Raw genomic sequence first — 144179 nt, forward strand, 5'->3', positions numbered from 1 at the left:
AGGATTCATTCCTCCCATCTAGTCACCACCTTGTGCTCGACTTGTCCTTCAGATCAGACCAGTTCCTCTGCAGCAGAGAACAGCTCATGGTCCTACTGCTTCCCTCTGAGGAGACCCCAGTGGACTGCTGCACAGAGGGGCTACAACAAAGTGTATGTAGGCAAAGTCTCTCATTTCTTCCTCCCTCCCTCCCTTCTTTCTTTTTCCCTCTTTCTTTCATGTAATTCACCCCAGTCCCAGATATTTGAAACCTAGGGTGTACTGAATGAGCCCCACACTACATGTTAGTAGCTGGAGGTTTCCCTCACATTCTTCTTCACTTCAACCCATATCGGGTACATTGGTAGTACAGTCTACCTACCGCCAACAGCAGACCTTGCCATGTGAGTTTCTTTTCAGTTTCAGTAACTTTCACTGATAATTTGGAAAGCATTCTACTAACAGTGTATTTCCTATTTCTTTAAGGAATTGAGATTTGTAAGCATAACTTTCCCTCAAAGCCATTGGTACTATATCCTTTCCTTTCCCTTCTTAGCAATTAATTTGTGATGGCTGCTCTGATGGACAGACATTATCTTGGTATTAGGGTCTAAGCCTCAACAACAATGTGTAGGTTCTCCACCAACCCCAAAGAGAATTCACTTCATGAACAAGCTTTTAAAATATTCTCGTTGGTGGCACTCATTAGTCATTATTACAAATCTGTCCGAGTTATTTCTTACGGTGGAGATTTTAAAAAATCTTTTGGCATATAGAGAGACATTCACTGACATCCCCTGGCTTCATCAACAAGCACTGAAGTTACAGGAGAGATGCTGGAAGTAAATCCCGTGCACTGAGGAGTGTGCTCAACAATTGCTACAAACACTCAGATGCTGGAAAGGAAGATATGCCACTAACAATCTCCTGAATGCATGTAAAATACGGTAGGTCCGGACTAGAAAAACAAAAATTCTCAGATGCTACTGTGAGAACCCCATCACCCAGAGCGGTCCAGGAGGCAGTGGGAGCCTGAAAGATGGGTAGGCTGAGGAGCCCACGCTCCATCCATCACCTTCAAAGCAGCAGCCTGGGTGGGAGTGCTTACCAGGGTGGGCTCCGCTGGGCAAACAAGTGTCCCATTTGCATTTCTTTGTTGCACTGTTTTCATTTTGCACTTCACCACTTGTCAGTACCCAAAGGTAGAAGTTCATTAAAATATCCTCCTCGCTCAGGAGATAGGGTTTCCCTTTTCCCACAGGAAAAGACTTCAGGGAAGTCCAAGGTGGCCCCTTTTCTTCAAGACAAAGGAACTTGGTGCTCAGAAGCTTCTCCTTTGTTTTCCGAGCCCCTTCCTCTTCTCATTTATATCTAAATTTCATGTCTCCTAGGACATATCTACCCCACTCTAATAAGCCTCCTTAGATTAACTTTGTGGATTAGAGAGAGTTAAGCACTTGACTCTATTCACATAAACTTCTGGATGGACAGTGGGTCTGACCAGATGGAGTGGGATCACCAACACTTCTCTGCAGATACACACCCTGCGCTTGAGAGCTGAGCATCTCTGTTCCCAGAGGCATCTTCTGGAGGCGATGAGCACTGACTCCCACAGAGAGGAGTATTTTTCTTTAATATTTCTGTCATCTCCAGCTACTTCTGGACCTATTGACAGTTGGCACCCTGTGAAGGGGCGCCCCCTCACATGGTCCACGGCATGTTTGGATGAGTTTTTGAAACTTTTCTTTAAAGGTTACTTGGCTCTATTTATCTACTTACGCTTATTTGCCACCCAAAACTAAGATAAAGGTGAAACAGCTGGAAATTATGATCACTGTTTCATAATGATATTTTTGACCTTTAATGAATCTTGGATTAAAATATTTCTTCTTAGGAAAGGTAACTACTTTTTCTTAAACAGATATCAGTATGCAAATTCTGCCCATAGGGCAACATGTTTGAAAATGGCTCTGTTAGAGACTATCTACACAAATATATGTTCTCATAGAGGATGTTTTAACATGTTTCTATCCCACCTCTGTAAAAACAACAAAAACTGTATTTCAAACCTTTCTCATTGCCTGGTTTTTACAAATGAATTTTAAAGTTGCCATTTAATTTAGTAAAAAGTTAAATCCTCTCTAAAACTCTTGGGCAAACTACTTAAACTCTCTGAGTCTCAGTTTCCCCTCTGTAATTTAGGGATAATAATGATACTTGCCTCCCTGAGTCTTGGGGACCAAATCAGATAATATGTGAAAGTGCTTTGGAATACAAATATTAATTGGTAGTGATTTCCTTGGAGCATTGATTGGGAACAAGAGAACCATCATAACCAGGATGTGTTTTGTCTTTGCCCTCAAGCAAAATACTCATGCCATGAGTTAGGCTTTTACTGGGGTTGCACTTTTCCTAAGGAAGTCTGGTGAGATGTGTATAAAGAAAAAGACATTAACATTTTACAGGCACAGAAATGAAGCCGAGTCTGAGTGTTTTTATGCCTTGGAGAATTTAACTTTGTATTATTAGAGCACTAAGCCTTGGAACCAGAATCTGAACCAGGAGCGTAATTGAATCTCTCTGGTCTTAGTTTCCTTATCTGTAGAATGGCATTAGGCTAAATGTGGGCCTTCCCATCTCGCATATGGAATGATTTTTGCCGACCCATTGTAGGGAGGAAGGTAATGACAGTAAAAGCTACATTATTGAGCCCTTTCTACATGCCAGCCACTAAGTTGTTCATATGTATTGTTTCATCTATCTGCACAACAACTGCCCTTGGCAAGTACTACTATTACGCTTATATCAAGAATGAGGAAACTAAGGCAGGAGAAGTTAGATGACTTGGCTAAGCTCAGACAGAGTAAGTGGTGGAGCCAAGGTATGCACAAGACAGTCTAGGTTCAGAGCTGGAAATGTTAACTATACCCCATGTTGAGATAAATTCTTTTACACACACATATATATATATATATTTTTTAAATTCACTTAACGTATTCATTTAAACTAATCTACAAACACATTCTTATAAGAAATTGAAACTTTCCTGATAGAGCTAAAGTGCCCTTTGACAACTCTCCCCTACCAACCGATGGCAGGCCCCTCCCTTGAGGTAGCCACTGATAAACATTTGGTGTGAATCTTTTTCAGTCTTTTTCTAGACATTTACAAGAATACAAGTGCACTATGGACATATATAGTATGTTTGTGTGTGTGTTTCAACCTACATGGTATCATGCTTTATATATTATTCTGCAATAAGTTTTCTTCACTTAACATTCTATTTAAAAACACATTGTTTTCCCTCTTCCCAGCATGTGCAAAGGAGTCAGTAAGTGTAATTTATTTCATGGTAGAGCTACATAAAGTATACTTAACTAATATTGATGGCATCTCACTGTGAATCTGCACTGCTGGGATTACTAGTAAGAATGAGGATCTTTTCATACGCTAACTGAACAGGCCTTTATGTTTATTCTTCTTTTATTTTTCTCTTGAAGAATATATTTATTCTTCAATAGTTTTCTATTGGCTTTTCTTTTTCTTATTGATTTCTAGGAGCTCTTTATATACTCTAAATACTGATAATTTGTCTGTTACATATATTGCAAATATTTTCTCCTAGTTTGTTGGGTGGATGCTTTAAATCCTCATAGCACTGCAAACTATATATTACTCTCTCTTCAGTTTTATAGGAAAGGAACATGAGACGCAGAGGATAAGCATCTTGCCTCAAGTCACACACAGACAACAGAGTCAGAATTTGAAGCCTACCTTTCTTATTCCAGACTCAGTCTTACTATCACTCTTGACTTGTCCATTCTAACAGTTCCACTTGGCCAAATGCAAGGATTCTTATAATAGACAATGAATATAAACTCTTTAATTCAACTAGTAAGTTCTCATCCATTTTCCATTAATGTCATTTGGTGTGACAATGTGCAAGCAGGTCCAAGAAGTATAAATCAAACCACAAGCCTCTTAAGGCCGGAGCCAAGTCTTGCTCATGGTACTACACCAGAGCCCACTGCAGTGCCTGGTATGTGGAGGTGCTGGGAAGCCATGAGGTGAAAGTTTCTATCTCTAGCAGGCAGAGTTCTACTTGCCTGGTGTTGCCACCCATGGAAGGATTTGTGTTCTTCGGTGTCCATGGGGATGTCTTTCCACCAATGCATCCCTATCCTGAAGCCTGGGTTAAGAGCTGTGTGACTAGATCTTACCCTGTAGTGGGTTCCCTCTTCCTGACCATTCACTGCTCCTCCTGGACTCCAGCAGAGCAGCTTTCAGTCCACTTGCCAGCCTGGTACACTAGAAACCAGGGGCTAAAGATCACAGAGCAAAGGAGAAGTGGACCTTGAAATTGCATTTATCTTCAAGAGCCCCTCTTCCAGAACGTGCCCCATCCACCTCCTGCAAGGTCCATTTAGAATTTCAGAGAAGAGTGTGCAGTCATCCCTTCCATTTGTTGCCTTCAGTTCTTGGTCGCTTTCTGAATCAGTCTTCAAGGCTCTGCCAACACCTCACTGTTCTGCTTATGCACACTTAGAATCTATCCCTGCTTAGTAGACAGATATTTTCCCCTTGAGGTTGATTCCATATACTTTCGGTTTTCTTTTGTGGCTTATATCCACACTTTTTTTTCCCCTAGAAGTTACTGTCCCAGAGTCAGTATGAGGTTAAGTAAGATTCTGGGCTTTGGATATGCCTCTGAATCTCCTAACTATGTGCCACTGGGCAAGTAAAAAATGCCTGCTATGTAATAGGCTACATGGTAAATCATAATGTTCTCACTCTCTAATCCCTACCCAGTGTTCATCCTTGTAAAATACTTTTGGAAGCAGGGAGGTATTAAAAAAACTCAAATGTCACCTTCTGCATAAAACGTCCCCCCAAACTCACCCTAGCTCCCGCTCAAATCAAAGTTTATCACTTTCTTCCTCTGCCTTCCCATTGCAAATTTTCTTCTTCCTAGTACAGCACTTATGATATTACAGTGATTTATTTCTCTGTCTCGCACATTAGACTGTGAGCTCCAGATGACCAACACTTCTCACTGGCTAGGTATTCCCAGCACCTAGTATACGCCTGAAACCGAGCACAGGGCAATCATCCTGCTGAAAGTATAAATAAATGACAGAAAGAAAGGGGACGTCAAGGGAAGTGGGGATGGGTTCTGGGTGGGTGGCGGCGGGGAGTAAGTGTCAGTGAGCAGAGTGGGAACAATACCAAATGGGTGCGCTGGGGCTGGAGGAGGAGATGAGTAGGGGGATGTGGTGATGGAGATGTGTGGCTGGGCAGAGGCTGGGGGTTAGGGTCCCATCACTTCTGATACTCCACCCCAAGGCCTGGAACTCTAGTTCATATACTGCGGCTCCTGAGCTCCTCTCAAATCTCACTGCCATCAACGAAATGGGACTCATGTACCTCCCTTTCAGGGCAGTGGTGAGACTGAAGTGGAACAACGCAATGGGAAGAAACTGCGCGGAGGAGAGGCGCCAGCACGTGCAGAGGAGGACGCTGGCTCCAAGGGTGTGGCGTCAGCACACAGCCGGGACCAGAACCCAGGTGCCCGGACTGTTAGTAAGGGGTCCCTCCCACTGCAGAGGGCTGCCCCCATGGGAGCTCTAGAGTGAGGAACGTTGGATTTTAAGTAATGCGAAGGAATTCTTCATATGCCCACACACAAAGCCCATACTCATGGCCAGCTCCAAGGCGAGCCAATTGGATGCTGAGAAACAGGAAACAACCAAGCTATGAAGTAAACTGATCCAAGTGTTGAAAAGATAATATGTCCAAAAACAGACCCCTGGTGAAGCTTCACTGTGTTATTTATTAGCTAAGGGCAGGAGTATGTGGAAATGGAGGGTTGCTGGGACCACTGCTAGAAGAACCTTAAGGCCATTACTAACTCAAATATCAGGAACGAAGGCTCTTCACTCTCCAGGATTTCCACCTCCTTTTCTGGGAAGATTTTTCAGATATGAAACCAGTCAACTTTGGGAAAAAATTCCTGCGTTCAAGTTTTTGATGCCACCAAAGACAGAGAGAGGAGGGAAGGAGGCAGTGCCCATGGTGGAGCTCTTATCTTCCCAAGGGCCTGGGGAGATGAATTTTTTTCACCTTGCCAGGCTTCCTTCTGAGGCAGCACCTGGGGATCCCAATCATTCATCCAGCAATTTGGAAGCCCAGCCAGGTGTCTAGCTCTGAGCGCAGGAGACCCTTCCTGGCAAAGTTCCATGCTAGGGGCACAAGTCAGCTCTCCCGGCTTCAGGAGAGGAGAGAGAATCTGGGGCTGGACACACCATAGCCCTTCAGTCCCATACAGCAGTGGCCTTCAGCAAGGCAATGACAACAGCAAGCATAGGCCTTAAGACATGCCAAGCACAGATTCAAGGGCACCGTACATCAGTGCTGCTGTCAGTTCCCAAACACTCCATGAGGAGTGATGTTTTAATGTCTGTGAGCTTTAGTTCCCCCATCTGCAGTAGGGAAGCTCTAGAGGAGACACCCCAAATGCCTATCTTCAAGCCAGCTGTACCACAATCACTTGAGCTACATGTTAAAAGCACTGATGACATCTTTGGAAAGATACCAAGAAACTGATATCAGGTCTACTTCGGGAAAGAGGGATGGGCAATGAGGGCAGGGCACTGGAAGGAAGCTTTCCAGTATACAAATACTTTTTTTTTTTTTTGTCTTTTGAGTTTTGAACGTACCTCATGTAATTATTCAAAAATAATTAAAATAACTCACATTTAAAATAAGATGAACCACAAATATAGATTTCCAGGTCCTACCTGAGTCCAGAGGAAATGGGGCAGTGTTTTTAACCAAGTCTCCAAAATGACTCTGATGCCAGATTCAAGGACTCCTATCCTCGAGGATGACACTTCCCTCCTGACGAAGGACCCTGTTTTACAGATAAAACTGAGTTCTGAGAAGGGTAAGGATGGGGCCAAGTCACACTGTTGCTTAGAAACAGAACAGTAAGTAAAATCTAGGTTTCCAGTACCCAGATCTTCAAACATTGTATCCCTTACCCTCAATCCCATGGGGGCCCCCAGCATCTTCTCCTCTCAATTCTACTTCTCTACACAAGAAAGACTTTTCTTGTCTCAGATCCCTTGCCCTTCAAACCCTTCCTTCAAGCTAATCTGGTAAACTGAGTGATGATGTGTTTAGTGGGTAATAATGAGCAAATGCGCTCTATTAAAAAACACTCATGAACCCTTCTGGAAACATTTGCAATCAATGACTGCATTTCACTTCTGTAAAGTAATATGGGGGATTCAGTATAAAAATTTTTCTAAAATTCTATCCCAGGAGGCAGGGGAGAAAAAGCAACAGACTTAAGTTCCAAGACCTGGGTTGAAAGGTTTACCGTGTGGAAGTCATCTCTCTTTTTGGCTCATTTTCTACATCTGTAAAATGAGGGCATTAGACTGAATAATTCAAAGGTCCCCTTTAATGCTTAAAATTCTATTATATAATCCCTGACTAAATCTGTCTTTTCTGTTTAAATCTATATTTTCAACCATAGGCACTAGAAGATATAATTGTCCTTTTGGAAAAGAGTTCTCAGTAACTAAATTCTGTGTAGCTCTGAGCACGAGTAGCATGGTTTTAGCCATTTCAGGATTAGGTGCGTGGCAAAGGGGACCATTCAGTGCAAATTCAATCTTGATCACGAGAAAGAGGAATAGCTTGGGATTCGCTAAAAGAAACTGAAACCAAACAAAAGTTAAAGATGGAAAATAGCCTATTAGAATAGGAGAAGACCCAGCACGGGAAGCTGCAGGTCAGCATGGACACGCCTGATCTCTAGTGATTTCTGCTCCTGCTGAGGGAGGAAAGCCAGGTATACGTCTGAGAAAGAATGCTCAAGAAGAGATGCTCTATTTTTCATTCCCTTAGGTCCCCCTGTACCAGCTGGGATAAGGAGCCTTGATCTAAGGCTTCTCTCCTGCTAAAATGCAAGTGTCCTGAGAGCCAATACTTTAAGTCTTATCAGCCATATACTCACCCCAAGTGCATATGAATTTATCAAATCTTTTTATGAGTAGGGCTTTTTAAATTGTGGTAAAATATACATAACATAAAATGTACCATTTTAACCATTTTAAAGTGTATAGTTTAGTGCCAATAAATACATTCATAATTGTGCAATCAATACCACCATCCATCTCCAGAAATTTTTCATCCTTTCCAGCTGAAACTCTGAACCCATTAAATAATAACTCCACATTTCCTCCTCCCCCACTGCCAGTAACTGCTATTCTACTTTCCATCTCTATGGATTTGACTATTCTGGTACCTCGTATAAGTGGAATCACGCAATCTTTGTCCTTTTGTGACTGGCTGATTTCACTTAGTACAATGTCTTTAAGGTTCATCCATATTGTAACGTGTCAGAATGTCCTTCCTTTTTAAGGCTGAATAATATTCCATTGTATGTATGTAGCACGTTTTGTTTACCCATTCAAGGACACTTGGACTGCTTCTGTCTTTTCTGTAAATAACACTACTGTGAACGTGGGTATCCAAATATCTGTTTGAGTCCCTGTTACGACCAGGTTTTGGCGGAGTGGGAGAACCAACTCCCTACTTCAGGGTTTCTCATAGCCTTCCCATGGCACAGGTCCCCCACCCTCATTGCTTTAGGTCTGTTCACACCCCGGCATCTATCACAGCAGATGGAGCCCCACACACCAGTGAGCCCTCACTAGTTGGCAGCTGTGTCCAACACCCCCCCGGCTCTCCTTCCCAACCAGGAAGGGCCTGGAACAGCACAACTTGGTGGCTCTGTGGAACGTTTTCCTCACAAGCGTGGACCTTCCTGCCTCTTCAGCTGAGGACACGGATTCGTGACTCAAACTCACGTATAAGAATATCTTCCAAAGTCTTAATGACCTTCAAAATAGGAAACAATTTAATTGAAGGGTATGGGAACCTCTCTCCTAGAGTAGGACTTTAAAGGTTACCAAAACATTTCTGAACAATGTGTTGAATAGACAAGACTAACATTGTGGTTGAGTTTCCTGAAAAGAATTCCTGACAAGCTTATTTATTACAAAGCCCTTGATGTCGCTGAGCGTAAGTGGAAAAAAAAAAAAAAAAAAAAAGACAAGTGTTTCCAATATGGATGTGGCTTTGTGCATTAATTTATTTGTTATCTTTGAGAAGGAAAAGAAAAAAAAAGCCAAATCAGAATCCTGGGTCATCATGCCCCAAGCCGAGCCCTCGGGATTGAGTTTCCAGGGTGGTTTTATTTTCCCTAGGTTTTTCAAGGTTATCGATTCTTCTTGTGAGTAAGCCTTGTAACCGGTTTGTAAGAATAACAGTTTCTTGTGGGAATGAAACAGACAAACAGGGAGCAGAAGAATGTGTTCTGGGCATTTTTCAGGTTTGCTCTCTATGGCCCTTTTGGCTTAGCTGATTTGATGTAGGTCCCTGCTTGGGACAGGGCTCCTGTTTCCAACATCTGGGCCTGAGCTCCTCTGAAAGGGCCAAGAACTTGCAGAGAGTCATACTTTGTAGCTTCAGGGGAGAGGAGATCTTTCAGATTGTCACTCTCCCATAGGTGTTACCATCCCCTTCCTGAGAATCACTGCTGGGCTTCAATTTAAATATTCAAACCAGACAAGTGATTCCCCTCCCAGGCAAAAAAGCCACCATGTTCCTTGAATTAGAGAACGATGACAACAATAATAATTTAATAATATTCTATTATTTTCTGTTACTATATATAATAAAATAATAACGTCAGTACAGCTGACATTTATTCAGCACAAGGTGGTAAAACCCTCTTCTGGGTTAACAATGGCCTGTCTCACCCCTGTGCCTCTTCTTGCTACCTGTGCTTTTAAACAAATGGGAGCCATGATATCCTCTGTGTTAAGAAATCCTTAGATCTCGGTGACTCAGCAAAACTGACTGGGCACCAATGTCATTTTAAATGGTGATTATCCTTCCAGCCTCCCAGCATTCACCAAGATTCCTAGTTCCAATCCCACCATCTAACACAGGTGTCCTCCTGCCTGGCTTCTGCACAAGAACCCAAAGCCCCAATGTGCTAGACGAAGGCCAAGGGAAAGTGAGATTTACACCTTCTTTGGGACTATAGCGCTGTGAATACTTACATATTTATTCATTTTTAATAGTTGCTATTTTTTTTTTTTTTTGCGCTCTTACAATGGGAACTATTCAGCACTTTACATGTACTTTCTCGTTCCACTCTTACGACAACTGTGTGAGGGAGATAATTTTATCACCCCGTTTTCCATGTCAGGAAACTGAGGGCTGGGATGGCTAACTGATTTTCCAAGGGCACACAGCTGCTGAGCCGTGGAACACTTTAGGATTCTGCTCCTTTGGCCACTAGAGAAACTCTTCATGTTACTAACAGGCTTCCCTTTCCGGAATTAGTGTGTCAGATCTGAATTTAAAAGACTAGACATATGATGGATGGACAACTTTACACACACACACACACACACACACATGTGCATGCCCCTGGTCCCCAGCCTTTGCCTGACGAGCTCCTGTCCCCACCTGCCGCTGGCATTTCTTTTAGCACACACAATTAGGGGCTGGGAGCGGACACGGCTCCAGGCTCTGAGAGTGTTTGGGGGCATTACACCTCCCTCAGGGCCGCTAGAGAGCATGAGCTAATTGTATTAACAAGTGGCATCTGAAATTTATTCAATTTTACACGAACGCTGCATTGTTTATGAATGAACCTAACTTGGGAAATGGAGACTAGGATCCCGGCTGTTTAACAAACAGACCCTTCCCTTGGGTTTGCCAAGCTCTGGCAAACTAACAAAGCACTTGGGTTCATGTTCACTGCTATCCATTGGCTACCCCATGGGAGTCTTGAGAGTTCTTATTCTAGGTTATCATCCAAGAGGACTTGGGCAGAGGTCCTACATTATCCTTCCATTAAACTGGATGCACCTGCCTGGAGTCGGAAAGAGAGAGGTCTTCCCAGGGTCCTGGAATCCCCGTGTTTGGCTCCAGAAGGGGTAGGGATTGGTGGGGTCTCTATTCTTTGCAGCTGAGGGGTGCCTGGCTTGGTGTACTTTTTAACCTGCTCAGAATATAAACTATGAAATCAGCTGCACATTTCTGCAAAACAGGCTGGGGAAATGGTCACCGGCAAAGCCCACTGGGGTCTTCGGGATAAATAAGATGGAATCTAGGGTGGTAAGATAAAGTCTACCATTAGTCTCTTGCTATCTGAAACTGTCTGGTGTGCTCTGTTTCCAAGAGGTTGTTAGACCGTTCGCTCAGGGATGCGAAAAGTCAGGGTGGAGGCCTGGGACAATCAAGCACGTCTAAAAGCAGCTGGGGAGAAGTCCTGCTCCTCCGCCCGGGGTCAGGACGCCGCCCCAAATCAGCAGAAAGCAGTTACAGACAATGGACCTGTGCCCTCAAGAATGAGGAGCAGGGCAAAAGACACAGGAGGGACTTGTCACCGGCAAAGCCCATTAACCATTCCCAGGCAATAAAAATAGAGTTTGGATAATAAAATAAAGCCTAACCTTTTTTCTTTTTCTTGGTGCTTAGTCTGGTTGCTCTTGCTCAGAGGGGGCCGCGTGCAGAGGCCTCTCAACCGGCCCTTCACACCAGAGCTCCTGGGGCAAAACCGCAGCGCCCAGCACCACAGCTCCGGGACGTGAGCAGAAGCGCCACGCGCAACACTGCAATTCAAGATGGTGGCGTCGGCGTCGGCGGGCTGTGCGCAGAGACGCTGCCCCCGGCGCTGAGATCTGGAGCCCGGAACTGCGCCTGCGCCTGCGCCTGCGCCTGCGCCCCACCCCACCCTAGAACCCCACCCCTTCCCAGCAGCCACGCCCGCCCACAGCGTGTCGGGGGAGGGTTTGGACTCCAGAGCTGGAACGCGCACCCTTCCCTTCTCTGATCAAAAAAGAGTTTCCCTTTGCTTCTAAACCGAACTCAGTCTCATTCTGTTGGTTCAGACGACACGGGGCAGGAAGATCCTTGTTGGGGACTGACTTGGAAGGGTCGGTAACAAAACCATGTAGTAAACCAAATTAGTCAACTCGACCCGACTTGGTAAATAACATATATTTCATTTCACGAGAAGGAAGACAGGGACCTGCTCTTGAGAAACAAACCAAAAAAGCAGGGTTAAAAGACCTTGAAACCATTCAGAGGCGTTGCTGCTAAAGCACTAATGGCGCCTGGGCCATGCTGGCTTCAAGTTCCTCCTTGCTACGTAAATGGCCAAAGGAAACATTATCCAGGAGTTCCACATCAAAGGCTAAATGGCAGGCTGATTTTCCCTTTAATCTGTCCAATAAGCAAATGAGGATTAGACAATGTACATGTTTAGGAAGAGGGCTTCATGCCTTTCCAGAGTGGACTTCCCTGCATTCTCATTCCCAGCTGGTCCCCACTGAGGAGCAGCTGTTGTGTAAAACATTCAGGGTGGCACAGACAGTCCGGCCAGAGCTTGGAGGTCTTGTAATCACCCTATAGAACATCGGAACAATGTACTGAATATACACAACCAAAACCTGGGGAACAGTTGGAGCTGCATTCACCGCCTTACTCCCAGCTGGCTTGAGGAGTTCAGATGAGGTCCACCTTTGGGAAAGGAGGCCTCCTGGAAACCACAGGAAACCCGTCCTAAAGAGTCAGGTTCTACATGATGGCCTCAACACTGGATGAGAAATGATGGATTCTGATGTCCTATGGACTGAGCAGCAAAGCAACAGAGTCATCTTGTTCGTACTTTTTGTGGTTGTTTAGAGTTGTATGTGTGCAGCATGACATCTCAGACCAATAGAAGAGATACATCATCCATGATGTTGTTTAATGCTCACACAACGTTGTGAGGTAGGCAGGGCAGGAATGATCATCTGGATCCTACAGAGGAGGAAGTGGAGGCCCATGGAAGTTAAGTGACCTACGCAAAGACACACAACTTGCAAATGGCCAGTTAGGGACTCCAGGTGAGGACTTCTGATCACTTCTCTGACCCTCTGATGCTTTTCACTCTGCGATGTTGCTAATCGGCTATTTCTGTGTGCAAAGTTGTCACTCTGGATTACCAAGAGGACCTGGAAAAGGTTCTACATTATCCTTCCATAAATTGAATGTATGTGCCTGGCAAGGAGTTACAGCGAGATAGCAAAGAAAACTACCAACTCTTGGCTCTGAGTTGCCATATGAGACCATGAGCTTCACGAAGGCAGTAGCCATGCCTGGCCCGCTCTGTATCCCAGCGCCTGTGCTGGCATCTGGCATAGTGAACATTTGTGGAGGTAGGGAAGAGGAGAGGACGGGAGGGAGGAAGGGAGGTTAATTTCTTAGGATCACTGGCCTGCGGTGTTGGCTCTTCTCTCACTAGATTATCGGATTCCCCTAAGACGAGTGATGATAGGACTTTGTAGAATGTGTATTTTCTGGTCTCATTTTGGCTGCATTAGTTTCTCACCTTTGTTTTGTTTTTTCCTTTACTCTTGCTTTTAATTCATGTGATTTTGTTGTTTTCATTTTTTCTGTTATACTTTAAGCATTGCTGTTGCTGACTAAATATTTCTGGGACATTAGTCAACCAAAAAAAAAAAAAAACCTAGAAAAGTGAATAAATAGCTATATAAACACATGTAAGTAACAATGGGCATTTCTGTTCTATTTGTGCCCCTCCCCCTGCCAAGAATGCAGCCCATGTGACATTAACAAATTCTGTGGGGAGATTTTTTTTTTTCCCACCAGTCTTGCTATCCCTCCTCTTCACACCTTTCCAAATTCTACTCACTCTTTAACACCTATTACACGGACAGTTTCCTCCTCCCTGACCTCAGCTAGCTAAATAGAGCTCTAGTTTCTTCTAACTGAATGTAGCATGTGCCACCTGTGAGCTCTGAGGAGCTCTGAGGCTGGCAGGAGCATGGAGCAGGGCAGTGCCATGGAACTCTCCGGCCGACCCCCATCTGACCAAGTTACGGCATGTGGTACCTGCTCTTGCTGGTCCATCCCCTATCATAAAAGCATGCTTTGGCCTCCCTCACCTCTGTGCCTCTGCAGGTTACTCCTTGGAGCAGGAATGCCTTCTTCTTGCTCCCTTGCCTATTGAAATTACATTCCTTCCTCAAGCTTGTTCAAAACCCACCTCTTCCATTAACTTGTCTCTGACTGTCCTCTTTTCTTGGGTGCCTTCCTGTTTTAATGACACACTCCAGTAGAGTCACTGTTCCTTTCTGCTCTTTACTCCCTACGTTGCAATATTTTTGTCTTTTATTATCTAAAATGTCATTAAAAAGAAAGACACTGTCAATATGAATGCACTGAGGGTGTTTCGGAGGAAAAGGTACAATGAAAATCTCAGGGGTTAACAAAAAGACTGTAATTATGTAGTGCCGATGACAAATCACCAATTGGTGTCTCTGTGTTGGTTTCATTAATGACACCTAAAATGCCATCTCTCTTCATTTTCCTTTATGTCAGCATCATAAATGGATGAGGTTTGAGGGACTTTATGCTTTGAAGAACTATCAAATTATGCCTTACTTTATTCCAGATTCCTGCTATCTATAACATCTACTTGGCACCTAACAAAGGACTTTTACATGATTACTCTGTGTCCATCTTGTTCTCATTTTCTCTCCGATGCCCGGAGTATTGAACACGAGGTAAATTCGCAGAAAGCCTACAGCCTACGTTTCAGAGTTCACCCCATGCCCCAGGGACAGCATTCTCTGACGCCCAGTTTGTTCCTCTGAGGAACAAGATACCAGCAGTCAGAGCAAGGAATCCCAGTCCAGAGCAACATGTCTCTCCCCGGGTCTCACTTCCTTTGTGTCTAAGTCATCAGTTTTTGTTTTTGCTTCACTTGACCAGGACTTGGGTGGGGAAGCACGGTTGGAAGGAGGGGATGTGCAGGTCTAAAGGGTGGAAACCGCTCTCCAAAAGCACAACCCTGAGAACACAGAGAAAGCAAACAAGCTCTGGCTGGTCCTACCGTCACCATTTACAGCTTCCTTTCTACAGCTGCAAAAATATGACATCAGGTTGTCAGTTTCTGACTTTGTTCCACTTCGGTAAATAAAAATAAAGCTACTGATAAATGCCATTAGCAAATGTGAGCTCTCATCACGTGGTCCATGTTTGTGAGAACAGGCCTGAAGACTCCTCTACATGTTAGCTTTCACAGAGGCTCCTTTGGATGAAAATTGTCATTTCATATGTTTCATACATGGTTATACTTGTTTGCCACACAGAACTGTATGTATACCTGGATTTTAAACAGTGTCAGAAATAAGGGTCTTGTTTACCTTATGGCAAGAATACCCTCCAAATTCTGCTCAGTAGCCAGAGGCAGCAACATACCTGAAAAGCCCAGCAGCTGAGAGGAGGACCTAGATGGACTCAGTATGACACAGAGACACTGATAAACACAGCCAAATGATCCTGAGGAGTACACAATATAAATGCTTTATTGCTAGCACAGAGGTTTCTTTTTAAGTAAATTAAAAGAAATAAATCTTCATTTTCACATTCTGTATTGCAGTTCAAAGGTAACTAGCTGGTTAATGGATATGTTCACTGGGACACAGGCTATAGGAGGAGAGCATGACATTCACACGAAAGAACTCAGAAATGTGGCATCTCTCAAGGCATCTGGCCACTGTCCTTTGTCAATAACAGCAAGGAGAGGTTTCTTTAAAACATCATGAATAGTCAAGGGTTATAAATAGAAAACCGGTATGGTTAGAAAGCAGAAAACCATTAAATACAGAAGGCTATATATGTGTTGCCCATATTTCATATATTCTAGGTTATGTTTGGTACTTTTAAATAAATGATCTTCATCTAGGTTAGAGAATGAATTGAATTTGGCAGCTGGAAAGAGGGAAAAAGGAAAGGAAGCTGACACTGCCCATGTCAGAGATGGAGCCTTCAGTGGGAAGCAGAAGAGGAGCGCGTGGCTGGAGGAAAGGGAGCCAGCCTGCTTCATGCTTCCCCCTTGGGAGGCCAAGAGCAAGAGTGGTGTGTGGATGAGCCACGGGCGTGACAGGTGGAGATCTGGTGCAGCGTGGCAATCGTGGCACACTGGAACTCTACAAATGGAGAAGGAAACCTCCGAGCCTGGCCAGATTTTCCAAGGTTACTGCCAGTGGATCTAGGGCATGGGAGGCTGAAGTGACACCCACAGCACTGGGACTGGGAGGTGGCGTGCACCAGGGACAGGGACAGGGACTGGGGCGGGAGGGCCGGTGCGGAAGAAGCTATAGATTCCAACTGCAGAGATAATTCATTTAGTATGAATTGTCAGCAGTATTGGAAATGGAATTATTTCTACAAGGCACCCAGCATTACCTTTTTCCAAATTCTCAAGCCCGCTCAGATCAGTTTTTGGTTGATTTTAAAGACAAGCTTTGGAAAAGATCAATCCATGAAAAACAACCCACCCCCTGACTTATTCCAGAATGCTCCAGAAGGAAATTAAATGCACAGATGCGCGCGCGCGCACATGCACGTGCACACACACACACGTCCCTCTCTCTTACCCCCTCAAACCATGCAGTGATGAGCTCCGAGGCTGTGACCTACACATGATGATCTCTGGAGCTCCATCTCCTGATCTTTCACTCATGTTATATATGGATGTAAGAAAGCCAGACTGGGTCAGGAATATCCCAAGTTCTTTCTCCTTAGTACATCTGCAGTGTACCAGCTCCTGGCATTTTCAGTCTGGTCTGGCTCTAACTGAAACCATTTCATGTTTTGCTTTGAAGAAATGGATGACATGAAACGGTAATTTGGCTGCAAAACCTTGGAAAATTGTTCCCGGCCCAAACATCTGCCCCAGATGAGCTCAGCTAAGATCTCCTTGGAGGAGCGAGAGGGGTCCGTGAGCAGGGAGAGCCTGGAAGGGGGAAATGAAGACAATGGAAAGGCTACCTTTGCTCACAAGCAAAGTCCTGTGTGACAGAAGGCATCAAATAATACAGCTCCCTCATTCAGCCCCTCACCCCAGAAAGAAATACTGGGTATGCCCCACAGCTACTCCTCGTGCCTTTATCCCACTTTCCCCAATATTTGGTACTGTTAAGGTGATCCCTCACAGGGTGCCAAGAAACCACGCCCGACTGGTTTGCTTTCATTACGCAGCGAATGGCCTGGCCTACCTGCTGTCATTTAAATCGTTAAGTAAGGACTGAGTATCAAGTTTGGATTCCTGAGAGCTGGGCCCCACAGGGAAAGCAGAGGGGGAGAGTCGTGCAGGCTGGCCTTCACCTTCCTTCTTGGCCATCTTAAGAGTTCTTCTGGGGGATCTTTACTGTCACAGTCTTAACTTCGGAGTACTCTCGCAAACCAAATTCTCCCCTGAAAAACAGAAACGGGCTGTATCAGGTACCAGAGGCCCAGGCAGCCCAACATGGGCTTTCCTCTTCAAAAACCCTGTTCCAACCACTGGACGCCCAGGATGTGCCTGTGCTCTAATGGCTCTCCTAGAGACCCGGTCCGCTTTACCTGAAAGAAAACCACGAGGGTCCTCTCGGCTTGATGGTCTACATTCCTTCTCACTGGTCCTTCGGTTTAATAAGCGGAAACGATACCCAAAGGCCCACCACAGAAGAGTACAGATCACACGCAATGCCTTAAAGACAGAACCCTGAACGAATACCGTCTGCGGCCTCCACAGAGTCAGGGGAAAGAGGAAATCAAAACAACGGACGGGATAGGAATTGGGAAGTGTGAGTCAGCTGTCTCCCGAGACTTGCCCTTGGCCACTTCCCCTCCTGGCTCGTGCCACCCTCTGGGGCCTTGATCAGGGACCAAGGATTTCTGTCATCTGGCAAACAAACGTTTATTGCACTGTTACTATGGGGCAGCACCGTGCTGGGCCGGGTGCAGGAGAAAGTAGATAATCGGCCCCGGCCTCTGAAGGGCCCGTGGGTGGCCGGGCCTGACAGGGAGGAGCGGGGAGCCAGGTCACCTGCCTAGGCGGCCCCAGGAGAAACAGCGCCTCCGACCACTGCTTGAAGGGCGCTGGCGCGTGGAAAAGCCTCACTGCTACGGTGCTCCTTTTCTTCCCTTCTCTTCTCTAGTTCCTTCTTATTCCTACCTCTCTTTAATTGCCTTTCTTTCTTTTCTCGATTTCATTGTCACATCAAGCATGTTCTCTTAATTTTTTTCTGCAAAATACTTGACATTTTCTTCTTCTTTTCAAAGTCACTCCTCTGTGAAGCTTCTCCTCAAGTTCTCAGCAGAAGGAGCGCCCCTCCTCCTCTGTGTTCAGAGCACCTTGTACCCACCTCTACCACAGCCCTGTCAGGCCCGGAGGGAGGGCGGGGGCTGCTCGAGCGTCTCTGTCTCCCCCACCAATCTGCATCTTCCTGCTCTTGCTTTCTGTCCTCCCCCAAACCTAGCGTGCGGCCCACAGCATCAGGCTGAAAGAAGGCACTTGATATGTGGGAGGGAGGAAGGGGGGGCAGGCTTCTTCCTACCCCCTCTTCCCCAGTTCCACCCTGCTGACAGACCATCTCTGCCAGAAGAAAACATAAAAGAACGCTTAGAGATATATTTGAATAAGAAAGGATTAAGAAAGGCCGTTTTTAAAAACAGTCTTATATAAAAGGTACAAAGTTACTGCAACTGGGATTTACAGTGAAGACCCGCTGTAAAGGATACATTCTGCTTCCCTGGCCCGATACAGAGCTGCCCTCGCTGTGCCAGCAGCTCCTCTGAGCGCCAGGGCACCTGAGTGGTCGCGCCCCCCTCCTCCCCCACAGCCCCCAGAACGTCAGCGACTCAGGCGGCATGCTGCTCTCTCGTCTGCACTGGCCATTCTGCGTGCAAGAATGGGAAGAATAAACTTGGGATTGCCCCACTCAGTATGTGGCTCCCTCACCCGCTCTGTCCAAGCTGTCTCTTTATTACCAGCTCAGCGCTGGCTCTCGCTGGACTTTCTCCTGCCCTTGGGCAATTGTGCATGTGTCTCTTCATCACGGACATCATCTGCCTCCTGTCTGAAGTGTGGCTACTCCCTTCTTGTTCCCTCGCTTGTGCACGCACTTGGGGCAGGCCCTGAACCACTTTCCTCCCACTCAGATCTCTAACTAGGTTGTGAGAAATGTAAGAAAGTCTACAGAGCTAGAAACCTTGCTTTTGAGTGTGACTGCCGGATCCCAAATCTCTGAGTGCTCAAAGCAATGGAAAATTCTGCTGGACTGGAGGTGCTCCTCTCTCGGGTCCCAGGTGGCCATCTGCTGCGTGGCCGGCACACAGCCTGCTCCGAGATGGAGGAGTGGACTCACATCTGCCATGAAAGGAAATACTGCCCATGGGCCCAGGCCTCAAGGAAAGCCAGTGAGAGGTCTCAGGGCAGCACGTGGAGCAGAACACTGAGGGTGGGGGTCGGCAGACAGGAGTGCCAACTCGGCTCTGCACTAACTGGCTGTATGACTCCAGCTGACTCTCTCCCTCCTCTTGGCACCCGGTCGTCTCTCTGACATCAGTTCCTGAACCTTAATATACACATATCACCCAGGAAGCTTGCTTAAGCTGTAGGTTCCTGACCATCCCCCACCAAAGATTCTGTTCCAGCAGGTCTGGGGAAGAGCCCAAGAGACCATGAGACGGGTGGCTATTGGACCCACTCTTGGAGCAATACTGCTGTAAGGTCTCGGAATCCAGTCCCTGACATTTGGATTCTTCAGCTATTTCGCCATCTCATTCCAGGGTCTTTCTCTCAAATCTACTTAAATTTTTCTCAATCCAGTTAAATTCTGTGGCATATAGTTCCATAGTTAAGGAAGAAGTCCACTACTGCACAAAAGGCAGACGTATTGTTATTGACATGCCCCAATCTCTTTGTATAGTCACCTTTCCAGCTGGGCCATGTGTCAGGGCACAGCACATTTAGAAGCCTGTATTCCTGCTTCTTGGCCAGACTAGGTTATATTCCCAAAGATGAACCAAACTCGGCATACGTAAAGGTAAGGTAAGATGTTAGATTTTGGTGTCTCTCAGCCAGCCATTTTAGGAAGTCACTCAGACTCACGCATAAAACAAATAGGGATTTCTGCTTAGGGTGTATATTTCCCTGCCCTTTTCTTTGACTTACAGCAGCATTTCTCAGAGCAGCGTCCCCAGACCACCTGCACGAGAATCATTCCAGAAGCCTGTTAAAAATGCAGGTCCTGGGCCCAAGCCCAGATCTACTAAATCAGTATCTCTGAGAGTGGATCGCCAGATAGGCAGGGTTAGAAAGCCCCTCTCCCAGCCTGCAGGTGACTTTCTGTGCATATGCATGCTGTGCACACACACACTGACTCAGAGCATCCGAACAACACTTCTCATCTTCAAAGCGTGTGTACTTAGTTTTTAAAATGCTGAGGTTCACAGCTTTCTTTCCATCCCCTAGGTTTGTGATACATATTTTATAGTTTGGGCTCTATGACCCCTTGTCTCAGGAGAGCTTAAATGAGACAGAAAAGGATGGGAAGGCTGAAATAGATGGAATTAGCTGGACAAGCAGAACTGAGAGAAACTCAGCCCAAGTCTCTGACCCTGGGAATTAGAGGCCAGCCCATCGGATAACCTGTAGAGGGCAGCCCTCTCCACAGCTCTCTGTGGGGTAGCACTCAGGGGCTCTGACAGCCTCCTTGGAGCTCGTTTCCAGAAAGTGCTACTTCCCTTCTCTGTTCCTCTTAGAGGTGGGCAAGGAGATGTCAGGGACCAAAGGTGCGTGGAGCCTGCAGGCCATGAGATAAACACTTCTGTCCAGGTGGAAGGCTAAGCAGAGTTTCCAGGACTGTATTAAATGAGAAGAAGAGTGGGGAACCAGGACGGGGCAGGTTCTTTTATTTGAAGCATTTCCTACCACTCCAGGTCATTTAAGGAAGAGAAAACATGTTTTGGGGGCAAACAGGAACAAAGACTCATATAATTTAGATAAGATGAAGTGAGTCTCATCAAAGAGCACTGTTTCCTAATTATTTTTTAACTGCACTGGGAAGGCCAAATCACTACTGTGCCCATGAGACCAGTCGAGAAAGGCCACTGTTCTGTGTGGTTCTGACACAGCCAAACTGTCTCTTGGACCTTCTTTCTAGGCGAGGGCGATGTTTCTGACAGGAAGAGACTGCGCCTGAACGATGTCCCAAGCCCGAATACTGGTAGGAGGCTTGCCTGTGATGAGAGCGCAGGGCTAGCCTGAGATGAGAAACCATCAACCAGCAATTATTTATTTCAAGTGTATTTTATGCCCATGATACACCCTGTTAATGATCTGTAACAGTCAATGTGAGCAGCATTCCCAGAGCCGGCGATGGCCCCAACATTTCAGAGACTGGGAGAGCACAAACACAGGGGCAGGAAATGAAAGAAGTTGAATGCATCTTGAAAAGTGGAAGCAGAAAGTTAAGGCCATGTGCAAGTTAAGAAGAGATACTCAGAGTACATGAAGACTTTATAAAAGCTGAAGGAATACTAATAACTTAGCAAATAGGATCCAGACTGGGTATGGGTTCTGGCTATAAAGCAAGTGGGAGGCACTGAAGGCCACAAGCAAAGGTTCAAGCAAGAGCAGTTTCTCCCTTTCTTAATACATTTATTAAGAAAAAGAAGGACAGTCATCTACTTGATCAATAATGATGATAGTAGCTCACATTTTCTGAAGGTTTGCCAGATACCTTGATGGATGTTTGGCATACATGATTCTAACATTTAATCCTCACAGCAACTCTGTAGGGTTAAGTACTATCTATAATTATTCCCATTTTATAGATGAGGAAACTGAGGCTCAGTGAGATTAAATAGTTTGTCCAAGGCTGCACAGGTATTAAGCAGTAGAGCCAGGGTACATATCTGTGCAGTGTGATTCTAGAAACTCTGCTCTCAGCCTCAAAGCTATATCTACTTCATGGTTTCATGGCTCGGGACTAGAAATTACCAGCTACAGTATCTGAAGATGTAAATCCCCTGTGCTAGTCATGGGTTCACTGCACTTCCCCCCAAACACCATACTTATTTCTCCCACAATGCCTTTGCTCACTCTTCCCCCACTGCTATCCTGTTTTGCCCACCAACCATGAAAAACTATTCCTCTCTCCTCACCTACTCAAATGTTCCTCTCCTTTAAAGGCCAATTCAAATCCCTATAAAAGATCACATCTAAAGGTTTCCTGGACTTCTCCAGCTCACAACGATCTCTATCACCCCTGAATTCCTCTACCACTCCACAGGCTTTTCTGGAATTCTTTTGATTCTTTCAATGTTGCATATTTCATTTATCCAACAAAATTTTAAGTAATTTAATGAGCTGCACCTTCCCCTACAGACCAAGCATCATGCTTTGCACAAAGTATGTATGTGCTCAGTACTTTTTAGCAGATTGATTGCGAACTAAGCATTTGGTCAAAAAAGTATGCACTCAGTTAATGCCAGAGGGAACAGGCATGGAAGATGTTTCCTCTTATGAATCACAGGATTTAGAAAACATGGATCTAGTTCCTTTCGAAATGAGGGAAAATGAAAGTTTTTTGGGATGAGGGGAGATGTCAGCTCAGGAAGACCCTAGCTACCATTCATTCTCCGAAAGCAGTTCTAAAAATGCATTCATGTATGAAGTTGCAAATGCAATCCCTCTAGTTTTCCTCTGCCACAGTCCCATTTTTCAGGTCCTTAGCATCACAAGAGGGCAGCCCAGCTCTGATTCTGACCCGGAAGAGTCCTTACACCTGGTTCCCATGTTTCCTTGGCCAGACATCACGGAAACTAAGCCACTAAAATTTAGGTTCAAAGCTCAGATCTGCCACTTACTGGCTGTGAGACTTGGGCAAGCTACTTAACCACTCCAACCCTTAGTTCCTCATCTGAACCATCTGTAAGATAAAGATAAATGTATCTATCCCATAGAATCACTGTGAAAAGCAAATGAGACAATGTTAGGTAAGAAGGCAGAATAAAGGCATATGCAGAGCAGGCATTTAATTAATACCTATTATTGTTATTGCAAAATCCTTGTAATGGGTCATCTTCCTGTAATCTCTGCCAAAACATCCTCTATACACCAAGAATGTTGGCCATAAAAACTTTGGTATCCCCTCAGCTCCCACAGTATGCCCTTTAAAAACCCTTTGAGATTGGGTTTAAAGCAACCTCTCCACTTGTATCTTCAGCAAGCCTCCTCCATGCATCCTGTGCCCTAGGCTCTGCAGCCCCAGACTCACAGATCCTATAGGCACTGAGCAGGTGACAGTGAGTGAATTGGGTATGTGTAAAACTAACACAACCAATATTCAGTTCCCAGAAGCAGGCGTGATGGGGAATAGGGAAAACTGCAGAGCTCACAGCTACAGCAATTTTGCTTTGGGGGAATGAAAATAAGCAAGAAATCTAGATTTTTATGGAAAGTCTCCTCATTTTGAATGTCAGGTAAAGGTTTTTAAAATGTTATAAGGAAAAAAAAACCCAAAACATTTCTCTAAGCCAGATTTGTCCCTGGGTGGGCAGTTGGTGACCTCTGTTTTAAACACGCCAAACTCTGTTTTGTGTCTGGACTATTCTGTATTTGCTATGCCTTCATGCCTTTGTTCTTGCTATTCCCTCTGCCTGGAATGCCTGCTCCTAAGAAACTGAAATGTTATTTCCTCTGTGAAGTCTTCTGTGACCTCATCAGGCAAAATTAATTGATTTTTCCTCTGTATTTAACAAGATATTTGACATACTTGTATAATAGCACCTATTACATGGAATTATTGGTACATGAATTTTTCTCCATTCCCACTTAAGGTAAGGGTATTTACTGTGTTTTATTCATCTTTGTAATGTGTGTTTTGCTTATACATTTATGTTTTCAACAAAGTGTTTGTTTAGTGAATGGATGAGAGTAAGAGAATTCACTGATGTTGTGAGTGCCCCTCTATGCTGCTATTCACAACCCTGTTTCTCTTCAGGCACCAGCAACTCTGGACACTTACATTTCTCTCCCATTTCCAGACATCTTGAATCCCCCAAAGGGACTCTGGGCATTTAAGGCATTGTAACAATTGATCCTGAAAGAAGAAAACATGGTACTGTTAGTGTGTATTCTGCTTACACAGAAACAATCCCACTGGCATGATATTTCTTTTGTAAGTTCTATTTTTTAATTCCTTTTTCCCCACATGAAAATTTTATAATTTAAGATTTACTTTGATTTCCTGATCTAGCCAATAGGAAGTATCCCTTCTCAGGGTGAAGTCTACGGTCTCCCCCATCCTTCCAGAGCCTATGCTTTTATTTAACGCAGCCTCTGGAGAATTACAAGCCCCCTCCCACCCTCATGGAATGTGTTATGGCCAGAACGAGACTGACTCTGGTCTTACCAAACAGTCCCAGCTTGCATTGCAGAAGACACCGTGAGGGCCTTGTTGATGTCATTAGTAAAGACAGCTGCTACAAGTCCGAAGTCTGAGTTATTGGCTCTTTCAATAACTTCATCCATAGTCTTAAACCTCAGAATTTCCTGAACGGGGCCAAAGATCTGCAATAAAATAGGTTGACCAAACATGGTTGCTTCGCCATCCTTTCACCTGTTTTCTATGTTTCAAGGCAAGTTTATTCTGCCTTCATCATTTAAGTGATGTTTAAGTTTAGCAGAACATAACTGTAAAAATATCCCAAACTTTCCCAGAATAAGATTACATAAGTCTACCCTTAGAGTTTAACTCCTCCGCTCCCCCACCCTGCCTGGCAACACTTGATTCCACAGTGTGTTCTAAAGCTGTGTTCTCCATCATCCCCCAGGCACTGCTCCAGAACTGAGAACTACCGCTCTGGAGAGTTGGCTGATCTGCAACTGGTCCTCTCCTACAGAAGTGTGAGGATGCTTGGGTGCTTTCTATTTCTTGATTAACAGCCTAATGACCCATATTTGGGGGAACTGAACTGTTGACAATGTATCACTGAGACCAGTGATTGGCTTTTACGATGGTTCTGTTGGCTAATAACAATTGAGATCATAAAGCACATCACCTGGCCTCCATCTAGCTTGCTTGCCTCTTCGTCTAACTTATTTCTTGAAACTGGGGATTTTCATAGCCATGTTTATTGCTATTGTACAATGTATATAAAATACAAAGAACTAAACCTCTAATATTGTCTACTAGAAATGCCCTGGAAACCATCCCAAGGAAGATGTGGCTGCTGTTAAAATCTACGTGATACCTCCTCCTTGGCAATCCGCATGTCGTCGGTAACGTTGGAAAACACCGTGGGCTCGATGAAAAACCCCTTTCGGCCCAGCCCTTTGCCTCCACACTCCAGCTTGGCGCCTTCGGCCACACCACTCTGGATGAGTTCCAGGATCCTGTTGTACTGTTTCTTATCAATCTACAGAAGAAAGTGCCTGATGACTCCAAGTAAAATCTTCTATGAAAATGGATATAAGCAAGTGCTCAAGAATCTCTCTCATTTGTGATTTTTGGCCAAAGCTTCATTATACCTAGTCAAATCATATGGAACTGCTGTTAATTAACCATTTTTGACCTATGAAAAAGGGTAATTTTGTATGGTTCAACCTAATACATCAAGAATTCCAGTGAATGCACTGCTCTGATGATACTGCCAAATCATAAGTACCAGGTCAAGATTTAAGCAATATTTCTAAATGATGGAGATACTGGCTAATTGATTATTCACTGTTTACATAAGTAAAAATTAACCTTATAAACAAATGAATATTGGGGTATATTTTTATGGAACTACTGTTACACCATCAGAGGAACGGATTAAGTTTAAAGAGTGAGAGCTAGCATCCTAGTCCATAAAATAAGGTCATTCTCGCCCCCCGCAAGCCCCCGAGTTATAGACTTATCACTCAGTTATTACGGTAAATAAAAAAGAAACCTACATTCACCTGAGTTTGAATTGCTGTTACAACTTCAGTCTTCTCTCAAATGGCCCCAAAACTAAGGAGATGTTGCTTATCAGGAAAACCCATGCTCTAGTGATCCAGATGAGATCTGGTCTACATATTCCTTGAAAAATTCTCAGTTCAAAACCAGAGTTCCAACTGGAAATATACCTTGATGACCATGGAGAACCTGCAGAGCTCAAGAGTGCAGCCGGCAGGGACCTTTGTGGCCCTCCTCATCCACCACAGTGCATGAAGCATTCAGAGTAAGAGAGAACCATATGGCAGAAGAGAGAGCAGACAGCTCTCCATTCCCTACACATTTACAAACTGCAAGTGGTCATCCCAGAGTAGGTCAGGTTGGTGGAGAGAATCCTTGGCAGCTGGTAAAAGTATAAATGGGTTTCTGGGAATGAGAGATACCTGCGCTCCTTGACTGTGGCACCTGTGGGGATGTCTTGAATCCAGCAATTAAGGACTGGGGCTGGGTTCTAGTCAAGATCCAGCTTGCCATGCCTGGGTCCCTTTTTGGAGCTGAGAGACTCCAACCTATCCCCAAAGTTCAAGATATCCTTAAGGCAATCCTAATCTCTTGGTTTTTCAAGGATAAAATTTAGAAACAGAAAGAGAAGCACAAGACGTAAGCAAGCAATGCCTCACTGGCTACATTTCCAGCCATGAAGACAGATGAGGAAGAAGAGTAAGGAGTCAGCAGAAAAAGGAAGATGATGCTTTGTCGGGTTCCACCAGAGTGTCTGGTTTCTGTGTTCATCAGAGATTAAGTAAAGAAACGGCACTTCCAGCACATGGAAGCAACCTAAGTGTCCATGGACAGATGAATGGATAAAGAAGATGGGGCACATATATACAATGGACTATCACTCAGCCATAAAAAGAAATGAAATTGAGTTATTTGTAGTGAGGTGGATGGACCTAGAGTCTGTCATACAGAGTGAAGTAAGTCAGAAAGAGAAAAACAAATACCATATGCTAACACATATATATGGAATCTAAAAAAAAATGGTTCTGAAGAACCTAGGGGCAGGACAGGAATAATGACGCAGACGTAGAGAATGGACTTGAGGACATGGGGAGGGGGAAGGGTAAGCTGGGACGAAGTGAGAGAGTGGCATGGACATATATACACTACCAAATGTAAAATAGATAGCTAGTGGGAAGCAGGCGCATAGCACAGGGAGATCAGCTCGGTGCTTTGTGACTGCCTAGAGGGGTGGGATAGGGAGGGTGGGAGGGAGACGCAAGAGGGAGGGGATATGGGGATATATGTATATGTATAACTGATTCACTTTGTTATACAGCAGCAACTAACACACCATTGAAAAGCAATTATACTCCAATAAAGATGTTTAAAAAAAAAAAAAGAACGGGCATGTCTATGATTTCTCTACCTGGGGTCCCTGCTCGGTGGTGGGGTCAAAGGGGCTGCCCACGACGCGCCTTTTAGCCCGCTCCACGCTTCTTCTCACAAACTCTTCATAGATGGACTCCTCCACGAAGATGCGAGATCCTGCAGTGCAGCACTGGCCTTGGTTGAAGAACACACCCTGGTGAGCCTGCTCCACGGCATGGTCCACTACAAGAGGAGACAGCCATGCTCTCAACACTGCTTTGCCCGTGGAGGGGCCCAAGGGACCGAGCCTCTTCCCTCCCCACAGTCCCAGGTGTAATGTCATGCTCCCCACAGAGCAGAACCGTGAGCAGCCCAGTGAAAAGCACTGGACTGAGAACACAGCTTGGTTCTAGTTCTAACCAGACCCTGACGTTACTGGCTGTGTTAACTTGGACATCTTCACTTCTTGGAATCCCTTTCTTCTGTAAAAAGAGGGATTAGAGCATGTTATCTATAACAGGAGTCTCAAACCCCAATAACCAAAGGGGCTAGGCAGATAATAGTAAAGCAATGTGACAGAGACTCAGAAGGAAGGTACTGCATTTGGCTGTTGCTATGCATAAACATAGCCCAGGGATGCCAGATTTCCAGTTTTAAGAAAAAACAGAAATCAATATTTTGTGTAATACTTAGAAGTAAACATAGCCATACCTTGCATCTGGCCTATAGACTGCCAATTTGCAATCCCTAATCTATAGGACCTTGCAGCTATACTTTTAATTAGTATTTTGGCAAATTAAAGTGTAACAGCAATGATCGTCTTTGAAGACACTAAATTTCCTCTGTATTTACATGGAATTGTATAGTAGCATATGGTAACTCGTTTACATCTCATGTGAAAATAAGAGATACTAAATAATACTCAATATAGTATTAATAAATCTGGTGTCTGCTAGTTGCTAAATGACTCACTGACTGAATGAATCAATGTACTGTCAGTGGAGTGCCTACACCTTAATAGGAATTTAGGTACAGAATTCTGATCCTCTTGACAACTAGTATAAAGCTGAAGCTGAACTCCTTGCAAATTCCAAGCTGGGGCTGAAATTCAGGCAATCTGCTTTCTGCTCTCTGATCTCTCTAGTAGTGAAATTGAGGAAGCAGTGCTGGCCTGGCAGGATGTGAAGAAGAAAAAGGATGCCTGAAAGAGGTTTTGTCATTTCATTCCCTGGAAAGTTTTTCCAAACATGAGGAGCACACCCATGCAGAGTGGACTAGAGGCATCCTGCCTGGAGACGTGGGGTTTCTAGGTTATAGCTCTAGGCCTCTGTATAGTCCTACTGCCAAGGTGTAATCACCTCCAATTGAGGTCTATTCATACAGAACTGACCACAGTGTGTTGTCATCCTGACTAAAAGCCATGGGAGCAACAGAAAGGTGTGGGGATGGCTAAACAGAGAAGGGGGTGGGGGTTTGGGACAACGTTGGTAGAGCTAGTGAACTAAAAAATTTTAATGATCTACAAAGACACCAGGCATACATGAGACATTTCAGGTTTCTTGAATCTAGGCAGAGGTTATATTTCCAGTGTTCAGAGGCTTAGACCACGGCTCTTTCCACTATACAACACCGACGAGGGCTTCACCTCTTCTACCCTATTTTACAACAACACAGAGTCAAAATGTCTTACTATGTCTAGAAAACAAACTCTATCTGATTGTCAACTGATAAGTGGCCTTTACCAATATTATTTTCTCCTTAAAAGGAAGGGTCTAGATTTTTCCCCTTGAATGCCACTTAGCTTCAAAGACCTTTTTCTTAGTGTCCTGTTGAAAGTGGAGATAATAAAAGTGAGCACCGCAGGCCAGTGTGCCAGGCCACATAAGAGATCTGTGGTTGACTTACAATCAGCATCTGCAAAAATAATATTGGGACTTTTCCCTCCAAGTTCCAGAGTTACTCGTTTCAAATTACTTCTTCCAGCTGCTTCTTGGATAAGCTTTCCAACCTGAAAGAAGGGAAATGGAGAAAGGTTTTGCACACCTTGCAGTTGAGACCGTCAGTGGCCAGAGCCAGCTGTGGGCAACAGTGGGACACAACAGTAATGGATCCTGCAGGGCAAAGCACCCACCGGATACACAGGAACAACTCCTGTGGTCAACTTGTGTGGACAAGATGTAAGTCAGTTGGGATGCAGTTTAATGTCTGTTCTGAAGTGAGTTGGAAGACTGCTTTAGTATCATGATGGAAGGAGCAAGGAAAAGGGGGTTAAACCTGGAATCTTAATCACTGAAAGATTTCTCTAAAAGACAACTGGCAAGCAAAATGTAACTAGAGATTTTCCATCATTGCACTGTGGCTTTTAGCTTTGGACTCTGGCCTCCAGAAAAAAGCCAACTGGCTCCACTTGAAAGACATGATGAGCGTAAAACAAACTCTTTAAGTGCCTCCAAAAGTGCCAGGTATGACTTTAATCACATGGTCCAAATATATATATTGATGTGATACCTTTGCTTCTGCCTAGGGCTATAGTAAAAGGATTCCAGAAAGCTGAGGATCTGTCTTTATTTGTGCAATGCCTATTTACCTAGAATCCAAGCAAATAAGAGGCTGAGTTTGAAGAAAGCATTTCCCATTGTGTAGACTCACAATGCTAATAAAATTGAAAGTGTCAAGATGGAAACACGGATGCAGCACCTAGAGCCCCCTTTCAAGGAAGAAGGCACTGCCTCAGTGACAAGGAATGCTGTCAGCTCCTTCAGAGTCACCTCAGCTGAAAAGAGCTTCCTTGCCCAAGAGGATGCCCTCCTTCAGGTGTCCCACATCCACCACCTGATGGTGGCGGTGGTACCACCACTAGCCAGCTCTGAGAGACCACGTCTGCTCCCCGACAGCCAGGTGCTTGGCTGAGGACATCAGGCCTGCACTGCAGCTCGACTTCCCATTGTGTCAACTGCCCTTCGGCTGGGATCCCTAATAAATAACCTGTACGGCAAACTCCATCTCAGCGACCCCTTCCAGGGCACCTGGCCTGTGACAGGGTGCTGCCCTAATGGAGGGCAGAGGTCACTCTACGGAAAGTGCTGGGCCACCCTATAGCTCTTACAGACAGTTTGCCCTCGTTGAGATGAAGACTGCTACTTGTGCCTGGAATCCCACTGAAAATAAAGTATTTTAAAAGGCTGGGGGGGCTTCCCTGGTGGCGCAGTGGTTGAGAATCTGCCTGCCAATGCAGGGGACACGGGTTCGAGCCCTGGTCTGGGAAGATCCCACATGCCACGGAGCAACTAGGCTCGTGAGCCACAATTACTGAGCCTGCGCGTCTGGAGCCTGTGCTCCGCAACAAGAGAGGCCGCAACAGTGAGAGGCCCGCGCACCGTGATGAAGAGTGGCCCCCACTTGCTGCAACTGGAGAAAGCCCTCGCACAGAAACGAAGACCCAACACAGCCATAAATAAACAAATAAATAAATAAATAAAAATTAAAAAAAAAAAAAAAAAGGCTGGGAAAGAAAAATGCTAAATATATGCTGGACCCCTCTGGTCCCTGCCTGAGATCCTCAGGACGGACGCGTAACTCCTCAAGCAGTATAGTAGAGTAGCGGTTAAGAGAAAAGGCTCTGGAGCCTGCATTTTGTTTTTTTTACTGATTATATCACTTAACGACTGTTTGACCTTGGGAAATTTTTTATCTTCTCTGAGCCTCCGTTCCCTCCTCTGTAAATGGAGCTAAAAACCATTTCCACCTCAGAACTTAGGTGTCCTGAGGATGAAGTGACTTAGGGTCGGTGGCCCTCAGAACCCAGACTGGCACGCAGTAAGCGCCTGCACAAGTTAGCCGCACGCAGGTATGAGAGGCCAGGGCCCCTTCTTCCACGCTGGGCGCAGAGAAATGGAGGTGGTTGTCGGGGGCGGAACCTTCCAAAGCAGGTCTCCTCCCAGGGCCCCTACACTCTCTGTGTGTGTCAATTACCTCAGGAAAACCCTGAGGAAGCCCTCTGACTTGCCACCAGTCTCCAGTATTGCTCATTAGCTGGGCTAAATGCTTTACATGTTTTTATTGTTACTCTACCTCGTGCCAAAACATTTTTAGAAAATATACTCTCATTCTGAGGAAATCTAACTTCGGTGAAAAAATAGTGATGTCTCTGAAAGAGGTAAAATTAGAGTCTCTTAGATGCAGAACACTGTTACTCATTAAAGGTTTAAGAAACACCAACATCTGGCCCTAAGGATTAATGGGCAGACATCAGCCCACAGCCAGACGGCCCTTCCCCACCGGGCCGGCTTGTCTCTCTTCTACCTCCAGGTAAACCCCCTAAGAAGACGGGCTAATGAAGGCCCCGTTCTCAGGCAAACATGCTCTCCTGCAAGAGGAAAGTATGGATACACAAAGGAAAGGAGAATCTGGCCCTCCATCCTGGCAAGAGAACAGCAGTCAGGTGAGATTAGGACTGAAGCCTGAGAACCTAGCAGAGGGGAACCCACACGAGGGCAGCAGGGCAATATAACCGTGGGGCGTCCCTGAGGAGGCTGTGGCCTGCAGCTGCCTGTTCTGAGCAATTCTACTGTGCTTGTCTCTCTCTGCCCTGAGGAATCCATATCAACTGAAGGCGACTCATTTCAAAGTCCAGGAAGACAAAGAGACAAGCGCTTTCTCAAAGAAGATAACCACTGGACGTCATGAACATTATTATTAATTATATTTTAAAAACTAGCATTTATTGAGTTGGTTTATATCAGACATTTACATGTATTCATGCATTTAAGCCTCTCAAAAACCCTACAAAGTAGGTATTACCTCATTTTAAAGAATATTAAACTCAGGTTAGAAGTCAATGGATGTTACCAGGTTACCCGGCAGTTACTCGCAGAGCCTGTTGGACTCTGTGCAGGTTGACTCCAGGGCCCAAGTGTGGATCACTTCCTCTCCTTCCCTTAACCTCCTCCCAGCACTCTGCCTCCCCTTCTATATTTACTGAGCACCTAATGCATGCCACATACCACCAAAACCTTATCCCTGAACTCCAAATTAATTTATAAGTGAGGAGGAATATCACTTTTTATAGACACAAATAATGACCACAGTTCATCAGTTACAAAAGGTATATTCCGCCTTCAGACTGACATTTGAAAAACAAACAAAAGCAAGGAGAAATCACAGATTTTACACATAGGAAGATGCTGAATAAATGTGTGGAGTTGGTAAACAGAGTGCCAACTCACTAGCATTACATTTCCGTTAGCTCTGCTCCCCGACGTTCATCAAAGTGCCCTATGGGTTGATATTTGTTGCACTAGGAATGCTGTCCAATGATTAGTATTTTCATGGCTACAGTAACTATACAAAAATCTTGCTCAGTCTATGGTCATCAGAGAAGAATACCTAAAGAATAATTTTTCCTGCATCAATGCTTTGCCATTTTTTCCTTAGAAACCAAATTCGTGCTAAACACCGAAAGGCGAATCTCAGATGAATAATGATTTTCCTTTTCATCTTTGGAAGAAGATCAAGTTGCAGCCCAACCTCAAGAAAGAACTGGATGTGTTACGCTACAGGAGAACCACTTCCATCTGGAGTGGCCTCAGGACAGGATACTCTGAAAAACCCCAGTTGTTCACCAATCCCCTTCATTCAACACTTACTCCTGGTTCTCCTACTATGTGCCAAGTGCAATGCTAGGCACAGTTCCTTATCCACAAGGAGCTCACAGCCAAGAGGATTCCCATGTAAACCTAACAGGTGTTCAATAAGTACAGAAAAATCTGGGCCTGATTTAATATTAGATCTGAACAGTGAAATTATAGTTGTGCAGCATTTTGTTATAACCCAGAGTCAGGCTCCTCTGGGCCCCACCCACAGAAGTGGGCTAGGTGTAAAAACCTTCATTAATTACGTGATTGGGTATCATCTGCCTTCCCATAATACTCTCAGTTTGCAGGTCAGACTCTCTTTGGAGAACATATTACTACTCATGAATTCTCCCTGCGAGTGGAATGAGGTTAAGTGACCCTGAAGGGAGGCACTCCTCACTGTCATTACCATAAGGGGGAAAGAGACAATACAAAGAAGAGATGCAACTCCAAAGCAGGGAATTCTTAACAGGAAAGAGTAATGTTTAAAAATAAAGAGTTCATGTGAGAGCCAACTCTTACAAAATATGATAGGTCCTGTGCAAACCAACCTAAAATATTACTTGTACAAATCCCATGCAAAGGTTTCCAAAGTTAAAATCTATGGGGTAGGAAAGTCCAGGAAAGAATGAAGTACAGACATCAAACAAAGGCCTGGGATTAAGTGACCCATCTCAGAAAAGTAGTAAGTTCCGCAGGGATATGTATGTGCTACGCCAGTCATATTTATACATGACTACAAGGTGGGAGCATGAGGTGAGATAAATGAGGCTGCCAGGATGCACAGGTCTTCTGAGTGGTTCAAGTCAAGTCAACAGGGGTGGACTTCGTAACACCAAGCCCTATTCTGATAAAAAGGCAACCTGTGAGATAAAACAGAGAAATACACAGTTTGAGAAATTAAATCTTGTATGTGAACACAGATTAAATAGAATAAAGGCACAGAGAACAAATTTTGACCAAGTTCATCATTATCTTTTTTTTCAAATCAGAAAAGATTTCATAATATACTCTTATTATACATCCTGTCCTATCTCTGACAACCTAGCTAATTATAATCGTAACCAGGTTTATGGACGACAGTTTGGCCCACAGGAGTGAGAAGACCTAGTTTCTATAAGCTCTGGCTTGGCCTCTAACTAACCTTTGATTTGGGGAAGGCACTTCACCTCCTTGGGCCTCAGTTTCTTCAACTGATGAATGAAGACACAAACCGAGCAGTTACTCTGGCCCTTAGTACCCCAGTTAGTTGGAAGAGTTAAAAAAGACTCAGGGCCCCTGCTCATTCTGAGAGTCTGTCCAGAAGAATCCAATTCTTCTGGATTCTTCTTGTCTTACTGAGCAGACCTCGCTTTTCATAGAGGCACCACAGCTGCACTGAATGGTAGATAAACCTGATCTTTTTCGGTTTCCCACAAAGAGCTCATTATGAGAGAGTAAGTGATAATGTTCCTATCATGGGGTGTCTCAACTTGGCACTCCCTGCAGAGTCTCTCAGCTGTATCTGTGTACCTCAAACAGGCAAGGGCGAGGAACCAGGGGCTCGCCCACACATAATGGAACTGGGCTAATTCTCAGCAGGAATGTTGGCACACATCAACTCTGACTCCCATCCTCATTCTGAATAGTCTTCACGATTGATATCAGGAGTATCCCTGGAAGAGCCACAATGTACCAGAATCATGCTCACAGCAATGCAGCAGGGTAGGAAATGCAATTTGGAGCTTTGCATGGAAAATAATTTGTTATACAGGACAAAAAGACCATGGAAGGCTTTCCGTGCCCTCTTTATTCAAGGCTGTTGCTCCCTGAACAGAGTTTCTAAAGTCTGGTAAAATCTTTCTTTTTATTCATTAGTTAATTACCCATATTTCTAGGATGGGTTTCTTCTCAGAGATATTTCTTTGTCTTGATTAGTTAAGTATACATATTGGGGTGGATTCCTTCTCAGAGATATGCCACCTTTTTTAAAAGATGGAAAACTCTCTAGTAGAGATCTCAATAAACAGGTTGAAGATGAATGCTTTTTCCAATATATTTTCCTTTCTTAAACCCCAAACAGATTGACTCTGTGCTTCTTTCCTCCTCTCCTTTCTTGATTTTCATTGTGCTACTGGTTCTATGATAGAAATAGAAATGCCCAAAATATGTATAATTGGACATTTCTTGTCTTTCTGAAATATCCAGAAATAACAGACCAAATCAGTCTGTTCAGATCTGCACCAGAAAGTCACAGGACCAAGGCATCTAAGCAGTTCCTTTAATTTAAGGGATAATAGCAATTTCAAAACTTTGTGAAATTCAGATTGTGAAAAACGATGCAGCCTCTGACTATGCTTCCAGCCCCTCTCCTCCACCACCATTCTCACCACCACACACTCATCACTACAGCACAGGAAACCACTTGCCCTTCCTGGAATATGACCGTGTCTCTGTATTAGCTGTTTCCTCTGCCTGAAATGTCTTCCCTCTCCTTGCTTACTCATTTTTCCAGCCCTATCTTTGCCACTTCCTCTGAGAAGCTAGCTTTCTAGATCCACCCTTGCTATAGGGTTTGGTTTTCCCACTTTTCTGATCCCACATAACTCTCATACTGCTCTTGTTTAACAGCTGTCTTCCCTACCAGACTGACCGTGCGCAGAGGGACTCCTGTGCACGCACATGCACGCACACACACACACACACACACACACACACACAGATTTTCAGCAATATTTGATGAGCCAATGGGCCAGAACATGACAGCTGCTCTTGAAGTCTCTGGAAATCAGAGACTATGAAGTCTTCAAGGAAACAGAGGTGAGCGATTAGAACACGGAATGCCTATGTCCAAGGCTTTTGCCTTGACACCACTGGCAGAATGATCTAGAGCTTTCCTCTTCTTACTTATCTTTGGCTGAAATTTCCACATCTTTAGTGAAGGGGATGGCTTCATGGTTCTGACATGACTGCACGTTGGAGCTCCCGGAGCACTTAAAATCGTTTTCTTTGTCTGGGCTCTGCCCCCAGAGATTCTGATCATCTTCGTCTGCAGTGGAGCCCATGGGCATGGGTAGTTTAATGTGCTGCTAGGGTTAAGAACCATGGAATTAAAGAATCCTTAAGGGCGTTTCTCTCATACTGTCTCTAACCTTTCATTGTTGGTTCTGTTTTCCAACTGTTGAACATTATCATTTATTGAGCACCTATTTTGTACTGCTTGTTCTCACAAACATTATTTAATCCTCATGGTGATCCTGTGAGGTAAGAATTATTACCCCATTTTAGAGCTGAAAAAAAAGCATGACTCAGGTCAAGAAATGACTTGCTGACAGGCACCCACTGAGTGGCAGAGCCAGGACTGCTTCTCTTCTCCAGATGTTCTCCTGGGGTTATATACCCTCTGCTATGAGCAGAATTCTGATGGCCAAACACACCATCCACAGCTAAGAGATATTCCAGAGCGACTGCCCTGTACACTTAGCCTTCCTTCTGTTACATAAGACTCTCCCTTTTAATCTCAAATAAATTTTAAAAATCAAGATTTTGATTTTGGGGGAGGGCTCTGCTTTGATAGGAGGAAGCCTGGAAGCCTCAAGTCAAAGGTACTACATGTCCCACTAACCAGGTGGACTAAACGGATGGGCTTCTTAGGATCGGTTCATTCTCAGCCTGAGCTCTGAGGAGATAAATCTACTGCAGAATGAATCAAAGAATCTCAGCTAGCAGGCCAAGACAACAGCATACTCTTTCCTATGCTTCAGTACTCAAGGTTTTATTTAAGTATTAAACAAGAAAAGGAAGAAAGCTCATAATTTAAAACCTGTACATCCAAAGGTTTTGACACAACAAACTGGTATTTTTCATTCAACTTCTGGATAGTTTACTAATGGACTCATACAACCTTAGAAAGAGGCTTATAAGTTGTTTTAAAAAAAAATAACAAAAAAACTCTAGCAGGCCACTTCTCCCCACCTACAAAGAGGGGTGAGGCTACCCAGAGGGGAGAGCTGACCTGATTCACTACTCAAGCAGCAGAGAGGGTGTCTGTATCATGTAAGATGACATGCATCTCACTTAGGAAATGAAAGGAGAACCCTGGCTGCGTAAATTAGAATCAGTGATAATACAGCTGTTAGCTACAAACATTTGTTTGGCACAGATCAGTCTGGACTCTCCTGTAGTTTGCTTTGATGGTCTCTCTACTATCTTGTTGACTAATGATGAAATCATGGTTTGTTAATTTAACTGAATAAAGAAAACATCATACCAAGCAAAATGCAAACTGTTTTCCTGTACTTTATTGAGGTTGTTTATTGACTCTGTGCTTATAAGAGCCCTTTTATATTCACTTATCAAATATTTACATTCATTGCTTATGTATTTAGCTGCAGAAGGAGAAATTAATCCTATCTTTTGAGTCACTTTGTTTTCTTTTTAAAGGCCTTTTGCTAAAGTAAAATGGAAAGCAGCCACCTCAAATAAGCTTCTTGTTGCTGACTGTTCCAGACATTTTGTGATGTATAAACAGGTCCCCTCTACTAGGATAATCATTACTGGAGCCACATTCAAATCCATATTTAAGTGACATGTACCCTCTGGAAGAATCTATACAGTTTCCCAAGTAGCCTACAAAATTAAGAGAGGGTAGATAAATAAAGAAGTAAAAAAACTACAAGCTGTAAAGGGGTTTGGTGATTACATGATTCATTTGCCTGTGAAAGTTCTCCACCTACCACCATTAATATAATTATAAGGTGGCTTTCGTAGTCTAGTCAAATACTTCTCCCTCTGGTTCTCTATTATCTGTCAATGATATCATCCCAGAGAAGAAACTTGGAGATACTCCAGATGCCACAGGATTTGTTTCCCTCCTGGTAAATGTAAACCCCTCTAGAGAGAGAAATATCAATAGACTCCGCCAGAAAACTTAAGGTGAAACTTGCTCTATGCACACTGCTATAAGCTATCTCACTGTGTGAATGTTCCTAACAGCAAAATACTTCATGGGGCCACCTTTCGTCTTATTCTCTTTCCCAAACTCTCCCTTCTCTCTCAGCTTCCCAACTGGATATCTGCTTTGTTGAAGATAACATATTAGTTGTTAATGTTCTTCCTGTGAAGATAAAGAATTTCCTGTGTTATATAAAGCAACAGTGAGACAGCACTATACCCCTATTAGAATGGCTAAAATTATAAAGACTGACCATACCAAATGCTGCTGAGGAAGTGAAGGAGCTAGAAGTCTAATACATTGCTGGTAAGATGATACACCCACCTTGGAAAACAATTTAGTAGCTTCTGAACCTAATAAGATCCAGCCATTCCATTGCTAGGCATTTATTTACCCAAGAGAAAAAAGAATCAATCTATCTATCTAACTATCCACCTACATGTGCACACAGACACACACACACACACACACACACACACACAAGGACTGGCACATAAAATGTTCACAGGAGATTTTATGTATAGTAGTTCCAAACTGGAAACAACCTAAATGTCCATCAACAGGCAAATGAACAAATTGTGATGTATCCATAAAATCGAACACTACTCAGCAATAAAAAGGAATTAATTTTTGATATATATGCAAAAATGTGCATGGATCTGAAAATAATTGTGCTGAGTAAAAATAGTCAGACAAAAGAGTACATACTGTATGTTTCTATTTACATAAAATTCTAGAAAATGCAAATGACCTACAGTGGCATAAAGCAGATCAGTGCCTGGGAATGGGAATGGGGGGAGGAGCAGAGCGAAAGATGCAAGAGAGATTACAAAGGCGCAGTAGGAAACGTTTGAGGCTGATGGATGTATGTACTATGTGAACTGTGGTGATGGTTTCACAGGTGGATACATATGTCAAAACTTACCAAACTGTACACTTTATGTGAAATTTATTGTATATCAATTATACCTCAATAAAGGTGTTAATAAAGATATATTAAGCAATAAAAATGTTACTTTATTAGAGTAATTATGCCATACTTCTTTTTGTTGTCCTTTATGAATTATTGGTGGGGAAATTATATTGAATCCACATGACTATTTAAAATATGATTTAATGGTTTTAATTAAAGTTAAATGCATTAGAATAAGTTAATTAAATTTTAAAATAATTAAAGCCTGACAGGGAAAGAGAACAAGTGAAGAGGAAAAAAAAAATAAACTTAAGGGAAAGCAAAAGGTGGTGAAAACAAAGAACAGATTAGAAGCCAATAAAAGAAATTATTGGAAGTAAAAGGGTGACAAATTTTGAGATTATGAATCTAAATAAGAATAAAGCATCATGCTCATTATAGAAATTGACCAGTTCTCATTTATCTGCACAGATGGTAGAACAAAATCATTGAGCTAAGATCTCATTGGGTAGATAAGGGAAGGGTGGTCATTTTTGTCAGAAGAAATGACATGTGCAAAGTCACAGAACTGTGGGGACTTCCCTGGCATTGCAGTGGTTAAGAAGCCACCTGCCAACGCAGGGGACACGGATTCAATCCCTGGTCCAGGAAGATCCCACATGCCGCAGAGCAACTCAGTCCATGCGCCACAACTACTGAGCCTGTGCTCTAGAGCCCGCAAGCCACAATTACTGAGCCCGTGTGCCACAACTACTGAAGCCCACGTGCCCTAGGGCCCACGTGCCGCAACTACTGAGGCCACGTGCCGCAACTACTGAAGCCCATGCGTCTAGAGCCCATGCTCCGCAACAAGAGGCCACCACAATGAGAAGTTCACGCACCGCAAGGAAGAGTAGCCCCACTCGCCACAACTGGAGGAAGCCCATGCACAGCAATGAAGACCCAATGCAAGCAAAAAAAAAAAATTCAAAATCAGTTTATTCAAGCAAGCACCCCAGGTAATCTTCCAAAAAAGTGAAATAGAACAGCAAAACAAAACAAAAATAAACATTTATTAGAAGACAAAAATATTTGTAAAATATTTATAAAAGTCATAAAACAAACAAAAGGAAAGTAAAATTTCTAGAGGAAAGCAGGAATTAGTTTTCGACAGACATATCCTTTGCAAACAGATTCAACTAGAATTAATCAGATTCAACTAATATTCACTGAATTCTTACAATGTGCCAGCAATAGGACTGGAACTTTCAAATACACTATCTTCATTAATCCACAAATAAACATGTAAGCAGTTCTTCATAACCCCTCTTAATAGATGAAGAAATGAGAGATGAGAAAGACTAAATAATATGCCAAAGAGAGCTGGGATTTGATCCAAGCTTGGATGAATCCAGCGCCCTTCCATATTACCCCACATTTTCCCAAGACTATATTGTTATATAAATTTCACTTAACAATAAATAGAAAACAGTAACAGCTAATATTTATTGACACTTTACTAAGGGCCAGGCCCTGTGCTAAATACTTTAGATATACTAGCTTACTTCCTCCTCACAGTCGATGAATTAGGTACAATCATCCCTTATCTACAGACGGAATCTGAGGGTGGGAAAGATTAAATATTAACATGTACTGTGAACAAATGCACACTACCATGAGAGAGGTTTAAATTATGTCTAGTTTTCTCATATAGATCTGATATTTAATCTTGATTGCTTTTAGGATGATTTGAAGACTATGTTTGGCATTTCTTACTGAAAAAATACTTTCCTCTAGTTTTTTTAGAGGTAGTGTGATGCAGCATTCTTTCAAGCTTTCATTTTAGCAAAGCCATGAGGAGTACTTTATTTTTCTTTAAGAGACTCTAAATAAAGGATTGAAAGAAATAAACTCAAGGTGAACTACATTAAAGCTCTAAACTCCCTAGTGTAAAATTCTGTGAGGAGGTCTTTGTTGATCGTGAGATTGATCAGATTGATTATTAACCCTTCAGCTCAGTTATTACCTTTGCTTATCATAAACCACTGGATAGTTTTGTAGATGGAAATTAACTTGGCCTGAATGTAGGTGAGAGTAATATAATCTGAGCATTAGAAAGATGATTTATGGAAAATGGGTATACGGGAAAACCTAATATTTTTCCTAGCTTTTGCACACTTTTGTGTCCCTTAAATATAAAAATACTTCCACTAGAACACTGGAATTATGTGTTTAGCAGTCACTGACTGAACATCTGGTGTCCAGCACTAGATCACTCTACCAAGTGTTCGGGGCACGAGGAAATCAGACACCCACTAACTCCTCTACAAGTCCCATCTGTTGTGATTTAGATTCATAGGGCTATTTTTTCCCCCATCTCTATTAGGCTTTTCACTTTAGAAGAGATTTTAAGGATATACTGAATTAGTATAAAATCTGCAGCTCTGGAGTTAAAATGCCTGTTAAAAGCAGAGCTGACAAAAATGCAAAAAACAAAAACTGCATTTGCTATTGAGAGGCAACAGTGAAACCTAACGTCCCATTTTACATTCCAGCAAAATATGTATCAAGCCTTTTGAAAGTGCTGGACTATCAGGCATGGGAAATGATTCTGAGAATTGAATGATACCAGTGTTTGATGATTATTCGCCAATATCAAGCAACACATTACTCACAAGGGTCCCCACAGCTGCGGTTCCTTTCCCACAAGTCCTTTTCGAACTTTGGCTCCCATACCATACCACCATAATTTCATTTTCTCCAAAGAGAAAAGGAAGATAGACCTATATTTTCCACAGTTGTGAATATTAACAACTGTGGAATTAAGATGTAGAATTATCTTTTTCTTAAATGGTGTTACCTTTGAATGAAACAGCTTTTCGTTTGAATTTAGACATCTTGAACACATTATATTTCTCCTTAATGCACAGATATAGATACATTTGAAAACCATGTTGAGCAAAAGAATTCTAGTTCTAGCCTTGGTCTTAGAAGGCATCGTCAATAAAGAAGTATTAAGAGAAGTGGTGCAGAATTATTCTTCTCTTTCTCCATGCTCCCATACACACCACACTATACTCGTTACATATTCACAGACTATCACTGGGTTAGACTGAATTGAACAATTTCTCTAAGGTCTAACATTGTACATGATATTTAGTTAGTGCTCAATAAATATTTGCGGAGTGGACGAGACAGCATAGGTTTAAAACTGTAAGTTCTATGCCAGAGATCGTCCACTGGAAGCCCTATAATGTATCGAATAAGATTTAAAGAGGCTAAAGATGCGATTTTAAAGTAAATTTTAGAAAAAAGGAAAAAAAGTTGAGTTAGAATAGTGTCTATGACCTTTCAGAATTACATACGTTTGACCATGCTTTGAACAGAATATGTTCCACTGATATTATCCTTCCTAAGTATCCCCTTTGATATGTCATTCCTGATTTTAATGGCTCCCTCCTTCCATGGTACCGAGTGCAGCCCCTTAGCAGCATAGCACTGTCATTTGAAGTATAAGCTCTGGGTATGATTCTCAGACCCACAACTTACTAGCACGTGACTACAGGCAGGTAATTTAACCTCTCCCAGCCACATTTGCTCATCTGTGTATCTCCTAGAGCTACTGTAAAGATGTAGTGAGATGATATATGCAAAGCACTTAGCAGGTACCTGGCATACAGTAAGTGCTCAATCGATGTTGGCTATTAATATCCACAATTTTAAGCCTTAAATACTTCTTTAAAAACATCCATTTTTAACAGCTTTATTGAGATATAATTCATATACCATAAAATCTACCTTTTGAAATTTAAAATTCAATGTTAGTATATTCAGACAATTGTGCAATCATCTCAATGATTACTAGTATCTAATTCCAGAACATTTCATATCTATTAGTAGTCATTCCCCATTCTCCCCCTTTTTCCTGCCCCTGGAAACTACTAGTCTACTTTCTGTCTATAGATCTGCCTATTCTTGACACTTCATAGAAATAGGATCACACGACATGTGGCCTTTTGTGACTGGCTTCTTTCATTTAGCATGTTTTTAAGGTTCACCTATGTCAGCCTATATTGGCCCTTCCTTCTTTTCTGTGACTGAATAATATTCCACTGTATGGATATGGATACACCCACATTTTGCTTATCAACTCATCATTTGATGGCTATTTTGATTGTTTCCACTTTTTGGGAATTAGAAATAATATTTCTGTATGTTTCTGTGTGGTGTTTGATTTTGTCAAATGCTTTTTTCCATGTCTATGGAGATGACGGTGTGGTTTTGTCCTTTATTCTATCCATATGGAATATTACACTGACTGATTTTTTGGATATTAAACTAACTCTCCATTCCTGGGATAAATCCCACTTGGTCATGGTATATAATCCTTTAAGTTGCTGATTTCTGTTTGCTAGTATTTTGTTGAGGATTCTTGCATCTATATTCATAAAGGACACTGGTGTATAGTTTCCATGTGATGTTTTTGTCTGAAAGGTCTTCTACTCTCTGGCCTCAGTTTTTAAACTGAGAATTATTTTCAATGGCTTGATTTGCAGAATAGTACTTTCTAGTTCATCTGCCTCCCAACCTTTCTCCCCAACCCCTTCCCTATCCCTATTCTGCTCCACTAAGACTTTCTGTACCACTAAGACTTTCTGTACACTCCAGCCTCTAGTTGTTGACTAATTCTACTTCTTCTCCGTTCACTCTACTTACCCATATCTTACAAAACCTGTATCAAATCCCTCTTTCTCTTGAAGCCTTGATAGATCATCCAACTCACACAGAGCTCTCTCATTTTTTAGAATGCTAATGACATTACAAACTAACATTTGCTTGTTGCTTACAACTTATAAAACTCATTGTGCATTTAATTCTCACAACCCTGAGAAATGTGTGCTTACTATTAAGCAAATTTTGTACAGAATTAAGTGGTCCATAATTATATAGCTACAAAGTAAAAAATATTAAACCCTAAGCTATTAGTGACATTTTGAAGAAAGAAAGTGTTCCACTGATATATCACCTTCTAGCTCTGAGATTAAGCTTTTATTTCTCAAATTCAGTCTTTCCTCCTTCGTGTACCTAACAAATACTTATAATTCATGCTGACTACACATCAGATGCTACGCGGGGTAGTGAAAAGAATGACTAAAGGATAGAATCCAAAGAGAATGCAAACCACCAACCCCCCAAAATCGGTATGTTTGACCAGAAACTGTAATCTTCAAAAATTAAAGCTAAAAAATCACCACTAAACTGATACGCAAATTATCTCACCCCCAAAGATTAGAAATTAGTGTTTTATAGGCAAATCTTGCATAGAAATGTTATCATTTGTATAATAAATAAAATTAAAATAATTTAAAAAAAAGATTAGAAATTAGTCATTTATGGGATTAAAATACTTTAAAAATATTCTACACCGAAGAAACCAAGGAATTTTAAATCCAAACATTGTTAGGGTTGTATTCTTAAGACTTTAGTTGTATCAACAGAAGTATATAAATTTGTAACCTCACTGAGTATAATATATTCAATTTGAGACAATGATAAACTATGAGAATCGGTGACCTGCCTGAAACCTACCTAACCAAAGGCAAATTAGAATATCAATGGTGATTATAGGAAACTTTTGAAATCCTCAAACTTACACAGGTCTAAAATCTCCCAAACTGAATGGAACACCTATTTCAATTGGTAATTTGATGCTTCCAATCATTAACAGAGCTTACTTTCAGGAGACCCAAAGAGCTGTGGGAAATAGAGACTCCACTCTTAAAGGGCACACACAACACATGTTCTGAGACCAAAGACAGCAGCAGTAATTTGAAAGAAGCCTGGGTCATACCCACCTGCTGATCTTAGAGAGCCTATCAGAGAGGAAGGGGGCAACTGGGGCTCACCCAGGGGACACCAACGCTGGCAGCAACCATTTTGGGGAGCTCATTCTACCACGAGGGCACTGCTATTGGCAAGTGCCATTTTGGAATTCACCCTCTAGCTTATTAGCACCAAGACCTGGCCCTGCCCACCAACCAGTAACCACCAGTCCTGGGACACCCCAGTCCTAGCAGATAGTGGTGCAGGGACACAGTCCCACCTACTAGCAGCGCTGCCATAGGACACCCTGAGCCCCAAGATGCCCTGGAACTGGCCCCAGCCACCAGAGGGCCCAGGACCCTGCTATACCCACCAGTGCGCCAGCACTAGCCCCAGGCCCCCAGGACCTTGCAGCCAGCTGTCGGGATTGGCCCAATCCACCAGTGGGCTGGCACTAGCCCCAGGACCCAGCCTCACTCACCAGTGGGTGGGTACCAGCCCTGGGATCCCTTGGGCCCAGCCATACCCAGCACTGGTCAGGACCTAGACCACTCAGCAGCAGGCTGACACTAGCTCTGAGACTCCTGCCCCTGCAACCTGCCACCCCCTCCCCTGGGACCCAGCTCTGCCCACCAGTGGTCCAGCACTAGCCCCAGAACCTCTGAAGCTCTGCAGTGAGGTGCCCTGTGACCCAGTCCTGCCCACCAATGGGCCAGCACCAGGACCAGAACTCCCAGACCTCGTGTAGCCAGTTGTGCCAGGACCTGACCCTGCCCACCAGCAGCCAGCAGCCTCCACATTAGGCAGAGCCTAGCAACCAACCAGGCCAGGGGCCAGCCATGCCTACAAGTAGGCTAGCAGTAGTCAGCTCGCCACAACAGAAGGGCCCACAAAGCCCACACAGAGGGGCCCCTAGAGCAGGCAGCTCTGCTGAACAAAGGGGAATGTACTGCTGGGTCCCATAGGATGTCTCCTACATAAGGCCACTTTGCCAAGATCAGGAAACATAACCAACATACCAAATACATAGAAATAAAAATAGGAAATTAGGCAAAATGAGGTGACAAAGGAATATGTTCCAAATGAAAGAACAAGATAAAACACCAGAAGAACTAACTGGAGGTAAGCAATCTACCCAATAAAGAGTTCAAGGTAATAATCATAAAGGTGCTCAAAGAACTTAGGAGAAGAATAGATGAACACAATGAGAATATTGACAAAGAGAAAATATAAAGTAGAACCAAACAGAGCTGAAGAATACAATAACTGAAATAAAAAATACACTGGAAGGCATCAACAGTAGATTGTATGATACAGAGGAACAGATCAGTGAACTAGAAGACAGAGGAGGGGATATCACCCAAGCAAAAAAGAAAAAAGAAAAAAGACTTTTTAAAAATAAGGACAGTTTAAGAGACCTCTGGGACAACATCAAATGTGCTGGTGGTCCCAGAAAAAGAAAGAGAGAAAGGGGCAGAGTACATATTTGAAGACATAATAGCTGAAAACTTCCCTAACCTGGGAAAGGAAGCACAGAGAGTCCCATACAGGATTAATGCAGAGAGGAACATACCAAGGCACACTGTAATTAAAATGACAAAAATTGAAGATAAAGAGAGAATATTAAAAACAGCAAAGGAAAAACAACTAGTTATATACAAGGGAATTCCCATAAGACTATGAGCTGACTTTTCAGCACAAACTCTGCAGGCCAGAAGGGAGTGGCATGATATGTTTAAAATGATGAAAGCAGGCCTTCCCTGGTGGCGCAGTGGTTACGAATCCGCCTGCCAACACAAGGGACACGGGTTCGAGCCCTGGTCCAGGAAGATCCCACATGCCGCGGAGCAACTAAGCCCGTGCGCCACAACTACTGAGCCTGCGCTCTAGCGCCCGCGAGCCACAACTACTGAGCCCGCGTGCCACAACTACTGAAGCCTGCGTACCCTAGAGCCCGTGCTCCACAATAAGAGAAGCCACCGCAATCAGAAGCCTGCGCACCGCAACAAAGAGTAGCCCCCGCTCACCGCAACTAGAGAAAGCCCACGCGCAGCAATGAAGACCCAACACAGCCAAAAATAAAATAAAAAATTAAAAAAAAAATGATGAAAGCAAAAAACCAAGAATACCCAGCAAGACTATCATTCATAGTTGAAGGGGAGATCAAGAGTTTTACTGACAAGTAAAAGCTAAAAGTGTTCAGTGGCACAAAACAGGCTTTATAAGAAATGTTAAAGGGACTTCTCTAAGCAGAAAAGAAAAGACCACAATTAGAAATATGAAAATTATGAGAGGGGAAAAACCTCATTGGTAAAGGCAAATATACGATAAAGATAGCAGATCAACCACTTATAAAGCTAGTAGGAAAATTAAAAGACAAAAGTAGTAAAATCATCTATATCCACAATAAGTAGTTAAGGGATACACAAAACAAAACTTATCAGCCTGGTTTCTCTGACTCATATCTGCTAGTTCATATGCTTGCTGGTGAAGGCTAGGCCCAGCATTGGATGAAAGCTGCTAATTGGGAAAATCCTGAAAGGTCTCTAGAATTAAAGCTGGAGACCAGCCCGCTAAGTTATATGACCAGGCTCAGGCAACTGCTAGACAACTTCATCAAGCAATTCCTAGGACTTTTCCAAAGCCTGTTGACTGGGACAAAATTCAAGCTTGCACGCAAATCTGATGAACCTGTTCATGACTATTATAATTAACTCCAGATTGTTAAGGAAAATTCTGGTCTTCCTTCAAATGTTGATCCCACCTGGGGAGCCTTTAATTTTATGTTTATCAATAGGCTGAACCGGGACCTTTCCCTTCTGGTAAAAAGGACCAGGATAGAATGGGAAACTGTGTCCACTTCAGATTTAGGTAATCTGGTAAACCAGCTCTCTCACACTCTAGAGCAGTCACCTAAAAGGAAGATCAACAAAATTCTTAATCTTCAACTCCAGCAAATGAAGGTCCCTAAATGAAACCAAAACCCTCCTAGTTTCTGCTATCTTTGCAAAACAGCCAGGACACTGGAAAAGAGATTGTTATAAATTCAAGCACTTCCGGCACCTTCAGGCCTCTAACCAGTCTTCCTGTTGCTCTCCCAGTCCTCAAGGAAGTGGCTCTGAGGAACTACAGGGGCTCTTCCCAATCCTCCCTCTTAATCATTTTAGGGAAATGTTTCTCCAGATTGGGGCTGAATCTCCTCCAGTCCTAACTGACACTAAAGCCAACACACCCGGTGCTCAACTCTGCTACTATAAAGCAGCCCCTGCCTTGGAGTACTAAACAGTTCAAATATCAGGGATCTCTAGTGAACCACAAGAGGTTCCTGTCTTTGAACCTATACTCTTTTGTTTAGACCCTTTGAGAAATACATACTCTTTTCTCCTTAGTTCCTCCACCCTTATCCATTTTTAGCTAAGACTTCTTAGGGAAGTATCATGCCAGAATTTCTTTCTCCCAAAACAGGAGAAAAATTCATTACTGCCACTGCCCTTTTGGTGAAGGCCACCACGAAAAACTATTATGGGATCCCCTTTAACCATTTTTGTATCTCATGCAGTAAAAGCTCACCTGAATTCTCATCATATTCAACAATTCTCAGTCAGCTGCCTCACCTCCTCTAAAGTCTTTTTGTTAACTGCTCCTCACATCACTCTTTTACAGAGTGACGGTAACCCTGCTACTCTTCTCCCCTCTGTCACTGATGAAGTCCCTCATGACTGCTTAACGCTGATAGATCACCTCGCGACTCCTTGAGATGATCTGCAGGAAAATGCTTTGGGTAACACTGATTTCTCATGGTTCACTGATGGTTTTTATTTAAAAAGTGACAATGACAAATATTGTGCTGGACATGCTATTACAACCCCTTTTAATGTTGTTGAAGCAGCATCTTTACTTATGGCTACTTTGGCGTAACAGGCTGAATTATGTGCTCTTACACAGCCTTGTACTTCAGCCAAGGACAAAAGTGCCACTGATAGTAGATGTGCTTTCAGAGTAGCTCATACTTTTGGAATGTTGTGGAAGCAATATGGCTTCCTTACTTGTAGTGGAAATAAAATTTAAAATGGCCCTTATATTAAGGAATTGCTAGATGCAATATTTTTATCTGCTGCTTTAGCTATTATTAAGATTCTAAAGTTAACTTTCTGGAAGCTAAAAGAAATCACCTTGTTGACATTTTCACAAGGAATGCTGTCCTTAAAGGAACCAACAACAGCCAAACCTCTGGCATGGTCCAAAGAGATATTTCCCCAAATTATAACTTAGAAAAACTGGTTAGAGAAGCCGAACACAATTGGCCTCAGAGAAGGAAAAATAAGACTGGAAATTCAACAATTCTTGGTTCGACAGAAAGAGAAAGCTCTGGTTTGGACCAAATAACAACTCAGTCCTAGCGGTGATTCTAGAATTCCCAATCCTAACCACTGTACATACATTAAACCATTGGTCTACTGACATAATGATAGCATTCATGAATCAATATTGGTGAAGAAACATTAAGAAGGTTGCAAGAAGTTCCTACCTCACTTATCCCACTCGTCTGAAATATAACCCCGAGAAGCCTGTTTGCACTGCTCCCGGACATTTCAAACTGCCTAATAACCATTTGAGGTCTGGAAAAAGCATTTCATACAACTTCCTCTGTCTCATGAATATAAATATGTTTTAGTCCTGGTCTGTCTGTTTTCACACTGGGCTGAAGGCATCTCTTGCAGACAGGCTGCTGCCTCTTCTGTGGCTAAAGTCCCTTTGAAAAAGATTATCCCTACCTGGGTAACTCCTCTTGAACTTCATAGTGATCAAGGAACTCATCTTACTAGTCAGTACTTTGACAACTGTGCACTGTTTGGCCAGTTTTACAACGCTTTCACCATGTGTACCACTGTCAACCCTCTAGTTTAGTCAAATGCACTAATGATATTATTAAGACTCAAATGGCAAATTTGTAGAGTCCCTAAAAACACCCTGGCCAAAAGCATTGCCATAGGTCCTTCTAAATCTTAGATCCATCCCTTTTGGAACTCATAAACTCTCATACTTTGAAACAGTCATAGAATACCCAATGCACTTGGCTCCTGCCTCTTTTGACTCACTGATAAGAGAGATACTGCAATATTGCAAAGGCCTAACTGCTTCTATTAAAAGTAACCATGTTTTGTTAGAGCAATCTTTTTTACAGTGTGCTCTTGGGAGACAAAGACGTTCAGCATCACACCTTGTACCTTGGAGATTTTATCTATTGGAAAAGACCTCCAGAAAGACTTTCTCCAACCTTGCTGGAAAGATCCCCTATCTGGTACTGCTAACCAACCCTTGTGCCACTGAACTCCAAGGAATAGACTTTTGGATTCATGTGATACACTAAAAGAAAGCACCAAACCCTGACTGGACCTGCACATCATCTGGGGACCTGAAAGTAAAAATTTCCTAGAATTGAAGCAGACACCACCTGATGAGATAGCTTTCTCAAGATAATCTGGACCAGTCCTGTTGGAAGTTTGCCTGCCAGACCTTTAATGATGACATAACACTTCAGAAGATCTCCTAGGTCTACAATTTTGATAACACATGGATTTTAAACAAAAAGTGCCTGAGAGTTCTCCCTCCTATCCCTCCTTGTTACTAGAACGTGACCTCAATAGGTTTTCAATCTGTGTACTTTCCCTCTGACATGGGAAACTACACCCAAGGTCCTTCCGGGCATTGAGAGACAAAAAGCTGCTGAAACCAGAAAACTGGACTCTTGATCAGCAATGCTTTCAGAGAAAGCTCTTGATCAAAAGGGGGAAATGTAAAAATTAATAAACAGAAACCTCAATTAAGATAGAGTTGGGAGACCAGAAAGGGGAGCTCTAACACCTATGACAACAGCAGAGCCTAAGAGGAAAAAGAAAGACTTTCTCTTCTTGCCTGGCAAGAGCTCATCCAATTAGAGGAGACTGTCACACCTCAGCCAATGAAAAGCCACTATACTTCAAACTGTCAATTTCTCCAATGGATTCTGTTTACTATAGCCCTCCAATTTCCTTTTCCCTTCTTTAAGAGTCCTCTCCTTGCTGTGGAAGGACTTGCATGTGGTTTGCCATGGTTGCAGACCCCAAATTGCAATTCTTTGCTGATTCTGAATAAACCCATTTTGGCTGTAGGAATAACTGGCAGTCTATTTGTCAAAAACTGTCACTGGACTTGCCCTCTCATGGTAAACTAGAAAGGTACATGAAATTGCTTTCTTTAAATGAGATATCAGGCAGTATGGGACTGTGATTCTAGAGATAAAAGAAACAAACAAGGGAAGATCTTTCTGCCAAAGGACTTTCTAGATTGCAGCATGGGATGGGGAGACCAAAGTAGAACACAGTGGTCTCACTGAATTGATGAAATAGATCAGAGTTTAGAGAGAATAAGGTGGTTAAAATGTGAGGGGCTTAGTACTAGAGGGAGACAATGCAGTCAAGAAACCTTATGGGGGTCCCATCAAGTCTTTGGCTGAAGGCTAAACTGGGTATACATATGGTGAAACGCCACAAGAATGGATAAAGAACAAAGACCAGGTAATTTGTATGCTGAATAATCCCCAGAGCTCATACAGAGTTGGGGACATTTGAGTTCTGACTAGCCAGAGTGGAAAGACCTAGTTGAACACTGAAAACATTCAGTAGAAACTCCAGAAGGATCCCAACTTAGTAATCTTAATAAAGTTTAGTATCTTAGTAAAAGATAAGCTAGTACTTAACAAAGCTTAAAATTAAGTGTCAAAAGGGTCAAGCTGTACTGCAAGTGACTTAACCACTTTACAGAAGAAAGTCCAGCACTCTTTAAAGAAAGAAAACAAAATCCACATGTTCAATAAGGAAATGGTCACAATGTTCAGCATCCTTTCAAAAATTAACAGACATGAAAAAAGCATATATATTTGAAAAATAACTGCCAAAGTTTTCCAAATTTGATGAAAATACAAACTCACAGATCCAAGAATTTCCAATGAACCTCAAATGGGAAGAAAAACAAAGAAAACTACACAGAAGCACATCATAATCAAATTGTTGAAAATCAGTAAAAAGAAAACATTTTTAAAGCCCCCAGAGAAAAAAATTATATACAGTAAAACAAAGATAAGAATGACTACGAACTTCTTATCAGAAACAGAGCAAGTCATAAAAAAACAGAATGACATCTTTCAAGTGTTGAAAATAAAATAAAATAAAATAAAAACTGTTGAATCAGAATTTTATATTCAGGAAAAAGTCATAAAAAATGAAAACAAAATAAAGACATTTTCAGACAAACAGAAGCTGAGAGAATTTTTCACTAACAGACCGGCACTATAAGAAATGTTAAAGAAAGATCTTTATATAGAAGGAAAATGATATCAGAAAGAAACATGGACCAAAAAAAAACAAAAAAAAAAAAAAAAAAAGAAGAGGGTCAGAAAAGGCAAGTATGTGAGTAAATGTAAAATAATTTTGTTTTCTCATTTAAAAAATTTTTTGAAAAGATAGTTGAATTTTTAAAACAAAAAGTGTAGCAATGTACTATGGGCTATATAACATACATCAATAGTGAATTATAGAACAACAGTAGCATGAAGGATGGGATGAGAAATAGAAGAATTCTGTTGTACTGTTATTACATTACATATGAAGTAACATAATACTTTAAATAATAGACTGTGATTAAGATGCATGTTGTAATTACTAAAGCAAGCACTTTAAAAAGAGGCTTAGCTGGGGCATCCCTGGTGGAGCAGCGGTTGGGAATCCACCTGCCAATGCAGGGGACACGGGTTCGAGCCCTGGTTCGGGGAGATCCCACATGCCGCGGAGCAACTAAGCCTGTGAGCCACAACTACTGAGCCTGTGCTCTGGAGCCTGTGAGCCACAACTACTGAGCCCGCGTGCCACAGCTACTGAGGCCCACATGCCTAGAGCCTGTGCTCCGCAACAAGAGAAGCCACCACAATGAGAAGCCTGTGCACCACAACAAAGAGTGGCACCCGCTCACTGCAACTAGAGAAAAGCCTGCACACAGCAACGAAGACACAACACAGCCAAAAATAAAAATAAATAAAATAAATAAATTTATATTAAAAAAAAGAGGCTTAGCTAATAATCCAAAATAAAAGATAAAATGGAGTACTAAATTCATCCAAAATAAGGCAGAAAAAGAGGAGAAAAAGAACAAAAAGCAAATGGGACAAGTAGAAAATAAAATCAAAATGGGAGATTCAAACCCAATCGTATCAATAATTCATTAAATACTGAACAACAACCCCCTCACCAAAAAAAAAAGCAGGCACAGGAGAGTACATATTGTATCAGTCCATTTATATGAACTAATAGAATAAGAAAAATTAATAAGAAGGGTCACTGGTTGCCTGGGGCCAAGGGTATGACAAATCTTTTTAGGGTATGGAAATATTCTGTATCTTAATCTGGGTGATGGTTACATGACTGTGTACATTTGGTACTTAAATGGGTGCATTTTATTGTGTGTAAATTATACTTCAATAAAGTCTTTTTAAAAGTTTAAAAAACTTTTTAAATGGCAAAACAGAGATTTAAACCCAGGCAGCTTGGAAACAAGCACTTATGTTCTTATTGATTCACTATGTCACTTCTTGTCTGGCCTGAAAGATTAAGTCATCATTTCAATATAACTTTCCAATACACGGTACTGTGACTTAAAAAAAAAGTGCTCAGTTTTTAAACTGAAATATCCTTGGAACAAAAAGTTAAATCCCCAGAAATTAATTTATCAAGAAAGCCTAACATGTAAATGATGATATCAGTGATGAACATTATAGGACAAATAAATGAAGAGATTTATATTACGTTCCTAGATGAGAGGTCAATCTTCTAGAGAGAGCACTTATCCCTCAATTTAACATAGACAGGTAATATGACACCAATCAAAATTCCAATGAGAGTTTTGTAGAAGAAGGTAAGATACTTGGAAAACTAATTTGATATTTTATCTGAAAGAATGGGAAAGGATAGCCAAAAGGTTTTGAAAAACCAAATAAGAGGGCATCTTGCCTACCATATTACAACACATCTTTTAAAACCTAATAATTAAAGCAACCTGGTACTAGTGAAAATACTGAGGAGTGATGTTACAAAGATGGCAACATAGGTTGTTCCAGACTTTGCTTCCCTTCACGAGAAGCATAACTAACAACTATTTAAAAAAACAAGACATCACTGAGAGAATCCTAGAACACAAGGTTAAGCCTGAAGCACTCCCCTGCACCATAGAGACCCAGACAGACTCCATTAGAAGGGTTATGAAAAGCGGCCTACACTGTGACCGCATTGCCCCTTCCCCAGGCCATTGCAGCACCATGTGAAGAGATCTCTCCTGACCCTCTGGTTCCTCCAGTGGGAAAAGAGAAGCCAGAATTGTGAGTTAATTTGTGGGAGCCGCTACTCTGATCTCGTACCACAGGGATTGCAGGGGACTCTGCGGAGCTCAAGCACTGGGAATGTGACTGTGACAGTGAAGCGGGTAGGGGCTTGCAGCACACAAATCTTGGCAGACTGAATTCCTACCTGCGGTGACCAAGCAGTAATCCCAACCAGTGGCTTTGCCCATCTGCAGAACCAAACTGGGGGCACACTCTGATCAGGGAACACAGAGGGTTACAGATCTGCCTGATTCAGCTACTCAAATAAGGACTTTTGCTAGTAGCCCTAGAGCCCTGCCCAGACAAGGAGCTGAATCATGGCACCACCCGCTGTAGACTGTCTTCCGGCCCCATGTGACCAGAAGGGCTGATAATTCCTGAAAGCTGTGTGGCTCAGTAGTGCTTGAGCCAAGAGGCAGGCAAGCAGAGCTGACTGCCCCCAGAGCAAAGCCAGTACAGGACATGGAGTGCTGGCCTGTAGCCTTGTTCAGCTTATACATTACCTAAGGCTACTTCGTGCTACAGGGGCAGAGTTAAATAGTTGCAGCAGAGACCATACTGCCGGCAAAGTCTACAATATTTGCCATCTGGCCTTTTACAGAAAAAGTTTGCTGACCTCTACTCTGTATCACCCCTTATGGCTCATGGCCATAGTAAGCTGCAAACTGCATCTACAGGATTTGGTGATATAATAAGACCAGAGATTAATTTAGATCTCCAGTTCTTTTTATTTTTTTTTTAAGATTTTTTTGATGTGGACCATTTTTAAAGTCTTTATTGAATTTGTTACAATTCTGCTTCTATTTTATGTCCGCGAGGCATGTGGGATCTCAGCTCCCCGATCAGGGATCAAACCCGCACCCCCTGCATTGGAAGGCGAAGTCTTAACCACTGGACCGCCAGGGAAGTCCCTAGATCTCCAGTTCTTACCTTATGATCTTGATTTAAGAAAGTGTTCAGAATCCCAGCTTCTGGGACACTTTTGTGGGACAGTCTGTTAGTTTGTTTGTTTTTGCCTCTGATATGTGTTCCTTTTATTTCAAAATATAATAATAGGGTTTTGTTTGTTTTTCTGGGACTGGTCTCACACAAATGGCATACAAAAAAACCTCAGAGATCTGTGGCATCAAATAGTCAATGTACACCTTTACTTTGACATTCCTCAGTCTTCTAGCTATGATACCAATGCTGCTCGTTGAGACCTTGGGTATTCACTGCTCTTTAGGTGTTCAGCCTATGGGTAACATTTTCAATTTTCTCTTAAACCCTCTACTCATTTGCAGAACTGTTCTTCAAGCTATGGTTTCTCAGGCACCTACCTCAGTAGACCCTGTGAACGCAATCTTGTCTATGCCAACGTGAGAAGCTATTGCTGCCCCGGCCGTTGGCCCGTATCCTGGCAAAATATTGATGACTCCCGGTGGAAAGCCAGCCTAACAAAACAGAATTGGAGGAAACGTGGCTTGTGAAAGCTGATGAAGCACGTTAAATCGGATATGCTCCAGTGGGCCCCAACTGTAAGGAGAGTGGGAGCCACTCCTGAAGTCAGTTTCTCTTACCTCCTTGATGAGGGCTCCCATGTAGAGCGCGCTGAGTGGTGTTTGTTCTGCTGGTTTAATAACTACTGTATTGCCACAGCACAGAGCTGGAGCAATTTTCCAGGCAAACATCAGCAGGGGGAAGTTCCACTGAAAGGCAAAAACTCAAGGTTGATAGATGAAAAATATTCCTCCATTACTTTGTTTTCAAGCTGTGACTTCTCAGATGTCTCAGACTAGTCCTCAACATAAATCTTGTCCCACCAGAGTATAGATGTTTGGATTTTTTAATTACTTCATTAAGAACAGAATAGGATTGACCGTGAAAATCTCTCCTTTTCTCTCTGGTCAGCAAATTACTATTTCCAGCTACCCACAAAAAGAAATCCCATGGTAAAAAGGGAGTCTTTGTTTTGTTTTGGTTTTTCATTGTTGTTACTTTATATGTTTTTAAAATTAGCCTTTGGTTCCAGTAAGTTCTTGTGTATGAAAACTTTTCCTTGCATTTGTGATTTTTATACCAGGATTTCAGAATGGTATGAAAGTTTTTCAGTGTGGAAGAACTAGAAGTCAGTGTATATTTCCAGGCAGCACCTTTTTCTTTACCTACATGTATTGTCACAAAACAAATGATTACAAAAAATAAAGTGCATCTACTGATGAGTATGCAAAAGTTTTAGTTTGTCTCCTTGACACTGCAAAAAAAGCTAATGGAGACTAAAAAATATATGTGAGTATCTGAGTCTGCAGCCTAAAATGGTTTAAACTGATTTTAAAAGGATATTAAGCTTGTATTGTTATACGTGCAGGCATGAGCCTCAGTACTATCAGGTGTCGTTGATAATTTCATTAAGAAAGAAAACAAAAATCCTGGTCCCCTGGCTTCAGCCCCTGACCACAATGTGTTTCTGCCTGAAGCATCTCAGCTGCCATCCTTGAAAGATTCTCACTGGCCCTGGCAAGCTTGCAAAAATATACAAGTGTCTTGCCTTCACCAAACACCCAATTTCTTTTCCCCTTAGTTGTTTATAAACTTGGGAGTACACAGTGATGTTTTAATTCCATCTACAGTATATAAATCTTGGAGTGCAGTAATTGAGCCGAGCTGGCTGACAAGCGGCTCTTGCCCTGTCAGTGAAAGCTGCAGCTCCAAGAGTCTGGGGACGGGCAGGAAAAGCAGGTTTGAGTTCCTGCAATTAAGGTGACAGACCTCAACCCTGCTCTGAGCTGAGTAGGATTTCCCTGGGTGGTTTAGGAGCAGAAGAACTTAAACCAAATCTCTTATCTTCTCTTTTCATTCTCTAATAAATCTCACAGTAACCTAGAGCTTATGGACCACTAAAATAATATATTAATACTTCTCAAAAATCTTTGGTTCCCAAAGCCAAAGATTATCTTGAATTATTCTCCTATATTTTGAGAAGAGAAAACTTCTTGTCTATACTGTAAGAATTTAAATTGAGCCTTCCCTGAAATCCTTGCCAGAACGATTAGCTAGAATCTTCTGTTGGCAGATTTGATGATGTTTTGTATAGTGCCAAGGCTGTGTATGAGACAGAGAGAAAAAAAAATGTTTAATGTTCCAATCCAAACACTAAGCACTACATCTATTTCCCTGTACAAGACACACAACAGCCCGGCATGGTTTCAATTATGAGTGTGACGTTAATTGTACTGCTGTGTCTTCTGTAGAGTCTTCTATCTAGATTCTTGTGAAAAGAAACAGTGGGAAAGAATGGGATTAAAAGACCATATAAAACAATATGCCTGGAAAAATGGTGAGTCACAGTTCTAAAAAATAAACAAGCAAATATAACAAAGTATTAATTTTCCATAAGCAGAATGGACATCCATAACCAAGGGCAGGTTATTAATACACTGGACTTTGCTTTGCTTATTTTAATCATGAGAATTCCATGACTTGAGAACTCAACTCCTGGTAACGAAGCTGAAACCCTATTAACCTGTTCAAATAAGCATTTGCAGGGAGGCTGTTAAAGATATGTCAACAACATGAACTCAGTTTTTTTTTCCCCCAGTAATGGAAAACACACATTGCTGAGGTCCATGTTTTATGTATCTTTAAGAGAACTGGTTCAAATGAAAATAAATACGAGGCGTGAGGAGATACACTCACTGGGATGATCTGTCCACACACTCCAATAGGTTCATGTCTTGTAAAGGTAAAATAGTCTCCATCTGAAAGAAACGAGCACCGTCACTACCACAGAGTTCAGACTAGAAGAAAAACTGCAGAGGGAGAACTTGGGTGGCAGCAAAAAGCAGAAATAAAGTTGAGAAAACTTTTTGTCCATGGTTCCTACTCAACTGTGTATGAAAGCTGGTAGAAGAGCTGTCACTTGGCAAAGGGTTTCTCCAGATACGGTCCCCAGACACCCGAACAGAGTACTGGTAAGAGGCCCTCAAAGGCAAAATAAAAGACAAGTTTATGACACTAGATGCAGTACTGGGGGTGGAGGGTGGGGCAGGGAGGGGGGCAGGCGGGCCAGGGAACTGGAAAATAGTAATATTATATTAAATATTAAAATGATATTTATATATAGAACAGTTGAGTTAAAAACTGAGGTACCTCAAAATTTTAAATAGCTTTCTGAAAGTACTAAAAAAAAAGAAACTAAGTAAAATGCTATTGGGTAAATTTAAAATGCTAGGCAACTGGAAAAGGTGAGGTGTAAAAGTAAGATCTATTTCATAACTCAATCCTGGTGTCCAAATGCACTTCCAGGCACTGGGGGAACCCAGGTATGTCTAGGCCTATTTCAAGAAGGCAAAATTTCACTTCAAAGAAGATTACATCAATAACCCAAAGCCTCCACCCTCACATCAGCCATGGAAATGAGGACAATTTAATAATCTTGTTTTCCCTATAGGAGCAATGGGGAATTGGAATAAATACCCAGGAAATCTAAACCAAATTCTTCTTTAGGAAAGTACCATTATGTTTATCTGAATTATTTTAAGTGGCTAATTGAGATAACCAAAGAATGGCTTCTTTTTTTTTAGCATAAAGCTTTTCATTTCTGGTATTGGGTCTTTGTTTTTCCCTCAGTTGCCAACGCTTTGGCTGCTTCACTGATACTTGTTTTCTCTCTCAAAAGCCATTCACTAGGGAAAGTGAAGACCCTCAGTTAATACTCAGGAAGAGCATTACTATTAGGGATGGGAATGAAAGTGGGGACAGGAGGAGATGCTAATTCTTCCTAGAATTAACAGCTATCTGTTGCTGGTACATCTTTTCAAAGAACTTTTTCTTCCCACATACATTAGCATCCTTTTATCCCCTCTCTTTTTAAAAAAAAAATACAAATGGGGTCATATTATTCACAGTCTTCTATACTTTGGTTTTTCCCACTTTTTTCACATAAATCTAACACATTTTTTAAGCTGCTGAATGTTATTCCACTGGCTCAATAAATAATGGTACCACTGTAAACTGTCCTGAAGGACGACAGAGATTGCTTTCAGTTCAAGCTATTATAAATAATGCTGTAACACTATCATTTTATATATCTCTGTATATCTGTGAAATTTCATGGTCAGAGTGTACATGCATTCACATTTTGATCAATATTGCCAAATCACTCTTCAGAAAAATTACACAATTCATAATTCCAAAACAACATGTTTTTTTCCCTACCCTTTAACACTGGGGTTTTTCAAACATTTTAATTTTGGTCAACCTGATAGGTAAGAAAATGACAACCTGTTTTGATTTGTGTTTGATGATATATGGAGTGAATATTTTTTCATGTTTAATGGTCATTTAAAATTTTTTTCTTCAGGTTTATATCCTTTCTCATTTTTCTACTAGGTTATTCTTTTTTAATCATTTAGAAAACTCTGTGTATATTAAGAAAATTAGGCCTTTGTCATGTGTATATGCAAAGTTTTCCCCTAGTCTGCTACTTGTCTCCTAATTTTGTTTCATGTATATTACTTTAAATGGAAGAATTTAGGAAGTAGGTAAGCTCAGCAACTGTAGGAAGGAAATTATTTTAGAATGTATCTCCACTACAACAAAAAAAAATAGCCAAAATGTGGAAACTGTCCACAGGATGATAATAAGAAGTCTGAGTAATATTTTAAAAATCAAGTTAACTATCTCAGCTTTGTGTGCAGACAATTCAAGAACTTTCATAGATATCTTTTTTTACAATAGTGCAAGTTACCACCATTCTTCAACTTATAAATCTCTGAAAAAGTTTTTTTCTATTAATACGTTTTAATGTTTCACATTTTTTTCCCAGAAGATATAAATGCAATATTAGGCTCCTCTTCCTGGGAAGGTTTTTCACGGGGAGCAAAAACACTGATCAATAGGCTAGAGAGTTTCATTTGCAAGGAAATCCTTCTCAAGTAAACTCTGTAATCTGGCTAAGGTGATGGATTCGGGTATTAATCAAAGACCATAGAAAGAGAGTGTAATGTCAAGATGGAGTACAAATGGCCTGAGAAAAAAATGGGAATATGAACTGAAGAACCACACAGGTGTTTATTTTAGCAGCACTAGAATGGTTCAGACAGAATTCACAGGGCACTTGCACAAGCACAGCATGGTAATTCATAAAGCGTTTCCCCCCTCAACATTCTAAATGCTGAAGAATTTAGTTGTATTACTTATATAATTTTGAAAGTTACTGAAGAAATGAAAGAGAAGAAAAAATGTAGGAGAATCTTAAAAAGCTGACCTCATAAGGAATTGAACTCGACTCCATAATTGATCCCAAGAGAAACTTGAGTTATGGGGAATGAAAACTTTCTTGGATAAACTGTTCACAGATTTGACAATGGCTGGCGCAATGAAAGAAATCGAAGAATCTTCCATCTAAGTTCCTCTAAGCAGTAGATAAATAAAGGGTGTTTTGGTGCTTGAGCTCTTCCCAAAACACTGCTGAGTGAAAGAGATAAAGAAAGGGTCCCAGACCTTGCGCTCAGTCCGCATTCTCACCTGGTTAGTGGAAGAGTATTCTGAACACCCCTAGTCTGAACAGGGTGCCCAGCACACACGAGAACTATACCTCCTACGTGCACCCTTGGCCAGGGCTGGAGGCACCTCAGAGGTCCCACACAGCTACTATGACCCTGCTCTGGATCTCACCAAGCTTCTAGGCTAAGGTTACCCAAAGGCCAATCGCTCAAGAGCCACCTTCTTAATTTTTGCCATGTTCAAGTATCACTTACCCTATTACTTATAATTTCTTAAATTAACTCATCTTTTAAAAGCTATTTGTCAGCTATTTGTTAGCCTCACCTTAAGGAAAATCTATGAAATAACAGATTTCATGAGCTAGCAATATTTTCTTCTAATATTCTTCAAACCTAATAATTAAAATAAAACATGCTTACTGCATTCCTGTAAAGAATCATCTTTAATTTTTATTTTTTATTGAAGTATAGTTGATTTATGTTTCATGTATACAGCAAAGTGATTTGGTCATAAATATATATATATTCTTTTTGAGATTCTGTCCCATTATAGGTTATTACAAGATATTGACTATAGTTCCCTGTGCTATACAGTAGATCCTTGTTGTTTGTCTATTTTATATATAGTAGTCTGTATCTGTTAATCCCAAATTCCAAATTTATCCCTCCCCCCCCTTTCCCCTTTGGTATGTTTTCTATGTCTGTGTTTTCTATGTCTGTGACTCTATTTCTGTTTTGTAAATAAGTTCATTTGTATCATTTTTTTAAGATTCTACATATAAGTGATATCATATGATATTTGCCTTTCTCTGTCTGATTTACTTCACTTAGTATGATAATCTCTAGGCCCATCCACGTTGGTGCAAATGGCATTCTTTCTTTCTTTATATGGCTGAGTAGTATTCCATTGTGTATATACACACATACACACACGTGTGTATGTGTGTATATATATGTGTGTATGTGTGCGTGTGTGTGTGTGTGTGTGTGTATATATATATATATATATATATATATATATATATCACATCTTCTTTATCCATTCAACTGTCGATGGACATTTAGATTGCTTCCACATCTTGGCTATTGTGAATAGTGCTGCTATGAACACTGGGTGCATGATTCTTTTTGAGATAGAGTTTCCTCCGGACCTATGCCCAGTAGTAGGATTGCTGGATCATATGATAGCTCTATTTTTAGTTTTTTGAGGAACTTCCACACTGTTCTCCATAGTGGCTGTATCAATTTACATTCCCACCAACAGTGCAAGAGGGTTCCCTTTTCTCCACACCCTCTCCAGCATTTATTGTTTGTAGACTTTTTGATGATGGCCATTCTGACCGGGGTGAGGTGATACCTCATTGTGGTTCTGATTTTCATTTCTATAGAATCATCTTGCAGGTTACCGGTGCCACATGGTATGCCATATTGTGCTTCTCAAATTTAAATGTGTACACAAAGCACCCAGAGTTCTTGTTAAAATGCAGATTATGAATCTGTAAATCTAGGGTGGGACCTAAGAGTCGGCATTTCTATATAAGCTCCCAGATTATGCCAACGCTTCTGATCCACAGACCACACTCCAAGTAGTTAGGTTCAGAGGAACCAAGCAGGTAAAGGGTAGTCCATGTGTATTATGATGACCTACAGCTGCTGACTTCATTTCTATTTACTTTTTGCCTCTCTGATAACTACTAATTTGCCTGAAAGGAGTCTGAAGTGTAGGAGAATCTAAACAATGTTTTTAACACTTTTAAAATAGGAAGATAAGAACAAAAACATATATACTTCTACAGAACCTTCCAAAATATTTTTACATGCTTGCCTCATTTCATGCTCAAAACAACACTATGGAAAAATTAGGGAAAGTATTATTATTAGAAATTTACAATTAGAGAAAATATGGCACAGAGAGGTCAAGTCTAAAGTGATATCACTGGTTAAGTTGTGGCTCCTGCACTTGAATCTGCATCATCAGACTTCAAATTCACTTGCCTTAGAAACACATTAAAGGCTCTTTTGTGAAAAAGGTGTTGGATTTAGGTGGCTATCACAAAGCATAGAATCAGAGTGTAACGTCAAGGAGTGCAAATGGGGGGAAAAAGACAACCCTTTTACGAAGGGTGAAGATGATTCTTTGAGGATGTGGTGTGTGGACAGAGAACTCGCATAGACTCCTGTATCTTAAGTTATAAAGGGAACGCTACAGAGCAACAGTCCTCTCCTCAGGTGGGGGAGCCCAAGGCTGAGCACCTCTCTGCATCTGGGGTGAGTCGACTCCAAGAGGGTGCGGAGTGTTACTTCTCCCTCTCTCTCTTCTATACCTAAGATGATGTATAATGAGTACTGCTCTCTGCCTAGAAGAAAAATTGCAGCCCATTTTCCCATCTTTGACATTAATAATGATCTCTAAATATGGCAAGATGATTAAAAAGATTGTTCCCATCATTTCTCTAGCTTTGTGCTATAAAGCACATCAGCCTGACATAGAAAAAAATCTCCATCCAAACTCCGATACTCCATTTTAGGCTATGATGATCTTAGGTCTTCTTACCAAATATGAGGCATTACAGAGAGAGTTCAGATTCAGCAAGAAAGGATGGCATGTGATGAAAATACTAAATAAATGTTCTGAATATCACATTCTGAGGCAACAAGTTAGCATACAACTATGGTGGAGAAAACTAAAGAAGCGATGAGACATCAAAACAGAGATACTAATTCACGTGTTTAGAACTTTTTATCTGTCAGCCTCTTTTCCATTTCACTCAAGTAAAAAATACTGTTCTTAAAAGGAGTTTATTTTAAGACACACCCAGAGACAACTTCTCTTACGTGTTTTCATACCTGAATGTTATACACCTTTATGAAGAATATAAAAATCTTACAATTAAAAACTCTATTTTACCATGAATTTGGTTGAACTATGGATCAAACTTTACTGAGTATGTATAGATTGAGCCATTTCTAGAATTAAACTAAGAAGAGTCTTTGTCTCTAGAGATGAGTAATAAAAAAACCTCTTCCACATTTGTGAATGTTGAGGCACTCTTCTATGTTCTTTCATGGGGGCTCATCAAATTACACAAGCAATATAACAATTACTTAGTTATTTAGAACAATTTAAATATTTGGATTATTCCTTCAGGGCAAACATTACTTCTTAAAGCAGAGTTTATAGTTGTTTGAAAAAAAATTTTGACAGAATTATTATTCTCATAAGAATATCTAGCATTGACACAATCTACACATAAACTAGACAGAGTATGATTAGGTAATACCTATGGTCAATGAAATCAGAAGAATCTGCAATGTGCCAGAAATTGAGAAGAAATTTATCAAATATGGACCCCAAGAAATGGCTCCCAGGAATGCAAGGATTCTTCAATATACGTAAATCAATCAATGTGATACACCATATTAACAAATTGAAGGATACCATATGATCATCTCAATAGATGCAGAAAAAGCTGTCAACAAAATTCAACACCCATTTATGATAAAAACTCTCCAGAAAGTAGCCATAGAGGGAACTTACCTCAACATAATAAAGGCCATATATGACAAACCCACAGCCAGCATCATTCGCAGTGGTGAAACACTGAAACCATTTCCACTAAGATCAGGAACAAGACAAGATTGTCCACTCTCACCATTATTATTCAACATAGTTTTGGATGTTTTAGCCACAGCAATCAGAGAAGAAAAAGAAATAAAAGGAATCCAAATCAGAAAAGAAGAAGTAAAGCTGTCACTGTTTGCAGATGACATGATAATATACATAGAGAATCCTAAAGATGCTACCAGAAAACTACTAGAGCTAATCAATGAATTTGGTAAAGTTGCAGGATAAAAAATTAATGCACAGAAATCTCTTGCATTCCTATACACTAATGATGAAAAATATGAAAGAGAAATTAAGGAAACACTCCCATTTACCACTGCAACAAAAAGAATAAAATACCTAGGAATAAATCTACCTAAGGAGACAAAAGACCTGTATGTAGAAAACTATAAGACACTGATGAAAGAAATTAAAGATGATACCAACAAATGGAGAGACATACCATGTTCTTGGATTGAAAGAATCAACATTGTGAAAATGACTATACTACCCAAAGCAATCTACAGATTCATTGCAATCCCTATCAAACTACCAATGGCATTTTTCACAGAACTAAAACAAAAAATTTCACAATTTGTATGGAAACACAAAAGATCCCAAATAGCCAAAGCAATCTTGAGAAAGAAAAACAGAGTTGGAGGAATCAGGCTCCTGGACTTCAGACTATACTACAAAGCTACAGTAATCAAGACAGTATGGTACTGGCACAAAAACAGAAATAAAGATCAATGGAACAGGATAGAAAGCCCAGAGATAAACCCACACACATATGGTCACCTTATCTTTGATAAAGGAGGCAAGAACATACAATGGAGAAAAGACAGTCTCATCAATAAGTGCTGCTGGGAAAACTGGACAGCTACATGTAAAAGAATGAAATTAGAACACTCCCTAACACCATACACAAAAATAAACTCAAAATGGATTAAAGACCTAAATGTAAGGCCAGACACTATAAAATTCTTAGAGGAAAACACAGGCAGAACATTCTATGACATACATCACAGCAAGATCCTTTTTGACCCACCTCCTAGAGAAATGGAAATAAAAACAAAAATAAACAAATGGGACCTAATGAAACTTAATAGCTTTTGCACAGCAAAGGAAACCATAATCAAGACGAAAAGACAGCCCTCAGAATGGGAGAAAATATTTGCAAACGAAGCAACTGACAAAGGATTAACCTCCAAAATATACAAGCAGCTCATTCAGCTCAATATCAAAAAAACAAACAACCCAATCCAAAAGTGGGCAGAATACCTAAATAGACATGTCTACAAAGAAGATATACAGATTGCTAACAAACACATGAAAGGATGCTCTACATCACTAATGATTAGAGAAATGAAAATCAAAACTACAGTGAGGTATCACCTCACACCAGTCAGAATGGCCAACATCAAAAAGTCTACAAACAATAAATGCTGGAGAGGGTGTGGAGAAAAGGAACCCTCTTGCACTGTTGGTGGGAATGTAAATTGATACAGTCACTATGGAGAAGAGTATGGAGGTTCCTTAAAAAACTAAAAAGAGAACTACCATATGACCCAGCCATCTCACTACTGGGCATATACCCTGAGGAAACCATAATTCAAAAAGAGTCATGTACCACAATGTTCACTGAAGCTCTATTTACAATAGCGAGGACATGGAAGCAACCTAAGTGTCCATCGACAGATGAATGGATAAAGAGGATGTGGCACATATATACAATGTAATTTTACTCAGCCATAAAAAGAAATGAAATTGAGTTATTTGTAGTGAGGTGGATGGACCTAGAGTCTGTCATACAGAGTGAAGTAACCGTATGCTAACACATATATATGGAATCTAAAAAAAAAAACAAACAAAAAGGTTCTGAAGAACCTGGGGGCAGGACAGGAATAAAGACACAGATGTAGAGAATGGACCTGAGGACACAGGGAGGGGGAAAAGTAAGCTGGGACAAAGTGAGGGAGTGGCATGGACATATATACACTACCAAATGTAAAATAGATAGCTAGTGGGAAGCAGCCGCATGGCACAGGGAGATCAGCTCAGTGCTTTGTGACCGCCTAGAGGGGTGGGATAGGGAGGGTGGGAGGCAGACACAAGAGGGAGGGGATATGGGGATATATGTATATGTACAGCTGATTCACTTTGTTATACACCAGAAACTAACACACCATTGTAAAGCAATTATACTCCAATAAAGATGTTAAAAAAAAAAAAAAGAAATGGCTCCCAACTACAATATGAAGAGTATTTCAAGAATTGCTACAAATCTTATATATCCAGTAACACTAAAAATGAGTTTACTTAACAGCATCAAAATCTGTAACACAATTCAATGAACGGATGGCCATCTCCTAATCTCTAATTTGTGTACAGAATTACCTTTCAAGGAGCTAGCAACCCTTTTGGTGACCCCAGTACTAAACAATTAGACCAACTACATTGAACTAGTTCATTTTGTCCTCTAGCAGATTCCTATGTATTCTGAGACTGAACAGACCTCACTGAACATTTTACAGGTGTAAGGATAAACTCTATAAATGCTTATACAGACACTGGAGATGACATTAGCATACAGTGGTGCTAACATTATTTCTCCCAAGAGGCTGCTGGTAGCATCTCAGAAGTTAAACTACATGTTCCTGAGTCAGTTATGAAGATATCTTAGCTCTACTACTACTCCATTACGTCACCTTGGAAAGTTACTTTACTTCTCCGGACCTCAGTTTCTCTGTCTGAAAAATGAGGAGACTGGCCTTAGTGATCCCTGAGTTCTTCTTCAGCCTTAACCTCTCAAAGAGGTTACATGTGAAGCAGACTTTGCGATCTCCTGTCACCACCAATTCAGGTAACTACCTACCCTGGGTTCTTAGGTGGGCAGAGCAAATAGCTCCTCATTCTCATTCTGAGTGAACAATAAGATCTCACCATATGGGTTCTCTGCTGACAACACTAAATTAGATTGAGCTGTTAAAGGCAAAACCTTAGGATATGAGTTAATTTCTGCATATTTTTAGGCTATTTAGTTCAACAGGTAAAACTGAAAGGAGGTGAAGTAGATAAATAATTACAGATGGCCTGAGTAGCTTTTTAAACTTTTCTATATGCTAATGTATCATAAGGTCATTTTTATGTCAGAATTCAGCTTAAAGCATGGACTACATTTTCTCTGCTTACGTATCACAAAATAAATAAAATCAATACTGTTAAAGAGAAAAATTATAAGTAATGTAAATCAATTATCCTCTATTTTTCCTTCAGTGAACTAAAAACGATCTTTGTTCCTTCCCCCATCACAAGGAGTTTGTGGCCATGAGAGGTTAAAAATAATACAGGTTAAAAATAATCAAAGTGGGGATAAAACTACTTCCCCTGGAGGGCTTCTATGAGATTAGAGATATTGTAATGGGCACAAAGAAAGTATACAATAAATCATAATAATGATTATTATTTATCATCATAATTAGCAGATGTTATAGCAGAAGGGTCAAAGCATAGGATTTATGGTCAGAAAGAATGGCTCCATTGAGTACCATAGCAGGAAATAATAGACAATGTTGTAAAGGGAAGAACATCAAGACCCTGAATCAAACTAATACCACATGATTCTGTGATAACATCCAACTGTGGGCCTTGAGGGGGATGTGACAGAAAGGGATGGGAGAATCTTTCAATTCAGAGGGAGAAACAGCTGTCCAGTGGATGGCTCAAAAGTGGTCATGCCATAACCCTTTTCTCCTCCTCCCAAATATTCTAGAGGGAGGCTACCCTTCAGGGGGAGGGGGAAAAGTACATACTCCCTCTCTCCAACTGATTATCCATTATGTAATCAAAATCTCTTTCTAAAACACAATTCTGATCAATGTATTCATTTACTTAAAATAATTCAGCGACTCACCATTACTGTGGAATAAAACTTGCAGCATGGTTTCTCCAGGCCCAGAGCCCCTCTGTCTTCTAAATCTGGCTATACTTTCAGATCCACTAGCACACTGTACTCTCCTCCCTCCATACTTCGCACAGGTTATTATCACTGCTGGTGATGGCCCTATCTCCATCTTTACTTACCTGCCCTTGTACAGGCATCACCTTGTACATCCCACTTCCTTCTCCAGGAAGCCTTAATACTGGGTGAGATGCCTTTCCTATGGAGTACCATTGTACTTTGTACTTCCATATGTGAATAAGCCACTCTGTATTGCACTTGGCTGTCTACTTGTTTGTTTCCTTTACTATTCTATGGACATCTTAGTTGTTCACCTTTGTAACTCCAGTGCTTAACACAGGTGCTCAAAAAAAAATCTGCTGAATGAATGAATGTATGAAGGAATGAGGGGATGCCTGAGAGACAGGCTGAAGCCTGGTAGAACAGGTGAAGGAAGAGCTCTTCCCATTACGAGGCAGAACGCCCAGCCTTCCTAAATGGGAAGGAGTCCAAGAGACAATAGCATAATTCTTCCCACTCTTTCTGGTTCTTATCCTTTAGTGTCAGGGATACTAAGCTAGATGAACCATGGAGTATGATTCAATGTAACAAAGCAGCCTTATATTAAAAAAAAACTTTCAGGTTTATTTTTATGGGTGACCAGGCAGAACTGTGCTTTCCGTCCTTGTATTTCTCCTAGGAGCAATGGTTCAGTATTTACTAACTCAGTGTCCACGCCAACTTTATAGAACATAACTACCATGAATAATGAGAACCAACTGGATGTTAATCTAAAAATCGGAAGAGGGTGACTGGCTTCTTCCTTTTGCCACCCTGCTGTACACGTCTCCACAAGAGGGTCTACAATGGCTTAGGCAGAAAGAGACTTGGGTTTAAATCTCAGGCCTGCCACTTACTCACATGTGACCTTGTTCAAGACACTAAACCCTCGCTGTCTCATTTTCTCACCTGCAAAATGGGTACAATACCTTTTAAAATCTGACCTGTTTCACAGGATCATACACAGAATCACATAGATCCTGTATGTGAAAAAAACTTTTACATGCTCAAGTGCTTTGCAAACATAAAGTACGTTATCCCTTTATATTATAATTTCAAACAAAATTAGGGTGTTTCACAGGAAATGTATGTAACACAATAAAGACCTCATGGTTAAAGGCTAACGGCTTTCCTACATTCCAGATTTCATTGAAAAAAGCCAAGAACACAGAGACAAAAATCAAGCTGATGTTAAATTATAAAGTTACAGATGACAAATAAAACATAAATGGATTGATTGAACAAATTTGAGAATAAATAAGTAAATAATAATGACGCTCCCTTTCCCTGATCTTCCACTATCACCCCTCTGGCTTAGCCAACTAGATTCCCTAAGCACTGAACTAGCCAAAGGGGTTGTGAGATGAATTCTCAGGAGCCTACAGGCATGTCCAAATGTACCTAAAAATGGAACGGAAAGGAAAGCGGCCAAATTCACGTTTGCCGTCATCCTTCCTTTCAACTGCTTGAGGCACCACAGCAAAAAGGTCTTACATCCCAGACCCCCAGCTTCCTAGGAGCTCTGCTTAATGACCTGAATCCCTGGAGAGTCCCTCATCCTGGTATCCCTCTAAACGCACTTAAGGAAAAACTGGGGAAACAAAAATTACTTGGCATTTAAGGGAATTCCTCACTTTTTTTCCTTCACAGGCTGGACACCAGTTTATGAGTAAAGGTGGGAGAGACTACTGTGAAAGACTTTTCTAAGCCCTGTATTTCTAACTCAGAATCCCCAAAGAGCATCAGATGAAAAGTGAGACTTATAGACCAACCACCTCTACTGCCAGATAAAGTTACAGTAAAGTATCAAACATTATCAGGAACTCCAATAAATCTTTATCTAATCAATCAAGGTCTTCTCTCCTAAGGAGGCAAAAGAAAACCAAGATATCGTTAGGTCAAATACCAGGTCAAATGTGTACAGCCTTCTGTTTCACCTTATTTCTAAGATATCTCTAAATCATTTGAAAAGATGTTTAAATGCCTGAAACATATTTGTTGTCTTAGTGAAATGGCAGGTGGGGTGGGGTGCCAAACACCCAGGGCCTTTGATCCTGATAATTTCCTTTCTGCACTGAAGCAGAAGAGGTCAACCTGAAAAGGCTGGCGCATGACCTGCTCTTGACAAAGGTTTTCGTTCCCAGGCCCTCCCACAGGTATGCTTACGCCAGACAACGACTCTGCCTCACTTAGGCCATTCCTCGATCCTACAAATGAGGCCAGAGAACAGTGGTCTGTAATATCCCAGAGCCAGGAGTGAAGTAAGATTCTGACATTCCTTAACAACAATCTTCTCCATCCTTCTGAGTCTGCTGAACGTAGGAAACTTCTGCATGGCAGGGAAGAGTCCCTATAACCAGAAACGCATTTTCTAAAGACTGACATTCCACATGTCACCATCATTCACGGAGGTAATTTTAAAATAGTCCTTTGAAGCCTCATCTCTGTCCCTTCTCCCTTCTCACTGTGAACGTCTTCTCTTCTTGCTAAATGAGACATCGCAGTGGCCACATGGTTGGTGCTGGTCTCTGTATCGTCTCCTCACTACGCAAGGCAGAGAACCCAGCAGCATAGGCATCACCTGGCAGCTTGTTAGGAATGCAGAATCTCAGGCCCCATCCTAGACCTGCACTTGAAGAAGATTCCAGGTGATACATATGCACATTCAAGTTTGAGAAGCACTGCTCTAAGCCAGCTACACTATCATCCAATCATCCCCTTTTCTGGTAAACCAATCCTACTCAGCCTAGGAAGGCCCAAACTGGGCACTCCCAAGTTCCCAGCATCACTTTCCACTCCTCCTAGTATGCACATGGGAAGCAGGCTGTTTTCCAGAGAACACGGGCAGAGTACCTGGCATGTTACTTAGCAGCATCCAGAAGCCACTCAAAAACATGTACTTTCTTTCTTTATATGTATTCACCACTGCCAATATCGTCCTATCTCTTCCAGTTGGTCCCTTTCCTGTCGTGATATCTCTTCTACCCAGTATCTAAAATGGATCCTCTAGTGAAGTCATTCACCAGGCTCTAATGTCAAAGTTTCAGCTCTACAATTTATTTGCAGGGTGAATCAGGAAAACTAACCTTTCTAGGCCTCAGTTTTCTCCTCTGTCAATGAGGATGTTAATAACAGTGCCTTCCCCTTGGGGCTGCTGTGAAAGCATTTCATTTGATATTAGCTACAGCTAGTATTCATGCTCAGACCCACACCTTTCCCCCAACTTAGTTTGGATACTTTCCCTTTCCTTTAAAGGGCTACAGCACTGACAGGCCAAGCCACACGACTTAGCACCTAACTGTAACTCTCCTGTAGAGATCTTTGTTTTGTGTTACTAGTTTTGTCTCCAAACCTGGATCTTAAAAAAAAAGTGTCAGGATGGTGGTTGTTTTTACAGACTGTGAAAGTAATTTATAGGGAATACAGAAAATACAGAAAAATATGAAAAAGAAATAATAAATAATCCATAATCTCACCACTAAGAAAAAACAACTGTTAACATTTTAGAGGATTTCCTTCCAAACAAGATCTTATGTTTCACGAGAGCAAGGGCCAAGTCTTAATCTTCTCAGAATTTTCCCTGGCTTCCCCACACCTAGCGCCTCTCCACACTCCCAGCACGTAACCTACCACAGTGCTAAGCACTTTGCAGCTGACAAACACACGCCTGTTCCTTAGCTGAGAGACGGACTGATGTGGCTTGCCCCTACACCTGTGTGTGGACTGTCTGCATATTGAAATAAGGATACTGTCAGAATTAGTGACACAATCTGTTTAGTTCTTTGTTCGGTTCAAGCTGCTGTAAAAGTGTGCTCAGATCTGTACTCCATGTGACTGCTGTTTGTGTTTGGTGGTGAAAGTGTGTTTCTGGTGAAGCCTCATGTTTCCCTTTTCAACATACTCAGATTACACATACCTACAGGAATGGTCATCCCGTGAATTTTATCAGCCCAGCCTGCGTAATACCGAAGGGTTTTGATGACTCCTTGCAAATCGACGTAAAAAGCTTGCAGGAACGGTTTGCCACCATTTAGGGATTCCATGGTCTGTAGGAAAAGAAATGGAGAGAACTTTCCAATAATATACTAAGTAACTTCTACAGCAGAAGAAAAAAGGAATAGAGAGAATACAAATGAATCTGAACAGTGATGCATACCTGGTCAACTCTGATTTCCCAAATGAAAAGATTTTTAGTACCGCGTGTTTAGTTTAGTTTCCAGTAAAAACCACAATGAACTTATACGTGTGTGTTCTTGTGCCTGTGTGTTTCCAGTAACCACTATCCCAATATATAAACACAACTGGTGATAAAGAAGTGTTCTGCTTGTCAAACCAGCTTCTGTTGTATTAATGATCAGAGCTGCGTGGGGATTTTTCAGAGTCTACACCAGTATTCTGAATCCAAAAAGAGGAGTAGGGACATGGGCTTTTATGCAGTTGATGAGACTATAAAACGTTCTCCACACTGCCAAGACCCCTGCTGAGAAATGGACTAGCCATGGTGCACAGCAAGTTTATTTATTACCAACAAATAAACAAGATCTCCTCTAGGGAAGCTCATACTATAACAACTTGAGGGCTGTTTTTTCATAAATATTTATGTTAATAACCATTATCTATTAAGAGTGAAGTATCTGGTCTATTTAATAAAAATACAGTTAGAGTTATTAAGCAGTTTTAGATGATAAATGTTATTATTTTAATGACACAGTCCTAAATAGGGTAAATCTGTAACATAAAGAATTACAAATGAACACAATGAAATGAGTATTTTGACTTGAGAAATAGTAAAGGTGTTACATATTTAACAAATAAAATTAAAAAAACATGTTTGTAATCTCATGTCCTTCTCTTCAAGGACATTTTACAACACATACTGGTACGAAAATTATTTAAGTGCTGACAAAACTAAAATTGAAATATTCTCCATTCAATGACATGAAAATATTATTTACAGTGCAATTTTTCCACTTACCATGTGTATAAGATGGAACTCATTTTAAAATATCATGTGACCTATTCACTGTATATTGGCTCACCTTTATTAAAGGAAATCAAGTTATTTCCCAGTTCTTTTTAGAATATTTATATGTCTGTGAGATGAGCATTACATTCTCCACACAGCAGGCATAGAGCCAAGGTCTTGACAGCATAGACTGAAGTAGAGTCAATAACCAGAATCTGGGCCACCTAAATGGTCCATCCCTATGAGCTGTTGACACCAGCTAAACTTACCTGAGAGTTGCCAGCCCTAGGTTTATTTTCGATTGTGTTTACCTGGGTGCAGTATTAACTTCAGTATTCTGGTCAGGAGCTCCCCCTATATTCGAGAGGCTACCTCTTAACAAAACTCACTCCTCTCATGCCTTGGGAGTGTTTAAAAGTAGAAATCACATTTAAGTGTGATGGGAAAAAGGACTTGACCACAGTGAGACATATGTCAGAAACAGGATGGCATATGAATTTTATGACATGAAAATATAACTGCAGAAATGAACTATATCATCATCTAGTAAGTACTGCTAATCTAATGTTATAAATATTACGTGGATTTAACTCAATTAAACAGACACTTATAGACCATCAATGTGCCCCCATTCACCATTTATGTGTCACAAACTATGCTAGGATTACAAAAAATGGAGTAAAATATAATTTTCACTCTCAAAGAAATCATAATCCAGTAAAGAGACAGCATATAGACCAGCATTCCCCCAAGGAACTCCAAAGAATTCTGTTTTGTACGATATTGACAGGTTAGCCAGAAAAATAGTGTTGAGGCTCCAACAGGTTTGAGAAACACTGAGTAGGGCTTGTCAGAGTCTTTAATATGCTAAGTGTCTTATGAATCTCCATGGAACACCTTTTCCCAATATATATAAACACCTCATTGGAAACAGTATTCCTTGAAGTACCAAACTAGAAAATATTTTTATAGATCAATAAATGTTATATATAGCAAGAGTTCTAAACCATCTCCACAAAGGATTCACTTTTGTTTCCACACTATGAACAGACCCATGAAAGGGATGGTAGGAGGGAGAGCCATGGTAGAAACGACACTGAGGAAGGGTACTAATGCTTCCCTCTCCCAGAGCGAACCCAACAGTGATCTGATTTCCCAAGCAGAGGGTAGAATATAGTATTCATGGCTTTAATGCCCTGACTCAACGAGGATGCCCTACATATTAAATGATCAACTATGGGTCATGCAGGTGGAGATCCCTGCAAGACAGGTATACTGCACAGGCATTCCTAAATGGTTCCAATTTCCAAAAAAGTTGGTATTCTCTAAGAAACTGACTTTTATTTTTAAAATAGCAATAACAACAATAACAACAATAAACCACTAGGAGAGGGGACATTCCTTATGTGAGAAAATGATTGTTTTAGTGAAAGAAAGTTGCTGTCTCCTTCTGTCTCTCCTATTAGTTCTAAAAGAACAAAGGGAGCAGAAGTATATGAGAGGTCCATATCATGCTCTCTGCTTCTGAAGGATTCTCTTTAGTGAAGAGGAGCTAACTCTGGAGAGGTAAAACTCTTTTGATTGCCAACAGTAAATTGGTATTGGTTTCCTGCAAGGAGCATGGTGACTCTCTTGTTGCTTGACTGTTTTTGTTCTTTTTGTTGAGGGTGGGAGGAAGGGGGACGAGGAAAGCAGGAAGGTCCTTACCAGTCATGGGAAGCTATGGTTTTGTTCTTCAAAATTCAATAAGAAGAGACACTCAGCTGGTCCTCCACTTCCCCATCTGATCCCAAAAGCCAAACCTCTACCATTTTTCATGTGTATTATGTACCCTTTAGCTTGTTCCCCAGGTCTGCTTCATATCATACTTTCAGAAAGACTGAGGAATCTAAATTTCAATGGAATGGTAAATTTGGGGTAAAGACGTGATGCTTTCTTAGGTTACTTACTGCAAGGACTGCCCTGTCTCGTTCCACCAAGTCTGCAAGCTTATCCAACAGACGTCCTCTTTCTGAAGCATCCATCCTTCTCCACACTGAGCCAAGAGAGAAAGCCAGGCGGGCTGCCTGCACTGCTTTGTCTATATCTGCCTGTTAGAGAGGAAGAGGCACAAGTGAAGAGAGAGATTGCTACAAATAAAGGAAGAACCATCTGCTTTCACAAAAAAGGTGATGAATGAACATCAGTGGTGATGTCTGGAGAGCATAAGTTTATTGCTTTGTTGTCTGAAGGTAGTTATTTCGTGAGAAATTTTTTTCTAAGACAAACATACCTTGTCTGCTTCTTGAACTTCACACACCTGTTCTCCTGTGGCTGGATTATAGACAGGAAACACTCTCCCACTTTCCGAGTTCTGCCACTCGTTGTTAATAAAAATCTAAGGGAGTAGACAACAGAATGGGATCCATGAGACAGGTGACAGGAAGTCAGTCAATGGTGCCGTATTATATGGAAGTACCATAGTAGTAATACTTGCTCTGTATGCTTGCTGGTATATAATTAAAGTATAGAATTTGAAGTGTTACAAGAAACCCTTGATCATTATGCAGTCCAGCCTCACCCCCAATTCAGAAATTTCCTTTGTGGTATTTTTAACTCAACGTCATCCAAAGATTAAATATAATTCTTACCTTTAGTGAACCTGTCAACTACTGAGAAAGTCAAACAAGGAAGGAAGGATAGACAGTCTCACATACATACAAACCACACACTGAGAATGAGAAAGTATTTATTATAGTCCAGGCTCTGGCCAATATCCCAAAAGGGTAAATCGTGGATCAAACTGACAGTCATCCGGCCTTAGCTACTAGTTTCTCTGTCAGAGGCATAAGTGACTTCACAGGGAAATCTGAAGGGTGCTGGAATAAGCATTTGCCTGATTTATAGTCAGATCCTGAACTGAGCAATGACTCTGACCAAACCAACTGGTGAGTTAAACAACTTACGTGTGTAAATCCAAGTTAGATTTCTTTCCTTTTGCTGGGTAGGCTATGTGGCTCAGCAAAGGGAAAAGGCCTATAACTTTCAAATGGGTGTCCCTAGGATTTCTTAAGAGCCTTGGTTTCTTTATATAGGAAATGAAGATTATATTAAAATGGCAAAGAAATGGTTTAAGAAATTATTCAAGTCAATTTCTCAGAAGATTTGTAAGATATGCATTAACGAAGGAGGGAAAATATAGGCAAAAACATTTAAAAAATTTTATTGATATTAAGAGAGAAATCCAAACTAATATTTTTAGACAATGAAAGCTCAAAGAATACACAAAGATATTTTACTCTGTAAAATTTATGGCACAACAGTGAAAATTTCTGAACCTATGAACCATTCAGTAGTCAGTCAGTTTAGAACAAACACAATGATAAACTGATTTGCTACTGCCTGGCATTTTAATAATCACAAACGAGGCTGAGTGTAGATCTACAATTTTAAAAATTAAGTTCTAGATTATGCCAAAGCTTTGCTTTTTCCTTGATTTGATAAAACAATGAATCTGTGTTGAAGGAGTCTTCTTTTCCTGAAGGCTTTTTAAGATAAAGGGGGACGTGGTGGAGAAAGACCTTAAACCTGTAAAAGCGCTTAATACAAATGTACTGAGCACAAACACAATGACCTTGTAATTAACAATTTTTTTAAAGTTTTTACGGTGAATGTCTAAACATGCTTAACATACTGTATTCATTTGTATAATGTATTCAATAAATGCATAGATATTTCTAGACACAGGAGAGGCAAAGATGATTAAGAGTTCCAGCCTTCCAGGGTCAACAGTCTCTAGTAGTTCATTAAATACTCACAACAGGGCTTCCCTGGTGGCGCAGTAGTTGAGAATCTGCCTGCCAAAGCAGGGGACACGGGTTTGAGTCCTGGTCTGGGAAGATCCCACATGCCACGGAGCAACTAGGCCCGTAAGCCACAACTACTGAGCTGCGCATCTGGAGATTGTGCTCCGCAACAAGAGAGGCCGCGATAGTGAGAGGCCCGTGCACTGCGATGAAGAGTGGCCCCTGCTTCCCACAAGTAGAGAAAGCCCTCGCACAGAAACTAAGACCCAACACAGCCAAAAATAAATAAATAAATAAATAATAAAAATAAAGGAATTCCTTTTAAAAAAAAAATACTCACAACAACCCTAATGGCAGGATTTTATTATCTCAACTGAAAATGAAAAAAATTGAGAGGTTGAAAGTCCGAAGAAGCAGGTTCTCATCGTGACTCTGATTCAAAGTCTGCTGCTCTTTCCACTACACCGTGGTTTCCAGGACTGCTCAGCCCAAAGAAACACGACTAGTTATGTCCAAGCCTAAATCAGATCTATAATTCTTGGACTCCTGATCTAGTTCTCTTTTCACTCCATTTAACAAATTTCCTAACATTTCACAGCGCATCAAATCTGCACACTCCTTTGAAATACAATATGATCTCAAAGGTAGCAAAAGAAAAAAATTAAGAGGTTAGTTTCATTAAAGATTCACTTCTAGAGATTATCAGGTTTAAAGGAGAATGGGTCTTGCCAATATTCCTTATTCCTTTTATTCACTATTTGACTGAAACTTCTTAACCCTTGGAACATCATCAGATCCAATTATAGTTTTAAGCTTCTTTGTTGAACAGTTCTAAATGTTATGTAAGGATTGATATTTCATGACTTTTATTGTTTCTTAGAGGTCTTCCAAAGATCAAAGAGAAAAATTACTTATTTTTTAATAGAATAAAATTCATTCTCTTACTGTTATCATTTAAGTACACTGATCGTTTTATCAATCTAAAATACATTATGGGATCTTAGTGAGCTTTTCCTGTATCTTGAAACATATTGCTAATTTCATCATTCTTGGAATTATTTCATCACTCATCAATTATTTCCAACTATGCTTAAAAAAACCCTAAAATAATAACGAAACAAAAACATTATGGAACTGTCTAGAAATGAATAAATAAATACAACCCCACTATTTCATCATCCTTTGGTTTTATTATTGTATTATCCAAAGTAATGCATTATATCTCAAAAGGGTATAAATAAAGAAGTGTGGAGACACCATCTTTGTCATATTCTTTTTACCTTTCATTGAACACAGTTAAGAATTCAGAATTTTTCATTTCTGTCCATAATGAGAAAGAGAAGAAAATTAATAGAAAAAGACATTTCATAACTGTTAGATGAGTCAGAAGCTGAAGGCAAAGAGACAGAAACACTAGAGACTGCTGATGAGGGTGAAACTGACTGTATAAGCAAAATCTTGGACTATGAGTCTTTAGGATAAATAAATGCATTTTCTCCAAATTAATAATCAGGGAGCAAACAAGATACTTATCAACACAGAAAGGAAATATGATAGTCTAACCCAACTAGTCATTCAATAGGAAGGACTTAATAATTTAAAACCATCCTGTTTTGATAAAAGAACATGTAAGAATTCTTTTATCTTTCATGATATTTGTGGGTAAAAATTTACTTGATATGATTCAAAAATGGACAAATGCTGAAGGTAGGTGTATACACAAAGGTGACTGGGAGTACAGATATTACGTAGAAATAAAAAAGTTCATTGGATTGATCAATCTAATTTACATTTATAAAACTAAAAATGAAAATGTTTTTGTAATTATGGAACAAAAATGGCCATGCTCTTTTCTACAAAATTATGAGCCTTCAAACTTTTCAATAGTATTACATTATGATAATACAAATGCAAGAAGAACCAGAAGTAACAGTAAGATATAACCTATAAGAGATGTGTTTAAAATCTGCAATCAGTATTTATGGCATAAATATTTCCAGTTTCAAACATGATGGCTGATGAGTAGTTAGTTGCATTCAAAGGCCATTGTTCACTTCATGTACATATACCTCCAATACCAGGAAAATATGGAAGAAAAATTGGTTTTGTTATGTTTAAATTCTTGCTCTGTTGTTTTCACTGTCTCTTTACTTTCACTTTTCTAAATTTTTCATAAAATAACTTAATTTTAAAACTTTATAGCCTCCATTGGACCCAGATGGTAAATGTGATGACTATTTTTCCTGGTATGCCAAACATTAAAATATTTGATATTTTTACTGTGCTATTATTTTTTATAGACCTAGCCTTATGACACTTAAAAAACAAAGGAAAGCAAATTCCTCCAAAATACCTGAAGGTTTTCATCTTCTCTGAGCAATTTCAAAAGTTTTGAATGCTGTCCAAAGTGTTCTTCTCTGACCAGGGCTCCTTAAAGAAACAATATATCTCAGGGCTCTAGAGGGAAAGGACAAGATGATCCTGGAATACTATGGTGCCAGAAATCAAGTACATGCTCAAAAACTGATGGGGACATATCAAAAGGACACAGAAGCCAACATGAAGGGGCTCCCAATGGCCAATACTGGGACAATTTAAGCAACAAAGCAAATAGTGATAGTAATGGATTATTACCCAAAGAATAAAAAAGGCATCCAAGAGTCCAAAATGATATAAATTTTTTATGAATAAATAAATGGGGATAAGGAAAAGCTGTTCTTAACAGTAGAATTCAAACTAATAGCTGTCAAGGAATGATGGAATTAGATTATCATCATGTGTCAAACCCCACAATAGTAATTGCTTCAGGCAAATATCATCAATGGATGGTAAAATTAGTGGGTAAAAGTATAATGAAAAATTGGATGTTTATGTAGTCTCAAAGTATCTCCCCTCAAGACGTTTATTAATGACAAAGTAGAAGATAGTAACTTATCATTGGAGAAACTTGGCATACAGCACCTTAACCAAGTGATCAAAGTTAACATCACCAGTAATGGGACAAATTGATCTTTCTTAGCATTTCATCTGCTTGTCCTACTGATAATTAGAAAGCTGTGTTGAAATCTCCCACTTTGGTGGTAGATTTGTCAATATATCCCTTAGATCTATCATTTTTATACTTACAAATTTTAGGTTATTTTATTAGTGAATTTAAGTGGAACTATTAGATTCTCTGATAAAACCATTTATCAATATGAAGTGACCCTCTTTATTACTAATGAAGCTTTGTGTCTTAAAGACTATTTTGTTTAATATTAGTAAAGTCACGTAAGCTTTTCTTTAGTATTTTCCGGATAGATCTTTTCCCATCATATTACTCTCAATTACATCTTTATTATTTTCATGTGTCCCTTTAAATGATGTATGGCTATGTTTTATTTTATTCAATATGAAAATCTCTTTTAACTGGCAAGTTTAATACATTTGTATTTATTGTGATCATATTTTGGGTTAAATAATGTATCGTGTGATATTTGGACTTAATGCTTTTTATTTGTCTTGCTTTACTTTACTTCCTGTCTTCTCCCGTCCTGCCTCTTTTTTCAACTTGACTAATGTTTGTTGTTTGTTTTATAATTTAATTTCCCTCTTTTATTGGTTTGGAAGTTGTATATGATCTTTCATGTACATGAACACGTACATCTTTCAAGAACATGAACATCTTTCATGTTCTTTCACTGATTATCCATGATATTTTATCATGCATATCTAAGAAAATTAAGTATAAAGTTAATATATATCTTAACATTCCTCCCAAACAATTACAAGGGCCTTAGAACACAAAATCTAATCACTCTTCTCCAGGGGCATGTTGTAAAATTATTATTTTATACAGAGAAGGATTTCTTATATTTAGTAAGATTTAAAAATTTTTATTCTCATGATTTCTTAGAATTTCATTTAGTAAATATTTGTTGGGGGTAAAGTCTCAATTCTGAACATATATTTATTGCACCCTCATACTCAAAAGATACTCCCAGAAGGTTACTCAATTCTAGAAAGACAATCATTTTCTCACAATACTTTGAGAATACTCCAATATTTTCTATCTTGCAATGGTGTTTACAAGAAATCTCCGCTGTAAGTCTCTGGTTATCATTTCTTTGTTGATGATTTGCCTCTTCTGTCTGGTTGCTTTTCAGATCTTGTCTTTGTCTCAGTGTTTTAAGATTCATCACAATATGTCTATGCATCAATTTCTTTTTTATTTTGATAGTTAAGCATTTTGCTTGCAGCATCTCTGAGTTTTTGTCTCTTAATAATTTCTGGATATTCTTAATCACTATCATCATTTCCTTGAATATCATTCTTTCTATTCTCTGCTCTGGAACTCCAAGTGTTATACCTTTTTAGTCCATCCTCAATGTCTTTAACCATTCATATTTTCCATCTCTTTTAAAAAATATTTTATGTAAATATAGCTTTGTTGTGTTTGTAAATGTGTGAAAAAATACTCTTTTAAACAATTCAAACTATACAGGAAAGCAAAGAGAAGGTAAAAAAATCACCTCAAATTTCATCATCCAGAAATAACTAAAGTTCACATATTCATGACCATCCTTCTAGACATGTCTCTAGGCAGATATACACACACACAATTTTACGAAACAAGATCAATTTTACGTGAGCTTTAGAATTTGCTTTTTAAAAAGTTAACAATATGCTACAGACATTTTTAATGGTTTCTTTGGACTCCAATGTGTATTTCTGTGTGTATGCATATAGGTGCGTGTGTGCACGCACGCATGTGTGTGCATGGGTGTAGCTTAATGTATTCAATCAGCCCTCTACTGAAAGACATTTAAGTTGTTTCTGTTCTTCTCCTTTTTCCTCTGTGCTGCAGTTGAACAATTTCCTCAGATCTATCATTCAGTTCTCTTTACTAGGGTCTAATCTGCTAATTTCAATGTTTATATTTTTATTTCTAAAAGTTCTGCTTTGTTCTTTTTCAAATCTGTGTGGTCTTTTTGTTTTTGTATTAAAAATTAATACTTTAGTTTTTAGAACAGTTTTAGGTTTACAGAAAACTGAGCAGACAGTACAGAGAGGTCCCATTTACCTGCTATTCCCCTCCTCAGTTTCTTCTGTTTTTAATATCTTGCTTTAGCGTTGTACATTTGTTACAGCTGATGGACCAGTATTGATAAAGTCCATAGATTATATCAGGCTTCACTCTTTGTGTTATACAGTTCTATGGGTTTTGAAAAATGCATAATGTCATGTATCCACCATCACTTAGCACAGAATAGTTTCTTCACTGCCATAAATACCCTGTGCTCCACCAATTTATCCCTCCCTTTTCCCCCTAAACCCCTGACAAACACTGATCTTTTTTACTGTCTCCTTCATTTTGCCTTTTCCAGAACGTCATATAGCTAGAATCATATAGGAGGTAGCCTTTTCAGACTGGTTTCTTTCACTTAGCAATTTGCATTAAGGATGCAATGCATAAAAAATATTGCATCCTTCATGTTTTTTCATGGCTTACTAGCTCATTATTTCTTAACGCTGAATAATATTCCATTTATGGATGTGCCACAGTCTGTTTATCCATTCACTTTTTAAAGGACATCTTGGTTGCTTCCAGTTTGGAGGAATTAAGAATAAAGTTGCGATTAACAGCCATTTGCAGGTTTTTGTGTGAACATAAATTATCAACCCATTTGGGTAAATGCCTAGGGGAGTGCTGGATCACATAGCAAGACTATTCTTAGCTTTGTTAGAAAGTGCCAAACTGTCTTCCAAAGTGACTGTACCATTTTGCATTCCTACCAGCAATAAATGAGAGCTCTTGTTGCTTCACATCCTTGTCAGCATTTGGTGTTGTCAGGTTTGTTTTGTTTCGTTTTGTTTGGATCTTAGCCATTTTAATAGATGTTCAAAGGCACCTCATTTTAGTTTGAAATTCCCCAATGACATATGGTGTTAAGAATTTTTTCGTATGCTTATTTGCTGTCTGTGTATCTTCTTGGGTGAGGAATCTTAGATCTTTTGCTCATTATTTAATTGAGTTGTGTTCTTAGTGATGAATTTCAGAGTTCTTGATATAATTCCGACACAAGTCCCTCATCTAACATGTGATTTGCAAATATTTTCTGTCAGCTTGTGGCTTGTCTTTTCTTTCTCTTTTGCAGTACGTTTTGCAGATCAGAAGTTTTACATTTTAAGGAAGTCCAACATATCATTTTTCCCTTTCATGGATCATGCTTTTAGTGTTGTATCTAAAAACTCACTGCCAAACCCAAGGTCATCTATATTTTCTCCTATACTATCTTCTAAGATTTTTATAGTTTTGCATTTTACATTAGGTCTATGATCCATTTTGAGTTAATTTTTGTGAAAGGTGCAAGGTCAGTGTCTCGATTCATTTTTGCATGTGGATGTCTAGTTGTTCCAGCACCATGTCAAAAAGACTATCCATTCTCAATTACTGCTTTTACTCCTTTGTTAAAGATAATTGACTATATCTGTGTGGGTTTATTTCTGGGCTCTCTATTCTATTCCATTGACCTATTTGTCTATTCTTTTACCAATAGTACATTGACTTGATTACTGTAGCTTCACAGTAAGTCTTGAAGTTGGGTACTGTCGATTCTACAACTTTTTTCTTCTCCTTCAATATTATTGGCTCTTCTGCCTTTCCATATAAACCTTAGAATCTGTTTATTGATATCTACAAAATAACTTATCAGGATTGTGATTGGGATTGCACTGAATCTACAGATCAAGTTGGAAAGAACTGACATCTCGACAATACTGAATTTTCCTATCCATGGGATATCTCCCCATTTATCTAGATTTCCTTTGATTAATTCCATCAGAGTTCTACATTTTTCCTCATAAAGATCTTGTATATATTTTGTTAGGTTTGTACCTAAGTATTTCTCTTTTTTGTGGCAATACAAATGGCACTGTGTTTCTTATTTCAAATTCCAAGTATTCATTGTTGGTGTATAGGAAAGCAAATGACTTTTGTATATTAACTTTGTGTCATGCAACCTTGCCATAATCACTTATTAATTCCAGAGGCTTTTTTTGTTTTTCTGGGGTGTTTTTTTTTTTTTTTTTTGGTCAATTCTAGGGATTTTCAACATAGAAACCATGTCATAAGCAAAGACAGTTTTATTTCTTCCTTCCCAATCTGTATACGTTTTATTTCTTTTTCTTATCTTAACTGTATTAGCTAGGACTTCCGGTACAATGTTGAATAGGAACTCAACACTGAAGAGAGAATATTTTGCCTTGTTCCCAGTTATAGAGGGAAAGCATCTAGTTCCTCACCATTAAGTATGATATTAGCATAGGTTTTATATAGATGTTCTTCATCAAGTTAAGGAAGTTCCCTTCTATTCCTGGTTTACTGAGAGTTTTTACCATGAATGGTTGTTGGATTTTGTCAAATGCTATTTTTGTATGTATAGATATTATCACATGATTTTTCTTCATTAGCCTGTTGATGTGACAGATTACAGTAACTGATTTTTGACTACTGAACCAGTCTTGTACACATGGAATAAATTCCAGTTGGTTGTGGTGTATAATACTTTTTAAACATTGTTAGATTTTATTTGCTAATATTTTTGAAGATTTTGTATTTATGTTAACGAGAGATATCAGTTTGTCGTTTTCCTTTCCTGTAATGTCTTTCTGGTTTTAGTATTAGAGTAATGCCGGCCTTATAAAATGAATTAGGAAGTGTTCCTTCTGCTTCTATTTTCTGGAAGATATTATAGGAACTGGTATGCTTGGTAGAAGTCACCACTGAAACCATGTGGACTGATGGATTTTTAATGAGGGAGGTTATTAATTACTGATTCAATTTCTTAAACAGATATAGGTCTATCCAGGCTTAGCCAGTATAAGTCTCCATCCTCAGCTCCCACCATCAACTATTCCTTCCTTTTGTGTCTCTTAGGTCAATCTCAGGAGAGTGGCAGTTGATTGGGTTCCAGTACATCTTTTCAAGCCAGTCTTCAGATGTAAATTAAATGACTGCCCTTGGGTCCAAACATCCGGAACCAGGAAGCAGAAAGTCATGCAGTACGGTTTGAGGCCATTTAAACTCCAAGTCCTGGGTCAGGATAACTTACGATCAAAAGAACCATGAAGAGGTAGGCAAGAAGTGATGACTATTTCAGGACTGGGTGCCAACTTGGTAGATGTTGGGATTTTAAATATATATTGGTAATGTCTTTGGTTTTGGTGTCAGGGTAATGCTGGTCTCAAAGAATAAGCTGGGAAGTATTCTCTCCTCTTTAATTTTCTCGAAGAGTTTATGTAGAAGTGGCATTATTTTTTCCTTAAATATTTGGTAGAATTCACCAGCAAAGGCATCTGGGCCTGGAGTTTTCTTTGTGAGAAAGTTTTTTAGCAACAAACTCAATTTCTTTAATAAATATGGAGCTATTCGAATTTTCTATTTCTCCTTGTGTGAGTTTTAGTAGAATGTCTTTTAAAAAATTTGCCCATTAGTTATCAAATTTGTGAGCATGGAGTTGCTCATAATATTCCTCTGTTATCCTTTTAACGTCCATGATGACTTCTCTCTCATTTCTGATATTAGTAATTTGTGTCTTCTCTCTTTTTCTCTTTGTTAGCCAGGCTAGATGTTTATCAATTTTATTGATATTTCAAAGAACCAGCCTATGGTTTCATTTATTTTCTCTATTGTTTTCCTGTTTTCAATTTCACTGATTGCTGGTATAATTTATTATTATTTTTCTTCTGCTTGACTTAGGTTTATATTGCTCTTCTTTTTCTCATTTGTTAAGGTAGAAGCTTAGACTATTTATTTTCTAATGTATATACTCAGTGCTATAAATTCCCCTCTAAATATTTCTTTCATTGCATCTCACCAATTTTGATAAGTTGTATTTTCATTTAGTTCAAAATATTTTTAATTTATCTTGAGACTTATTCCTTGTTCCATGTGTTATTTAGAAATGTGTTGTTTAATCTCCAAATATTTTGGGATTTTTCCAGGTTATCTTTCTGTTATTAATTTATGGCTTAATTTCACTGTAATCTGAGAGTATTTTTTTATATGATTTCTACACTTTCAATTTTGCCAAAGTGTGTTTTATGGCCCAGAATGTGATCTAACTTGGTTGAATGCTTCAATGTGAACTTGAGAAGAACGTGTATTCTGCTGCTGCTGAATGGAGATTTAGTTTACTATTCCTAGAACTAGTATTGGCATTTTGCTTCTAGAGAAAACTCAGCCTTTGCATTTTCCTTCAGCCCCTTGATTTGTTTTCAGATCACTGTTCTTTTAAGTAAGCAATACATTAAAAATAATATATGCAAGGATAGCTGCTCCCACTATTTCTATTTAATATTGTAATAATATCTGATATTATTAGGTCAAAAGGTTGAAAATAAAATAAGTAGTATTTTCTTTATTTTCAGATGACATGATTGTGTAGAAATTCCTAAAAAATCTACCAAAAAAGTACTAGAAGTATAATTTAGCAAAGTCCCAGGATACAAGATCAATATACTATCAACAAATCATTGGAAACTGAAATTCAAGTACATGTATTTACTCACACACATTAATTCATACAAGAGCTAGTTGCATTGTGATTGAAGGATCCTTTAGAGTATGATAGTTTACTTTAATGCCAGAAGTGGAAATCCTGGGCAGCAACTATTAATCTTTTAAATGATGTAAATTAAAAAATAATAATCTAAAAAAGAGTCTAAAAAAGAGTTAATGGATCTAAGTTGCAATGCAACCACTTCATAAAATTGAGGGAGCTGCTAAACCCTCTCACTCCTCCTCTGTGAAACAGGTTTGATAGAACAAAAACAGCGTGAGTTCAAATTAAGTGGGGAAGGAATAGCTGAGCAGAAATTTGATTTCACAGAAAAAAACTGCAAAATGTTCATTAAAGGCCTATTCTAACCAGGGAGCTGTTTGTAGGTACCACTGAAAATTTACAGAAGATGTGTACTCTGCTGTCCTGGAGCTTATAATCATGTTTCAAAGACAAGATTACTTGCAGGAAAGTTAAATAATGTTAAGACACTCTATGATTTAGTGCCAAGATGAATGGTAGAGATAAGCACCACAGGAGTTTGCTTCAGAGAAGGGAGATATTGGTGTGGGCTGACATGTTAGAAGAACACTTCAGGGAAACAAGAAATAATGAGGGAGTATGACCTGGGGTAGGGAACGGATAAGGTAGAAGAAAGAAACTCTATCCCTAATAAAATTATTCAGCTGGCCTCATCAGTCCCTCCTCCTTGACTTCAGCTCCTCTCAAAGATTATCTGATACCCGGGTTGAAGATGTGTGACAGAGAAGGAAGAAATACAAGTTTAGCTTCTCTCCTTCCCAGCTAAAAGTCCCCGGACCCTACAAGTAGCTCCAGTGGCTGAGGGCCCCAGCACTCTCTGCACTGGCCTCTACCACAGCACCGTCTTCAGAGCGAGCAGGGTACCTTCAGGCAAACAGGGCCAAAAAGCCATGAAAACTCACAGTCAGAGTAAATAGGTCAGAAACACATAAACCTAGTCAAACAGAGTCATATAAAGAAGGAAGACACGAGAAAAGAGAGAAGAATTTTTAAAATATAAACTAATCACATTTAATAACAGCAATTAAAGGAGTGAAAAATACTGTAGAGGAAACAAGAAGAGGAGACTTTTAAAAGATAAGGAAATGAATATTGAAAAACAGCGTTAGAAAACATATTTATTTTTAAAAATACAGTTCTGTTTGAATAGAAGAGACTAAGAAAAATAAGCCTTATTGATTTCACACTGAGAAACAATGAACTGAGAAGGGAACCAAGGATGAAGGGAGGTGGGGATGGAGGGAAAGGGAGAGGGTACGACAGGGAAAATAGACAGAGGTGGAGCTCATCTGTCATGAAAGTTCAGGTATTCAATATTTTGAACTATTCAGTGCTGAATGACTAGCTTTCTTTTCTTTTTGCACCATGAAAATACTGTTAGAAAAAGCATTTAAAGCAAGACCAGCTAGAAAACATGCATAGTCTGTGTCATAAGATCAATTTTATAGCCATATACTTGCATCATCAGAATCCTACTATTTGCAGACATATACCGTGCTTGGGGTCCGCGTCAATTTCTGCATTTTGCTAGTATCCCATGCAATGGAAAAGGAATTATACTGTAGGGGAAGTGTGGTATTCCTTGGGTAGCATAATCCAGATATTCATAAGTATGTGTACTTGGGCCAAAAGGTTCTCAGAAGCCATGCAAAGAAACGCAGAAATAAAGACAAGGAGTCCCTGGCGATCAGTAGGGACTTTTTTGTTTTAAAAAGTCTATTCTAAACACAGCTGAACTCATGAGGATATGTCTCTTAAAATATGGGTTTCCATGGTCTCTTCCTATTGAACACCCTCCCTTCCCTTCTTTTCTTATCTCCTTCAACAATTTTTATTGAGTGCCTACTCCCTTCTAGGCATTGTGCTCACTAGTGTCTCCTTAGATTTCTATATTTTCTTTCTTTTCCAGGCTGAGCAAATTATGTCTTTCAGGCTAAATATATCTGTCTGTCTCCAGTATATGACCTCAAGAGTACGAGAGGGCTAAAGGGGTTCCTGTGCCAGTCATCCCAAAAGACAAAGGCCAATGCTTCCATGTAGAGCACCAAAACACATCCAAATAATTTTTTTAGGAGAAAATAAATGACTCACATTACTGATTTGCTTGTAGAAAACAGACCTGGCTAAAATAAACTCAATTGTGTATAATCAGGATACCTACCTACTCTACTGTCCCACGATTCCCATATCTGGGAATGCTTTTCACATCTGTTTTAGGAAAAATAGTAAGACAACAGTCAACTGGTCTGAGCAGCCTTATCAGAGCCACAGTGAATTACAGCATTTGTTACTCTGTTACATGTTGAAGCAACATGGCATTAAAGCCAAGTACACACCAATGTCAGTTGTGACATATTCTCAAATTGGCAGAAACTTTGCTTGCCATCAGTGATATGGCAGAAGGCAATGGGAATTGCTACTGGTAATGGTTAATGTTCATTTCTTCCTGTTCCACTTTCTATAAACAAGGTAATGCCTATACAAGCTCATTACTGTAAACTGAGCACATTTAAATTGGCAGTAAAACCAGAGTATTTACTCTAGTGCACATATAAAGTGCCTCATCCAATGTTTTGGAAATGTTTCAAGTTTTGAAACCAAGCAGCTGGCAGCTTTACAAGCCAAACCTTACACTTAAATCACTCACTCTGGAAAGTTTTTTGGTGTCCCGTGTCAGGTAGTACCATTCAGCAGACATTCACTCCCCACCCCTTGGATTCTTTTGCAATAAATTTGCATTCATGGGGCTCTTATAACTGTTCCAGCACCACAGACTCCAATGGCTGTTGATTAAATGTATATATCCTGTGCGTTTAATCTGACTTTCATTATGGCCACTTCATAAAAATGCCACAGACTGGACAAGCGATGACACATAGCAAGAACCTGGAATCCCTGCAAAGCCTCAGATTAGGTTTTTTTCTCCTTCTTTATTAATAGTGACCATTTTGTGGCCTAGCTCTAAATCAGCAAAAGTATTTGACAGCAAATGTTCCTATCTATGGATTATATATAACCCGTCCTAAACACTAGATGAAAAAGGGATAACCCCAGGAAAGGAAGGGCTGGCTTCCATGTAAATCATGTTACAAATTGGACAACACCCAGAGAGTTCATTGTTCAGCCTCAGTTGTGAAGGCCATTCCCATTTACTATTCCCCTAGAATCGATGTTAATTAAGGCAGACTGAGACCATAAATCAGCCTGGGAGTTTACAATGTAATACAGCATTAAACATACATATTTAAATTAAAAGTAACTGATTAACCACAAGAGTTTTTCCAGAATTGGCCGAGGCCATTTCTTTATATGAAGACATGTCACCTTTCATTTTTGTGAAAAGGGGAAATGAAAGAAATATTATCTTCTAAAAAGGTGAATTAAGGCTAGTAAATGACTCATGACACTAGTTATTGGGAGGAAGGGAGGAGCTGAAAAGAGAGGGAAAAGAAGAAAAAGGACAGTCATGTGTGAAGGGGAGTGTCTTTGTCCTGTCTCCCTTAAAGTTATTAATTTTTTTGTTATTCACAATCACTATATGGTAGGCACTATGCTAGGCACCGGGGATACAAAAATAAATAGGGTCAGCCCCTGCCCTTGAAATAAGTGTTCAGCACTGTAGTGGGGGAAGACCAACACAGGAACAGCTCCAATGGTATGACATGGTAACAACATTCAAAAGTATTATTGAATACCTACTATGAATATGCTTTAAGGATAATAGATTTTATATTCTAATTTTATAAAACACTAGACAAGTAATTTGTGTGCCTCGGAGAAATCCAACCAAAGAACCACACCTGCCTGATAGAAGCCAAGAGAACATCCTTCTGAGGAGAGGACTTGGGCTTCATCAAAGAAAGCACCAGATCTCTGAACCCACAGTTGAAAAAACAGAACTGTTTGATAAGTAAGTCCTTCTCCAAGACCAGCGCTAACAGAGCACACCTACACAGGCCCAACTATACCATGAAGACCAAATTTGTTTTAACCCGAAGTATATAGATAATACACATTCAAAAAATAATTCTGATTATTAACATTATTAGGTACCCACCATTTACTGAGCATTTTCACTATTTCACTTAATCTATATAACAAATCTGTGATGTAGGTATTTTCCTTCCAGATGAGTAAACTAAGATTTATGTTACAAGTCCAAATTTATACTGCAAATAACTTACAGGGCAAAAATTTGAATCTAGGTCTCCCGAAGTTAAGTATAGAGCTTTTTCATTCCTCTTAACATTACTGGTTTTCCCCCCTCTTCTCTGCTGAACTATAACAGTAAGTTAAAGATCTGTGTTCAGTTAGGCCAAAGGCAGTAGAAAGAACATAATTAGGAAATTTACTATAAAGTCAGAACTGAAAACCAAATGGATCAAGAGAATAATGATGAAAGTTAACATGTGAGTGCTTACTATGTTCCAGGCACTGTTCCAGACACTTTACATGTATTAACTCATTTAATCCTCAAAATTACCACATGAGGTAGGCACTGTCATCATTTCCACATCATAGGTGAGGAAGTGGAAGCTCAGCTATGTAAAGGAACTGGGGCACGGCAGTGGTCCTCCTTTGACCACTACCAATTATGTAGTTTGGCCATTTTATAGCTCATTATTTAGACTGATTATGCCTGGGGGTTTATTTATAAGAGGATACCACTTTAGGGCTTCCCTGGTGGCGCAGTGGTTGAGAATCCCCCTGCCAGTGCAGGGCACACGGGTTCGAGCCCTGGTCTGAGAAGATCCCACATGCCACGGAGCAACTGGGCCCGTGAGCCACAACTACTGAGACTGCGTGTCTGGAGCCTGTGCTCCGCAACAAGAGAGGCTGCGATAGTGAGAGGCCCATGCACCGTGATGAAGAGTGGCCCCCGCTTGCCACAACTAGAGAAAGCCCTCGCACAGATACGAAGACTCAACACAGCCAAAAAAAAAAAAAAATAGTGTCAACTTTAAAGAAAAAAAAAAAAAAGAGGATACCATTTTAACAGTTCTATTTACTTCCACAGCGAAAGGAGGAGGAGGAGGTGAAGTGCTTGTGCTCCGGTCTTGGTTTCACACTAAATGTTCGGCAAGTCTCCCACCGTCCCTCTTCCATCTATGACAATACCAGACTTGGCAACTGAAGACAGGCTCATCGATGGCACCTGTGATACAAATCCTCTGTCCAGTCCCTTGACAGACATTGATAATTGATCATGACACTTCCCAGTTAAACTCTTGAATACTTTTCAACATGGCACTTTAGAAAGCTACTACCAATTGAATGGAAGATGCCATCTCTAAGGACTTCCTAGTTCTAATACTCTACCTGTCTGAGGTACTGGGTATAGAACACACGTGACCACCAGTGGGCGCTCAACAAGAGAGTTTATCAGAGGTCCTGTGACACTGTAGATTTGTTTTGTTCCTTTTCTAAGTGCAGGTTGATGTTTCATAACTACTTGAATCATATATCTCCATGCCCATAGCCTACTCCATCCTCCAGGTTCAAAAGTTACTGCCTCCTTTTCCAATTATGTCATATACTTGAACACGCAACTAATGTGCTAGAAAGATACCATTTGAAAAAAGTGAAATTTAGGTGGAAAAAAGTCCTAGAGCAAACATGTTTAAACTTATGCAAAGCGATCACCAAGAACAACTGGAAACAGCTCACCTCCCGCAAAATTGGTTTTAGTTTCTTATTGTGAAACTATGCAGCATGCCAAGCTCATACTTTAACAGCTAAGCCTTAATAAAGTACTATTTTTAAATGCACTAATGAATGAATATCTTTTTTCTTGGTCTAAATATAGTAAAGGCTGCTTTAATCAAGAAGAGACAGATTCAAAGAGCTGGAAAGGGCTTTAGATACAATCTATGCAGAAGGAAAGTGTTATATAAATAAACTTGTCAAAAGAAGTCCAATGACTTGCCCATGGTCATACAGCCCATTAGTGGCTGAATAGGGACTGGAACCCAATATCCTGATTCCTATCCCAGGGCTTTTTCTAAATTTAAATTTTGTTGATGTTTCTTTAGAAAGAAGATTTGATGGTCGACCAGGAAATATGAGCACCTCTTTCACAATGTCTCTTTAAAATTATTCAGCACAAGGAATTTTGTTTGAGTCCTTTTTTCCTTTAGCACAATCAACACGGGTGACAGCAAAATACTTTTTCATTTTCTTTCTTGAAGGCAAAATGTGTTATGGAAACAGTGGTGATTTACATTCCTAGTGGATTCCACTCAGAGGTGAGGTCCTGGGACATTTTCTGCATTCTCCTCACATGCAGAAGCAGGAACTTCTGCCAGAGGACAGCAGCCACACTACTGTCGTCTTCAGAGAGAAAATTATTTTCCTAGGCTTATTAAAGAGAAGTTTTGTGCTCTTACAACCACAGGGCTATATTTGAGGGTCCAGGAAGGGGACTTCAAAACCAATCCCTATCCTAACGACCTTCCACAGAAGGGTTGGTTTTGGATGCGCAGAAGAAAAAGGGAATGGCCAACCTTGCCTGATTTAGGAGCTGGTTACAAATTCACTGCATCAAAGTGCTTCCTTTTTCATATGTTCCTTTCTCTGAAGAATCTAGTTATCAAAACAGGCATCAAATGCCAGTCTTTATGAAACGATCACAGCTACCTGGCTCTCAGTTACCTCACCCAGCTAAGGGAATTAAAAGTAAAATTCATAATGGCAGTTAATTAGGGACATACCACACAGGCATTTGGAAAAAACCTGTAAGTACAATTTCCTTCTGTAATTACTTCATAGCATCCTAGAATTCTAAGAACCTGGTCAGGAAATGTCATCTATTTCCCCATCTCACAAATTTTATTCCCTTCCTGGTGGAATGCTTTTAAGAACTCTAACAAGGACAATACTCCACATGCCTTCTGCCAAACAGAAGTGTCCCTTCCCGAACCTGAAAGGAACAGACATCTCATAGCATCCCAGAGAGGTGGCCTGAAGTATGAATGAAATATATGGTTGTGTCCCTGGCTTTAAACAGTAAAGATGATAAAGGCAGGCTTTTTGAAAGCCAATTCAAGATGACTGGGTTGGTTTATACAATTTTTTTCAAAACACACCACCAGGATAACAAAGTAACATGCAAGTCTGTTCTCCCCAAGACAACTAGAGAGACTGAAGTTGCTTAATTATTCAACAGTAATGGTAAGATGTCATGAGGGTCATGTCTATGTATGTAAAACAAAGTAGGAAACTCATTGAGCACTGAGGTGATTAATCTTGCATGTACTTCTTTATCTTCCTTATAGAACAAACTAGAATGGAAGTACTAGAGTTGAAAGATCTCCATTTAAAATCAGTCTGCCTTTTACCACTTGTGTAATCCTGAGCCATTTAAAATAGACTTTGAAACTCTTTGAGCTTTGTTTCCTTTTCTATAAAAGCAGAAATAAGGCCTGTTCCTTGCAGGGCTATTGTACAATTAGGTGAGATAAAATGTGAATGTGCCTAAGGCTTTGCTGGCTAAAATGTAAGTTTCTGCCTTTTCTAAGTTCCTTGAAGAAAGGTCTCCCGGCATCATTTGGATTCCCCCCACATTCTAACACAGCACTTAACATGCAGACAGTTTTCAAAAGATTTAATAAATCATGTTACTGGGGAAAGAAGCAAAGGTGGGATAAGGAATTCAGACTGGCTGTCAACAGGAATTTGATTCTTCTAAAAATTGCTTTAATTTGTTTTATAAATCTCAGCAGTTACTTGGATAAAGATTCAAAACAGTGAAGCTTAGCCACGCAAGCCAAGCCACATCACTTGGCCACTTCTGCAGCAGGAAGACAGTCAAGGACAAATCAGGCTTACCACACTGCCAGCCCACAGCAAAGTGGCCGTGACAGTACAGAGAGGCTGCCATGAATTTTCTAACTGGAGAATCTAAACCCCTGAGGAGTTCTCAAAGCAGCAGGCATTAATAGGAGTTAGGTGTAAATAACTTCCTATCCTCAATGAATCTTTGACATAAAGCTGCCACGTTTTATTTCAGTAATAAAATGTTTTGTTTTTTTAATAGTAAATGCTTCAAATGATTTGTATTAAATCCTGCAGTAGATTATGCCTTGGAGAGTTGAATTTTACTCTGTTTGCCGCTAAACTGCTTTTGGTTCATCAAAGGAGAGTACCAGACAGCAAATCAATAACCAGACTGATCTATTTATAGGAAAAAGTTCAATTACTTTTAATTAAGAGTGGAAAGAAGTAGTTTGAGGACTTGTCATACGTTAGTTATCTCCTTGTACATGATTGTTCCATTGTTTCTGCTGATGTACTTTAAAGAGATTTACGGACAACAAAGTACAGACAGCACTATCCTTTAACTATATAAAATTAAATTCCTACTGTTATAAAAAATTATGTTGATGATCACCTCAGTATGCTACCTTGCAAAGCTGGTAGCCTTTAAATATTATAATCAAAGGCAATAAAGGTATTTTTAACTTTAATGAACAAAAATCCCCACCTTATTTTACTTCTAATTAAGAGGACACCTATATAAAATAAAACAAAGAAGCAAATGTCCAGATCACTTATGGGGTGAGAGGAGAAGCTTCCTATTGAAATATCTAGGTAGTGAGAGCAAAAGTGGTCCTGTTGCCTTCCATTCTTCGCTTTGCTTCACGCCAAAACATCTGGCTAAAAAGTGAAAAAACACCCAAATGGCATTGTATAGGAAAACACCTAGATGACTGATTGCATTTTTTGCTTTAAAGTCAATGTTTTGATATTATCGAGACATGGCCTTTGTTCAATAGGTGTAATTGTTTCCTGGCAAAAAGCATGGTTTTACAAAGCCTGCTTTGACAAGGACTAGTTTATCAATCTTAATTTTAATCAATTAACAGTTTTAAATAATAGACTCAATATTGTATGCCTTGAATCCCACTTATCCTGAGTCTTAGGCTGAAAGGCAGGAGAAAGAAAAAGCCTTCAACAGAAAAGACTGCAAACTAGACTTTGAAAGTATGTAAATAGCACAAAGTCAAAGAAATGAGAAACTAGAGGCAACGTTTTAAAATAGCTTTAAAATATTAATCTAAATTGATTGTGCCAGAGTATTTTAAAATAAATGCTGTATGCCCAACATATTACACTAACATGCCATGATTACACAAATTATGTTAACGCTGTAAACAGAAATAAGTTAGGATATTAGCAGTTAGGTAGCCAAGATCCACCCAGCTTCTCACATATCCATCTAACCTCAAGGTCTGTTTCTGAAAGTGAAAGGACACTGATGAGAGTACAGAGACAAACGATCATTAGTCACGTCCCCCAGAGGACAGTTCAGTTTGGCCAGCCTTCAGGAGACGAGGCTCCATCCAACTGAACTAGGAGGCGAAGTATGGGGGGTAGGGGGCTGCCTTCTTTCCCAGAACGAGGCAGCTAGGATTACTTAGATTAAAGGGCTCTGAGGGTAATTCCAAGAACCTGTGACACAGATTAGGGCAGACCTAGTGATTCAGGATCCCAAGGGTTATGGCAGGGTATCTCTACCACAGACCTAAACTGTCTGATTTTCCCAGCCTCAGTCATATCACCAGGTTTGACTAGCACCTATGTTGAATCTCATGGAGGTCTTTTTGGTCTTCTTAGGTGTCCTAAGATCAAATTCTGCCTCCCCATTGCTCTCAAACTATTTCTTTATGGATCAAATTTCTACATGTATAAAGATTACTAAATGGTGTGACTTAGGTGTGTCATTTAATCTTTCTGTGGCTCAATTTTCTCAACTCTAAAATAAGAAAATCACCTCATCCAGTGGTTGTAAGGATTAAAGTATTGGATTACTGAAAAGTCTGGTATAGTGTGCACTCAAACTCTTAACTGATTCTGATTCTGAATGTAAACCATCAATTCAAGGCAATTTATTAGTGCTCTTAAAAAGCTAGACACTCCTTGTTCTGTGTTTATTTGTTCATTTATTCTTCTCTCTATTGCCAGTAAGACCCCTTTGCCAAACCATGAGAGACACATAGGGCAAAAGGATGAGAGAAGAAGGTAAAGATGGTGAAGGTCATCCCACACTCCGACTAGTCTCTCAGAACTTCTGATTGTGACCCTTGCCTGATTCGGCCATGAAGACAGACTAATGCGGGTCAGTTCAAACACACTACTGTAGCCTGGCCCTGAGAGGGTCTGAGCAGTGGTGTGGGAAATACCCTTGGAGAAGAGCGAACTTCAGGAAGGACTTTAAGGCCCTCCTGTCGTCTTGAGAAAGCAGAATGTGACCTGATGTCTTTTTGACTTCTGCTTCGAAACAAATGTTCCTTTGCCTATCTTTCCTAGGTTTAATTAGTCTTCTGTCTCTCTCAGAATTCAGCCTGTTCATTTGCAAATGGAAGACATCAGAAAGGCTAGTGAGTGTGGGTGTGGGCGTTGGTGGGGGGGAGGAGACTGAAGTGTTTATTTTCAAAGCCACAGGGGTCCCCATTTGAAAAAGCACCCAGCTTATCTCAATGTTTTTGTTTGTATGATTTTGAATTAAAAGGTTGGGGCAATTCATTTAGGAGATTAAGCTGTCTTACAATGGGCCTAGTTGCCCTATTTATTTACTAGTACTGCTAGGGTTAAAAAAAAAAAATCTTTCTACGACACTCCTTTTCATTATTCAAGTGCAATAATTTTAAAGGATTCCTTTGGTCTTTGATTTTATTGCCAATTAATTTTCCATTAAAATGATGTTTATTTGCTGGTCACAGATAAAAATCACAAACCATGTGTGTAACAGTTTAGGGTTGCCAGTTTTAGCAAGTAAGAATATAGGATGCCCAGTTAAATATGAATTTCAGAAAAACAACTAATTAAATTTCAGAATAAGTATGTCCTAAATCACTGGCAAATCACGGGGCATACTTATATTTAAAAAGTATTCATTATTTACCTAAAATTCAAATTTAACTAGGCACCCTATATTTTACCTGGCAACCCTACCAGGTTTTTGTGGATGTTGTACACGCTCCAAGGATGCCAAGGATGAAAACTGGGAGAAAGTCCATTTTATTACTATATTTAAACTTGCTTCCTGCAGATTTGAAGTACTTTATCAGTCAGAATAATAATTCCCAGTTAATAAACAGATATACTGACACCTCAGGAAATCAAGTGAATTTTGACTACTGGATGAGACCCAGTTCTAACTACCAAAGCCCATTCCATTTATAGTAATTTTTCTCATTAAGAAAAAGTAAAACACAAAAGGGACAACTGATATCTTCAGTTGAATTAGAAGTTAATGTCATGAACTACTACATTTAAAGGCCAATATCATCTTTCATTGATGTTACAAAGCAAATATCCTGTGCAAAGAGGGGCTGAAACACCCCAGTGCATATCCTAAGGTTGAAGAGGCCTTTGAACCAATAAATGAGTGATTTCTCCACAGGAGACTAAACATTTCCTTGTGACAGTAAACAAACAACAAGCTGAATTTTATGTTGCACAACTATTTTCATGTATCTGTTGATATAAATAGTTAAAAGAACAGAGGGATTATTGAATTTTTTCTTTCAATTAAAATTAAAATTTTTGTCCTTGACTTAAATGTTAGCAAATACTTTCAAACATAATTATACCTATTTTGTACTTAAATAATTAAATCCTTCCTCTTTGCTCTTGGCCATTACAAATATACAGAAAGGTCCACGTGATACCTTCCTTACCCCAGGAATCGGATTGTAATATTCGTAGTCATTCATTCCTAAAGCCCTGAGTTAATAAAATGTGATGAACTAATGAGCCAAATTAAGCATAGCTTATAGAGTCAATTTCATTACCTTAAAGTCACATCTAATATTTAGGAAGAAAGTGTTTTTTTGTAGACCTCAAATCACCTTAACTTTTCTTTTCCTTTCTTTCTTCTTTTTCTTTTTTCTTTTGTTTTTTAATAGTTACCTTCCCAGAAAAGGGAAAAATAGGAGACATCAAATGAAAAGATCAAATTAACCTTGAAATATTTGGTTAAGAAATCCCTTTTTGCTATTTACATAAACCATAAGAAAAAATCTTGCTAGGATGTGATTTTGAAGTAAACCTCATGTTGGGGGTAAGGCTTGCTAAGAAATGCCACTGAAAGCTGCCACTTGACCCGGAATTCCTCTACAAGAAAAACTAGCCATAACTACATGTGAGACTTATAAGAGAAACTGCCGGAATGTCAACTTCATTTGCAGCAGCCCCATATGGCCTGATCACTCTCCTTGGCATGATAAATCACTGGCAGAATCCTTACCTTCCTACGTTTGATCTCTGCTCAGCAAGATGTGGTTTTGATGTGAAGAACTCCAGATCTCTTGGGTCAGAGACAAATAGCAGTGGCACTGACCTGCAAAGTGCTAAGTCTCTATTAGACTCAAGTGAAAAGCCGTAGCTTCTGACAAGTTCCCTCTCCACAGAGTTTACCCGACCCACCGTGGTTTTCATGAGCTTAGGTTGACAAAGAAGCTGCCAAAATGGTTTGGAGGAAAAGTGCCAACAAACCTTTTCTTTCTACCACTATTACCAAGTATTAAAATCAATGTTCTCTAAGACTTAAAGGAGGAATTCTCTTGGGAGTCACTGCTCTAATTTCTAGTACTCTGAGTGTTCAGTGAACACAAAAATTTTTATTTCCAGTGGATCTTTATGACACTGCTAATCACTCATTTATATAAGGAGAATCATTAACAGAGATTTCTGTGGGCTACTTTTTGGTAATTATAAGGACATCCTTGGGAAAATATTTTTAAAAAACACTGTTCTGAGTGAAAATTTTGGGTCCCAGAAAGACTGTAACTAGATATACAAACAAGTTTGGTATTGTCCTTCTGATCTCATAATCCCAGGTTGGGACCCAGGAAATTAAAGAGTTCTGCAGAGTCAGGGTGGGATAAAGAAATCTTACAACTCTTCTAATCCAGTCATTTCTATAAGTACTAGGTGGGTTAGTAAATAAGCAACTCATTCCGTCCTATCACTTTATAAGTAATAAAAGTGATGTCTAAGGAATTTAAGTAAGTTACCCAATATCACAAAGCATTTTCATATCCTGAGAGCCTAGCGTACGAGGAAGTACCAAATAAGCGATCGAGTAATTTGTTCATTCATTAATTCAGTGACTATTTATCGTGTGCCTACATGTACAAGGAACTGCTAAATGAGCATACATCCCTGGCAGAGCTGGGACCAGAACACAGGTCTTCTAATGCACAGTCCACTGTCTTGCTCACTACTCTACAATGTACCCCAGGGCTTCTATTTCAAAGGAAGGGGTAAGTGGGAGTGGAGGAAGGGAGTTTTCCTTGAGAGAGACAGAGAGAGAATATGCATGCACTTTCTTTAAAAAGAGAAAGCTATTTATTTCAAAACACTTTACCCTGGAATTCACTTTCTAGTCCCAGCATTCTGTCTATTAGTAACTCTGCAAATGGATCAGACAATATTATTTTCTAGTATTCATCCATTTACTCATTTATTCAAACACAAAAATGTGCGGACCACACTTTGTGCCAAAGGTGCGATGATACCAGCTTTCATGAAAATTTGAATCCAGGAAGATAAGTAGCCCAGGCATTAAGCAATAATTGAATCCCTTGATGTGACATTATCAAACACACAAGTTATTTAGCAGTAATAATAAAGATCTTAGATAAACCTAAAAAAACACATTTGAAAGATTTCTCACAAGACAGTTGGTTTGTTCAGAAGTCATTTGTGACTATAAAAATAATAGCAGAATCACTCCAAAAATTGTAAGACAGAAAATAATGTGAAATTTTAGTTGCCTGTAATGATAAGGAGTTCTGAGAAAGCAAAAAGTGTGCTATCATGTTAACAGTTGCGTTATTTCAGTAGCCGTCCCACTACACCCTCACAATTAAAGACACTCATAAATAAGCCCTTCATTAGCTCTCTGTAGAACTAAGTCACTGACTTTGCCAGTGTTCATAAAAGCAGAATGTTTGGTTTCTGTTTTAGCTAAATGTAGTTTATGTACTCATATTTATACATACGTGACTATACTTAATGTTGAGCAATCATCTCTCTCCTTAATTTGGATCATCAGGAGTTCCAAAAATCACTCCGAAAAGAACTTCTTTTCTTTCTTTCTTCTCTTTTTCTCTGTTGGAATTCCTGGTAATGATACCAGAATGTGGGCAAACCTCATTAGTCTCCCTGCTGTTTACAAGACAGGATTTATGCTCAGTGTGCTGAACACAATGACACACATCACTAAATGGCTACAACTACCACCCAGGCTTTAATCTGAGAAATTTTTCACTCGGTACAAATACCTATCAGCGTGGAGAAACATGGAAGAGCAATTACAGCCAACACATGTAGTCTTTTAAGAGTACCCAATAAATACCCATTTATGAAGGTTAATTTAATGCAACCTAGGCTGTTATCTGGAATAGTATATGTCACCAATTCAATCCATTAAGTAATTACTAAATTCTCAAGAGGGCTCACAGGAGTCAAATGTGGTTATTCCAGGTTCATTGCTTCTGGTCTCCCTAGGGACCATTCGGGCCAACAGCTGGAAGAGCTGACTACAAAGGTTCCCAGGCACAGCTAACCACTTTATGAAAACAGGTAAATGAGTCTAACCAAGGAATGAGGGTCATCAAGGGCCTGTCTGAGAGAAATGCTTAGGGAAGGAGAAGAGAAGCACAAGTGCGTAAAAATTTAAAAGGAGATGGAAAAGGTGAGAAGAAGGGATGTCTGACTGGGAAGTAGAGGAGAAAGAGAAATGTGTTCTCTCTAAAAGTGAAGACAGAAATTGGGAGACTATAAAATCTGGCTTAAAGGCAATAACTTGACAGTAGTTTCTTTAGACAGGATTTTTGAGCCATTTACAATGAAACATTAATTGTGCATCCCAATCACCACCACCCTCTGTCACTGCAACTCTGTTAAAGTTTGGTTATTGCATGAATTCCTGCGGACCACTGTTTCTCTATTCTGCATCCCCGCTGAGGTTACATGTAATAGATGGATCTAACAGTAGTTAAGCCTTAGTGAGAAATGGTTGCTCATAAAGGCAAGATAGAACATATCCACCCAACTCTTTCTGGCAAGTGCCTCTCCCACACAATTTATAGTCAAATAACACAAAATGATGGCCTATGGGGAGAGAGGAAGATTTGAAAGACTATGAAATATATTCGCTTTCAACAGTCTCATTAATCCTCACTCCCAAGTGAATCTGAATAACCATACCAAAGAAAAGCACTTTTTGACTGAAAAAACAAACAAGCAGGTGTTATTAAGGGCCATGTGTGACTACCCAACCAGTGACAATCCAAAAATACAGTTCTTTCCCATAGCCTAAAGAATCACACCTACCCAGGTGATTTATACCTAAAGTGTTGATTATATCAACTTTTATTTTTTGTTTGTCACACACTCTCATCTTTATGTCAGGTTGAAATTGTTGCTAATGATAGCTATAACAATACCAACTGGACTTAAGGTTGGGATTTGTAGTCAGAGAACTGGGTTTGGGATTATCCTGTAAGACATTTAGCAGAGCTTTAGGCTAATAATCCAAAATTTTTTGTCTTTGTTGTGGTTTTTGTGCTTGTTCTTACTGTTAGGAGGAGGGAAGGAAAAGGATTATTTGAGTCTTGGAATTGTCACCTATAGCTATTGATCCTGGAAAAATTAATTAACTTTAATATGCTTAATTGTATCACTTATAAAATGGGGATATTAATATAATATTCACATAATAGGACTGCCACAATTATTAAAAGCAATCCTATGTGAAAAGTACTTTGGAAACCATAGCATTAATAATGAAAGGATAATATATTAATGAAGTATTAATAAAAAGATAATTCATTGCTATTAGTAGCTATTAATGATAAAATATAACAAGTATTCATTCAACAAATATGCCCTAAGCATTTACACTGTAAGGCACTGAACTAGATGCTTCCAAAATACCAACATGAATGAAAGTTTATAATCTAGTACAGTTTAGGAGTAGAAGATTACGTAGAAAAATATAATACAAGGCAAAAATTGCACATTTTAGTAGTAGTGCAAACAAGTAACAAGGGCTTTCAGAGAATATGTTCATCTGTTAGGTATTACATAAGTAACATCCACAGAAGGGCTAGATTCAGTTTTAAGGTTGGAGAATTTCATTCTTCGGTAGGTTCTTTAGAATTAGAGGCACACATGCACAGATCAAATAACTTACGAAATCCAAATACGAAGGTGAATGTATAACACCAGCTTTGAGTTTAAAACACAAGGAGTTCAAATATTAACAAAAAACAAAGTAATGTTATTTTCAAGCCTGGTGCTAAGGAATAATTTAAATTCTCTAAACTAACAGGATGAAGCATAGTACTGAATTAGTTAGCCAAGATATAAATGGTACCATTTATATTAAAAGGTTTAGCATGCGAGACAATAACATATATCATTTATGAATGCATATACATGTATGAATACATACACCAATGGGAAAGGTAAATGCTAAATACCTCTGAGAAAGGAAGGAGAGGAGAGAGGGGAATGGGAGAAGTTCATAGGGGAAGCGTCAGTGTACTTCCTTAAAAAGATTAGAAGCAAATAGGGCAGTTAAGAACAAACATCTGGGTATATGTATGCACGCTTGTTATATTGTCTATACTCTGCTGTATGATTGAAATATTTGATTTCCTCTCAAGTATGTCTAACAATACAATGTGCTGTTGCTGTGCTGAGGCTGAAACATCTCTTTACCTTCTGAATCATCATGGTGCTTTAAGTGCATTCATGTCAAGAATTTAGCATCTTCTATCATGCACCATAGTTATCTGTGTGCATGTTCTCATCCCACACCCAAATAGGAATCCTCTCCAGCCTCCCTCTTCAGGACAGGGTACACATCTATGTATCTTTTTGTGCCAGACAGTGATTAACAATGCTTTGTACACAAGAGGCTCTAATAAACATCAGATGAAGAAACAAGCAAATAAATTCAGGGGAGCAAAAGGGTAGCTCTGACTGCAGTTAAAGATAAAAATAACCCCGAGATAATACAATTAGATAACCTTCCCTGTGAAAATCAAGTTATATTGGTATGCTAGTTATCAGACTCTAAAATATAGATAAGGCAGAATTCACTGGTTTCATGTTCAACCAATCAGTCTGACACTATTTCCTGATTTCCTCCCAAAAAGGATTCAGTGAGAGAGTCCAATTTTCACACCTGGGGAAATAAGACTTTAAGTTATCCTCTGCAGATCTGTAGAGACATTTCATCATTTTGTCTTCCCAGGCAAGGTCTTCTTATTTCCCCTCTTCCTTCAACCTAAACCCTACATCATTACACACACCTCAGTCCATATATTTGGTGTGTGTCAATGGTGGGGGTTGGAGGAGGAGGGAAATAGGTGATTTCTGCCTGTTAGTGGGTTTACTAAATTCACACTACCTTGGTAGATCCACTTACCTAGAGGTAGGCTCCATCCTTACTGAGGGAAGAGCCATACAACTTATACCATTTTCTGACTCAGCTTAATCTCTTAGAAATCCCTAGAAATGACCCAGGGCAAAATATCCTAAGAGTCATTGGACTTGAAATCCGAAGACAGGCTAGACAAATTAAAATTATGTATAAGAAAATGTATAAAAATATAATCTTTAATTATTTTGAATTTTTCCCCTATAGTTTATAATCAATATTGGAAAGTGTTTTGGTACCCATGATATCCTAAATTCTGTCTAAATAAGGTGTTTCCAGTTTCAACTGGACAATAGGTCTTATCTTTCCAGAGATCTAGGGATAAAGAAACTGCTACTTTGGCTCTCCAAAGGTCAGATTGTGGTAAGGAAAGGAAATAGAGCAGGTATCTACTTCTGGAGGTAACAGAGCTGAACTGCAGTAAAAGGAAAGTTTCCTTCTATAATAAAAATTAGAATGTTCACTCACAGACATTCTAATTTTTAACCACATTCTACAGAAGTCAATAAACCCCCACGTTTAGCCCCAGGGAAGTTTTGTTGAGAGCCTGGCAAAAGTCTAGATGGTGAAAGCACTCAATTATTATTCCAACTGGAATTTTCAAAGGCTGGAAGTGTTTTCAAATCATGTGACAAAACAGAGACTTACTGTAAATAAACTCATTAAGATTCTGAAGGGAAACAATTTACACATAACTCCATCATCTTAGAAGTAGACAGACTAGCAATAGAGCAATGCCAGAGATAAGAAATTCCCAATTTGGGTTATCTCATATATCTGAAAGGTAAAATGGAATAAAGCTCAAAGACATGTCTGAAAAGGCAATTAAAAATTAACCAAGGTGACACTATGGCAATCATTTCTCTGCATTGGTTTGCTGTTTGAGGGGAAATGACTGGCTTTGAAATTACCTGTCACAGCAAACAAAGAAATTAAAGAAATGCTAGGAGGACTTTCAAAATAGTCACTATGTGGGTACTTTTACTTTTTGGAGGGTGAAGTGCCCCCAGATTGGGCAATCAGGACCACTGAAAGACTCTTCAATTTTAAATTACATAAACTAAGATACCTTCCCATTTCCAAAAGGTATCTTCTGAGAATGTCCTCCTGTGCTGCCATACTTCCCAGATTTTTGCACCAATGACTTGGCAAGATCTTTCTTCAAACTACTTAAAATACCAGAAATGACTCTTTGCCATCTGACATTTAGGCCCCGCCAACTGGGTATACTGAGGCATATGGATGCAGAATTTTGGCACAAGTGTCAGACATCTAATTTGATTAGTAAAATACTGGCTGGGAAATTGTTTTAGTAACTTTTTAGTAAAGAGAAGTCCTTGGTAGGGAAACCTCCAAGGGATCCCATTTGATGAAAATCCAGTGTAAACATATAAGGATTCCACAGCTACCCAGAATATTAAACTCTTATACTTAATTAAAATTGTAAACAATGGCCTGTTTCAGAAAACTTTACTGATCATACATTTCTGATCTTTCTTAAAATGGGCATCCATTAATTTGAAACAACAATGTATTCATCACTTCCCAAAAATGAAATGGATCTAGCCCTTAGCTGATTATCATTATATGCCACTTACTTTCACACACCTGCTCGCCTAGTCCTGACAATAACCATCATGTAAGGTAGGTACTACTATTACCTTAATTTTGACAGATGTAGAAATTGATACTCAGTGAAGAAACTCCCTGAGAGGAGGCACTGTCCATACCTTGCTTACTATTGCATCTCCAGAATCTGGCACCATACCTGGCATTGTGTGGTGAATAAATGTTAACTGTGCACATAGCTAATAAGTACAAATCTGACCTAGATTTGAACAAAGGCCTATTTTTATTCAGAGCCTTTCTTTTTTCTAAGTAAGTCAAGGGCTTATAAACTTTTTCTGAAATGTGGGTCATACAGTCCTGTTGTAACTACCTGACTCTGCCACTGTAGTAACAGCTACAGACAATATGTAAGTGAATTGGTGTGACTGTGTTCCAATAAAGCTTTATTTACAAAATCAAACAGACAGTCTGTAGTTTGCTGACCCCTACAAGCTGTCACTAAGATAACTAAAAAGATAAAAATAGACATTAGTATTTGTATTTCATTATCCAACTGAGAAAGACTTGAGACAGAACTATGTTGATATTTGAGATGTTTTTGTTTTGGTCATGGTTTGATCATCACGCTAATCATCGTCTAATGCAGCAGAGAACTTACGCATGCCTGGCTTCTCTTAAGCCAGGCTGCAAGGAAATCAGACCTCACAGAACGCGCTCCTCAGAGAATCTTCTACCCTTACATAGAGAAACTATAATTCCTCATTTTATAGAAATAAAGGACAAAAGCACCTCAGCAAATGATGATTCCACATGATTCCTGCCTGTATAGTAGAAGGCATCAGGCAGGACCCCCGAAAAGTTATCTAATTCAAGTCCTGCAATGAAGTTGTTTAGCTTCCCTGGGTTAAATGGAGATGATACAAACATCAAAAAGCTGTCCAATTATGGAAAAGTATAGTTTTGAAAACCTGAGGTCCCCATTAAACGCGAAATTTGATTAACAACTCATGATCAAGCAGACAATCTTGATTAGAGCTTTGGAAGTAACCAAACCTGTACCATCTTTTAAGAAATAATCCCTGGGATAGGCAAGAATCTTGCCTCAGACCTAACCCCCCCCCTACTAACTCACAGAAATAGCAAATATAGTAATTTAAAGTCAGGGAATCAGAAGTCACAAAACGTAGCTCCTTCTTAAAAGAAGTAGACCAGTTCATATTCTCTCCATGTTTGCAACAGAAGCAATATACAAAAATAAAAATTTAAAACTCTTTCTCTCAAAAAAAAAAAGTATGTGACTGTTAGGAAAAGCAAAGTGTATGGTGAGGAAAGCTCTTATCAATTTTTTATAAGTCAAGGCCAAGGTCTTCCTTATCAATTATTCCTACTTTTTCCTACTGTCTCCTTCAAAAGGTTTTGCAAGGATCAAATAAGATATATATGAAAGTGCTAGGTAAGTCATTAGGTCCCATACACGATGTAAGTGGTATTATAAGTATTATCATTATTGTTATTATTACATTGATCAACTGAACTACTGCCATACTGATAACCAAATTTTGGCATTCCATCTTTCTAAAAAGACCGTAAGCTCCTAGGAGGTCCATGCTTCCTCAGCCCAACCAGCTTAATGAAAAGCACTGTTGTTAGGAAGATGCCACTTAAAAATCCTTTGAACTGAATTGAAATTGATCCCAGAAAACAGTAGGTGTTCAATAAAAGGTTGTTAAATGAATAAATAAAAGAATAAATAGTAGTTACCCAATGCACATTAGCTCTAATTTTCAGTTAATTGCCTTTTATTTTTTTCTCTTCTAGTTTAGTGGGTCAGTTCTCCATAACCCCCTTCTTCCCTATGTCTTAGCTCCTCACAGTATCAAATGCTAAAGGAAAACAAAACCCTTTATGTTAGTGTTAGTTATGGGCATAAACTCCCACTGAAAAGTGATCAACAGAGAGACAGCACAATGCATGTGTGTATAGTGGCGGGGTGGGGAGGAGGGACTAGTAGAGTCAGAAAAGATGATAGAGACAATAAAGAAGGTAGGGGTGGGATACAGTCGGAAAGTTTTCAAAGATCTTCTGGGAATCTGGAAGAGATCGCCCCTGCAGTTAGGGGCAGTCAGCAAAGAGCAAGCCTTGATTTTATAATGTGTGTACTCCTATAATATATTCAGATATACAAAAATTTTAAAACCAGACTGATAAAACAGGAACAACTCAGAAAATCTTTAATTCATAAAAGCACAGCTAAAAACAATACCACTCCTATGCTAGCTGTTAAGCAGTCTCCTTAGGACACAAGGAAGAGAGTGCACATTCTCCCGGCCCCAAAGTGGTCCCCTCGCTACTTGATGTTGGTGGAGTTATCAGTCTTTCTTGACTAACGCAGTCTGTAGTTTTTTGTTTTGTTTTGTTTAAACATATTCCTTAAAAAAAGAATCACTTTTAAAACTTGGGGTCTAGCTTGCTGTATTAGGAAAATAAAAATAGACATATTCCAAAAAATGGTATTGCTATTGATGATCAGTTCTAAATGGGTGTTGGAACTTCAGAGAGGAAGGCTTATTTGAAAAACTAAATGCAATTGCCCGAGAGTCAATACAAAAACCACGAGTTCAGCCCTTTCAGCGTTCTTGGGGATTGAACTTTAATTTTGGAGCATTTTCACTGGACAGACAATAGCAGTAACTTTTATTTCGTATGATCTCCCCTATTCCCCTTTTATAAAAAATGTAAAATACTTTTAGAAGAAGAAAGAAAACGGTGAAAAAATACAGAAAAATACAACATCACAAGTGCAAAGTTTTCTGAATGCATGCTACTTGAAATACTCAAAATATCACCACTTATATAAAAGTAGTGACTTTATACTGGTCCTCAAGTCATATTTTAAAGTCCTGTCATTATATATCCTTCACTGAAGAGTTTTTGTTTAACAAGACAAAAATTATTAAGGATCCATCTATATTTGTCTTGTACCATTTTCTGACACAAATATTGTATTTCTTTCCTACATGTTATTCAACAATCACGCTAGCATAATAATATTTTAGCTATTACCCTTTAAAAAAATCCTAATGAATGTGGTATCACTGTTCTAAAGGACTGTCTACTGTACCTTGTTCATTCTTGTGCTTAAACTCACTAATATAATTTCCTGATCATAAGTGAATTTTTTAAAACTCTCCATTAATCTTACTTTCCTTTTAAGTAAAAAAAAAAATCATTACCCATTACCCTCAGCTACCAAAAGAGCAGCTTCTGCTCTTCATGTTAAAGATGCTGCTTGCCCATGCCGCTTCTCTCAGAAAATTCAGAAGTCTCTCTAAAGAGCTGAGGAGGAAAGCTGCTGGGAATGTTCGCAGATACCTGATTTTACAAGGTTTTGTGAAAAGAGCTTGCCTTTAGATTGGTAATACTCAGTGTTTATGAGGGTTGTTTGCCAAGCCTAAAATAAGGTGCCTCCTCCCCACAAATTAAAGAATCAAGTTACAATCCATTATTTCATTTTTGATTGTTTTTCTTTGTAATAAGTGGGAAAGTGGATACTGGATAAAAGTCTCCCCTGAGCTAAAAGACTCCACATTAAAGGCTTCAATTAGCTATAAATCAGTTGTCTTTCCTACTGGGGGAGAACAAGAGAAAAAAAGAGAGTGAGGGTTGTCAGAGAAAAAGAGAACTGGAAGAGTTTCAAAATTAAATTCCTAGATACTTAAAACTCCTTTCAGGGGCTGTGAGGAAAATCCAATCCAAAGTAAGACTAAAATCGAACCCTCCCAAATCTGAAGTCCTCTCTCCAGCATAGCTCTTGCATCCTAAGACCTTTAAAGAGAGCCTGAAGAGGTTAGGGACCCTCATAAAACAAAACTCTTTTGCTGCATGCTTTCCCTGCTTGTTCCTAAACCCGGAGAATTGCCACACATTGGCACCATTGTTATGCAAACAACGCCTAAATGGTTGTAATCATTAACGACCTCTCCTTAAAATGGCTTTCAAAAATTTGTCACACCATCTAAAAAGCTAACAGGTACATTAAATCCATCTAAGTTGGCATTCAAAACACAAGTCACCCTGATTTTTATCCTAAAACTTAGCAGGTAAGATTTCAATATTCTGATGGATTTTTTATAAATTTCTCTTTCAACCCTTAAGCCAAAACCAAACAATTTACTTCTGGACAAAATTTAGTTTATCTCGTAATAAGCATGATGGAAAACAACTTTAACCGTATTGTGTGTGTGCAGTATGCGTTTAAGTTGATTGGGCGATGTCTGTAGTAGAAATCAACTAAAAGGAATAGAAAATCAAACAGGACAACTGTAAAAGGAACTCCAGGAAACATTATTTTAAATCGCATCTATTTCTCTCTCTCTCTCCCACCCCAATGCCATAACATAACCTCCCCCCCCCCCACCGTGTGTGTAATCAATGCATTTTTTTCCATGTCGAATTTGTGGGAAGTAAATTCTATTTACATTAAGGTAGCGAACTCATTTCCTTTTTATGTTGTGGTGCAACAAAAAAATTCCTGCTTGGCCAACCCGAGATGTCAGAGTTCGTTATAAAAAGTAATTTTTTTTTTCAGTTCAAAAGCGAACCCATTAATTTGCACGAATTTGAAGACTTCTCAAGTTTTCCAGGAAAACTGCCACTGCCTACAGAATTCGAATGAAATGCTGACATCGGATCTACTGTACTCAGCAGCCAGATTTCCATGGAATCTGCAAAGGCGGCCAGAGCGCTGCGTGCCGGACGATCCTACGCGAAAGCCGCTCGCGGCGCACCGTGCGGACTGCCGAGGACCCGAGCGGGGCCAGCAGCCCTGCGGCCCCTGAAGGTGCACGGCCGAGAAGAGACGGCCAGGCTGCGTGGCCGACCTGGCGGGGAACCCTTCTTACTCCTTTGAGGAGTGGAAGCGGTGCCGACGCCTTCCCCGCAGCAGTCGGGACGCTGAGAATTCGACCAGAAGGCAGCGGCAAATGCGGTTTGGGAAGGAGCTGTTGACGGCGACCCTCAGCGCCGCGCGGCAGGCTGGGGCGAGTCCCCGACGCGTCCCAAGATCCCGGCAGGACTTCATAAGCCCCAACGCCGAGGACGGGGTGTTGTCCCTCTGCTGCGCGGGGACGACAGGCTGGCCCGGGAGACCCGGGCCCCAGACCCCGTCTCGCCACCCTCTCCCCCTAACAGACTATGGAGAGGAAGGAAGGTTCTAGAAAGTCTCCGTGGACGGCAGGCCCTCTCGGCGCCTTACCTTGGTGTACTTGATCTCGAGGTTGGGCGTGGGCGACGGCAGGAGGTGCAGGGACGCCATGAGAGCGGCGGGGTCGGCCTTCACCTCGCCGGGCATCTCGATCTTACTGGAAGTCATGAAGGCGGGACGAGGTCTCGCTCGCCCGCGGCGTGGGCTGTGCGGGCTTTGCGCTCGGTCCGCGAGCCGGGGGCGCGCTCGCCTGTATATAGGCAGGTGTCAAGCTGGGGCTCTTCTTATTGGACGTGAGGGCCGAGGCGCGGGGGGCTGGTCCATCCTACCTAGGACGCCCCGGCTCAGCCCCGATTTACATAAAGCCCGCCGCCGGCGCAGCGCGGCTCAGACGCTCGGGGCCCACGGTCAAGTGCGCCTGCCGTACCCCTGTGCCCCCTGGCCGCGGGGACCGGCCCACGCCCACGCGGCCGCCGCAGTCCTCGACGGCGGGAGCCCAAACCTGCGCCGCGGCCGCGCGGGGCTCAGCTGGCTGGACTGGCCTCGCTCCGGCCGGGACAGTGTCAGCGGAAGGCACACCTTGGCGGATATGGGGCGCGGGTCGTGGACCCGGAAGCGGAGCGGGGGCTGGCGGGGGACCCGAGCGGCCCGGTGCTGACGCGGCCCCGAGAGCGGGGCGCGGTGTCGGCGGGAGAAGCCCGGGGCGCTGAGGGGGCCCGGCAGAGGATGGGGCGAGCGACGCTGCAGCGGACGCGGAGATCCCCTACCGCTCGGCGCCCGCGGAAGCCCGTCTCCACTTCTCTCCCAGGGACCCGCGGGACGCCCTCCGCTCTCCTTCCCCGGGCATGTGCGCCCGGCCCTCCGCAGCGACCCCAGTCCCCGCGCACACGCACTTCCCGAAACGCGGCCCGAAGCGCGCCGTGGCCACAGGGTAGGGGACGAGTAGTGATGGGCGCGAGTCTCTCGCCCCACACTCAAAATGAGTATCCCCGCGAGCCGGTCGACGCCGCGCGGCCCTCACCAGGACTCTCCCGCCCAGCTGCTGCCCTCTGCTGGCCGGGACCACCCCGGGCGGTCTGGGCTGCGCTGGGAGGATGGAGCCTTGGTCCTGGTACGCTCCGGGGAGTTGCAAGTTGCATTGACGCCTCTGGTCTTTCTCGCATCCCTCTTTCCAGCCCGTACTCTCCTCGCCTCCAAACACACAAGGATACACCAGTTTTGCTTTTCTGTTGTTCTTCACGCTAACAGCTATCATCCCGCCAGACACTGGGCTTCTCACTTAATTGCCCCTTTGGGGTTGAGCTCCCATACCTATACCCCCCTAATTTAAACGTTTCTGTAGCTCCAACAGATCTTCTAGTTTGTGGGACGCTAGACGTCAGCATGTAGGTCTACGTCAAGAACACAGACACCCCATGTCAGAATGGGCTTTGGGCTCCGTGGGCTAAATCTGGGGTCCAGATAAAAAGACCTTTATAGGTCACTTCCCTTCCTCACTCTCAATGTAAGCCTGGCGGAGGCCTACTGATTCTTTGGATGTTAAGGCCTACTGATTCTTTGGATGTTAAGTGTCAGCCAGAAAAGATCTTGCCTTAGATACTTTCAGTAACTAAAACTGCCCTATGCTCAGCGCTTGGATACTAAACAACAGTAGAAATAGACCTAAATATTTCATTTTAGTATTAAGTCTAAAGAAATAACTTCCAGCCTCTCAGAACCCAGAGTATCTACACAAGGTTACCAGAGTGAATTGGGTTTTTGTTTTGTTTTGTTTTTTTTGAGAAACTAGGAACCTTAGCTTAGGCAGTTACAAGATTTCAATTCACAGGGGATCTCTATGGCCAAAAATTATGCCTTAATAATAACAGTATATGCTCATGAAATAGATGAAAACCTTATAGGGTTAGAGATACAACTGAGAGATAAAAAGTAAGGTTAGTTGAGGAGAGGGAGAAGTCTATAGCAAGGGAAATCAGTGATGCTTGTGGAACAATTCTACAAACATGTTTGCACCTTCCAATGCAAGGCAAGGTGCTAGACTTGTTTACAAACAAGATGGACAGCCCTGGACGTTAGTGAGCTTAAGCCCTTCCCCATAGAGAGGGAGATCACTGACTATGAGAGGTTGTGGTGAAAAGTTACAAAAGAGCATCAACAACGTGATCTGGGTGCCCCATCCAGGAAGAGGCCAGCTCTCTGGGGACGCTGACCTTTGAGCTAGGCCTTAAAAGAAAGGTCAGGCTTCAACAAGGGAGAGAAGGACAGTATAGAAAGAAGAGTCCACAAGAGCAAAGGTGCGGAGATGTGAGAATGCTTTTTACGGGACATCAGTGGTGCTGGGGGAGCAGCAGATGAGGCTGGCAAGGCAGTTGACTCAAGGTTGTAAGGGCCTTTTTTCTTGAGGCACTGAGAAGGACAAGTCATCAAAAGATTCTGAGGAAGAGCAAAGGGAAACCTGTATAAATTAAACTGATAAATGAATATTGTCAAGAAAGACTATCATAGGGACTTTCCTGGTGGCACAGTGGTTAAGAATCCGCCTGCCAATGCAGGGGACACGGGTTCGTGCCCTGGTCCAGGAAGATCCCACATACCGCAGAGCCACTAAGCCCATGAGCCACAACTACTGAGCCTGTGTGCCACAACTACTGAAGCCCATGTGCCTAGAGCCTGTGCTCCACAGCAAGAGAAGCCACCGCAATGAGAAGCCCACGCACTGCAACAAAGAGCAGCCCCCATTCACCACAACTAGAGAAAGCCTGTGCACAGCAACGAAGACCCAACGCAGCCATAAATAAATAAATTTATAGAATAAAGTTTAAAAAAAAATTAAAAAAAAAAAGACTATCACAAATCAGAAACCATTGATTTATATTCTCCACAAAGTATAAGACAGGGGTGTTCACCCTTGACCCACCTCTGGTGTGCTAACTCCAGTTCCATCACCATGGCTGGAAGGAATAGGATGATAGAATTATTAGCGTTTTTTACACAGTGAGGAAGAGTAATAAAGAGATTCCCTTCTTGTTCAGGCAAGAAAGTGAGGATCTCTTGGCTTCTTCTCCTAAACATTTCCAAAACATTTCTTCTCCTAAACCTTTCCATTTCCGCTGACTACTTCAACCATAAATGAAGGTAACTTTCCTAAGCTCTCTGATTGAGGGACATTTTCTCTTCCTGATCTTAAGTTTTGTTTCACTTTTCCCCATCTTTTACTATAAACACTTCTGTTCATAGATTTCTAAGATTTTTTTTCTTTGCATGATCATTCTCTTTTCCCCCTATCTTCAGCTCATGATTGTGGCCATTTTTTTGTCCAAACTCTTTAATTCAAGATGAGGGACAAGATTTAGCAGAAAAGAATAGTGAATTATAACTACTTCAGTCTTCTTGGTTTCTATTAGTAGAATTTATTCTGTTACTTTCAAAGCTGCCTTAAAATCTCTTCTCACATTCTTCTTCTTTCCTCTTCTCTTTCTTTTATCATCTTGTTTTATTGTCCTCTCATTTCTTCCATAGATTTCAACAATGGTTGAAGTAGCAGTCTTTATCTTCAGGTTTCTAACATTTTGAATTTCAGTCTTTTCCCTGATTTGGCTAAGAAACATATTTTTTGCCCACCCTTATAATGTTTCCTTCTCTCACCCTCCCCCACTTGTAATTATCTATTTTTTAGGATACATTTGTTTAAAACCCCCTGCACAAGGGAACATAAGCTACAACATGCTCTATTTATTTCCTTGTGAAAACATTTTATTAGGCCTGGTGGAGCCAATATCCTGGGGTTGTAGGGAGAAAAATAAATTCTTGCTTCATATTTCCTCACCTAAATAGTAGAATTGCAAAGTTGTAATTTTCAGGCATCAGCTTTATGTGAAGCTTGACTTCAGGTATGAAACCATAGCAATTTAGGCTTCTCTTCAGATTACAGTTAAAGGGGAAAAGTATTTGTTAAACTGAGAAACATGTTTTAGAAGTCAATGAGGGAAACTAAGTAGAGCACAAAGATTCCTTCCAACGAAGGAACACTTTTGGTTTTGACAATAACTGAACGTCCAGCTTGAACTTCAATCTTTCGTGTTTAGGGGCTATTTCAGCCTCAGGTGGCCCTGCTTAATTGCCTTCCTGTTCCCGTCACTAACCACGATGACAGCCTACCTTTTCTAACAGATACACTTGCATTTTAATTTATCTGCAAAAATAAATCACACATTATAGCATTTCCTTCTTCTGAGCTAATTGAATCAGTTCCTTAAATGTCTCTAAGTCTAATGATTTGAAAGAGGCATGGTGTTTGAAATATTTTAAAAATTAGGGCCCTTGGGTTGTATGCAGAATGATCTCAGTGCTTATTTCAGATATAAGTGTTTCCTAATGATCTCATTCATCTCAAATGGGATACGCCTGGCTACTTTATTTGAAATGTTTCCTGAAAACTCTAACAGGAAAGCTTAATGTAAGGTATATTTATAGAGAAATGGTATTTAATATATTAACAAAAGCGTATAAGAGCTTTACATATTTTTATCCAGAAATGCTTAACGAAGTATTTTCGACCCATTATGAAAACTTCTATAAAATAAATTCACTTATATTTTTAATTTAATGTGAATGTTAACTTTTTATTGGGATCTAAATGCTCACTTAATTATTCTTTTCCTTCCAATATCTAGAAGAAAAGAGGCTGAAATTGTGGCATTTATTAACCATAAAAATTCTCTACATATTAAGTCCCCATGCCCAATGTGGCCTCTGGTCACTATATTCTATGAAAAAGAGTATTTACGGTTGCAGGGAGTAGATTCCTAATTGGTCATGACTCCAAAAATCATGTTTTGTTACAAAACACAATTCTTTCCTTTTAAAATATATCCTCCACCTTTTGAGAGCCTCAGGAGACTATTTTAAAAGTGGAAACTAGATTCCTCTTTGTTGTAAAGCCCAGTTCCACCTCATATATGTTTTAGAGGCTTAATTTTGGGTGCAGAGATGAGCTCAGTACAGTATCAATAATCATGCTTAACAGGCGTAGGGAGAAATTAAAATCCCAGCTCTGCAGCCTTTTCTGATGAGCCTGAGGAAAAAGGCATTAGCTCCCTCTGCAGTTGATGGTATGTATGTGCAAGTGAATATTGTCATTTAAAAAGCAACAGCTTGGATTCAATGTACTTGTCTAATACTGATAAGTCTTTGTTAGATGTTACAGTTTTAGTCTGAATTACTTTATAGGAAAAAAAAATCTTCAAGATCCAGACAAATTTTACACTGCAGTTAGTTTAGGAGAGGGACTTTCATTAAAAGACTTTGTGACTTTTAAGAAAAGAATGATAGGGTTCATTAGCCAAATTTACCATAAAAGGTGCAGTACTTAGAACCCTAGAGTCCCTTTCACATTATAGTTAAGAGAAGGTAATATCGCAGAGCAAGTCACATGGGTGTGTCTCAGGTTGGAAACAACTATTTTTATCATCATGAGTGAGGAAGAGTTACTAACAGGCAAGCCCCAGAATTTATTTTTTTCCTCACCCAGATAAGTGGTTGACATGTAACTAAGTTAAGTTTGCTCTTCTGTTTTTCTTTTGTGTTCCTTAGTTTGCATTTTTCTTTTTACTTTAAAAATTCTTCATGTCTACACATAACTAACTCTTAACCATTACTACTACTCACTTTAAGACTCTCCCGTTCTTAAATATAAACTTCTTTCCCAACTCTTTCTGCCCTTACACAGTCATTTACCCAGAGGGTCTTTGGGCATAAGTAATCCTCATATGAACTTTGGTGATATCTGGGACGGGGATTCATGTTCATATTCACTAGAAAATGAGGCTAAATGAACAGTCATTGTTCTCCTTTACTTGCTGGAATGAGCCATTGAAAAGATAATGAGGAACACTTTAGATGTCTTGACAATAGAGGGGGAATGCCAGCATCTTTCTTCTCAACCCCACAGTTCAATCTGTGAAAGGCACAGGGCAAGAATGGGAGGCATTCAGAGCCAGGATATAGACATCCAATTTGGACATCGAGCCCCAGACTACAAAGGAAGGGTCTCTTGCTTCAGATATACATACTCCCCCGTTCAGAGCATCTGTGACTCCTTGACTACATTGGTAAACCGGGACATTTTTTCTTCCCCTATCAATCAAATAGCTTCAATTGAACAAATATTCACTGATGATACATTATGAGCCAAGCACTGACATAGACTCTGTGAAGAACAAAAAAGAAGTGTGTGGAATGACAGTAACTGCATATGTGAAACAATTCAAGGACCATATGAGACAGGAAAGAAGTGAGAATATGCAGTGCAGAATGAGAGTGAAAAAAAGTGATATCAGAAAGGAGACAACCTATTACAAATACTTTTGTTGGGCCTTTCCATAGGCCTAATACTCTTCCAGGTGCTATGAGGGACATAAGACACAAGTGATAAAGGTAACATTTTCCAAAGCATGGCCCAACAAAGAACTTCTTTGACATTTTTTAGTGTAAAGATAACTAATGTTATCCAGTAAGTTAACTACTTGTAGAACTGGAACTCCCAAAAGCAAATACCTGGATTACCTCCCACTTCCCAAAATGTTAAATGTTCTCAAGTAATAGCCCGGCACAGGCCTAGCCAGAAGAGAAAACACAGTAGGGACTAAGGGCAGTTTATTTTTTTCCCCACTTAAGAACAAAAGAGAGCATTAAGTTTGACATTACTAATGCTTACATACCTGCCATCGACCTGCCACTTTACTCCTGCTATTACATTCATGGAATAGTCCTGTGGTTTTCAGCCCAGTTTCCAATTATAATAATTTAGGGAGCTTTTAAAAATATGAATGCCCAGTCCAATCTCCAGAGATTTCAATTAGTCTAAGGTGGGGCCCAAGACATTGATATCTTTAACAAAGCTTTCTGGTGTCTATAAGACACAGCCCAGCTAGAGAACCACTGGTTAACCCACAGGATGTTAACTCTGTGGGGTTACTTGAGTCCACTCTGCAGCCTCTGGATTGGAAAAGTGGACTCCATGCTTCTCACTTTGTAGTGCTCTTTGATTTGCTATTTTTAATTTACTATTTGAAAAACACATCAAGCCTCAAATGGATTGACCTTTCTGCTAATGTAATTCACCTAAATTAACAGAGGCAATTAACTAATTTATATTGGAATTGTGCACTTTCCAGTTCACATTTATCAACCCTTAAATGCTTGATCTGGTGTTGCAGTTTAAATTTTTAATTACTACCCTTTAAATCTGAAGAAATGTCTTACATCTAATTAGCCAAACTTACATATTCAATTAATAGATTCATTACAGGCTAATGAATATGGAGGCAGCACCAGGGTAACATCTGCTTGCCAGTTGAAAAGACGCAAACTTTTCTACTATGAAAAAAGAAAAGCGTCTGTTATATAACTAAAACAGCTTGAGCTTTCAGTTTTAACATTTCTGTGTACTATAATGCTCTTAAGGAGTTTTATGAGCCTGCTAACCTAGCAAAAGCAGTATGTTGTCCAGAGATAGCTGCCTTTCCAGAGAAATATGGAAATCAGAATTGCAAAAGAAATACATATCCAAAGACACTTTTCAATATGAAAATTACATGTCTAGATTGTAATCTCAAATTATTAAGTTTTTCTAACCTGAGTTTTTCATTAAAAATGCCTAAGATAATGAACTCAATGAGAAAATTAATATCGCAAATTAAACAAAACCTTTAATTTACTATAATATACTTTAGGATCATCCCAAATTCATGCGATTTTATATATTTAAAGATATGGCCAGACATTATTTTGGGAACTAGATGTTCCAATAGTCAGTTATATTTGTTGTGTAGTTGTTGTTTTTGATGTGGACCTTCTTTTTTTTTAAGTCTTTATTGAATTTGTTACGATATTGCTTCTTTTTTTTTTTTTATGTTTTGGTTTTTTGGCTACAAGGCATGTGGGATCTTAGCTCCCTGACCAGGGATTGAACTCACATCCCCCGCATTGGAAGGCGAAGTCTTAACCACTGGACCGCCAAGGAAGTCCCTGTCAGTTATATTTGGATTCTAGATAATTCAGAAATCTAAAATGAATTTGCACAATATTTCCAGTTATTAAAATTCTGGGTTTTTATTTCTCTGGCTACGCAGGAATAGGCATTTTTAGTAATTATGAAAACAACCATGAGTTTCAGGAAAGGTGGGTGAGAGCTAGAATTTACTTGAATTAGAGGTGGCAAGAGTGTGAGGAAAATAATCAGAAATCACTTCTAAAGCATGTGATATCTTCCATGTCAAAGCAAGAATTAAACAAGTGACTTTGGACCTATGTCTGCAGGTAAGAGTATTTCAAGACATGTGTGTGCTACTCTACTGGAGCCTTAAAAGTCTTTTTTTTTTTTTTTTAAAGAATTTCACTTTATTTATTTATTTATTTATTTATTTATTTTTGACTGTGTTGGGTCTTCGTTTCTGCGCGAGGGCTTTCTCTAGTTGTGGCAAGTGGGAGCCACTGTTCATCGCGGTGCGCGGGCCTCTCACTATCGCGGCCTCTCTTGTTGCGGAGCACAGGCTCCAGACGCGCAGGCTCAGTAGTTGTGGCGCACGGGCTTAGTTGCTCCGCGGCATGTGGGATCCTCCCAGACCAGGGCTCGAACCCGTGTCCCCTGCATTGGCAGGCAGATTCTCAACCACTGCGCCACCAGGGAAGCCCTAAAAGTCTTTTTTTTTTCTTCCATTTTACTCCTTATATTCAAGCTGACACTTGGACTATTAAAAGACCATATTTCTTACTTTCAGTTATACAAGTGCAAAGTCCCGATATCCTTGTTAGAGTATCAACTGCACACTAATCAAATATTCTAAAAATGAGTCACTGCAATATTCACATGTCTAATATTGATGGCCTCTTATGTACCTAGCACTGGCAAGACTCCCTGGGAGTATGAAAAAGAAAACTATAAAGTCACACCTCAAGAAATTCACAACTTGATCCTTGTAAGGAAAATCTTCATAACTGACAACAAATGTACTTAGGCCCACAAGATTTAATGTGTTTCAAGGGCAGTTAACACTTTTCAGTATCTGAAAAACAGTGCCAATGTGAGTAACTCTTCCCTACGCTATTCTCAGTAGATGTAAGGAGCACAAGAAAAGACAGAAGGGGGAAAAAGTTCACCTCATGTGCTCAGGGGGACTGAGAGGAGACCATATAAGCAATACCTGAGTAAGAGGAATGTCTGCCCTGGTACTCATGCTGTAGAGGGGCCGCAGTTACAAATACACAAAAAACAAATTCAATAAAGAATACATGAGCACCTCTGTCATTCAGGATCTGACTCTCAGTGTTCATAAACCTAAACACCCACAATCACAATTAACACCATTCAGGTCCCGAGGAAATGCTCTTCCTCATCTCTTACAAAAGACAGCATTCGCATGCTGGAAGATTAGTGTGTTAAGTGGCTGTCAACATTAGAGTGCAGGCAGGATTTGATCAACGCAAGCACAGAGATGAGAGGAAAGACAAATGAATTCACTTACCAGATCCTTTCTCTCAGAGAGCATGAATGCAGTAGATTCTTCGAAAGTGGAAGCATTGTTTCCCAAGAGTGCCAAGTGTCCATTTTCTTGCTTCTCTTTGTGTTCCAATTGATGGTTTATAAGGTTGTCAAAAATGAAAATGGGAGATATTCTTAACAGTTCTATGAACTGAGGAATATTTTGCAACATTAAATAATTTATAATACTCTAAAATTTGTATATATGTAGGTCTAGACATAACATGCATTAAGTATGATATTGCTGCTTTAACTTGGCAACTAGATGGACATTAGACTCTAGAATTTCTAATAGTTTTATTTTTATAAAAATATTTTATGAGATATAATTATATATTTTAAAACAATAATTGTACTGTTTGATACTCATTAATTTTAATTTCTATTTTGCCTTTAATTTTAATTAAAAATTTTAAATATTTTAGAAAAAATAACTTTTTTGAAAATATAAGAAATACTTTAATGTTTCTATTTTCATTTAATTAACATTTTTGATGAAATATATTCAAATGTGTAGACTTCAAATTCTTTTTTAAAAGAAACTTTTAAATTATTTCTGTCAACATCACCAAATTACGTGAAAATCTTGGTTATAACAATATAGTGATTTTGATGAAATAAAGGCAAAAGGTGCATTTTTGTGGGATAAATATATAATTATGAGTCATGTATGTCTTTATTGTATTACTTACCCAAACACTGCTGGCACATCAACAGAACACTAAGACATACCCGATAATAATGAAATTCAGTAGTCTTGATATTTTGCTGACTTTCAGTCAAATAAAAAGTATAACTTTACATATTTAAACACTTTGCCATCATGAAGCTCTATTGGTTAAAGCAGAAGAGAACCTTATATTTAAGGATTTATAAGTCTAGTTAAAAATTGTAAAATATTTAAATGTACGGTGGTTGGTTCTTCATTTCTCTTCTTTATCTGGACCCCACAAATGTTAGGGGTGGGTGCAGATACAGGGAGCTGCTTTTCTCTATGGCCTTATGAGATCACTGTTTCTTTTTGTGCTGATTCTATGGGACTTTCCAGAGACACTTGGTTAGTTTGCACTGCTCTCTTGTTGTTCATTGTGCTATGATAATCCTCCTGCATATTTTTAAAGTTTTCTCTGAAAAAAGGCATGTAAATTATTTCCAGAAACACTGCTTTAACTTGAACTCAATACATTAATTGGCTGTTCATTGTAAAGTGGTTTTCGTGTACTGTTAACAGGTTGAGTCGAGGTTGTTGGAGTTTTCTCTATCTTGTAATAATTTTCTGTTTGGTTACCTGATTTCAGTATGGAAAAGGCACTGGACCCAGATTAAGGAAACCCAAATTCTAGTCCTGATTATTCCCTTATTCACTGTGTTGAGCCACTGAAATGTCTCCTACTTCCTCCAATAGAAAATGTCCATGCTAATGTGACTGTATCCTCATGAGAAGTGCCAAACTTTGAATTAGGAGATCTGCATTGTTATTTTTTTAACTACAAAAGGAAAACAATTCCAATTTTTAATCTATGTTACAAAGCTATTCTCACAACTGTGGAATAAAGAACTAGGGCACGGTTGAGCTAAACAAGTTGTGGTTTCAGTAAAATGTAGTCATTGCATCTTCATAATCCAACAAAAACAAGCATAGAACTCCTAGGAACTGAGGACTATAAAAGTACATAAACCAGCGTCTCACAACAAGGAGCTCTGTGTTCAGGCCAGCAGGGAGCATAGTTGAGGCATTATGCTCTAACAGGTGTACGGTGCTATAGAGGTCAGAAGAGAGAGTGGTTATGTCTCCATGGGAATCAGAAGGATGGCATTTGAGCTGTACCTAGACTAGCATGGTGGCAGGAAGAATGAAGTAAATCGTGGAAAAGAAAAGTGTTAACATGCCTGTAAAGGAAGGCTTAGGACATAGCCTAGATGATAAGCTAAGAAATTGATTTAGTAGAATGGGGAACTAGAATAAACCAGCTTTCTATCTCGCCTTTTTACTGTGGGATATTACATGGGTTAGGTGGTAGCAAGCCCTAGAGAAACGTGATATGTAAGTTACTGCTATTCAACATTGTAAATAGCCAGGAAAAAGCAGAAAAAGTTTCAAAAGGTCTATGCGTGAATCAAAGGATTCCCAGGAATGGGAGAAATTCCTAGGGCCATTGCAGGAGGAAACATGATGATGAAAAAGAAAGAGTGGTGAGATGCCTGAAGGTGCTACTAAAAAAGAGGTAAGCTCTCACTCTCACTCCACTGGCTATACAATACCTTACAAGGCACAGACTGGTCTCTGTGTTAATCCTTTCTTCACCAAGTTCTATATCTTCTATCTCACTAACATTCCCCTGTCCTGCCCCTTCTCTCCACCTCTAGTGCTGCTGCTTTGGTCCTGGTCCTCCCCATCTCTTGAATAGCATATGTAGCTGTGCATGACAACAAAGAATTTCAGTTAAAATTAAGTGATACCAGATGAGTTCCTGTGGTATGAGGGAAGCAAGATTGCTCCAAGCCACTAATTGGAAAAGAGGATTTCTGGACTATTGTAATAATTTTGTCCTTACCGCTTCTCCTTTTATAACACCCTTTACATTACATAGTGGCCTTTCAACATCTTAAGTCTGATCATGCTACTCTTCTCATAGTGACTTCCCAATGCCTACAGGATGAAGCCCAAACTCCTTGATCAGAGCCGTGACTTTTGAGGGTTAATTGTATAACCATGTGTTAGAGAAGAGATAATTTAGATGGAGACCATTTATTCAAGCCCAACAAGGGAATTGGTGGTCATCTAGTCCAGGCTTTCCTAAACTCTTCTCATCAGTTGTAAATATAAGAGATTCTTAGTTTCCTCCCAGGCCTGCTGGATTGTTTCCCAAGGAAGGGTCCAGAGTCTGTGTGATTAAAAACTTGAGCTTCCCCAGAGCATTCTCGTGTTCAGGTGGTTTGGGGACCTGATGAAGAAACTTAAGTCCAAAGAGAAACACTGGTTGCAGAAGCCCAGAAAATGAGGGCCAGGACCAGAATGGAAGGACCAGAAAGGAAGGTAGCTGTGAATGGGACTGCAGACCTCATGGCAATCTCACCAAGGTGTCCATGCTAGAGCCAGATATAAAGGCCACCTGGGGGCTCCTGGGAGTAAGTGATCATGCAGGGAGGGCCTCCCTCCCACCTTCGTCAGCCCTGTGGGCACAACAGCAGGGCTGGAGGGGGCAGTGGAAGGGCAAGAGAGGGTGAAAAGTCCTGGGCTGTGTTCCTGCTGAGGAACCAGGCAGAACATGGGGTACTTTTGCCCCAAGCTTCTAGTCCTTCAGAAACAGCTGAAGAAGAGCAAGATTTGCTTGAGGGCAAAATTGTGAGTGAAGCAGAATTTGCTGTGGTGTTCACAGCCTTTCTTTTCTGCTTTCTTGCCCTCCTTGTTGGTGTCCTCACTCCTTCATCCTGCCAGTGTGTTCTTGTTCTAAACTCTTTCTTCCCTAGATGCATAGAAATGGCTTTGTTGTCTTCATTCACACTTTGACTGAGACAGTGTTTTGCCTTGACCAGCTTTCTCTACTTTCTACTCAGCTTCCTCTCTCCCCCTCCTCCCTCTCTCTCCCTCTCTCTCTCTCGTTCATAAATGTAAAGCTTAAAAAAGTAAACTATTTCATCACTAGGCAACTTTTAACAACTTGTGACTTTTTCTCTTATAAGCCCCTAATTCTTTCTCTTCCCCCAAACACTCCTTTGGGGTTTCCCAAATCTGTGTCTTCCCAATTGGAATTCTTAAGATCCCATGAATAAACTATTTTGTTATTGAAAAAAAAAAAAGTAAACTATTTCAGGCAATAGTAGAAGTGGAAAAAAATATTTGCAATAGAAGCTCAAGGGAGCCACCTTGCCCTTGAAATGGCAGTTTTCTAAAGTTTGCCTTGAAGTTTTGTTCTGTCATTCAAGTCACATTTAATGAGTGAGGACCTTGTGTTAAGCACTGTGTTAAATATTTGGCATTCAGGAGAGAACAAGGGAAATGTAAAAAAAAAAAAAAAAAAAAAAAGAACAACAAAAAGAAAAGAACAAGACTTGGTCCTTTTCTTTGAGTTGCTCATAATCTGTTGAGGATAAAAATTCAACCAGATAATACTATAAGACAGAGAGGTACATACCATATATAGAAGCCTAGGGAAGAGAATAGTTAACCTTCTTTGGATGGAACAAGAAGGCTTTACAGGGATACAGCTTGAATTTGGACTTGAATCATGAGAAGGTTTTCACTAGGGAGTTAACAGGGAGAAGGAAGGACATTCCAAGCATAAGGAGTACCATATACAAGGGTTCAGAGGCATGGAGAAGTTCATCATCGTCAAAGAAAAAAACTAAACAAAACAGATCAGTCTGGAAAGTGTAGGGTGAGTGGCAAGGAGTAGAGGGAAATGATGCTGGAAAGGTAAGCTGGGGGCGAAAGGTCAGGTTAAGCCATATGGCAGATTGCATTTTTCAAAGGTGACCTCACAATTATATATCCCATTCCACAGGATCTTACTTTCCTCCATCTGGAAGTAGGGTCTCTGTTCCCTCTCTGTGAACCTGGGCTGCCTCTATAACCTCCTGACCAATAGGACATGGCAGGAGTGATGCTGCATGACTCCCAAGGCTGGGTCATAAACGACAATATTGCTTCTGTCCAGTGTGCTTCTTCTTCTTCCTCCTCCTCCCCCTCTCCTCCTGCCTCTCTCCCTCTCTCCCTCCCTCTCTGGACCCTTGTCTTTAGAAGTCAGCATGTTGTGAGGAAGGCCAGGTCAAAAGGAGAGGCTTGGTGTAGATGTTCTGGATCCTGGCCCCAGCCAGGCCCCAGCCAGCATCAGCCATCAGACATGGGATGAACAGGACTTCAGATGACTTTAGCCAGTGAGTCTCTTTGCAGGGTCCTGGATACTGCAGAACAGACCACTCTTGCTATATTCTGCCTGAATTTATACCCACAGTAACCATGAAAGACAATTAGTGATTATTGTTGTTTTAAGCCACTAGGTTTTGGGGTAATTTTTTATGCAGCAGTAGATAACGGATACAGTCATGCCAAGGAATTGCACTCTATCTTAAAAACACCAGGGAATGAGAAAACCATAATTCAAAAAGAGTCATGTACCAAAATGTTCATTGCAGCTCTATTTACAATAGCCAGGACATGGAAGCAACCTAAGTGTCCATCAACGGATGGATGAAGAGGATGTGGCACATATATGCAATGGAATGTTGCTCAGCCATGGAAAGAGGCGAAGTTGAGTTGTTTGTGGTGAGGTGGATGGACCTGGAGTCTGTCGTGCAGAGTGAGGTGGGTCAGAGAGGGAAAGACTGGTACCGTATGCTGGCACGTGTGTGTGGGATCTAAACAGGGATGGTCGTGAAGAGCCTAGGGGCAGGACAGGAGTGGGGACGCAGACCTACCAGGGAATGGACTTGGGGATGTGGGGAGGGGGAGGGGTGGGCTGGGACGGAGTGGGGGAGTGGCATGGACGTGTGTACACTACCAAATGTGGGGTGGATAGCTGGTGGGAGGCAGCCGCGTGGAGCGGGGAGATCGGCTCGGTGCTTTGTGACTGCCTGCGGGGGTGGGATGGGGGGGGGAGACGCAGGAGGGAGGAGATGTGGGGACGTGTGTATATGTATAGCTGATTCACTTTGTTGTGGAGCTGGGGCTAACACGCCATTGTGGGGCAGTTATACTCCAGTGAAGATGTTTAAGAAAAAAACAAAAAACCACCAGGGAACCAGTGAAGGTGTTTCATCAGGGAAGTGGCAAAAGAATTTCGAATTAGAAAGATAGCCCTGGTGTCAATATGGAAATAGGATGGTGGTGTAAGGGTGGCTTAGAGGCTGGGAAAACAAGGCTATGCCAGTTATCCAGGCCAGGGGGAACCATAGGGCAGGAGAGTATCTGTGATTTCTTAGGAAAACTTTGAGTTTGGTTTATGAACTCTTTTACTTTTATGTACCCAAAAGGTGAGAGGCAGTAAGAACAGCAGAATTCTTGAGCTGATTCTTTCCCACCCTCCCTTACCACAACCTTTTCCTCTGCTCCCTTATTTCCAGACCCTGGACTTTTAGAGTCAGTTTTCATGGTGCCCTCATCCTGCCCTATTGATGTCCACTGGCTAACAGTACACTCCTAGTTGGAGTCTTCTCCTTGCCTTCTCTCCAAGTATGAAGGTCATGGTGCCAGTCTCATAACCTAGAGTTTCTTTTGCCTCTAGCTCATCAGTATCTAGGGTCTTACAGGGGGCGTGGGAGGAGATGTTTGACGGAAAGATGATCTCAACTGTTGGGGAGGCAGATCCTGGCCTTTTTAACATAGGTAAGTGAAATAACAATAATCATGAGATTTATATGACTTATACTATTTCATACTATTTTGACACCAAAGATGATTGTAAATACTGAAGGAGTAACAACATGTTTATTAATACAGATGGTTTGATTGTATAGTGTTAAGTGCATAATATCATTCACCACTTAGAGCAAGACTCATTAACTGTTACCCATTGTCTAGCATATATAGTAGAATGTAAAAGTCTAAGAGATATGTAGGAAAGCAATGTAAGCTAAAAATAAAGTGAATTAAAATTCTTCCTTCACTTCATCTCTGCTTCATTCTTCCTACTAAATATTAAGCTCATCTCTAGATTTATCTAGGAGGAGTTGGCAATAATATCCTACATGTACTGTCATGGATTTTTATTCACCTTGGTAAGATTTTTGACTCAGCTTTTTCAGAATTACTTTATTGAGCAATTTGTTTCTATCAGGATCTTTTATATTTATTGTCTTACTCAACCCTCACATAAATCCACAAAGTAGTATTTTACCTCTATTTTACAGTTAGGAAAACTTTTCTGATTTGACATGCTGAAGGTTAAATAGCTCAGAGTGATAAAGTGTGATAAATACGCTAGGTATTCTGATGCTCAAATTCAGAATTCTTTTCACTGTGGGCCAGAAAGTATGGAGGACTCAGGCCGTATCTTTACAACAGCAGTAACTGAAGGCAATCTGCATTTGTCGGTTATAGCCATATAACTTTTTTTTATCCAAACAGTGACAAACTGACAGATGATACTCACAAGGGGGGGTGGATGCTCCAATCTTAGCTGCTAAGCCTTTTCATATGTAGAAGTTTTCACTAGCCTTGTATGAACATCTTCCCTAGCATCTCAGTCATTCTCTATCACATTGTCAGAATCCGGCAGGCAGTCATGGTGCTTAAAAATCTCAGATTCTGGAGCAAGCTATTTGGATTCAGATCCTAACTCAGCCTCTTGTGAGTTCTGTGATCTTGATCAATTATTCTTCCTCCCTGGGCCTTAGTTCTTTCACCTTTGAAATGCAGATAATAACATTGTCTATCTTGTGAGTTTGTTGTTAGGATTAAATGAGTTAATATAGACAAAGTACTTAAAACATTACCTGAAACATACTAAATGCTATGTAAGCATTAGCCATTATTTTTATCATTATCGTTATTATTATTACCACAATTCCAGGAACCTGAAGGCAATAGATAAATAATTATGAAATCAGTATGGCAGTTTAACAACACACATTTATGTGTATATGTATGTGGGGATATGTGTATAGCTGCTTTTTTTTCTAATTTTCCAACCAAGATTTAAGGGTTCCCATTGTCTGGTACTTGAAAAATCTCTTTCTCTCTTTGATCATAATGATAACTTAACAAAATAAGTGCTGTCTTGTATTAGTTTGCTAGAGCTGCCATAGCAAAATATCACAGACTGAGGAGCTTACACACAGCAATTTATTTTTCTCACACTTTTGGATGCTAGAAGTTCAAGATCAAGGTGTCAGTTTTAACTTAATAACCTCCTTTAAAGGCCTTATCTCCAAATACTGGCTACATTCTGAGGGAGGTGGGTTAGGTTTAAAACTTTAATATGTGGGGGACACAATTCAGCCCTTAATGTGATTATTTAGATTATATTTACATGTCTACTTGGTAGGAGCTGTGGTCCCCCACTAGAGTTATGTAAATCCCAACAATTTCCCAAGGATATTGTCCCAGGTAGTAGGACACATATATAGACACGTGGTTGAAATATGGTAGCTTGTAAAATCCTCTTGGGCTTTCATTTGGATTGCTGAGTTCTAAACGAAAATACATGAGAAGGAAAGCCACCTCTGAGGGCCCCATGTGCAACCAGTCATCAACCTGCCGGGGGTTGCTATACATATTTGCAACACAGAGCCCTGTGGGACACAGAAAGTGGATCTGCTGAAAAATGCCAACGTTGATCAGAACATTTTCTGTGGGTTAACTTCAAAAGTTTTTGATAAACTTGAAAATAAAGTTAAAACTTGAAAATACTTGGCCTTTTCCAGGCAGTCAATAGAGGACCTGAACAGAAAGAAAAGAATGGAGGAGATTGGCCAGCAGGACGGCAGAGTAGAAGGATGTGAACTCACTCCTTCCTTCTTACAAAAACACTAAAATCATAACTAATTGCTGAACAACCATCGACCAAAAAAAATGCTGGAAGCTAACAAAAAGATACCCTACACCCAAAGACAAAGAAGAAGCCACAACAAGATGGTAGGAGGGGTACAACTGTGATAAAATCAAATCCCATACACACCAGGTGGGCAACTCACAAAATGGAAAATATTTATACCACAGAAGTTCTTCCACAGGAGTGAAAGTCCTGAGGCCCACATCAGGCTTCCCAGCCTTGGGGTCTGGCAACAGGAGGAGGAACCCCCAGGGAATCTGGCTGTAAAGGCCAGCGGGGTTTGATCACAGGAATTCCACAGGACTAGGGGAAACAGAAACTCCACCTTGGAGGGCGCACACAAGGTCCCATTCGCACTAGGACCTAGGGAAGAAAGCAATGACCTCAAAAGAGACTGGGCCAGACCTACCTGTTAGTATTAGAGGGTCTCCTGTGTAGGTGGGGGGTGGCTGTGGCTCACTGCAGGGACAAAGACACCGGCTGCAGCAGTTCTGGTGAATACTCAGGAGTGTGGGCCCTCCCAGAGGTTGCCATTCCCCACCACCACCAAGACCTAACCCCACCCAACAGCCTGTAGGCTCCAGTGCTGGGACACCTCAAGCCAAACAACCAACAGGGCAAGAACACAGCCCCACCCATCAGCAGATAGGCTACTTAAAGTCTTCCTGAGCATGGCCCTGCCCACCAGAGGGACAAGACCCACTCCACCCACTACTGGGCAGGAACTCTCCCACCAGGAAGCCTGCACAAGCCTCTGAGACAGACTCATCCACCAGAGGGCAGACAGCAGAAGCTAGAAGAACTACAATCCTGCAGCCTGCAGAACAGAAACCACAATCATAGAAATTTAGACAAAATGAGATGGCAGAGGAATATGTCCCAGATGAAGGAACAAGATAAAACCCCAGAAGAACAACTAAGTGAAGTGGAGATAGGCAATCTACCAGAAAAAGAATTCATAGTAATGACAGTGAAGATGATCCAAGATCTCAGAAAAAGAATGGAGGCACAGATCAAGAAGATGCAAGAAATGTTTAACAAAGACCTGGAAGAACTAAAGAACAAACAAACAGAGATGAGTAATAAAACAACTGAAATGAAAAAAACACACTAGAAGGAATCAACAGAAGAGTAACTGAGGCAGAAGAATGGATAAGTGAGCTGGAAGACAAAATGGTGGAAATCGCTGCCATGGAACAGAATAAAGAAAAAAGAACAAAAAGAAATGAAGACAGTCTAAAAGACCTCTGGGACAACATTAAATGCACCAACATTCACATTATAGGGGTCCCAGAAGAAGAAGAAGAGAGAGAAAAGACCTGAGAAAATATTTGAAGAGATAATAGCTGAAAACTTCCCTAACATGGGAAAGGAAACAGTCACCCTAGTCCAGGAAGCACAGAGAGTTCCAGATATAATAAAGCCAAGGAGGAACATGCCAAGACACATAGTAATCAAACTGACAAAAATTAAAGACAAAGAAAAAATATTAAAAGCAACAAGGGAAAAGCAAAAAATAACATACAAGGGAATTCTCATTCATAAGGTTATCAGCTGATTTCTCAGCAGAAATTCTACGGGCCAGAAGGGAGTGGCATGATATATTTAAAGTGATGAAAGGGAAGAACCTACAGTGAAGAATACTCCACCCAGCAAGGCTCTCATTCAGATTCAACAGCAAAATCAAAAGCTTTACAGACAAAAAAAAGCTAAGGAAATTTAGCACCACCAGACCAGCTTTGCACCAAATGCTAAAGGAACTTCTCTAAGCAGAAAAGAAAAGCCACTGCTAGAAACAAGGAAATTATGAACGGAAAAGCTCACAGGTAAAGGCAAACATAAAGTAAAGGTAGAAAATCATCTGCACACAAATATGATATCAAAATGAGCAACTGTGAGAAGAGGAGAGCACAAATGGAGGATACTGTAAAGGCATTTGAAATTAAGACACCAGCAACTTAAAACAACCTTGTGTATATATAGACTGCTACATCAAAACCTCATGGTAACTGCAAACCTAAAATCTACAGTAAATACACACACACAAAAAAGAAAAAGGAATCCAAACACAACACTAAAGTTAGTCATCAAATCACAAGAGAAGAGAACAAAAGAGGAAGGGAAGAAAAAAGACCTACAAAAACAAATCCAAAACAATTAAGAAAGTGGCAGTAGGAACATGCATATTGGTAATTACCTTAAATGTAAATGGATTAAATGTTCCAGCCAAAAGACATAGATTGGCTGAATGGATACAAAAGCAAGACCCATATGTATGCTGTCTACAAGAGACCCACTTCAGATCTAGGGACACATACAGACTGAAAATGAGGGGATGGAAAAAGGTACTCCATGCAAGTGGAAATCAAAAGAAAGCTGGAGTAGCAATACTTATATCAAATAAAATAGAATTTGAAATAAAAACTGTTACAAGAGACAAAGAAGGATACTACATAATGATCAAGGAAAGAAGATATAATAAGTGTAAATATATATGCACCCAAACTAGGAGAACCTCAATATATAAGGCAAATACTAACAGCCATAAAAGGAGAAATAGACAGTAACACAATAATATTGGGGGACTTTTACACCCCACTTTCATCAATGGAAAGATCATCCAGACAGAAGATCAATAAGGAAACACAGGCCTTAAATGACAGATTAGACCAGATAGACTTAATTGATATTTATAGAGCATTCCATCCAAAAGCAGCAAAATATAAATTCTTCTCAAGTGCACATGGAACATTCTCCAGGATTGATCACAAGCTGGGCCACAAAGAGAGCCTCAGTAAATTTTTAAAAACTCAAATCTTATCAAGCATCTTTTCTGACCACAATGCTATGAGATTAGAAATCAACTACAAGAAAAAACTGTACAAAATGCAAACACATGGAGGCTAAACAATATGATACTAAGCAACCAATGGATCACTGAAGAAATCAAAGAGGAAATAAAAAAATACATAGAGACAAATGAAAATGAAAGCACAACAATCCAAAACCTATGGGATGCGGCAAAAGCAGTTCTAAGAGGGACATTTATAGTGATACAAGCTTACCTCAGGAAACAAGGAAAATCTCAAACAATCTAACCTTACACCTAAAGCAACTACAGAAAGAAGAACAAACAAAGCCCAAAGTTAGTAGAAGGAAAGAAATCATAAAGATCAGAGCAGAAATAAATGAAATATAAAACAAAGAAAACACTAGAAAAGATCAATGAAATTAAAGCTGGTTCTTTGAAAGGATAAACAAAATTGATAAACCTTTAGCCAGACTCATCAAGAAAAAAAGGGAGAGTGCTCCACTAGGAAGCCCCCACACTTGCAGGGACGGGGGGAGATTTGGAGCCTCAGAGGAGAGCGCAGCAACAGGTGTGCGTACGGCAGAGAGTCCTGCACAGAGGGTCGGTGCCGACTGGCACTCCCCAGCCTGAGACACTTGTCTGCTCGCCCGCCGGGGCAGGTGGCGGTTGGGTGCTGAGGCTTGGGCTTTGGAGGTCAGACCCCAGGGAGAGGACTAGGGTTGGCTGCTTCAAGACAGCCTGAGGGGGCTACTGTGTCACAGCTGAGGGAGTCCAGGAAGAAACCTGGGCTCACCAGAGAGACAAGGGACCATTGGTGGGGGGTGCACAAGGAGAGGGGCGGGCCCACTATAAGAGTTTCTTTCTCCGTGTGTTCACAGGCAACCAGGCACTGCTTACACGAGCTCGAGAAGCGGGCGCAGACCGCTACCACTGCCGCCGCTACCACCAATGGTCCCGTGAGCAAGTGCAGGTAACTGCCCACACATTCCCGGGAGTCTGCGCAGCCCGCCACTGCCGAGGGGCCCGCGATCTGGGCCCAACTACCCCGGGAGAATGCATGGCGCACCTCAGGCTGTTGCAACTTCCTGCTGGGCTCTGCCACCACAGGCACTCCCTGCACATCACATTTGTGGCTGCCATATCCATCCCTCTCCCTGGCCTGAGAGAGCAAGTGAGCCCTAATCAGCCACTGCTTTTGTCCCCTCTCACCTGGGTGGAGAACAGATGCCTGCGGGTGGCCCACATGCAGAGGTGGGGTCAAAACCAAAGCTGAACCCCAGGGGCGGTGTGAGAAAAGAAGAGGAACGGAAATCTCTCTGTGCAGCTGCAGGAGCAGAGGATTAAATCCCGGCAATTGGTTTAGTAAACCCTGCATCTGTGGAATATCTGAATAGTCAATGAGTGTTCCCACAATTGAGGCTGGTCTAGCCTTAACAACTGTAGACACTGGGGGCAAGTACATGAGGGAACTGGGCCAGGTCAGAGTCTGAGCTGGCCCCACAGTGCCAACATCAAGTCCAGAGACCTACCTAGAGGTATTGGAGGACTTCCTGGGGAGGCGGGGATCGGTTGAGGCTCCCTGTGGGGGCAAGGACACTGACACCTGAGGCCCCAGGAAAATATTATTATTACTGTAATTTTTTTGTTTCATTGTGTTCCATTGTTGTTCTTTTTTAATTATTTTTTTAATAGCTACTTTATTTATCTATTTATTTATTTTTATTTTTGGCTGTGTTGGGTCTTCGTTTCATGCGAGGGCTTTCTCTAGTTGTGGCAAACGGGGGCCACTCTTCATCGTGGTGCGGGGGCCGCTCTTCATTGCGGTGCGCAGGCCTCTCACTATCGTGGCCCCTCCCGTTGCGGGGCACAGGCTCCAGACGCACAGGCTCAGTAGTTGTGGCTTACGGGCCCAGCCGCTCCGCGGCATGTGGGATCTTCCCAGACCAGGGCTCAAACCCGTGTCCCCTGCATTAGCAGGCAGATTCTCAACCACTGTGCCACCAGGGAAGCCCCTATTATTCTTTTGTTATTTTTATTTGTTTTTTTCCCCTTTTTTATGCTTTTATTTTTAATATATTTTTAATTTTATTCTTTTTCTATTTTTACTTTACTGTTTTGTTATATTGTATTTTTTCCTTACTTTTGTTTTTTCTTTTGTTTTGCTTTGTTTTTATCGCATTTTTAACTAAATTTTCTATTTTTCTATTTTTACATTACTTTTTTGCTGTTTCGTGGTTTTTCCTTTTGTTTTCTTCTTTCTTTTGTTTTTATCTTTTTTTGGATCACTTTTGTGTGTTTGTTTTATGCTTTCTTTGCCTTTTTTTGTAGTTTGCTTTCTGCTTTTGATTTGTTTTTTGTTTTTGTTAGTTTAGTTTTTATTGTTTGTTTTCAGTTTTGGATTCATTTATTTGTTTGGTTGCTCTCCTCTTTTGTTTTCTCTCTGTGTTTGTGTGTGTGTGTGTGTGTTTGTTTCTTTGCGGGTTTTTCTCTGTTTGATTTTGCTGTTACCATTTGTCTTGGGAGTTTTGTCTGTCTGTTCGTTTTCCTTTTTTTTTTTTTTAAATTCCATGCCATGCAGCTTGCAGGGTCTTGGTTCTCTAACCAGGGGTCAGGCATGAGCCTCTGAGGTGGGAGAGCACAGTCCAGGATGCTGGACCAGCAGAGAACTCCTGGCCCCAGGGAATATTAACCAGCAAGAGCTCTCCCAGAGGTCTCCATCTCAACACCAAGACCAGCTCCACCCAACGGCCAGCAAGCTCCAGTGCTGGAGACCTCATGCCAAACAACTAGCAAAAGAGTAACACAACCCCACCCATTAGCAGACAGGCTGCCTAAAGTCATACTAAGCTCACGGACACCCCAAAACACACCAACTGATGTGGCCCTGCCCATCAGAGGGACAAGATCCAGCTCTATCCACCAGAATGCAGGCACCAGTCCCCCCCACCAGGAAGCTTACACAGCCATTGGACCAACCTCACCCACTGGGGGCAGACACCAGAAGCAAGAGGAACTATGACACTGCAGCCTGCAGAAAGGAGACCCCAAACACAGTAAGTTAAACAAAATGAGAAGACAGAGAACTATGTTGCAGATGAAGGAGCAAGGTAAAAACCCACAAGACCAAATAAATGAAGAGGAAATAGGCAATCTGAAAAAGAATTCAGAGTTATGATAATAAAGATGATCCAAAATATTGGAAATAGAATGGAGACTATACAAGAAACATTTAACAAGGACCTAGAAGAACTAAAGAACAAACAAACAGTGATGAACAACACAATAACTGAAATTAAAAATACACCAGAAGAAATCAATAGCAGAATAACTGAGGCAGAAGAACGGATAATTGAGCTGGAAGATAGAATGGTGGAAATAACTGCCACGGGGCAGAATAAAGAAAAAAGGATGAAAAGAATTGAGGACAGTTTCAGAGACCTATGGGACAACATTAAATGCACCAACATCTGGTTTGTAGGGGTCCCAGAAGAAGAGAAAGAGAAACGGTCTGAGAAAATATTTGAAGAGATTATAGTCAAAAACTTCCCTAACATGGGAAAGGAAATAGTCAATCAAGTCCAGGAAGCACAGAGAATCCCATACCGGATAAACCCAAGTAGAAACACACAGAGACACATATTAATCATGCTAACTAAAATTAAATACAAAGAAAAAATATTAAAAGCAGCAAGAGAAAAGCAACAAATAACACACAAGGGAATATCCATAAGGTTATCACTTGATTTTTCAACAGAAACTCTGCATGCCAGAAGGAAGTGGCAGGATACATTTAAAATGATGGAAGGGAAAAACCTACAACCAAGATTACTCTACCCAGAAAGGATCTCATTCAGATTCGATAGCGAAATCAAAAGCCTTACAGACAAGCAAAAGCTAACATAATTCAGCACCACCAAACCAGCTCTACAACAGATGCTAAAGGAACTTCTCTAAGCGTTAAACACAAGAGAAGAAAAAGACCTACAAAAACAAACCCAAAACAATTAAGAAATGGTAATATGGATTAGATGCTCCAACCAAAAGACACAAGCTGGCAGAATGGATACAAAAACAAGACCCGTATATATGCTGTCTACAAGAGACCCACTTCAGACCTAGGGACACATACAGACTGAAAGTGAGGGGACGGAAAAAGATATTCCATGAAAATGGAAATCAAAAGAAAGCTGGAGTAGCAATACTCATATCAGATAAAATAGACTTTAAAATAAAGACTGTTACAAGAGACAAGGAAGGACACTACATAATGATCAAAGGATCAATCCAGGAAGAAGATATAACAATTGTAAATATTTATGCACCCAGCATAGGAGTACCTCAATACATAAGCAAATGCTAACAGGTATAAAAGAGGAAATCGACAGAAACACTATAATAGTGGGAGACTTTAACACTCCACTTAAACCAAAGGATAGATCATCCAGACAGAAAATTAATATGGAAACACAAGCCTTAAATGACACATTAGACCAGATAGACTTAATTGGTATTTATAGGACATCCCACCCTAAAGCAGCAGAATACACTTTCTTCTCAAGTGCACATGGAACATTCTCCAGGATAGATCACATCTTGGGTCACAAATCAAGTCTCAATAAATTCAAGAAAATTGAAATCATATCAAGCAACTTTTCTGACACTATGAGATTAGGAATCAGTTACAGCAAAAAAAAAAAAATGTAAAAAACACAAACACACGGAGGTTAAACAATATGCTACTAAATAACCCAGAGAAATCAAAGAGGAAATAAAAAATACATAGAAACAAATGACAATGAAAACAGGACGACCCAAAATCTATGGGATGCAGCAAAAGCAGTTCTAAAAGGGAAGTTTATAGCAATACAATCCTACCTCAAGAAACAAGAAAAATCCAAAATAAACAATCTAACCTTACACCTAAAGGAACTAGAGAAAGAAGAAGAATAACAACAACAAAAAAAAAAACCCAAAGTTAATAGAAGGAAAGATATCATAAAGATCAGGACAGAAATAAATGAAATAGAAACAAAGAAAACAATAGCAAAGATCAATAAAACTAAAAGCTGGTTCTTTGAGAAGATAAACAAAATTGATAAACCTTTAGCCTGACTCATCAAGAAAAAGAGGGAGAGGACTCAAATTAATAAAATTAGAAATGATAAAGGAGAAGTTACAATGGACACTGCAGAAATACAAAAGATCATAAAAGACTACTACAAACAGCTATATGCCAATAAAATGGACAACCTGGAAGAAATGGACAAATTCTTGGAAAGGTACAACTTCCCCAGACTGAACCAGGAAGTATTAGACAATATAAACAGATCAATCACAAGCAATAAAATTGAAACTGTAATTAAAAATCTTCCAACAAACAAAAGTCCAAGACCAGATGGCTTCAGAGGTGAATTATATCAAACATTTAGAGAAGAGTTAACACCTATCCTTCTGAAACTATTCCAAAAATTGCAGAGGAAGGAACACTCCCAAACACATTTTATGAGGCCACCATCACCCTGGTACCAAAACCAGACAAAGATAATACACACAAAAAAATTACAGGCCAATATAGTGATATGAACTATAGATGCAAAAATCCTCAACAAAACACTAGCAAACTGAATCCAACAACACATTAAAAAGATCATACACCATGATCAAGTGGGATTTATCCTGGGAATGCAAGGGTTCTTCAATAAATGCAAATCAATCAATGTGATACACCATATTAACAAGCTGAAGAATAAAAACTATATGATCATCTCAATAGATGCAGAAAACACTTTTGACAAAATTCAACAACCATTTATGATAAAAATTATCATAAGTGGGCATAGAGGGAACCTACCTCAAAATAATAAAGGCCATATATGACAGAACTACAGCAAACATCATTCTCAATGGTGAAAAACTGAAAGTATTTCCTCTAAGATCAGGAACAAGACAATGATGTCCATTCTCGCCACCATTATTCAACATAGTTTTGGAGGTCCTAGCCACGGCAACCAGAAAAGAAAAAGAACTAAAAGGAATACAAATTGGAAAAGAAGAAGTAAAACTGTCACTGTTTGCAGATGACATGACACTATATGTAGAGAATCCTAAAGATGCCATCAGAAAACTACTAGAGCTAATCAATGAATTTGGTAAATTTGCAGGATACAAAATTAATGCAGCAAAATCTCTTGCATTCCTATACACTAACAACGAAAGATCAGAAAGAGAAATTAAGGAAACAATCCCATTCACCATTGCAACAAAAAGATTAAAATACCTAGGAATAAACTTATCTAAGGAGTTAAAAGACCTGTACTCAGAAAACTACAAGACACTGATGAAAGAAATCAAAGATGACACAAACAGATATACCATGTTCTTGGATTGGAAGAATCAATACTATGAAAATGACTATACTACCCAAAGCAATCTACAGATTCAGTGCAATCCCTATCAAATTACCATTGACATTTTTCACAGAACTAGAACAAAAAAATCTTAAAATTTGTATGGAAACACAAAAGACCCCGAATAGTCAAAGCAATCTTGAGAAAGAAAAATGGAGCTGGAGGAATCAGGCTCCCTGACTTCAGACTATACTACAAAGCTACAGTAATCAAGACAATATGGTACTGGCACAAAAACAGAAATATAGGTCAATGGAACAGGATAGAAAGTCCAGAGATAAACCCATGTACCTACGGTCACCTAATCTATGACAAGGAGACAAAAATATACAATGGAGAAAAGACAGTCTCTTCAATAAATGGTGCTGGGAAAACTAGACAGCTACATGTAAAAGAATGAAATTAGAACACTCCTAACACCATGCACAAAAATAAACTCAAAATGGATTAAAGGCCTGAATGTAAGGCCAGACACTATAAAACTCTTAGAGGAAAACGTAGGCAGAACACTTTTTGACATAAATTGCAGCAAGATCTTTTGTGACCCACCTCCTAGAGCAATGGAAGTAAAAACAGAAATAAACAAATGAGACCTAGTTAAACTCAAAGGCCTTCGCACAGCAAAGGAAATAATAAAGAAAACAAAAAGACAACCCACAGAATGGGAGAAAATATTTGCAAATGATGCAATTGACAAGGAATTAGTCTCCAAAATTTACAAAGAGCTCATGTGGCTCAATATCAAAAAAATAAACAATGCAATAAAAAAAAATAGGCAGAAGACCTAAATAGACATTTCTCCAAAGAAGACATATGGATGGCCAAGAGGCACATGAAAAGATGCTCAACATCACTAATTATTAGAGAAATGCAAATCAAAACTACAATGAAGTATCACCTCACACCAGTCAGAATGGCCATGATCAAAAAATCTACAAATAATAAACGCTGGAGAGGGTGTGGAGAAAAGGGAACCCTTTTGCACTGTTGGTGGCAATGTAAATTGATACAGCCACTATGGAGAACAGTATGGAGTTTCCTTAAAAAACTAAAAATAGAACTACCATATGACCCAAAAATCCCACTACTGGACATATACCCAGAGAAAACCATAATTCAAAAAAAACACAGGCACCCCAATGTTCATAGCCTCACAATTTACAATAGCCCGGACATGGAAGCAACCTAAATGTCTGTCAACAGAGGAATGGATAAAGAAAATGTGGTATATATATACACTAGAATATTACTCAGCCATAAAAGGGAATGAAATTGGGTCATTTGTAGAGACATGGACGGACCTAGAGAGTGTCATACAGAGTGAAATAAGTCAGAAAGAGAAAAGCAAATAGCTTATAATAATGCATATATGTGGAAACTAGAAAAATGGTATAGATGATCTTATTTGCAAAGCAGAAATAGACACAGACGTAGAGTCAAATGTATGGATACCAACGGGAAAGGGGTGGGGTGGGAGGAATTGACACATATACATTATTGATACTACGTATAAAATACACAACTGATGGGAACATACTGTATAGCACAGGGAACTTAATGCACTGTGGTGACCTAAATGGGAAGGAAGTCCAAAAGGGAGGGGATATCTGTATGTGTATGGCTGATTCACTTTGTTGTGCAGTGGAGACTAACACAACATTGTAAAGCAACCATACTCCAATAAAAATTAATTAAAAAAAAAAAAAGAACGAACTTTTTGGCCAACCCAATATATATATCATGTTGAATTAGAAAAGTCTCAGAGTCAGAACATTTTTTTCCTAGAATTTCTTTTTTTTGCACAAATCCCCAAATATGGTCAATTTCCGCAACATAGTTTCCAGGCCCAAACCTGATTTTTCTTTTTTTTCTTTGGTAGAAAGCTGCAAATGAAGGAAAAATAGGAAATGGAAACCGAGATGGTCCAGTCAGGTAGCCATTTCTCCTTCTCAGCCACACCGGTGATTCACTTCTCCTTCTCCTAAGGACCAGGGCAGTATTGTGAAACATGTAAAGGTTGAGTGGATGTCTGTACCTTTCCCTTCCCCTGATAATCCTTCTTCTTCACCCCCACTCCTCAGGCTTTTGTTTAAACCTCCTCCAACAAATTTGTAGTGACTGGACTTGTCAGTGTTATATTCTCCCACAATCTTAATTACAACTGTGGAAAGATGTTTTCCCCTTTTTGTTTAAAAGAATTTTGGCATCACTGAGCAGGCAGATCATATATTTGAGATAGAAAGACTTTTAGATACCCCTGAAATCCTATAATAAGGACCTGCCTACTCACAAGATGGGCTTTTCAGTCACCATCAGAAAGGAGAGGTCAGATGTAAGAGAAAACATTATCTATGAAAGCCAAGCATAAGTAAACGAGTCTGTGGAAAGTGCTTGAGCTTTGGTGAGGCAATTTATCTAAATTTCTACAAAGACTAGAATACCCATTATTACGGTGACATAAGGTGGGGGAAATGTTCCATTACAGTGAAAAATATGCTCTAAAATATTGATTGAGAAAAAAAATTCTGTCTTAAGCAGAACTGAATTGGTAATAAAGTATGATGCTTAAAAAAAAAAAAGAAATTATCCAAAATTATCTTTTTAAAAATAAGAAGGAAATTTTTTCATAAGAAAAATGTGCTCCTATTACACAAAGTGTTTTTAATTTTTTTAAAAGCAAAATCTTTTCATATGCCTGATGATTTTATTTTGATTGCTTTCTATTTACTTATTTTTAAAGATGCCTATATTGGTCCAAACAATTAAGATGAGATATGTTGGGCAGAGATTGGTATAGGACCTCCAAGCAAATGTTCAAGGCCCAGATAAAGGAAGAATAAAGAATTTTAAATGTTCATAGTTTCTCTTTATTACTCTAAATATACAGCAGCCTGGGGAAGAGAGGAAGAGACCTGGTGCCTGATGCACTGCAGAAGAAAGCTTTGCTAGGGCAGCCAGGAGTTAACCAGGCCAGGGCCTCTGTTTGGAGGGTAAGTTAAGAAAAAGTGCTGACACCTACCCCCCAATGTTTCCTTGTAGCAGAAGGTAGACCATCTTATGTTTCTCAAGCTGATCCCTAATATACCTTCACCTACAGCTCTCACTGCTAAATGAGTATTTTATGGATTTCCATCAAAGTGCCATTTTTAGTCTAGTAATTTATCCTTTTGAGAAACTTAGAAGTTCCCTGCACCTTTAAGATTGAGTGGAATTTCCACAAAAACAGGCATGAAGCAATGAGAAACAATGAAAAGTGAGTACCCACAATAATTTTCATTTCTTCTTTTCCTGTTAGCACCTCAAATTTACTTACAGACATCATTCATTCATTCATTCATTTATTCACTCAACATTTATAGGCCTAAGAGCCTGGCTTTATGCTGGGCAAAAGTAATATGAAGATAAGAAAAATGAACTCATGGTAAGATGCTGATGGGATCATCTATGGGATATAAACATTAAAAAATAAATCTGATTCAGCACTAGAAACTTGTAAAGGGTGATATTCAGATATTAGTTATTGTAGAAGAATTTCTCCTGATCATAGTTTATGTAGTACTGGATTAAAGCAGGGGCCAAACTCTGGCTTTCCTCATGTAAAACAGCAGTGAACTCTCTGGTCATTCAAAGGTTTGACAGTCTAAAATTGGTCAAAAGAGTTATAATCGCTTGGTGGGAACAGTTCTACTCTAGCTCAGAGAAGCAGAGTCCCCATGAAGTGTCTACATTGACAGCAGTGGCAGCAGCAAGGAGACAGGTCTTTTATGTTCAGTATAAAGCATAAGCTAATAAAATTAGGTTCTTGATTAGTAGTTGAACAATTTTTTGTGTGTTGCTAATTAAATGCTTTGTATTTCCTTCTTTTAATTAGAAAACTGGTTTCATTTGCTTTTTACTTATTAGTGGTCCACAGTTAATAAGTCAGTAGATTCCATTTAAAAAAAGTCTCGATGTGGTATGTATATACAATGGCATATTACTCAGCCATCAAAAAGAATGAAATAATGCCATTTGCAGCAACATGGATGGACCTAGATATTATCATACTAAGTGAAGTAAGTCAGAAAGAGAAAGACAAATACCATATGATACCCCTTATATGTGGAATCTAAAATACGATACAAATCAACATATCTACAGAAAAAAACAGACTCACACATATAGAGAACAGACTTGTGGTTGCCAAAGGGGGAGGGGGGCAGGGGAGGGAAGGATTGGGCGTTTGGGATTAGCAGAAGCAAACTAGTATGTATAGGATGGATAAACAACAATGTCCTACTGTATAGCACAGGGGACTATATTCAATATCCTGTGACAAACCATAATGGAAAAGAATATGAAAAAGAATATATATATATATATATATATATATGTATAACTGAGTCACTTTGCTGTATAGAAGAAATTAACACAACATTGTAAATCAATAATACTTCAATAAAATGTTTAAAAATTTAAATTTAAAATTTAAAAATTAAAAAAATTTTGAAAAACTCCTAAAGCAATCAGAAGTCTTATCTAGGTGCTGGGCAAAATGGATCAAAGCCTAAGTAAATCATGCTAATATTTACTATCCAAGTAGCATTACAAAATACAAGGTTCAAGATTAAACAGAGGGGCAAAAGGACAATTTATGCATTTATCTGTCCAGTTGAACATTTTTTCCATAGAGAAACAGCTAGTGGAACCAAAAGTAGTATCTTGCTGCTATTAAAGTCACCCTGTCTAATACAAAACTTACTTCAAAACTTTGTATCTGTGAACCTGGGTAAAGAATAAAATTATTAGATATTTTTAAAGGTGTAAAGTTTAGCCCTGGTCTAATTTGACATACTTAACAGCAATTACATATGAGTCCAGTTAATAAGAATGGATTATTTAATGAAAATAGTAAATAGTTAATGCTTACTATGTGCCAGGAATTATGCTAAGCACTTTACTTAATCATCACAACATCCCTCTGAGGTAGATACCATTAATTACCTCCATTTTACAGACAAAGAAACTGAGGCATAGCAAGTATAAATTACTTGCCTGAAGTCACGCAATTGCTAAGTGGTGAAGATGGGATTCGAACTCACAAGATCACTCTCTAGAATCTGATCTCTTAACCATTTCACTTTGATAGCTAGGAAGAATACCTTATTACAGAAACAACTACCACTATCACAGCATCTCAGCATAGCAAGGTAAGTTTGGGGATCTGCTGGCCCTGAATTCAAGCCAATTACCAGCAGTGTGTCTTTGGGCAAGTTACATACTCTCTAAGCCTTGGCTCTTATGAAGATTCAGTGACAACATATATAAGGCAGTTAGCACTTGGTAAGTAATCAGCAGATGTCTGCTATTAGAAGCATTAGCTATTAGAGTGACAGAACTGGAAGGGCCTCAAGTTTATTGTCTAAGCAGTTCATTTCACAAATCTGGGAACCAAAGCTCAAAGAAATGAAAGCTATTCTTAGGGCCTCATAGCTTGTTAGACTTCTCATCTGTTCATTCATGCAGGCATTCTTATTGAAATGAACACATTAAACGTTTATTTTTTAACAATTTAAAAAACCCACACAGATACAGAACACAAAACCACACAAAGTGCGGAATACTTCTTAAACCATTACCCAGATCAAGAAAGAGAACCTCTATAGCTACCCTAGAAGCCCTTCCAGGTGCCCATCCTGATGACAACCTGTCCCTCTCTCTATCTTGACTTATACAACTAATCTCTTCCTTCTGTTTGCTTTTGATTTTGTGACTTGAGTGTGTGTTCCTCGACAGTACCATGTAATCTTGCTCATTTTTAAAACTTGATATGTACTTTAGGTCTCTTCTAATCTATAAATTCTCCCTTAACACCTTTCTTTTCCTTATAATTTATCTTTTAAAGAACCTGGGTCATTCAACCTGCAGTTTCGCAAAGTCTGGGTTTTGCTAACCTCATCCTCACAGTGCAGTTCAGCTTTCTGTCCTCTGTGTTTTCTGCAAATTGCTGCCTCTGTGTTTTCTGCAAATTGCTGGATCCAGAAACCGGACCAGATCCAAGTTGAATCTCTTTGGCAAAGTTACATGTGACATTGTGTTCTTTCATTAAGGGGCACATAATGTCTAGTCTTCACTCTTTCTTTTTTTTTTCATGTTAGCAGCCATTGTTCCTCTGTGCCTAGATCTATTAATTCACTGGGGGTTGCAGAGTGGTGACAGTCTAATTCTATCACTTTGTTTTCATGTATTAACTGGATTAAACTTATAGGGAGACACTCACCTCATATATTATCTACTCTGTGGTGTAGTTCATATTGGTGAGAAGGATAAATTCTTGAATTTCTTTTTTTTTATTTAACCAGGTTTTAAGATAATGAACAAATTCGTTAGAT

At 40.1% G+C, this 144179-nt stretch overlaps 1 protein-coding gene across 3 annotated transcripts; it reads right to left on the reverse strand.

Annotated features, from left to right (window-relative positions):
- Positions 1–15428: 15428 nt before the first annotated feature.
- Positions 15429–116015, reverse strand: ALDH1A2 (aldehyde dehydrogenase 1 family member A2). Of its 3 annotated transcripts, XM_082446842.1 has the most exons (14): positions 111578–116015; positions 110608–110806; positions 75227–75331; positions 74904–75044; positions 71905–72034; positions 57575–57636; positions 55459–55587; positions 55219–55332; positions 29115–29217; positions 27268–27452; positions 25171–25335; positions 24330–24487; positions 23943–24017; positions 15429–17340 (listed from the first exon to the last, which is right to left on the reverse strand). In XM_082446842.1, exons 2-14 carry the CDS (start codon positions 110722–110724, stop codon positions 17268–17270), a joined length of 1557 nt encoding a protein of 518 aa, XP_082302968.1. In that variant the 5' UTR covers positions 110725–110806; positions 111578–116015; the 3' UTR covers positions 15429–17267. The 3 variants fall into 3 exon arrangements, with proteins under 3 accessions (XP_082302968.1, XP_082302967.1, XP_082302969.1); XM_082446841.1 differs by lacking the exon at positions 111578–116015 and having other exon boundaries at positions 110608–111543; XM_082446843.1 differs by lacking the exons at positions 110608–110806; positions 111578–116015 and adding an exon at positions 110255–110502.
- Between the last annotated feature and the right edge of the window lie 28164 nt (positions 116016–144179).

The sequence above is a fragment of the Balaenoptera physalus genome (assembly GCF_965194825.1).
Source record: "Balaenoptera physalus genome assembly, chromosome: 2".
Classification (NCBI taxonomy): Eukaryota; Metazoa; Chordata; class Mammalia; order Artiodactyla; family Balaenopteridae; genus Balaenoptera; species Balaenoptera physalus.

Excerpts from the sequence above, each read along its gene's own strand:
- ALDH1A2 (XM_082446842.1), bottom strand. The coding sequence starts at position 110,724 with ATGACTTCCAGTAAGATCGAGATGCCCGGCGAGGTGAAGGCCGACCCC. Across the intron at positions 75,045-75,226 it reads AAGTTCAAGAAGCAGACAAG|GCAGATATAGACAAAGCAGT; the intron begins GTATGTTTGTCT and ends CCTCTCTAACAG. Across the intron at positions 57,637-71,904 it reads CGGGATGACCATTCCTGTAG|ATGGAGACTATTTTACCTTT; the intron begins GTATGTGTAATC and ends CGTTTCTTTCAG.